This window comes from Theropithecus gelada, chromosome 11, assembly GCF_003255815.1.
Source record: "Theropithecus gelada isolate Dixy chromosome 11, Tgel_1.0, whole genome shotgun sequence".
Lineage (NCBI taxonomy): Eukaryota > Metazoa > Chordata > Mammalia > Primates > Cercopithecidae > Theropithecus > Theropithecus gelada.
In genome coordinates this window covers 116,635,770-116,779,948 of record NC_037679.1, presented here as the reverse complement: position 1 = coordinate 116,779,948, position 144,179 = coordinate 116,635,770, and the positions used below count along the sequence as shown (strand labels likewise).

At 36.9% G+C, this 144,179-nt stretch overlaps 1 protein-coding gene and 1 long non-coding RNA gene across 2 annotated transcripts; one reads left to right on the top strand and one right to left on the bottom strand.

The window, feature by feature from the left end:
* Positions 1 to 60,551: 60,551 nt before the first annotated feature.
* ETNK1 (ethanolamine kinase 1) lies at positions 60,552 to 125,337 on the bottom strand. Its single transcript, XM_025401797.1, has 8 exons — positions 124,062 to 125,337; positions 103,250 to 103,509; positions 91,979 to 92,119; positions 90,015 to 90,157; positions 79,849 to 79,932; positions 77,888 to 78,048; positions 66,681 to 66,754; positions 60,552 to 66,351 (listed from the first exon to the last, which is right to left on the bottom strand). Exons 1-8 carry the CDS (start codon positions 124,482 to 124,484, stop codon positions 66,279 to 66,281), a joined length of 1,359 nt encoding a protein of 452 aa, XP_025257582.1. The 5' UTR covers positions 124,485 to 125,337; the 3' UTR covers positions 60,552 to 66,278.
* LOC112634407 lies at positions 124,602 to 140,891 on the top strand. The gene is made up of 2 exons (XR_003121770.1): positions 124,602 to 124,965; positions 140,701 to 140,891. It is a non-coding gene; the product is annotated as an uncharacterized LOC112634407 (long non-coding RNA).
* Positions 140,892 to 144,179: the final 3,288 nt, after the last annotated feature.

Here is a 144,179-nt window from a genome sequence, read left to right as displayed (position 1 = left end):
TCACCTCTTTATATCTGGAAGCTTTCAGAATTTTCCCTTTGATATTTTTAAATTTCCCACCTCTAGGTGTGAGATTTTTCTTATTTATCCTATTTGGTACCCCATAAACTCTTTCATATCACTATTACTCACTGTTATGGAGTAAACGTGTTCCTCAGATTTCATCTGTTGGCCTAATCCCCAATGTGGCAATATTGAAAGGTGGAATCTTTAAGAGGATCATAAGAGCTCTGCCTTCATGAATGGATTAATCCACTTGTGGATTAACAGTTTAAGGATTAATGGATTAATAGGTTATCACGGGAGTGAAACTTGTGACTTTATAAGGAGAGGAAGAGAAACCTGAGCAACCAAGTACAATATTCAGCCCCTTTGTCATGTGATGTCCTGCACTACCTCAGGACTCCGTACAGAGTCACCACAAGGAAGACGGCTCTTATCAGACACCAAGCCATGCCCTTGGACTTATGAGGCTCCAGGATTGTAAGAAATATGTTTATTTTCTTTTTATTTTTTAACTTTTATTTTAAGTTCACAGGTACATATTCAAGTTTATTATATAGGTAAACTTGTGTCACATTGGGTTGTTGTACAGATTATTTCATCACCCAGGTATTAAGCCTAGTATCCAAAAGTTATTTTTTCTGGTCCTCTCCCTCCTCCCGCCCTCCACTCTCAAGTAGACCCCAGTGTCTGTTGTTCCCTTCTTTATGTTCATGAGTTCTCATTATTTAGCTCCTTCTTATAAATGAGAACACGCAGTATTTGGTTTTCTGTTCCTGCGTTAGTTTGCTAAGGATAATAGCCTCCAGCTCCATCTGTGTTTCCACAAAACACATGATCTCATTCTTTTTTGTGACTGCATAGTATTCCATAGTGTATATGTACCAATTTTTTTTCCAATCTGTCATTGATGAATATTTAGGTTGATTCCACGTTTTTGCTGTTGTGAATAGTGCTGCAATGAACATTCATGTGCATATGTCTTTCTTTATATATTACCCAGTTTCAGGTGTTCTGTTATAGGCAACAGAAAATAGATTAAGACATTCATCTTTATTTAATTATGGAAAATCTTTGGTTATTATTTTTTGTTTCCTCACCTCTATTATACTTTTTTCTATCTTTTTGAGACCACACCATGGCTCTACTAGCACTTCTTATTTATCCTTCTTACCATTACTTTTTCTTTTTTTTTTTTTTATTTTTTACTCATTCTCTGTGTCTTCTGCAAAATATTCTCAGATTTGTTTTACAGTTTACTAGTTTATTCTTTGCCTATAACCTCCATGCTATTTATCCCTCACTGAAATTCTTGATTTTAATTGTTATAATTTTTATACTCATTTTTCCATTTGACTTTTCATTATAACTGCTCCTTCATGTTTCATACAACCAAAATTCTCTCATCTCTTTGAGGACATGTATTATATTTATATTTATTCTAAACTCTGTATGTTTCATTAATTCTGATCTACCTATTACAGACAGCCTAGTTTGTTCTCTTTTTATGCATGTTGTACTTCTTGGCTATCTGGCTATTGCTGCCAATGGAAGTTTATTTTCCCCTAAAAGAACTATCAGACCGGGCACGGTGGCTCATACCTGTAATCCCAGCACTTTGGGAGGCCGAGGCAGGCGGATCACCTGAGGTCGGGAGTTTGAGACCAGCCTGACAAACATGGAGAAACCCTGTCTCTACTAAAAATACAAAATTAGCTGGTCATAGCGGTGCATGCCTGTAATCCCAGCTACTTGGGAGGCTGAGGCAGGAGAATAGCTTGAACCTGGGAGGCGAAGGTTGCGGTGAGCCGAGATTGCGCCATCGCACTCCAGCCTGGGCAACAAGAGCAAAACTCCATCTCCAAAAAAAAAAAAAAAAAAATTATCAGTCTTAGCTGAACTATGCAAAGCTCATACACAGCTTCTGCTCTCTTCACAGGTTTATGAGGGTAATCAACCCTAGGCCCGGGAGCCCAGGGTCTTCCCCAGTCCTTTTTATTGTCCTCTTTCCTGCTGACCCTGTTCCTCGGGGAATATTTTTATTCCTCTAACTTTGAAACTGCTCTCTTCAGAGGACTTTTGTTCCTTGACATGTTGGCATAACTTGGGACACGAGGTGGTATGGAAACAAGGAAATGCTTTGGGGGCAGCAAGTCATTTTTTATCTGCTGTTATTTGCTCCTCACTCAGGCCAGTCTCTGGAATTGCCCTTCTGTTGCCTTAAAAGCCTTCAAGGCACTAAGCTGGCTCCACCATTTTCTCTCTTCCACAGTTCCATGTGAGCAAACGATAATCTATCCAGGGCAATATATCCAGAAGGAAAAGTATACAACTCAGAAGTTCTCTCCCAACTCATTTCCCAGTTCAGTGCACACACACTCTCTCTCTCTCTCTCTCTCACACACACACACACACACACACACACAACTTCCCTCTCTCTCTCTGTTTTTCTTTTTTTGTTTTGGAGGGGGACGGAGTCTTGCTCTGTCGCCCAGGCTGGAGTGCGGTGGTGCCATCTCTGCTCACTGCAAGCTCCACCTCCGGGGTTCAAGCGATTCTCCTGCCTCAGCCTCCCGAGTAGCTGGGACTACGGGCGCCCGCCACCATGCCCAGCTAATTTTTTGTATTTTTAGTCGAGACGGGGTTTCACCGTGTTAAGTGTTTCTTTTTTTGTTTGTTTGCTTTTTGAGACAAGAGTCTCGCTCTGTCACCCAGGCTGGAGTGCAGTGTCGCTATCTCAGCTCAGTGCAACCTCTGCCTCCTGGGTTCAAGCGATTCTCCTGCTTCAGTCTCCCCAGCAGCTGCGACTCAGCTAACTTTTGTATTTTTAGTAGAGATAGGGCTTTACCATCTTGGCCAGGTTGGTCTCAAACTCCTGACCTCAAGTGATCCACCTGCCTTGGCCTCCCTTAGTACTAGGATCATGGACATAAGACACCACGCTGGGCCTCTTCTTGAATGTTTCTTAGAGTCATTACTTTAGGTATCTGGACACTGTTTCTTCTTTATGTGGCTCTCTAGGTTTAAACTCTGGGGGGAGAGAGCAATGCGTGTTGGTTCACTATCTTGTCAGAAATGTATCTTTATTTTTCTACCACATTAAAGATTTTTCCCAGTCTAATAAATGAAAAATCTGAATCTAAGTTTATAATTTGCCCAAAAATGTATTTCTACAAGTGTCAACATATCACACATAATAAATGGATAAATGGATACATGTCCCAGCCTATTAGCCATGGGAGATGGGGAGAGAGAACCTATCCAAACAAATATAGGGCTCAACCCTCAGACAAGGGAATCAAACCCAGCTTTGGTGTTTAGGTTTTATGTTCCATGCCATAGAAGGTAATCACCATAGAGGGTTTTCTCAATATAGTGTTCAACCTCTCAGCCTATATATTCTCTAGATGTAGACTCAGAAGTCCATCTTAGACATGTTTTGAGCAATGTCCAGTGAGCAAGTGGTAACCAAGAGGAAGCCATACTCAAGATCAACTAAGAACCAAACAGTATTTTGGAACCACACAAAATATTATAAGTCTCCTTATCTCTAGCACATGAGAAAATTGGTGCATTTAGGATTTGGGAAAAAAATTTACTTTTCCACCTTCCAAAAGAGAGGACAATTTTTATGAGGGCTTATATTAAATATTAATTGCTATGCAACAAATTACTCCAAAACTTAGCAGCTTAGAAAACAAAAATCTATTATTTCCTACTTTCTATGGCTCAGGAATTCAGTAGCAGCTTAGCTGAGTGGTATGGTAAGGTCTCTGGCGAAAATTCAAGAAAATATGTCAGTAGGAACTGTAATTATCTGAAAGCTTGACTGGAGCTGGAGTATCTCCTTCTAAGATGACTGACTTAAATGGCTGTTGGCTAGAAGCCTCAGTTCCTTACTAGCTGTTGGCAAGAGGCTTCCATTTCTCACCATTTAGGCTGCTTGAGTCCTCACAGCATGGTTTCTGACTTCTCTCAGAGCAAGTGATTTAAGATAGAGTAAGGAGGAAGTCAAATGTCTTCTATGATCTCACCTTATTTGCTCTAGACCATTACTTCCGCCATATTCAATTTGGTAGAAGCAAGTTACTACGTCCAGCCCACCCACAAGAGGAGAAGAATTTACCTTCATTTCTTGGAGTGAAAGAAGTGACAAAGAATTTGGGAACATTTCCAAAAATCACCAGTGAAATTTTGAATAGTACAAATAAATAACGGGTCTCCCTTAACCAACATAAGGCTTAACCAAATTAAGCCTTATCCAATTCTGAGACTTTCTTTGTAAACTAATTTAACAAATGATTTCAAAGATGTGAAAACATTTCATGATGTAGCAAATGAATGTTGTTTAAACATTTCTCTAATAAGCCTTTGTGATACTGACAAATGCTGGCTAATGTTATTAGGACTCACAGAAGTTAGAACTGTTTGAAAAAATTATCCAAAACTTGGAAATAAGACAAAAGATGCCAGAAGTACTTTTCAATGTTATACTAGAGCATCGTCTAACACTGAGGTCCTACACCCCCAGGCCACAGACCAACCAGTACCTGTCCATGGCCTGTTAGGAACCAAGCCACACAGCAGTAGGTGAGTGGCAGGTAAGCATGAAGCTTCATCTGTATTTACAGCCACTCCCCATCGCTCCCATTACTGCCTGAGCTCTGCCTCCTGTCAGATCAGTGGCAGCATTAAAATTGCACAGGACTGCAAAACCTATCAGAAACTGTGCATGCAAGGGATCTAGGTTGCAGGCTCAAATTTTTCCACGGATGTTGGGGGATGGGGGAGACCATGAAAAAATTGTCAGCGGAAAAACTGTTTTCCACAAAACCAGTGCTTGGTGCCAGAAAGGTTGGGGACCACTGGTCTAATAGGTCTTCCCAAGGTTTGTTTAATTTTCTAGGGAAATATATCTTTGTTTGACTGATTATTTACTGTTCATTACAACCCCAGGCTCTACGAAGCTACATGTTAATTTGCAGATTTTTGTCTTAAGTGATGATTTCTCTCCGATAGAAGAAATGATCCTAACTCTTATAATTTTATTGCTGCATAAGCCATAACTTGTCTTTTCTCAATTTAATAAGTTTATTTCATCACACTATTCATGGGTGACCATATAAATCTTCATCCCTCAAATTATTCTTTAGACCAGCTTTACCTTCCAGCTACATCCCTCATTCATGAGGTAAATAAATCTTTGACATCTTACTGTGTATTTGTATGAGAATAATGCCATGTTTATAATTTTTTGAAAAGTATACTTTAATCATTTAATAATGTCATTTTATTTTTATTTTTTGAAACAGGGTCTTGCTCTGTCATCCAGGCTGCAGTGCAGTGGCACAAACACAACTCAGCCTTGACTTTCCAGGCTCCAGCAATCCTCCCACCTTGGCCTCCAGAGTAGCTGGGACCCTAGGCATTACGCTACCACACTCAGCCAATTTTTGTATTTTTGGTAGAGATGGGGTTTCTCCATGTTGCCCAGGCTAGTCTTGAACTCTTGACCTCAATCAATCTACCCACCTCAGCCTCCCAAAGTGCTGGGATTACAGGCATGAACCCCTGGGCCCAGCTTTGAGGGGATTTTCCCAGTAAGATAGACTTGTCTGCTGCAGTCTATTCTAATGTATTGTCCAAGAAGTACACATTATAAGCTGCTTCCTCTTGAGAAGATCTTTATGGGGATCGTGGAGTGAATCCCAAGAGCAATATAACTTTTCTTTCATTAAATCTCTGTTTTTTATTCTTCTTCTGATTTTATGTTTTTATTTTTGTTTTTGGTTCTTGGCCAAGTCTGGTTGCTGTTGTTGTTGTGGTTGTTGGTGTTTGTAATTCATCTAATTTATGGTTTTAGCTGTGACTTTTTCTGCCATCGAGGCCAGGGATTATTAGTAAATAATGAATCCTTTAGGTAGTATATAGAACACCTTGTGTACACATGAGTCCGGTCTATACATGGCTGATAAGTTATTACCCGTTGGAACAAACAATGATTGGAAATCTGATTTTATGGTATGACTATTTGACAACCTTTTTCAATCTAGTGAGAACCCATTCTTGGTCAGGTAAGAGATGAAAGATCATCTAAATTGTTCCACTTTTTGGTTTGTTGCTTTGGCTTTTTGTGAGCTTAACCTAGTTAGGAAAAACTTTATGCCCACTGGAAAGGAGAAAATTTCTTTGAGATCTGTACTAGTAAATTTCATTTTTCTGTTTACCTTAGACCTTTGTCTATAGTTATAGAATTGAAGCGGCAAGCTCTCTGTGTGTCTCTGTGTCAATAATTGAGAAAGGCATGTCCTTTTTATTGTGTGTGCATGAAATATTTCCTACCTCTGGATGGTATTAATATATTAAGTTATAAAACCTCTTAAATTAAAGAAGCTCTGTTCTGCTTGGGCAGTAGAGAACAATAAGAATCACGTAAATTTAATGTTTCCAGAATTCTTATAAAGAAACTGAACTTCTAGTGTTGAGTGTGTTAGCCTTTAAGAAACAAAAACAAAGCCTTTTACAGAAACTGCCAACTCAGAAGCATTTTTATATAAGCATCCAAGTTCATGTAATAAATGTGAATATCATTAGACAAATCAAAATGAATTTCCATGATTTTGCTTAAAAGAGCTTTACATCTTTTTCCTAATTTTATCAATGTGGAGTATAATAAAAAAAATACTTTTTTATTTTATTTATTTATTTATTTTTTTTTGAGACGGAGTCTCGCTCTGTCACCCAGGCTGGAGTGCAGTGGCCAGATCTCAGCTCACTGCAAGCTCCGCCTCCCGGGTTCACACCATTCTCCGGCCTCAGCCTCCCGACTAGCTGGGACTACAGGCGCCCGCCACCTCGCCTGGCTAGTTTTTTGTATTTCTTTTTTTTGTATTTCTTAATAGAGACGGGGTTTCACCGTGTTAGCCAGGATGGTCTCGATCTCCTGACCTCGTGATCCGCCCGTCTCGGCCTCCCAAAGTGCTGGGATTACAGGCTTGAGCCACCGTGCCCGGCCAAAAAAAATACTTTTTTAAATTGTATTTGCTGCTCACTAAGAAACTAGGAATCTGAAGTTCCTAGACTTTTTAACTGCTTTATTAGTTCAGATAAGTTACTATTTCTCTCATACATTTTTTTAATTGAGGAAAATATAAAATTATATGTTCAGTGAAATAGAATTATAATTCTGATAAGCATTTTATATCAAGAGTTATTATGTCCTGTACTGTGTCAGTTAACACTAATTTTCCAAGATCATTTTTTAAGTTTTAGACAAAAAAACTAATACTAAATTGAGTTAATTAATGGAAAATTCTTGGATATCTACACAGTTTCTAAGTAACCATAGTTTTAAGACACAGTATACACTCTTGTTTCTTATTTTTACACATTTTAAGAAATCTATGCCTCTGAGCTCTGTCAACAAATGTATTCATTTGTGCTACTTTAAAAGGTATAAAAGGGAGTGTGTAGCTGTAGAGGTTGCATGTACTCAGGCATTTTGTAGTTTGCCATAGTGCTTGTATATAACAGACAGTTAACATTTACCTACCTTCACTGTTTTTCTGATTAATAGGAGTTAGTTGCTTTGTTAATGCTGAGTTGTTGATGCTATACTAGAATAATACGGAAGAGAAGTACAAATGCGTAAGAAAATGAGATGTATGTGTGTGAGAGAGAGAGAGTTTTTTTCAAAAGAAAAGGAAAATGGGCCGGGCACAGTGGCTCAAGCCTGTAATCCCAGCACTTTGGGAGGCCGAGGCGGGCGGATCAGGAGGTCAGGAGATCGAGACCATCCCGGCTAACACGGTGAAACCCCGTCTCTACTAAAAAATACAAAAAACTAGCCGGGTGCGGTGGCGGGCGCCTGTAGTCCCAGCTACTCGGGAGGCTGAGGCAGGAGAATGGCGTGAACCCGGGAGGCGGAGCTTGCAGTGAGCTGAGATCCGGCCACTGCACTCCAGCCTGGGTGACAGAGCGAGACTCTGTCTCAAAAAAAAAAAAAAAAAAAAAAAAGAAAAGGAAAATGGTTTTGTTTTGAAGTAAAGTGTCTTATTTGAGAATTTGGAAGGAATTAATGAAAGACAAAACTTAAACGGATATAGAAAGTTGTAGAAGACTACAGAAAGTGAATGTTATTTGCTTTGGTTTTGAATACCTGCAAACAATGTCTAAAAAGAAGAAGTGCAAAAACAGCATTGTACCAGTACAAAAATAGATACACAGATCAATGGAACAGGACAGAAAACTCAGAAATAAGCCGCACACCTACAACCAACTGATCTTCAACAAAGTCGACAAAAATAAACAATGAGGAAAAGACGCCCTAGTCAATAAATGGTATTGGAAAAACTAGCTAGCCATATCCAGAAGAATGAAACTCCTACCTGTCACTGAACACAAAAATTAACTCGAGATAGATTAAAGACTTAAGTTTAAGACCTGAAATTATAAAAAATTTCCTAGAAGAAACCCTAGGAAAAACTCTTCTGGACATTGGCCTGGGCAAAGAATTTATGACTAAGACAACCAATGCGAATGCAACAAAATTAAAAATAGGCAAATAGGACTTAATCAAACTAAAGAGCTTCTGCCAGCAAAATAAACAATCAACAGAATAAACAGACAACCTACAGAATGGGAGAAAATATTTTCAAGCTATGCCTCTGATACAGAATTAATATTAAGAATCTATAAAAAAAATCAACAAGAAAAAAAACCCATTATAAAGTAGACAAACAAAATTAACAGACACTTCTCAAAAGAAGACATACACAAGGCCAACAAACATGAAAAAATGCTCAACATCACTAATCATCAGAAAAATGCAAATTAGAACCACAATGAGATACCATCTCACCAGTCAGAATGGCTATTATTAAAAAGTCAAAAACTAACAGATGTTGGCAAGGATGAATAGAAAAGGAAACACACTTATACACTGTTGGTAGGAATATAAATTAGTTCAGCCACTGTGATATGGAGATTTTTCAAAGAACTAAAAACGGAACTACCATTGACCCCAGCAATCCCACTACTGGGTATCTACCCAAAGGAAAAGAAATCATTTTATCAAAAAGACATCTGTACTCATATGCTTATCACAGCCCTATTCACAATATCAAAATCATGTCCATCAACAGTGGATTGGATAAATAAAATGTGGTATATATGCACCATACATATGTATACATATACACAGCCATTAAAAAAAAGAATGAAATCATGTCCTTTGCAACAACATGAATGAAGCTGAAGGTCATTATCCTAAGTGAAATAAGGCAGAAACGAAAAATCAAATACCAAATGTTTTCGCTTATAAGTGAGAGCTCAACATTGGGTACACATGGACATGACGACGGAAGTAATAGACACAGGAGAATCCAAAATGGGGAGAGGAAGGAGAGAGGTTAGGGTTGAAAAACTACCTGTTGGGTACCATGTTCACTATTTGGGCAATGAGTTCACTAGAGGACCAAATCCCACCATTACACAATACACCCATGTGACAAATCTGCACGTGTACATGCTGAATCTATAGTTTTAAAAAAGTAAATGAAAAAGAAGAAATGCATATGTAAAAAGAAAATCAGCAAAGTGTGCTTAGTTTGATGCACTAACTCCAAATATAATGCTTTAGTGAAAGGTTAAGAATTAGGTTTCTCACTTTGAAAATGAAAAATTATTCTTACAGTAATTAGTCGGCTCTTAATAAGAGATAGTAAAAAAGTATTCTTCATGTTTTCTGTTATCTGCCCAGGTAAGAGGATTCTGTATCTCACCAAAATAACTTTATCGAATTTGTGCTGAATTTTTATAGCCTTAACTATTTTTTACAAACAGAATCAGCAAACTTAGAAGACAGACAATAGAAATTACTCAATCTGAAGCAGTAAGAGAATAAAAGATTGGGGAAAAAAGTAAACAAAGTCTCAAGAACTTGTAGAACAATATGGAATTGTATAAATATGTGTAACTGGAGACACAGAGGTGACCAGATAGAAGTTAATTCTCTCAGTACCACATGGCTCTAGATTTGTTGACTATAGTCCAAAGAGGCCTATATATGCAAATTCGCATATCTTGCTGCATCAGTATAAATGAAAAGGGACAAAGCACAATGTAACTAACCTTTCATGTGATCAAGAATAATCTTCAGGTATTATTTATAATTGGGAGAAAGGAGAATTGTTAAGAAAAATTATCCAAAACTTGAAAATAAAGCAAAAGAATGACAGCTAATCTTTTTACTGTCATACCATAGCATTCTCTAATAGGGCCACCCAAAACCTATTTATTTTCTGCAAGAATGTATTTGCGCTTGACTTAATATTTGCCTTGATTATAACCCACGTGCAGTTACATGCTAACTTACAGATTTATATTCAGCAGAAACACAAATGATTTGTTTGATGCATGTTCATTTTGTACTTACATAAGTTATATTTTTCATCTTTTGAAATATATAATTTTTTGAAAGATGAAATGCCTGAAATTCAATTTTTGAAAAGTCAAATGACCACATATGAAGCTTGGATTATAAGCAGAAATTGACACCAACCCTTCTCCAAGGAGTAATTTTGTGTGTTTCTTTTTAGGGGATGAACTATATAGCCTTAGACAATTTCATGTAGCAGCTGATTTCATGAGGCAAACAAAGCCTAGATGTATAGGATTAAATGCTGCTTTATAAATCATTAAAACCATCCTAAAATCAATTCAAAAATTGACCAGAAGCCATTGCACTTTGCTCCAAAGAGAAATAACATGCTGAGTAAGCAACACACATGCTACTCACTCTTTTCCAAACTGAAGTGACCTGCTGGGTCAGCACGGTGCCTGCTAAAACTCTAGCCAACAAAGGCAGTAAAAGTCAAAGAAAGCAAAAACTACTGAAGAGAAGCCAAAATATTGGAACTTTCATTGAGTGTCGTGTTAGTAACTGTATCAGTATTCAGTTCTGGGAAAAGCAAAATGGTGGAATAAGATTATAGACACAATGGTATAAGATCATATACAAAAAACTATCTTAAAGTACATGCTAGGAAGTGATCTCAAGACTAGGGGAGATGCCATAAATTCCTATAAGATAAGAAAATCAGGTTTTTCATGTCATCTGATATTGATCAAGAGACCTAAACTCTAATCAGTTATAGATTTTGACTTCAAAGAACAGCAACAGCCCTGGCAACAGAAGCAGCAGCACCTTCCCATGGAAGATTTAGCCTCTGTGCACTACTCATGCCAAATCATTTCCCGATTCACCAGAACCAGCTCTTTTATGCTCATGTAAACACACGAAGGTCCTGATGTAATGTTATCCTTGGATCCCATGCCCTGTGATGCTAGTGTCAATTATATTTTACAAAAAAATAACCTTCTGGTATCTCCAAAACCTAAACAGGCTTGGCTGGGTTTAATAAACATGTTCAATCATTCCTTTTCTCCCGATCCCACAACAAAAACAAAACCAAAACAAGAAAAATTCCAGAATATGCCCTATAGTAATGGGAGAAGCATTGCTGATTGAACATGAGCTACATACACAGAAAGTCATCTGAGAAAAATGGAACACAAATACTCTCCTTAAATCCAATTTTAAAAATATTGTTTATTTGCCTTTCCAATTGGGCCTGAGAGTACTACTTCTAGAGGCTTGTGCCAGCAATGCAACAACAGCATTGAAATGGAAAAGAAGTGGAAAGAGGGTAACATTTCAAGTCAGATTTTTTTCTTACAGAGCACATGGAATCTGGGAGAAAACCGAAAGATGTAAAGAAAGAAATATAGCATTAATTGGAGGGCATAGCTTTGTACAGCTTGAAATACAATGTTGTGATTTTTTTTGTTTGAGTGTTCTGTTTTGTTTTTATAAGCCTGCTACACTGTGAGCTCTGTGGGGATAGTATTCTTGTATCCCCAACTTCCAGCACTTGTAGTACCTGGAATACAGAAGGCACTTGCTGAAAACATGATAAAATTAACTAACTCATGTACTATTTAAAAGTATAGTAATGATTACCCCCACTATAAATCATGGTATTACATTATATATCATGATTACCATTATAAATCGGATTTCAGATAAGGCTAGATATGAAGAAGTGTTGCAGGCCAGAGCTTCTCAAACTTTAAGGTTCTAATGTTCATATAAATCACAAATCATCTGCATATCATGTTACAATGAAGATTCTGACTCAGTAGTCTAGGTTGGACACAAATTCATAGGTGATGCTAATACTGCTGGTTCATGGACCACGTTTTGAGAACCAAGATTCTGGGCAACCCAATGCTTTGTGACAACAGAGGAGACTCCAGAGTGGGGAATTGATGTGTAGAAATCTGGGGGCAAATGACTAGCAAGGAAGGAGGAAAGCTTGGGCCACACAGGCATCAGTGGGGTGCAAGGTGATTAACCATTCAAGGAGCATGTCCATGGCCCCTTTCCCTTTTCACTCTAGAAAGTGAAAGCCTTTGTTTCTGTTAAAAAAAAAATTCCAAGAATCAGTGAGCAAGCGGGAGAAATATGTAGGGAACAGGACTGTCTTCTTACCCTTGATGTCATGTTATAGCCATCCTCTTGGCTTTATGAGGCTGGATGAGATATCTCCTTTCTGGCACGTTCCTGAGGATCCTCATGTCCTGGAGGAGAGACCTTGGCTACAACCACAGGAGACCAACTCCCCAAGAACTCAGGAGTTTGAAAGAGATTGTTCAAGCATTACAGATTGAGGCATCACAGATCGCACCAACTGGCTGCCCCTTTCGCTCTCCCTCATTCTACCCAGTCCTTAAGGCTAATCCCTCCCTCTCTGCTCCAAGACTTGCAAACACTGAAGACACAAAGATGGTTCCCACCTCGCCTGCCCCCTCCCCTGTGCCTGGGTTCATCATTCTTCACACAGCCGTCATACCAATGAAGCACAAGATGCTCTCAAATAGATTGCCCCTGTTTGAAAAGATTGTTTCAGGGTCAGAGTGACTGAATCTATTCAAGTAGGCTGCTGGCCCAGAGGTTGGGTAAATCTCTCATTTTAGCCCCCAAAATTATCTTTTGAGCTCAAATTTACACAAACACAAAAAACTTAAAGACCAGAGTTCAACGTATGGGCTGGGGACAGGGAGGGTCCACGCAGAAACTGTGGCTATGTCCGGTTTTTCACTCTCCACCAGAGATGTGATGTTTAATTGCTTCATATCTCCCCTTTTCCTACAGTAACTCAGATTGTCAGCGACAGCTCCAGGGCTTGGGCCACAAGCCTGAGGCGCCAATCAAGAGGTAGGTAGAAAGATGGGAAGCGGAAAGCAGGGTGTGCTTGCCACTGAGCTGCCACCCTCAGGGCCACCTTGAGGCACAGCAGCTCCAGGGAGCATTATAAACATGGAATGCAATGTAAAAGGTGTCCCTGGAGCTCTGCGACTCTACAGTCTGGGAAGGGATCTTTGAGAGAAGAGGACCTGCAGGAGAGGAGTGCAGGAAGGTCAAAAAGGGCAAGTGGATTCCAGCTCAGTTTGATCTAGAATGTTTATCTTTAAGGCCGGGCGCAGTGGCTCAAGCCTGTAATCCCAGCACTTTGGGAGGCTGAGGCGGGCAGATCACTGGAGGTCAGGAGTTCAAGACCAGCCTGGCCAACATGATGAAACCCCATCTCTACCAAAAATACAAAAATTAGCCGGCTGTAGTGGCGCATGCCTGTAATCCCTGCTACTCTGGAGGCTGAGGTAGGAGAATCGCTTGAACCTGAGAGGTGGAGGTTGCCGGGAGCCGAGATCGTGACACTGCTCTCCAGACTGGGAGTCAGAGTGAGACTCCATCTTAAAAAAAAGAAAGAAAGAAAAGAATGTTTATTTTCAAATCTATGTGGGTATGTAGACAATAACAATGATGACGAAAACATACATTGCCTCAGGAAAATATCGATGCTGTCATTAACTGCTAGAGAACAAATGAGGTTATCTGCCTGGCTCTGTAAAAACAACTTAAATGATTGTCTCATGTTGTAAGCTTCTAAGCATTTCCCCAATTATCATGCTTTATAATAAGGAGTATTCATAACATTAAATGAGTGAAGTTACCTTGATGGGAGTCTTATTTTATTACAATCACCTATAGAATGTGTAGTTGGTGTGCCGCTGTTAAAAAAAAAAAAAATTAATTGGGAGGCCATTAGGCTGAGACAGCTCCAATGCCTCGGGTTCTTATAGGAGCAAACCAAACCCCAATGTAAATAGTAAAACAACACTTAGGCTGAACTAACCAGAAACTGACAACTAACCACCAACTAGAGACTTTCCACTTTCACCAATAAATGTATTTTCTTTTGTCTTGTAAAAGTTTTCTCTCTTGCCCACCTCCACCTGCCCAGTGGAGCACTGAACTGTTCGTGATCTGGCACTGCTCAGTTCATAAGTCACTGAATGATCAAATAAACCTGTTAAGATTTTAATGTGCCTAAGTTTATTTTTTAACGTCCCCATACCGGAATTTAACCAATCCAGAGGAAAAAATATTTTAAGCATCAACAAGAAATGCATGACAAGATGGATGCATAATTATCAAAGAGAAAAACTATGAGTGATAGCTGAGTTTTGAAAGAAACAAAAGACCAATCATGACTGACTAGTGTAATCTCAAGAAAAATTAGCAATATTAAATGCATGCTCAGTGCCATTGTGCTTCATCTCTTTTAATCCTCAACAATCCTATAAGATTGGTCCAATTATTTTCCGTATTTTATCCCTAAGTAAAGCATAAACAGGATAAATAACTTGTTCGAGGCATCCAACTTGGAGGGGAAGAAGTGGAATTCAAATTTGAGCTTTGTCTGCAGAGTCCAGGCTTTTGCCACTAAGACGTAGACTCCCTAGCACCAGCAAGCAACATTTATTCCTCAATACCTTATGCTAAGCTGAGTGTTTCATATCCATTATCTAAACTATTAACATAAATAAATGGTCATGCTCAGTTCTACTCCAGCCAGTCTGAAAAAAAAACAACATCAAGAAGCCTAGAAAATGGGAGTCCAAAGAGGAAGGATTTCTTAAGGTTTACTCAGGATTGTCCAGAGGATACAGCACTCTGGCCAAATGTGTGAGCAGTCCAAACCGCTTGGTCTTAGAGAGGGGTGTTTCAGATCAAGGCCATTCAACCAACCCCTCTTGCTCTGATACCATAATTACCAAGTTTCCTGGTCATGGTCTTATTTCTTTTTGTGTTTGTTTATTTGTTTTTGTTTGTTTTGAGACGGAGTTTCGCTCTTGTTGCCCAGGCTAGAGTGCAAACTACAACCTCCACCTCCCGGGTTCAAGCAATTCTCCTGCCTCAGCCTCCCGAGTAGCTGGAATTAAGGCACTCGCCACATGCCCAGCTAATGTTTTGTGTTTTTAGTAGAGACAGGGTTTTACCACATTGGTCAAGCTGGTCTTGAACTCCTAACCTAGGTGATCCACCTGCCTCGGCCTCCCAAAGTGCTGGGATTACAGGAGTAAGCCACTGCGCCCAGCCCATGGTCTTAATTTTTATGTTTCCTTTTTTTTCCCCTACAAGAAGGGAATGAAGGAACCATTGGCATCACTGCATAGCTTTCTCAGAATAAATTAATAAATTGGCATCTGGCTTATACATCAATGTTTTGTGAGTTGGAATAAATCAAGTCTGTTCATATGACTAAGCTGTCAAAGTTGAGTTATTCGACCTAAAACGTGGTAACCACACCAAAGTATTGCCATCCTGAGACTCTTTTGGGAAGGTGGCTGACCTCCTCACATCTCTAGATGACATAACTATTGCGTGTCTAACTAAATATATGTGTGTTCATTTTTTTCATGCATTGTTTTTCCAAGCCAACACAATTTTTAAAACTCGGGAAGCACATCTTTTGACTATGGGCTAGATGCCATTAATTCTAAAGTACACAATTCAACAAAAAGATAAAGAAAAAGGTGGAAAAGGAGGAGAAATAACCACTGATTAATTACCAATGGGAGTGCTATTTGGGAAAAACGACTCTGAACAAAAATTACTTGTTTTCAACTGAAGATGTTGAATAGAAATACAAAGCAAAGTGATGGAAAATCAACTAAATAAAGGCCTTAGAGAAAGTCAGAAGTTCTTTGGTCTATTCCTAATTTCCAGAAAATGCTTTTACAAATGGTCAGGCAACTGAGCATCTGAGATCTAATTGTGTCACGTCAAACAAACTAGTTTGATGTTCTCCTTTTAGAAGAGCAGATGGAGTAGTCAAAAGACTATGAGAAACCCCTTAAGAAAGATGTGACAGTCTGAGGGACAGACTTAAATTAATGTTTAAAAAAATATAAATGCTTTGATGAATTAGAAAGGATTTTTCAACCCAGATCTAAATGAGATTTTCCTCATTCTTTAAACAATGCCAAAGCAACTTTCTGGTTTTAAAGAAGAAAAAAGTACAAAAATTTAAGAATTTAAACAAAAATTAATTCCAAGAAAGAGTTCCTTAAGAATGCACCATCAAGGAAAACATTCTAAATCATTTTCTTCTACTGAAAAGTTATTAAGAATATAGAGAAGTGCAAAGAATGATATTATAAACACATATATGTCTACTATACAGTTTTAATAAATGCTAACATTTTGTGATACTTTTTTGAGAGAAATAAAACCTTCCACATATACTTAACATTCCTTCTATTTCCCATACTAGTCCAATTCTCCTTCCTTTCTCCCCAGAAAAAAAGCATTATTATAAGTTTTGGCATACACTGCATCTACTATATATGTGTGTAATATAAAAATATGTAGTATTATACACACATAGTATATATGTGAAGTATATGTAGTATTAAAATACAGATTGAGAACAACCAAAACTTTCATATCTCATGCGACTCATGTATCTCATATATCTTTTTAAATATATTCTTAAAATTGCTTCTAACAATGAGATATTTTAAAGGAAACTTTTCGGAGACAGTTGGTATGACTAAAAACCAGTGACCATTTCTACTTGGAAAATAATTAGAATCTAAACGAAATTTAGAGCAAGGAATTTATTATAGTGAATTCTGAAATCTATTTTATAAATTTTGAGAAGATACTATGAATGGGAAAGAATTTCTAAGGTGGTGAGGTGATTAAAAATGCTACCAAGAAGCTCACATTTCATAAACTTAAAAGTAGAGATGAAACAAGTCCAAAATAGATGTCAAAGGTGAACCCAGATACTGTAAAAGACTGTGATGGTTCCTTGAATTCTCTTCCATCCATGTGAAGCTACTCTCTGGCAATAACTTACACAGGTTCAGAAATTACATTAACTCTTCAAACCTCCGGAGTACTGTTTAGTAAGTTATTACCTGATGTACTAAATTTTCTTAGCACCTAAATTATTCTCAAACCTTCATTTATTCCCTGGGCTCAGGTTATGGTTTCCAGAAACCGTAGAGTCTCCTGATCACTCAAGAGTTCCTGTGACACCCAATAGTGCTTATCAACTTATTGACAAATAATTTAGGCCACCTGGAAAATCCAACTAAACAAGTGAAAGTCACTCTTAGGCCACCACGTTCACTTGCTTAAAGATAACAGAGTGGAGAAGGGTCAATCTAAAATATTCAGATCTATTAAAGATAGAACCTATTGACCATGTGGCCAGTCCAAATGGCCATTATGATTGGCAAGCAAAGCCAATTCAATAAAGAATGATTCACTTATTGGTTTTATGTAGTCAGAGTTTTAGCAAGTAATAAGTGCTCTATAAGTCTGGCTCTTGGTCAGACTTCTTGGGGTTATTAACAGTCCCTAGGTAATTTTATTAAAGAGAGAGGTATTGATCCTAGTATTCCAGCCAAATTCTAATTTATGGATTTATAGTCTAACCTTCCCAAATTCCCTCGGATTAAGTGGCCTACTCCCAAAGGACAATCACCCTGAGCTAATATGCTTCTCCCAACCACAAGCTTCCCTTGCAGGAAAGCTCCCCAAAATAAACTCTCTCTGGTCTAACTCAACAACACAGAAGTCTTCGTGGGTTTGAATAAACCTCTTCAACTATCATACACTCAACAATGTAAAATCATATTTTAATCTTTTTTAGTAAGAGATGTGTCTTTAGTTAGTCCATTGCAGGATCAAATGAACAGAACATTGACAGATGTTCATTTACAGCTGTCTAATTTCTCTATAGATTTTGCAGTTGTGATAGAGAGAAGCGGAAGTATAGGGAAAAAAGCTATTGAGTTTCGACTCCTTCTGGAAGAAGAGGTAATAAATAATTAGCCTTACTCTTACTCCCCTTGGAAACAGACATTAGCCTTACTGGTCCAGAAGTGGAGGTTAGAAAACACCAAACAATTTCGTTTTTTACCTAACTCAGAAATATGATCTTTACTTTTTTCCTAAGAACATCGAGGGTAGATACTCTTTACGGGGGTGCAGACCAACATGACATCAAGTGGCTGGGCCAATAAGGTAAATACGTGTAGTGGACCACCAGTCCCCATTAAAACTTGGAATGAGAAGCCATGGACTAGATAATTTTTCAGTCATCCTCGGTCTTACAAGTGTGTAATAGGAAACTAAATAGTTGGATATTTGTTCAATTCCATTTGAAAAATCAGTTGGTTCAGGGAGGAAAAATGAGTTGAGGCTATGGGTTGACATCACATAGGCGTTAATAGGTTGACAGGGTTTTGGTTTTTCATATGCTTGTTTTGGTGTCAGCGCATAGCTCAAGAGATCTATGAAATCTAGGGGAAGATTTATTTGGTAATAAGGTTAGAGGCATTATTGTCATGGAAAACAATATAAATGACCATAGCTCAGAATGCATTAATGCCATTTCTACGCATTTAAATTACAGCATATTTGGCTGTGAAAAAATAAGTGCATCTAGTAAACACATAAACAGGTATTTAGGGTCTAAATAATAATCTTTTCTAACCAATTCTGACACTCATTAGCACCTTTGAATATAATTTTATGCAATTTAATTTTTTATTTATAAAACTGTTTCCAGGTGTGATTGTTATTCAGCCATCACAAGGTATATTTTTAAAAACAAAAAAATGACAGCATTCACTTCAAAATTTATGTATGCTGATAGAATATTCTAATTATACAACAAAGTAATTGTGTTCATGTAATTTTTTTGATATTAGTTTACACTGCAGATGTTTGCAAAGGTAAAATAACTCAAAACTCCAAAGCTAATGGAAAAACTCCAGGTATTTTCCATTAGTACTATTCCCTATTTTCTTATGGATTATAACTATGTAGCTTAAGGTGATGTTTGTTCCTTCTTCAAGTCTTTTTCTTAATCTGCCTAACCAGACACCCCAAGCACAAGGAGAAACATCATCTTTGCAGGAGTATTGTTACCAGAGCCAACTATGACAGCAGAGTATGAAAGAGTTATTTCAAAAATAGACTCCTAAAGTTGAGAAACTCATGAAAATTGAAGACAGGCTTCATTTATTTGTGATTCTGGCAACAGAAGTACAACAAATTACCCCCAGTACTAAAGAACTCCAGAAAGGTATTCCACTTTAGGTAGAAATACTACTGCAATCATTCATTCATTCATTGAATGAATTTATTGAGCACCTACTAGATGACAGGTAATGTACTGCGGTGGTAGGGATCCAAGAATGAACAGGATGGGTCTTTGCTCTCGTCTAGTGGGTAGACAGATACACAAGAAATTTGCTTGTGGTGATTAAGATTGCATGTCGAAGATGACCTTCTCCTGGGAAAGATGGTGATTCAGGAAAAACATTAGTCAGGCCTGCCTCAGAGGAAGATGGTCATGTTTAAGAATGACAAAGGGCAAAAAGTCTAGTTTCAGGGCTCCTGTGCAGCAGCCTGACAGCATTAGAGACTGCCAGCAGAAACTCTGTGGTTTCCAGCTTAAAAGTTACCCCCTACCCCGTGCATTATGAATGCCCGAAGACAATGCCATCTATAGGACACTGCCTGACTGTGGAGCATGGTGACATTTTCTGCCTGCTGCATTGTTTATTTTCCCTTTCTCATAATTAAACCTTTTTCGAATCCTATAAGGTAATAATATTTGCAAATGGAGAACACCTGGCTATCCATTATGATGAATTTTCCAGGCTTCTGGGGAAAGAGTTCTTCAAGCCAAAAGAAATCTCACACACCCCCAGAAGTAACTCGAGCCCTTCATAATATGAATACATGGGTGCAGAGGTTAAATGTATATTTAAAGCAGAGAAACCATGAATATTGCGTCTCCGTATGTATGTGTGTGCATGTGTGTGTGTGTACGTGTAATCATCGAATTCTAAGCTTGTAGGGTGTGCTTTATATCTATATCATATGTTATCCAGATACCAGTTGTATATTATAAACTGCATATGCAATACCATATGGACACCATAAAATATCACGTGTTGTCAAGATAATTTTATATTTAGTGCATGATTAAAATGTCCTATATTATATACCTATCTTTTCTGTGTGTACATAGATTTGTCTAACAAATTGCCTTCATTACCAAATTCAGATATAAATCAAAGTTAAAGTCGCTTTACTTAAATTTAATAAAAAGCAATATGGAAACGTGAATACAGTTTGTTTTTTCTTCACTAGATTTTTCTGCCATGCAGCATTTAACACTGGTGCAGCTGTCAATACCCATTCATCTGCTATCGGGCAGCTTTTTCCTTTCACTCACTGTGACATTTTTAAAGTGGCAAAAAAAAAAAAAAAAAAAAAAGCTTAAAACAGCATATTTGTCACTTTTTTCTTTCTGGTGACCTTTTAAGCACTAGGGAAAATTACTCTATATGTACTAAACCCTTTAATCATTACATGTACATTTCACAATAGTCTTTTATATAGGGGTATGATTTAATTAAATTTAAGGAATTTACATTGTACATGCTGCTGTTCATTTAATTATTCAAAAATTTAAACACAAGAAAACCTCATCGCTTTTAGCTATGGCAACCATGTAATGCAACTGTAATTTATATTAAGACTCATTTTTATAAGTGGAATTTCAGAAATAACTTGTGCATACCCTCAGCTTCCAGCTTCTAAATTCTGATAAATAGCTACATGAAATATACTTATTCAGTAAGTAAAAAATATGTGTTGCTAGTGAGGCATGACAAGGAAGGTTTTGAGAGAGGAGATGTAAGAATGAGTCTCAACTCTATTTTGGATCACTGTGTGACCTTGAGGGAGTTGCTGAATATCTCTGATTTGCACCCGGAATCTCATCATGTGTGAAATGAGATACTGATAGCCACCTCTCTCCAGCATAGTGTGATTGTGAGGAACAAATTAGCAAATATTTGTATATGTGCCCTGAATCTACAAAAAAATGAAGAGGAATATGATTTTTAGTTCAAAACCACAAATATTCTGTTTTCTAGAAATGGTGGAGAAATTAACAATTCTTATAACATGCCAGAAAGAAATCAAATATTTAAAACAAACTAAAATGACAACATTAGCAACATATTATTCTAAAACTAGAAACGGAAATACTGCTGCACCTGCTATAGAATGGCTTTAAAAATTGCAAAAGGTAATAATTCTGGATTGCCTCTTTAGTCTCAGTTTTAGTCTCATTACTTTGATATCATTGGCATATCTTTAAAAATGACCAGGTCTTTTTCCTCCTACCCTTTAAACTCTGTGGCCTGGCATAGTAGAAAGTGGATGAAGTTTACAACAGCAGCCCTAGAACAGAGTGATCTTCGCCATTTACAAGCTGGTCACCAGGAGTAACTTAGCTTCACAAAGCATCAGCTTTCTCATCTCTACAAAACAGAACATCATATCTACCATAGAAGTTTTGTTGTGGGTCATAAATTGTGTACCAGCAATATGCTGGTACACAATAAGATCCTGATGAATGGTATTTATTACTGCTGTTCTGGCAAGAAATCTCTTGGCACCCTTTACAATAAAAGTGACCCAGTGACTTTATGGATTCTGTCATGCAGTAAGCATCCAGGCAGAGGTCAATATGCAGGTGGTCCTCTTCTTCCAAGAAGTAGTCTTGGAGCCCTCCTCCTTTGTCTTTGACATGCTGGGAAAGCAAGGGCCTATCATGTCCATAGGTAAAATGAAGTTACATTCCAAGCCCTCCCCTTGAGGCGAAGGATCCTGGTGTCTTTCTTTCCTCGCCTCCCCAGTCTTCTCATATAGACAAATTCGGGGTGGGGAATGGGCTCAGGTGGTGCCTGGTGGTCATAGGCCCGTTCTAATAGAGTACACTAAGCATCGTAATAAAGATGACTACGCAGATCATTTGAAACCATTCAAGTCGGAGGTTTGGAATAGGAACTTGGATCGAGTCAGAAAGAATGAATGAAATTCTCCAGGCTGGCACGAGGGAGGAGAAAGATTCCTCAAACAAAGACAACAGCATGCTGAAACCTAGACAAATGAAATGGCATGGCTGGTCTGGTCACTGTGGCTGGCATATGGCTTGAGGGCAGATGAAGATCAACAGTGATTGTCACATGTGCCATTCTGAGAAGTCTGGGTTTCATCCTCTATTCAGCTAGGACCCAGTGATGTTTTCAGCGAGGAGATGACACTCCCTGACTTGTGTTTTAGGAAGATCACTTTAACATTTATGTGGAGAATGCGCTGGGGTGATAAAAGACTGTACGATGATGGATTGTACAATGAGGGTAGGCTTTGGAATAGTCAAGCAAGAAAAAGTATGATCCTGAACTAAGGTAGCATTGGTATAAACAGGAGGAGAAATTAGGAAATGGAACCAACCAAACTTAAATGAATGACCCTGAGGAGTAAGAAGGAGAGAGAGGTTGAGGATATCCTGGATAGTTTGAGCAGATAGGAAACCAATTAAATATAATAACATTATATGTATTTCAAAAGGAAAATATTCAAACACAATTACATCCAAAGACATCAGGAAGCAGTCACATGCTTGCACTTATTTGTAATAAATGTTTGCATTTAAGAAACATTTTTAAATTTGTATTTGACATTTTTAAACAAAGGGTAAATAACCATATTCCTATTACTTAAAATCACCTTGAATGTGTGACAGCTACCAATGCTGTGTCATCTTATTGGCAATGATATGCTTTTCCAAACTGGGGGTTAACCCTTAAACATGATGTCATGCTCAATAATGTTCTCAACAAAGTGTCAGGTAGTTTCCCTTCAGTTTACATGGCAGCTGCATCTTAGAAAATGTCATATATGTTTAGGCGGTACAAGCTTACTTCATGTCCATACGTAAAATGAAGTTAGATTCCTAGCTTAGAAAATTGTAAGTGGCTCTTTTCACCTACGTGAATGGCTGGGGGGGAACATTTGAAGTTGTACAGAACACAGGACATTTCTTTAACTGTCCCGTGCTCCATAAGGTCCTTAGCATTCCTGCCTTCTCGCAGGCTGTTGTTAATAGCCAAACCATTGTGAAACCTAAATCACTGGGATGATTAAACATCTTCCCAGTGAAATTCCAAAACATTCCTAGGGAATGGTATCACTCTGACCCCACTGAAAACTAGAGTGCTTAGGGAAAGTTCCAGAGAAAACACCACAGTTTCCTCTTTTCATAGCAGCTGGGGAGACCATTTTAGCTCTGGGAAAAAAAAAAAAAATCAACTCTTTAAAAAGAACTTTGATCCTGCTAGTTGAGAAATCTTCTTTGGTATGACTCAAACTGTACAAGACACACTGATGGCCAATCAAAAAGGATGAGAAGGAAAAAGACAGTATCGCATCCATGCTTTCATTTTTAAAGTGTCATTTCTATCTCTGCGAGCTTGTGTGACCTTAGGCAATTCATGAACTGTAACAGGCATTTCTTCGTGCCCTGAGTGTCCAGGGTAGAGCTGGGAACAAGATACAGCGAATGGCTCTATCCTTTACTTAATGGGTGGGCCTCGCCCGCTGGTTTGTTGGATCCAGTATTGCTCTGGAGCCAGCTTTCACCAGATTTTGAGAGCCAATCTAAATCTTCAGGAATTTTGTGAGCCAACTGACAATATGTTGGAAGCTTAAAATTGGCCATAGCGATAATATTTAAACCATGGAAATTGGCAAACACTAAAAATCAGGGCTCTCCCCACTCCCCAGAGCCAGTTGTTAAACATTTACCAGTATACCACTGGTTGAAGCTCTCCCCGATCCTGTAAGAAAGGTAGAGGTTGTCACCAGGGAGGCATTTTACAAATGCCCATAATCCTCTATGTTCTGTCAGCCTCACAGGCTGCTCATTATACCCTCATGCTTGGTAATAATGTTACAGTAATCTTGTTACTTATGGACATGCCGATGCTATTTTTCTGAAGCACCCATGCAAGTGTCTCATGGGTGGGCAGTCCCTGTGCTGGGCACTGACATAGACAGCCAAAATGGCTCGCCCTAAATAGACACCTCTGGAAAATCCTAACACCCCCATCTGTGAAGGAATGCATTTCAGCCCTCCCCTGCTAATCTTCTTACGGTAGCTAAGTTTTACTCAAAGCTTCAGCTTAGACATAAACACTAGTTCACTCACTCTTCAATCAATCTGCCACTATGGCAAGACCAAGCTTGGGGAAAAGCCACAATAGCCTCAAACGCAACTTGAAACTGACAAATCCCTTAGCTTCAGTTTCTGGGCCAAAAAGAGTTAAGAGTTTGTCAGCTTCAAGTCACTAGAGGCTTTAGAAGTCAGTCAAATCTGCCGACTCAACACATTTTGCTTTAAATAGGAAAGATGCCAACTGAAGCTGAATGGTAAAAGAGATTTCCAGGGAGTGGTAAAACTAAGGAGAAGGCAGGAGAAAAGAATATGTAGTGATAGTAATAATTCCTTTTTCAAACAATGTGACAGTACTTTTACTAGATATTTCTTCTCCTTTTTCCATTATATCCTCTGTGCTAAGTATTATTTTGGCCATTTTTACAAGTGGCAAAATTAGAATGGTCAGATAAATTTCCCCGTGCATTTGGGGAAATTAGAACTAAAATCCTGGTTTTCTGATATCTTCCTCTCAATCACTTCTACTCTAGATATGTGTTTCCCATTTGGCAACAGGAAGATAACATAACTAAAACATCCCTTGAGCCACATCCATACTTAGGATTTTATGCACATGAATCTGTTTAAAAAATCGTTGAAAATAGTCAAATATCCATTTAGTTCAAGTGAATTCTAGCATTAAAAATATATTTATAATCTGTGATATCTTCATATGCCATTATCTCCTTATATCTTTTTTTCTTTTTCCAGCTTTACTGAGGTATAATAGGCATACAATAAACACAGTAAGTGTACAATCTGATGTTTTGATGTATGTATAAACCCATAAAATAATTACCACATACAAGAAAGTCAATACAGTCATCCCTCAGTATCACTGGGGGATTAGTTCCAGAATCTCCCTCAGGTACCAAAATCCTCAAATGCTCTTTTCCCTTATATAAAATGGTGTAGTATTTGCATGTAACCCACGCACATCCTCCCATATACTTTAAATCATCTCAGGATTACTCATAATACCTAATACAATATAAATGCTATATCAATAATTGTCATGCTATGTTGTTTAGGGAATAATGACAAAAAAGGTCTGTACGTGTTAAGTATGGACACGATTTTTTTTCTGAATATTTTTAACCCACGGTTGGTTGAATTCACTGACACAGAACTCACGGATGTGGAGGGCCGACTGTGTGTCCAACACATCAAAAATTCCTCATGCCCTTTGTAATTCCTCTCGTCTACCCCTTCCAACCCACACTCACCCCAGGAAACAACTGGTCTATCTTCTGTCAATGAACTAAATGTTCATTTTTAATGTTTTATAAACGTAGACTCATACAATATGTACTCTATGACCTCTTTCATTCAGCATAATAATCTCAAGATATTGCCATATTGTTGTATTACCAATAGTTCCTCTCATTGTGTTGCTGAGTAGCATCTCATTATGTGAATATGACACAGTTTGCTTATTCATTCACTTATTGATGGACTTTTGATTTTTTCCAGTCTGGGGCTGTTATAAATAAAGCTATTGTGAACACTCATGCGAAAGGCTATCTACTGACATATGATTTTAATATCTCAGAGCGGAATGGCTAGGTCTTATGAGAAGGTAAATTTTACTTTTTAAGAAACTGCCAAACATTTCCAAGCTGGCTATGCCAATTTACATTTCCAACATCATAGTATGAGAATTCCCATTCCTTCACATTCTAGTCAACACTTGGTATAGCAATCTTTTTAATTTTAGCAGTGCTAACAGGTGTGTAGTGTTATCTCATTATGGTTTTAATTTGTATTTCCTAATGAATAATGATATTAAGCATCTGTTCATGTGCTTCTTTCAAATCCACATATCTTCTTTGGTTAAATCTATCTGCTGTCCATTTTTTGTTGTGTTATTTTTATATTATTGACTTTTGAGAGTTCTATGCATATAATGGATACATGTTCTCTAGCAGATACATTCTTTGCAAATATTTTCTTTCAGTCTGTGGCTTGTCTTTGCATTCTCTTAACATCCTTTGGAGAGCAGAAGTTTTTAATTTTGATGAGATCTAATTTATCCATCTTTTTGTTTTATAGACCACACCTTTGGTGTCATATCTAAGAAATCTTTGCCTAACCAAGGTCACAAAGATTTTACTTATGTTTTCTTTTACAAGTTTTAGAGTTTTAAGTTTTACATTTAGGCTTATGATTCAATTTGGAATTCTGAGTTAATTTTTTTATATAGTTCAAGGTTTGAATTGATGCTTGTTTGGTTTCTTTTGCACGTAGATGTCCAATTGTTCCAGCACCATTTGTTGAAAAGACTATCCTTTCCCCCACTGAATCGTCTCTGCACCTTTGTCAAAAATCAGTTGTCCATGTATATGTGGTTCTATTTCTGGACTGTGTTCTGTTTCATTGACCTATTTTTCTATCCTTATGTCTTTACCCTTGTCTTAGTTAGCTCAGGCTGCCATAACAAAATACCATAGACTGTGTGGCGTAAACAAGAGAAAGTTATTTTCTTACATTTCTGGAAGCCAGAGTCTGAGATGAGGGTTCCAGCATGGTCAGTTTCTGGTGAAGTCTTTTTTCCAGACTTGGAGACAGCTAGCTTCTCACGGTGTTCTCACATGGCAGAGAGAGAGAGAGAGAACAAGCTCTCTGGTGCCTCTTCTTACAAGAGCACTAATCTCATCGTAGGACCCCATCCTTTGGGCCTCAACATATAGATGGGGGAGTGTGGGTGGGGACACAAACATTCAGTCCATAAAACTACAGCATTCATGCCCTGAGAGTCTGGGGGTTGAGTAAGAAGAAGGAAAGATGTAGTAATAGTGATAATTTCTACTTCAATCCAACAGTGCTTTTACTAGATATTCCATCTCCATAACTGATTACTTTACAATAAATCTCAACATCAGGTGATATTAGCCTTCCAATTTTCTTCATGTTGATTATTCTAGGTCCTTTGCCTTTCCATGTGAATTTTAGAATCAGCTTGTCAATTTTGACCCAAAAAGAGACCTGCTAAGCTTTTATTGAGTTGTTATTAAATCTTTAGATCAATTTGAAGGAATGACAATTGAACTGTATTTCTATATGCATAAGAAACATTCAAAAAGTAAAAATAATACCACTTATAACATCAAAAATATGAAATACTTAAAAAAATTCCAATAAAAGATGTGAAAGACTTGTACCCAAAAACCACAAAACATTGCTGACAGAATTACAGAAAACCCGAATAACTGGAGAGCTGTATCTTGCTCACAGGTTAGAAGACTCAATATTGGAAGGATTTCTTCTTCCCTTTAATAATGGAAGCTGCTGCATTTTTATTTTTCTTGGAGATAGGTGAGGCCATTTGACTCTGATCTGCCTAAAAGAATCTCAGCAAAAAAGTGTGTATCATCTCTGGGTCATATCTTTTTCTCTGTTTTTCTTTTCCCATGGGCTGGTCCAGATCAGGACAGCACCATAGGGTAGTGCATTTTCAAGTGTAGTTCCCTGACGAGCAGCATCAGCTTCCCCCGAAAACTTGAGAATGCAAATTCTCACTCCCTGAACTATTCAATCAGAAACTCTGGAGTTGGGGCCCAGCACTCTGTTTTAAAAGAAAAACCCTCCAGGTGATCCAGGCACACACTGCAAAGTATCAGTTGGAACATGATTGGCTGAATATGTTTTTGGAGCAGTCACCTACTCTCCCAGGACTATCTCCACCCTCTTATATGATGGAGAAATAAACTTGTCTTGCTTGAGACTTTGTAATTTTTGTCCCCTAATCTGTCTCTAACTACACCTCCATTGTGCCTCTACGTGATATTATCCTGACCTTGTATAGATAAGTTTCTTTCAGGACATATGGTTTATCTCAAAGATAGTATCAAGATTACCACTACAAGTCAAGGGTTATATTTGCCTATACTGAGGGATACATCATCATAACTGGTAGTATCTTTCCTATATAACTTGTGATGTTTTGAAAAGTTGGATAAACAATAAAGCAACATAATGTGCTGTATTCAAAGAGATAATTTTATAAATTGTCATATATGTTAGTCTTAAAAATTATGAGACTTACATATTTTCTCTTTTTGCATAATTCTCCTTTTCTCCAACTTTGAGGAGAAAATATGGGATTTTTTTCCTCTCCAAACTATTTACTTTTTCCAATCTGCTCCCATCATGTAGGTACTTTAGTTGTCAATAGCAGCCAGAATTACCTTGAAGACTTGTTCAGGGGAATTGAAAAGGTATGAACAGCCCTAATGCTGAAAGTAAGAAAAATAATGTCTTAAATAATATTCACAGTTGACTGTTCTTCAAGCAAGAAAAAAGAGAAAGAATTGTGACCTGGAAAGAAACCAGTTATTTTATATATAAAATTGTATATAACATAAAATATACATATTATACTTCTTATATAATCTGATCTATATAGCTCAAAATACATATATGTTTGTGTGTATTTTACACATATATATATATAGTAAAAGTACAGTGCAATAACTCTTGGTGGAAATTTTTCAATGGTTCATCATGAAACACTTCTTACAGTGCTTCAATAAGCCGGGCAAAGTTGACTGGAGTACTTCCTGGTGACAGGAAAATTCAAGTGTTCACAGCTCATTCAATATTCTACTTATTTGCTAAGCACCTCCTCTGTATCAGACAGCCTCTTCAATTGTTGAACAGCCGTAATTGTTTAAAAGTTCTAACTCATATTAAGATGAAATCCTCCTGTAAATAGCTTCAACAGAGCTCCTTGCAGAAACTCACTGTGCTAAGAGCTGGAGATAGAGATACAACTGCCTTCAGGGAACTCACAGTGTCCTGGAGGTAGGGACAGAGGGTCTGACGACAGGATTAATAAATGCCAATATATGGATGTACAGAATGCTTTGAGAAACTAAAGGAGGATGTCCTAAAAGATGAATAGGAATCAAAAGAGAAACAACATTCTGGGTACCAGGAAGAGTATAGGTACAAGCACAGAAGCATAGAAGAGCAGGACATTTAGGAAACCTCTAGTAGCTCTGTATGTCCAAAATTAAAGGTTGTGGAGTAGATGCTAAGACTGGCAAAAATCTGTAAGACGCATATTAAGAAGAGACTTGTACATCACGATGAGGGGCTCAGACTTTATTCTCCAGGCAATGGGGAATCAGTAGAAAATATTATGTGAGCAAGTGACATGATTTGCCTTCTGATTTGAAAAATTATTCTGACTGAAGAGAATGAATCAGAGAAAAGAGAAAACATAAGAAAGAACAAGAGGATACCTGTAAACAGTTTCTTCCCCACTCTTCCTCCTGCCCTCTCTCTGTTGCCTCCTCCTGCAAGAGAAAATATATCTAGGCTAAGGTAGCAGAAGTGAGGAGGTGAATGAATCAACAGATCTGAGAGATATGAAATAAGATTCTCATCAGTATTTAGTAATCAACTCAGTATGGGGAGTGAAGGAGAAGGTTGTAGTTCCGTCGCCTGGAGCATTACAAAAGTCTTTCCTATGACAACCCTTTAGTCATTTAAGAATGATTATCACCTTCTTTCCTTCACCCCTCAAACAAACCAATTCTTGTCCTTCAACCTGAGTACAATAAAATGCCATTCCCCAGTCCCCCTATTTCCCAGTGTTTAAGTGGGTGTAGAAGGTGCTTATCTAAAATTTCTCAACTCAACAACCTACTCAAAACTCAAGAAGTAGATAAATGTATTTCTCTCTAGCCTATAAGAATTCACACCAGCCAAAAGATCTCCCTTACTGTTTAGTTGTCAAAAAAAATATATTAATGCTTCTAAATCAAGAACAAAAATAAAGTCACTCAAAAATAAAGTTTAACATTTCATATTTTTGGCACTTAAAATATTCTTCTATTTGTGCTTTCCTAACATGAGCATATGACTTGCAAAGCAAAGTAGCCATAAATCAGGCTACTCTAACACCCTCTTCACAGACATTTGTCAGGAAAAATAATTAGTATACTGGCTAAGAGAACACTAATAAAGCAGTGCATTTCATTTCATTTGGTCCTTATTCAACAACTGCAAAGAGTTCCAAAGAAAAAGACAAAGAAAATTAGAATTATTATTATCCTACACCCAGCTTTCCTGATGGAGCATATTTCTTGATGCTGGCAAAACTCCTGGACCTCATCTTTATTTTTTAACCTATTGATCCTTTTCCATTAGTGACAGACTTGCTCTGCTACAAGGGATGGGTTTCCAAATTGGCCTGAGGGAGGCATGTGGGTTAGAAACAATATTGTCATTGGCCTAGTTTTGGCAGGGTTGGTGGAAAGTCAGACAACTGTTATGTTTTGGAGTTGCAGGCTAATAGTGCCCTCTGTTTTCCATTTTTGCTCCCATCCACAGAATTACCAGATGGCCAAGAAGCCACTAGAACAGAAGTAATGTCCCAATACAGTGGAAAAAGACCAATCCAGTAAACACTCTAACATCCATCCAGTGACTTAAAATAGCAATCTAAATGTTCTAAAGATGAAGGGAAAAAAAGTAGAAAACATAGCAAAAACTCTTTCAGCCTGACTCCTTTCACCTGAATACATGGTCTTTTCAGAGCAATACATTTACCACAGATTCCAGCACCCTCAAAATGTTCCACCCATCTTCCCAAATGTCCGCCCCTGTAGCCCAGTTGACCAGGATTGCTCAAAAGATTTAGAAGACATTTCCTAAACTTCCCAGAGATTCTCAGTCAGTGGATCCAGGGTGGGGCATAGTAATCTGTAATTCTTTTTAAATCCAAAATAGCCTTATCAGGATGATTTCCCATTCATCTTGATAGAAGGTGCTTTTAATGCTGCTTCCTCCTGAAGGAACCTTCTTCTGTAAGCCTTGCTTTTTCTCCTGTAAGCAGGCGGAGAACAGTGGAGCCACCAACACACAAAACTACTGTTTGTGCCTGGCTAAAGACCGTGGTGATTTTATAGCACCCTGGGCATTTCATATCCATGAAGTGCCTGGATCAGGCACTCCTTGCGTTTCCTCTTCTGGAGAGGGATAAAAGAGATTTTTTTTTTTTTTTTTTTTTTGAGACGGAGTCTCGCTCTGTCCCCGAGGCTGGAGTGCAGTGGCCGGATCTCAGCTCACTGCAAGCTCCGCCTCCCGGGTTCACGCCATTCTCCTGCCTCAGCCTCCCAAGTAGCTGGGACTACAGGCGCCCGCCACCTCGCCCGGCTAGTTTTTTGTATTTTGTAGTAGAGACGGGGTTTCACCGTGTTAGCCAGGATGGTCTCGATCTCCTGACCTCGTGATCCGCCCGTCTCGGCCTGCCAAAGTGCTGGGATTACAGGCGTGAGCCACTGCGCCCGGCCCAAAAGAGATCTTTTGTGAGACGCATGTTCTCATGGGTAGGTAGTCACCACTAGAAAGGGAAATATGTCATTTAAAAAAAATCTTTCCAAATGATTCTGATGGTCACACTGGGGAACCATTTAAAGGAATCTTTAATGGTCTATCTGTAGGAGAGATTTTCAAATGAGGTGCTGGTGTTAGAAATGGAAGTCATTGGTTGGGTAACTTTCCAATTTTAATACATCCTCTGCTCCTACCTCCAAGTTTCTTCCATGCTTCCTAGTGGAGAGGGAATATAGTACACAGGGTGAGTAAGAATTGAAAAGCATTGTCTTTGGAATGGAGAGTCAGGGAACTGCCTGGAGAGAAACGAAGCAAAACAAAACAAAACCCTCTCGCTCTGATAGTGTAAACTAGTTGGGTGCAAATATAGAACAACTGTTATCACCACCCACCTCAACGCTGGTTCATTCTATGGGGCAAGTTCTTCCTCTGCTCCTGGAAGAAATTCTGAGAAGGTGAAACTGGTTTTTCCTGGCATTTTCAGATAATAAAATCATTTTGCCTGAAAGAGTCTCATGTTATAATTAAAAGTCAAGTCAAAACCATAGAGTTTAAAGTTAAAATTTCTCTCCTCCCTGACTGGGGATCTGCTCCTCCAGTTTGGGCCTGCACATTCAATCTCTTCTTAGTTTCCCTTCCTGCTTCTCCACCTCCTCTCCCTCACTCATCCTGTTCCCTATGCAAGATTGCAGGTGGGACTAGAGGCTGGGGTAGGCAAGGAAGAGAGGTAAGGTTACAGAGAGAAAGGTCTTACCTGACCAATATTGATGCAACCTGACCCTCCTTCCCCTTGGCTGGCTAATTCTTGCTCATGAGATGCCTTAAGGGTTCTTTGAAGAGCTCCTATCATCGCTGGAGATGTCTCACCTGCAGAACCAGGTGAATTCATTTCCTCTAGCTGGTAATTCACAATTCCCTGAGCACCTGACTTTCACTGTACACCTTCAGCCTTTTCTACTGAGGTCTCCTTGCCTTCCCTCTACCAGGTACACAGGCAGGGCTTAAGGCAGTTCAAGGGTAGCTTTATCTCTCACATGTTGTCTATATTTGATCCATGAAAAAGACTCACGTGTCATTCCCTGTTGCACCAACACAGCAGGAAACTTTGGCCAGAGCATCTTGCTTTTAGGTGCTTTAACCATGTGTCAGATACCAGTCCACTGTATCCCCCAAACAGCAGGGAATCCTATCAGAAACCTCAATTTATCCCTGTGAAGCCTATTTCACTTGACTTTAGGTGAGGAGGAAGCCCCTTCCTCTTACTCCATAGCCATGAAGACAGGGTATCAGCAGCATTCTAAAAACTCTCTCTAAAATTTTTTCTTTCTTTTAATCTCTTCAATTTCTTTCATAGATTGAAGATAGGTGATCTGCAAAATCAGTTTATAACACCGTCTTCTCCAAATGTTACGTGGTGTATCTATTGTCATGAGGCCTTAGGTGAAACAGGGATTTGGAGAGTCCCATTTTACATTTTGATGGCTAAAGCCCTAGTCCTTTGGACTGTCACACCAAGACGGTCAATGGATTTCCATTAGAGGATCCGAACGTGCCCTGTATTCCAGTTGGCTCTTTGACATTTAAAGTCTGGGCAGACTGGCAGGCCCCATTTGCCAAGGAGCAATTACTTCTGTAGTAATTAGGTCTGAAATCATGTTGCCTGTTTGAATCAAAAGCAGTTATGTGCACAAGATAACATTCAATGAGTGCAGACACGGTAGAGTAAATAAACAACCCATGTTTCTTCAACCAGGCACAGCCCTGTATTTTACAGCAGTTAAAGATTCTAAAGGTATTAAAGATTACGAGAATGTAATCATACAAATACCAAAGAGATTTCCTAATTAAAGCCAAAATCTGGAATTATAAGCTGAAGTTATTAGTGTTTATATTATAATAGAAAAGAAAAAGAGGGACAAAGAAGGAAAAAGAAAAGAAATCTTAAATGGTAAACTGAATAACAAATCATAAAAATGTAAATATATCGAGGATTCTAAAAATCAACTAGTTTAATACTTTCATCTTACATAAAATAATAACAATAGTAACAAAAAACACTACTGCACATTTGCTATGTTTTAAGCACTTTATAATAATGTTATCTCATTTAATCATCATATATGAAAGGCTGTGGTAGATTAGATTATTGCTCTCAGATCGTCACTCACTCCCTTTCTCCGCCATGTAACTTTCTGATGCAGTGTAGTGGGCAGAGTACATTTCACCACCCCATTGATGTTGGGCTTCACCACGTGACTAGCATTGATTAATGGGATGTTAACACATGTCACACAAATACAAGAGTAAAGTCTGCTTTCTAAATTTGTAAATTGTGTAATTTGACTTGTCATCTTGCATTCCCGAGATTGGTGCCGGACAAGGGGAATGAAGAAACATATGGAGCAAAGCTAAACTCAACCTGGAGCCCAGAGCCAAGGCTCACCAGTGGGCATCCTGAAGCAGATCTGCCCCAGAAAACTTGCAGGCCCATGAACCAAGAAAATTAACGCGTGTGGTAAGCCACTGAGCTCTGGACAGTTTAGTATATGGCATTATTTTAGCAATAGCTGACTAATACAAAGGTCTAGACAAAGAGAAAGAATGTCTGCTTATCACCAAGGCTGAAATACATGTAAAAATCTTCGTATTCCCAGTTTTCTTTCATACTGCTTATTTGTCTCAGTTTAGATACCTTAGCTCTAACCTGTGCTCATTGCTGGAAGTTAAGAATTTTATCTGAAAAAGAGTTATAAGAGTAACTCACAGAAGCTCTCAATTACTACAAAAGTTTACACACACACACACACACACACACACACGAACCTTTTTGTGGGTGCTTGCTTCGTCTGAGATGGAAAGAAACAAATGGACATCTATAGTAGGTCAGCTTTAGGATGACCAACAGTAAGCTGACTGACAAGGGTTTTTTATGCAAAATGTACCGTCAACTCCCAGGACTAGAAGCATATAAAAACCGAGGCATCAATCAATGGGTGTTTATTGAGTGTTTATACAATATTAGGCTGAGGGAAAGGTGGTGCTTGGGAGTGGGGGTTTGAGGGGTGGCTAAATACAAAAACATGACAGAGACCTTCCCCTGATAAATTTTATTCTCATTCTAACAGAAACTCATAGTTTCAAACTCCAGAACACTCAGATCTGCATGGGAACTAATAATTTGTTTCAAAAATAAACGTCAAATTGGCTAACAAACAAAAACATCTACCGCCCCCCCTCCCACAAAAATAAATTCTACGGCAAACATTTAGTCAATGCTAAAAAAGTAAAAGCATTAACTTTAAAATTAGAAATAAGACAAAAATGCCTGCTATCACTATTTATGTTCACTTTATAGAAGATATCAGTAGAATAACAAAGAAAAAAAGAAGTCAAAAGTGTGATAACTGGGCTGGATGCAGTGGCTCACACCTGTAATCCCAGCACTTTGCGAGGCCGAGGCGAGCAGATCTTCTGAGGTCAGGAGTTCGAGACCAGCCTGACCAACATGGTGAAATCCCATCTCTACTAAAAATACAAAATTATCCAGGCCTGGTGGCGTATGCCTGTAATCCCAGCTACTCAGGAGGCTGAGGCAGGAAAATCGCTTGAACCCGGGAGGTGGAGGTTGCAGTGAGCTGAGATTATGCCATTGCACTCCAGCCTGGGCAACAGAGCAAAACTCCGTCTCAAAAGAAAAAAAAAAAGTGTGATAACTGGAAAAGAAAAACCAACAACTACTATTATTTACAGACTATATGGTTGTATATATAGAAAACTAGAAAGAATATATAATGTTGGAACCATAAAAAATTTTAAATAGTCTGGTATAAGATTATTGGTGTGAAGATCAATATTAAAAAGCCAACAGCACTTTATTTTTTTATTTTTTTAACTTTTTAAACAAACTTTTATTTTAGGTTCAGGGCTACATGAGCAGTTTTCTTATATAGGTAAACTTGTGTCATGGGGGTTTGGTGTACAGATTATTTTATTTCCCAGGTAAGAAGCACAATTCTAGTTTTATATACCAGAAATACACCTTTAGAATGTATAACTTTTAGGGCCAGGTGTGGTGACTTATGTGTGTAATCCCAGCACTCTGGGAGGCCAAGGTAGGCAGATCAATTGAGGCCAGGAGTTCAAGACCAGCCTGGCCAACATGGTGAAACACTGTCTCTACTAAAAATACAAAAATTAGACAGGTGCGCTGGCATACTCCTGTAGTCCCATGAGGGACTCAGGAGGCTGAGGCATGATAATTGCTTGAGCCTGAGAGATGGAGGTTGCAGGGAGCTGAGGTCATGCCACTGCACTCCAGCCTGGATAACAGAGTAAGACTTCATCTCAAAAATATAATATGTAAATAACTTTTTAAAATGCCACTTAAAATCCAACAATAAAAGAAAGTTGTGTGAATAAACTTAACAAAAGCTTTCCAAGATTTCTATGAAGAAAAACATAATATCTTACTGGAATGTATGAAAGATAACTTACATAAATTAGAGACATACCATGTTCATGAATTATATGAATGGGTATGTATTATAACAATGTCAATTACCCCTAATTATTCTTTATATTCAATTTAATTTCAGTCACAATCCAATAAGGTTTTTAAGGGACATTACAAGCTAATTTCTAAAAATCTCATGTAGAATTAATGGACAGATAGAAAGATGGATAGTTATGTGACAAGGAAAAATAATAAAATGTTAATTATAGAATCTAGGTGGTGGGTTCCTGGGTGTTTGTTTACAGTAAAATCCTTTTAACTCTACTTTTGGACTTATAATAAGAAAATGGTTTGGTGGAGGGGAAATCATTTGGAAAAGCCAATAGCTAAGAAAAGCCCAGATGCTCCTAAAAAGGAAGAACAAAGTGCTTTACCACATGGGAAAACTTTGAGTCAAAGTTATTAAGACAGTGTGGTATTGGTGTGAGAACAGACAACTGAATCAACAGAATGTGATAGAGACCAGGCATCTATGAAAACCTAATTTATATCAGATCCGACATTAGAGATCACTGGAGAAAGGATACACTATTCAGTAAATGGTGTGAGGAAAACTGGTTATCCATATGGAAAAGAAAACATTGAAGACAAAACTTTAAAACTTTTAAGAAAAAGGTAAGAGAATGTCTTTTAAATATCTTTATAAAATAGAAAGTTTTTTAATAGCAAAAAGGTATAACTCATAAAGGAAAAGACTGATCAATTTTATTACATTAAAATTTAAAACTGCTATTCAACAAAAGATGACATCAAGAGAGTAAAAGATTATCCCACAATCTGGAAAGAGTTATTTTCAACTCATATAACTGAAAACAGATTAATATCTATATTTTGTAAAGTACTCTTATAAATCCTTGAGAAAAAGACAAACAACCCTACAGCAAAAACTGGGCAAGTGCAGAAGGATGAAAGGATGTAAAAATCTAAAAAGCCTATCCTGGGGGAAAGAAATACACAAACTCCTTTAGGAAAATTAACATTTTTAGTGGCCCTCAACTTTGAAAGAATCAAGCTAAAACAAAAGTGGCACGTGCTTATGATATACTGTGGTAAATTTGCAAACCTCCCATAAATTATAATCTAGAAGCTTACAAACCACACAGGACTTCATGAAGACTTATTTATTACTCTACCAAAAAAAAAGTATGAATTATGGCTAAGTATGCCTTTCTGTCCTCGGAAAGACAGCAAGGGAGGCAAAATCATAACCAAATATCCTTTATTTCTCCCTTCTTTTGTTTCTTCTTTCCTTCCTTCCTTTCTTCCTTCATCCCTCTGCTCCTTCCTTTTCCTTTTCGTTTCATTTTCCTTCTCTCCTTCTTCTATCCTTTCTCTCTGTCCTTCTGTACTAGTTTTCTAATACTGCATGACAAATTACAAAATACTTATCTAGGTGCAGTGGTGCACATCTTTAGTCACAGCTACTGAGAAGGCTGAGGTGGGAGGATCATTAGAGCCCAGGAGTTTGAGGCCAGCCTGGGCAACGTAGCAAGACCCCATCCCTAAAAATACAACAACAACAAAAATCCTTAACAATACAAAAAATAAATTATTATTTCACAATGTCTGTGAGTCAGGTGGCCAGTAACAGATTAACTGGGTCCTCTGTTCAGGGTCTCACCAAGCTAAAAGGAAGCTGTCAGCCAGTGCTGTGACCTCATCTGTGACCCAGAGTTCCCTTCCCAACTTATTCAGATTGTTGTCAGAATTTAGTACCTTTCACCGATAGGACTAAGGGTCCAATGTGCTTGCTGGGTGTTGGCTAGGAGTAACTCTCAGCTCCTAGAGCCTGCCCTCAGGTCCTAGCTACCTGACCCTCCTACAAGGTGCAACTTACTTCCTCAAAGACAGCAGGAGAATCTCTCTCGTGCTACAAATCTCTTTAACTTCATTTAAGAGCTCACCTGCTTAGGTCAGGCCCTCCTAGGAGATCCCTTTTGATTAATACACATTCAACTGACTAGAGACCTTAAGCCAGAAACCACAACTTACTTAGAAAGCTAGAGAAATAAAGGCCAAGTCACAGAGGACTTTACAAACCACATATGGAATGTGACCTTCATCCCAGCAACAGTTAGAAACCAATGAAGGACTTGAAGGTTTTTAAGAACAAAAATGTCAGAATCAAATGGTCAGATCTGCACTTTAGAAAGATGGCTCCAGGGGGCAGTAAGAAGGAGAAAGAGGGAGGTTCCACTTGAACATGTATTTGTGGGATGGAAGGGGAGCATGTGACAAAAATAACTCTAGAAGCTGCCCTCAAGATACTATGCCATGCACTTAGAAACTCTTTAATTTGAAAAACAATTGCTGGGTATCTATTCTATCCCCAGAGACAAAGCTTATAACCAGAAAAATAGTCATATACCTGTCTTCTTCTAACATGCCACAAAAGTACATGCATGGCTTTTGAAAAAATAGTTGAGAGCCGGGCGCGGTGACTCAGGCCTGTAATCCCAGCACTTTGGGAGGCCGAGACGGGTGGATCACGAGGTCAGGAGATCGAGACCATCCTGGCTAACATGGTGAAACCCCGTCTCTACTAAAAATACAAAAAACTAGCCGGGCGAGGTGGCGGGCATCTGTAGTCCCAGCTACTCGGGAGGCTGAGGCAGGAGAATGGCGTGAACCCGGGAGGCGGAGCTTGCAGTGAGCTGAGATCCGGCCACTGCACTCCGGCCTGGGCGACAGAGCGAGACTCCGTTTCAAAAAAAAAAAAAAAGAAAGAAAAGAAAAGAAAAATAGTTGAGAGAGGGCAACGGTCAAAATGTGAAAGGGAATAAAATTTAGGGGAGAAGGTTAGCACACCAAAATGTATACTGTATCTTCATTTATGGTTTCCACTTAGGATAAAATATTCTTAAATTTTTTTGAAGTCAAATGGGTACAAGAGACTTGGTCAATTACAAAGACATTGAGTTCACAGGATAAACTTGTTTAGAGGAAGAACCAACATTCCAGAGAGTCAGACTGAGCAAAACTTTTCACATGGATCATCTGCATTATTTTAAGTAGTAAACTAAGAGCCGGAAGAGGTCAAAATGAGGGAGTGAACCGTGCGCAGCAGGGTTTGCAGGAAAAGGTCTCCTGATGAAGGGAAGACTGAATATAGCGCTGCAGAGAGGAGGGGCAAATCCTAGTAATGAATTTATCTCTGCCCCACATGTATAATAAATTGCTAACTTCATCTCTTGACTGACTTGTAAATCTTGAATCTTTTCAGGGATTAACTACTTGCTAAATTCATTTATCAAAATTAAAACTAGGTTTTCAGAATGCTGCCCTCCAAATCCCAAGAAACTATGAAAGATTAACCTTTTGCAGAGCCTTCCAGGCTGCGCACCAGTGGGTGACATCAACACAAGTGATTAATAGCAGGTATCTAAGGTCTGGGGGAGATGCTGACAGACATTCCCCCAAATGATGGCATAAGTCAGCTACTAATCAATCTAAGAAAACACACATCCCGATACTCTTCATACTAATGAAGCATTTCCAATTAATATTTAGAACATCCATAGAAATTCTATTTTGCACTAGAACCAGAGGTTTTAAGTGTATCAGACCTCCTGAATATTGTAAAACAGAATTCATTGACTCAGCCATTTTTAGTCATTCTAGAAGCATCAGGAGCAGCGGCAGAATTAAACCTCAAATCCAGAGTTGTAGCTGTTCCGTGATGCTGTTTTGAAAACAGAGCTTTTGCTAACATTTTTTATACCAGGGATCCTCGCACCATTTGAGCCATACACAACCTACGTGCTCATCATAAAGGAGCGCACCCCTCTCTGTTGTCTTTCTCCCTTGTCTATTTACAGCCTGTGGTGTCATCTTGAGGCCTTAGAAGCATTTCATCCAAATAACCACATTCACACAAAATGTTCCAACACCTTCCTAGGACAATCCTTGACATTTTCTCTTCCCTCCTTGAGTGGCATGTGCTGTGAACCTGCTCCTTCTTACATCTGAAATGGCAACTGGGTGAGTTAATGGTCCCCTCAGATCCTCTACATCCATGATTCTTGTAAAACAAACTCTTTGCCCCAGTTCATAACAGCCCTGATAATGCCCTAAAGAAAGTGACACTGAGACTTTGCCTCCCACTAAAGGGTACAGGTTAGACCCAGATGGGGGTATAAAATGGCATGAGGGCCAGGCACGGCAACTCGAGCCTGTAATTCCAGAACTTTGGGAGGCTGAGGTGGGCAGATCACCTGAGGTCAGGAGTTCAAGACCAACCTGGCTAACATGGTGAAACCCCGTCTCTACTAAAAATACAAAAATTAGCCGGGCATGGTTGTGCATATCTGTAATCCCAGCTACTTGGGAGGCTGAGCCAGAACCTTCTTGCTTGAACCCAGAAGGCAGAGGTTGCAGTGAGCTGAGATGGTGCCATTGCATTCCAGCCTGGGTGACAAGAGCAAAACTCCATCTCAAAAAATAAAATATAAAATAAAATAAAATAAAATAAAAATGACATGAGCCATTTTATTTAATATAATATCAAAGTATTCCCAGATTCTCTTAACTGTACTTCATGGAATTACTCCCTCTGCATTTTCTAAACCAGTGGTGAGCAATCTTTTCTTTTTCCCTTGGGGACTACTCGCTTACAGGATAATCATTTAGCAGGGGATCATAAGAATACAGGTCATACTAATTCCATTTACTTTATAAGCATCTGGTAAAGCCAGGATTACTGAGCATTTATGGCTACCATGTACCGTGTGAAGCAATTTACATACATTATTTCTACCAGTCTTTACAATTCTCTAAGATATGTTCAATTACCAACATTCATTTAAACATGAGGAGACTGAGGCACTAAAGTGTGAGTAACCTGCCCAAAGCTAGCGAGTGCTAAGAGCAGCTCAGACCCTGGTCTGCCTGGCCCCAAAGCCTGGGCTGTCCTTACTGATGACTGCCTTCTCTTTCACCACTGTGAAGTCCATGGTAGGCCCTAGAGTCACGTGGCTGATGAGTCACATGGATGCATAAGACAGTATTTCTGCTCCACTACCCCCTGGGGCTTATATTCCACTAAAAACAGGTTAAAACCTATTACAGAGTTAAGAACAGAGTCATAGTCCAGCATGGAGGATCCAGATATGAACTCAGCCTAGAAGACTGAAGAAATATTCCCTAGAGGAGTGACCTTCAAGCCGTGAACGTGGTAGAGAGTATTCAAAGCGGAACAGGTGCCGTACTAAAGCACACTGTTAGAAAAGGGCACGTGCTAGGAAAGGCAAGAAGCTTGACCTGACTGCAATAGCAGCAATAGAGGCAGGAAGAGGAAAGGGAGGAAGAGGAGGAGAGTGACAGGCAATGGAAAAGGTTAGGTTAGGCCCCAGTGGCAATGCTTAAGAGTCTAGATATTATTTTTCAGGTAAGGGCACCCATTGTTTCTGAGCAAAAGCGTTGCATTACGAAGCCTGACTTTTGGGGTTTTTTTTTTAAGGAATACTAAGCAAGTGGAAGTGTGGTAGAGAGAAAGGCCAGAAGCAGAAGCACCTGTTTAGAGTCCAGGACAACAGTGAAAGCAGGTGGAAAGGAAACACCAGACAAGGTACATGTCAAAGTGTCTCCAATGGACTTACCACCATATTTTATACCACATATTTATTGATTGATTTATTTTCTGTCTCCCACGAAATTATATGTTCCATGAGAGCAGGGATTTTTGCTGAATTCTTAGTGCTCAGGACACTGCCTTATAGAACCTCCATAAATGAAGTAAACCAAAAGGAGTTTAGGGGTTGGTTGAATTTAATACACGAGAGAGTGGATTGACTGAGAGATTACGATAAAATTTCTAGCCTGGGAAACTGGATGGATCATGCCAGAGATCAAGAATACAAGACAGAAAGATTTTGAAGTATCTACAGGATTCCAGACTGACATATGCAGAAAGCTGTTTGAAGTTTGGGACTGGAGCACAAGAGAAAGGTGGAGACTGGTTTCAGAGATTCGGGGATCATCAGTATAGAGTTAGAGATGGTGCTGAAGCTATGGAAGCAGAAAAAACCAGATAGAGCCTACGAGGAGAACAGGGGAGAGGAGTAAAAAACTATGAGCAAACACAACATTTATGAGATAGGAGAAGCCAGCAAAAGAAGCAAGGAAGAAACAGTGAGAAAGACAAAAGAACTGGGAGAGAAGGGTGTTCCTGAAAACACCAGAGGAAAGCATCCTGAAAAGCAGAACCCAGTGCATTTGGGGACAATCAGATGTGCTATTGGCTATACACAGGTAAGAGAGAAAGAAGATAGAAAATAGACCATCTGTATTTCGAAACTAGATGATCATTACAATCTTTATAGAGGACATTGGGGGGCACGGAGGGGATGACTGAATGGGAATTGTTGAAAGTTCCAGAGAAGGCAGGAATAGGGCTACCACCAGCTCACTAACCCATTTGTGCAAATTAGAGAAGAACACCCCTTCCTGGCAGAGGAACAAAGGCACAGAGACTGACAGGTGGAGCACCCCCTCCTCTTGAGCTCAGTTCCTTCGTGCAGAATGCAGCCTGCCCAACATCACGCAGTGGCCCTTGCTAGGATTTAGACAAGGAATTCGTTTAAAATAGTGAGACCAGAATGCCAGGATAAGTGAAGAAGTCAACCTCAGATAAAGAGGAAAGATGGAGTATGTTGCAGGAGGAGACAGAAAAATAAAATGCACCTCAGAGTTTAAAAAGCATGGTAAATGTTTGAAACAGAAAAAAATAAAAATGTATTAGAGGCAAGAAAAATGATGATCTAACCCATATTGATAGTTCACCTGAGGCTAAATACTAGTGTCACAAATTGTACAGGTATATAATTTTTTTTTTCTGCAATGTTCAGAAACCCAGCAACAGGAACAAAGAAAGCAAGTTGTTAGCTTCATCTTAAGTTTTTTTGGAAAATTACAAAATGCTTCACTACCCATTTTAAAAGTTGACAGCAATCAGAAAAATCCAGACAGAAGGAAACTACAGAAAAATAACTGTTCCCTCAACAAATAAATTGCAAGTTGAAAAAAAGAGACAGAAAGTGGAAACCTGTAGAATAAAAAACATTAAGAGAAAAACCAACCAATCACAAATTGAACTTTATTTGAATGCTGATTCCAATTGACATATTATAAAATTATTTTTAATTGACATTAAAGGGCAGTTGGAGATTTGAACATTAACTGGATTTTGTGATACTGAGAAATTGTTACTAGTTTTAGGAGCAATACTGGCATCATGGTTAGGTTCAAGAGTCCTCATGAATGATAGACATATACAGGTATGTTTACAGATGGACTTGTTACTGAACTGAAACTTGCTTTCAAATAAAATAGGAAGCAGGAAAGTGAGTGGAACACAGGTGAAATAAGAGGGGCCGTGAACTTATGACCTTAAATCTGGATGACTGACCTATGGTGAAGGCTGTGATCAGTTCCTATGATAGGTTCATAAGATTTATTATACTATTCTGTGCACTTTCGTATAGGTTTTAATTTTTCCATAATAAATTCTGTTTAATGTAGTGACAAAACTAAATTCTATTCAGTGAATAATGGAAAAATTCCACTAGTTCTAGTGATGGCCAGTTAAGGAGATAACATGAGAAGTGACGGAGAGAAAAAGTTTCAAAAGAGGGATAAATTAGAAAAAAGCAGAAAAAATGTAAAAGACAAAACACAGCGAGATAAAGGCATAAACACGAACAGAAAAAGAGGGTACTATCAGAGTGTAAGCAACACGAATTTAAAGACTCAAAAACAGACGTGAAATTACATTACCACCTTGTGGTCTTTTAGGATATTGCCCCTAAATACTCAAATGATGATGTTTTTTCACACCTGTAGGCATTTGTGGGCGTATCGTCCCTATGCTTGAACCAGGTGTAATTTAGTTAAAGGCCATATCTAAGCTTCAGATAGGAGGTTTCTCATTTGTGATATAAACTTTTTTGAGTCTTCTAATATTTTCAGACTCTACTCCCACTTGTTACAAGGTCTCAATATTTCTATGCTTCACTGTCCCAAATTTCTCCCTTTATATATTCAGGGTTAGCTTCCAATTTGGTATTTCAAGACTTTATTAACAAATTCTTATTCACCTTGTACAAATGCTTAATGATTCTTTTTTTTTTTTTTTTTTTTTTTTGATACGGACTCTCGCTTTGTCACCAGGCTGGAGTACAGTGGCGTGGTCTCCGCTTACTGCCACCTCCACCTCCCAGGTTCAAGCCATTCTCCTGCCTCAGCCTCCCCAGCAGCTAGGACTACAGGTGCCCACCACCACACAGTGGCTCACGCCTCTAATCCCAGCACTTTGGGAGGCCAAGGCGGGTGGACCATGAGGTCAAGAGATCGAGACCATCCTGGCCACCATGGTGAAACCCTGTCTCTACTAAAAATACTTAATAGGGTGCTGACGAGTCGATGGGTGCAGCACAGCAACATGGCACAAGTATACATATGTAACAAACCTGCACGTTATGCACATGTACCCTAGAACTTAAAGTATAATAATAATAAATAAATAAATAAATAAATAAATAAATAAATAAATATCTTAAACAAACAAAAAAATAATAATTTCTTGCCTTTGGTTTTATAGTATTTTATCTTTTTCCGAGACAAAGTCCCGCTCTGTCGCCCTTTACCATTATATTTCCTGCCTGACTGATCTTATAATAATTTCTGACTCTTATGTTTTTGAGCATTCTACTCACCTTTCTCTTACCTTCTCAACCCCATGGCAGTTACTTTTCTTACAGCATGTGACAAAGTCATGTAATACATTCATATAATGTGGCACCATAAGACAGGAAAGGATTGGACTGTGGAACCAAAAGGAATCTATGGCTGTAATGGCCCCGCTATTTAGCCAGATGACCCAAGCCAGGACATTCTATCTGTCTTGTATTCAACAGTCCAAGTAGCCCAAATGCTGTTACCATTCCCTCGTATTATCTTTTAAATTCACCCTCCTGTCCTCTCCTCCTGTGTGAGCCCCCGCAGTCCTCATCTCTGGCATGGATTGATGCACTAGACTCCTAGCTAGCCCCCCTACTTCCATCCAGTCCAGAGTCCCTCCAACTGACCGTCCGCACTGCACCAGTTACTTCTCCAAAATGCACACGGGATCATGTGACTTTCCGCTTAATATCTTCCAGCACTTCTTAACACCCACAAGAAAAGAATACTAAATGCTGACAGCCAACCTCTTAATACAACTCCTGCTGCTTTCTAGGATCATTCACTGCTGTTCCCCCAACTTACACAGGCTGCTGCAGTCAAACCAGGCCTTGCTGTTCCCAGCTAGGCCACTGTATGCTCCATACTTCCTTGCGTTGGTACGAGCTGTATCCCTGTCTGAAAACCCACTTTTATGCCTGGTTAACTCCTAATCTTGGTTAGTCTTAATTCGGATTTAACACTCATGACTCGGCTCACTCCCCTACTGAGTAGTCCCACAGCATTCCCACACTATTACACTTAACTGCCTGTATTGTAATGATGCATTTACTGGTCTCTCTATAACCCCCTACCCCCAGCTCCCCAGAACTCCAATGCAGGGTAGAGACTGAACTATGCTGTATTTATTTCAGTAGTCCCAGAACCTATGCCTAGCAAGGCATGGGTATATAAGGAAGATTGGCTGCCTTCTACTCTGCAGCTGTTTGTAGGAATTTGATCTCCACAGGATACAGGTGGCCAGAGCTTTAACGAAGAAAAGGTGATACCTGGCCGGGCGCGGTGGCTCATGCCTGTAATCCCAACACTTTGAGAGGCCGAGGTAGGCAGATCAACATGAGGCCAGGAGTTTGAGACCAGCCTGGCTAACATGGTAAAACCCCATCTCTACTAAAAATACAAAAAATTAGTTGGGTGTGGTGGCGCACGCCTATGATCCCAGCTACTAGGGAGGCTGACGCATGAGAATTGCTTGAGCCTGGGAGGCAGAGGTTACAGTGAGCCGAGATTGCGCCACTGCACTCCAGCCTGAGTGAAAGAGCAAGACTGTCTCAAAAAGAAAGGGAAAAAAGAAGGAGATACCATTTGTGGCTTAGCACACTGGGCAGGTATTTTTTTAATGATGATTAGCTACTGTTAGCAAGGATTCTCAAAGTTCAGGTAAGAATAAAAATTTGTTTAAGTCTTTCAGAAGTAAGTACAACAAAATATGTCAAAAATATGCATATCATTTGACCCAGAATTCCACTTGTAGGAAGTGAAATTGACAATGGGCACAAAGATTTAAATATAATACTGTTTTTCACAGCCGCGTTAATATGTTGGAAAAGAATAAAAACTGGAAACCTAAAATGTCCAGAATAGGCACTTGCCAAAGTTAATCATGGTATAACATATAATAAAATTCAGGCAGCTATTAAAAATGAACATTTTCTGAAAAGCAGAAAAAAACGATGTAAAACAACTGTGGTCAGTTTTTTAGTGTACATCTGTATGTGTATGTGGGTTCATTTGTGACACGGCCTAACGCAATAAACTTATGTATGTACATACATTCACACACAAACAGATACTCAGCATAATGAAAGGTTGGAAAATACTTATACCAAAATGAAAATAGGGTTATAAATAATTTAATTTTTGGTTTCTCTGTAGTTTCTGATTTTTCTCCAGTGAACAAGCATCATTTGTAATAAGGGAGGTAATAAAGGTTATATTATTTAAGAGAAGAGGAAGAAGAAAAGAAAGGAGGCTGCTAAGCCCCTAAGGCCATCAAGCAAGGAGACTATAGGAAGCTTACCTGAATTTAAAAAAGCATCTGAATCTTAATAACAGAAAGACCTATTGAGTTTTACAGAAGGTTAAGTCAATTGGTTATATGTGCCTTAGTGTCGAGTCCTCAAATCAATATGTACTTGAGGTCAATGTCAGTGAATGGAAATTATTTGGAGAGGAGGGAGGTAGGGGGAAGAGGTGATATCTGTCAATATTATGGGTCAGACTATTCACATAACCCTTCTTCCCTTTGTTGCCCCACCCCACCCCACCACTAAGCCTCCATTCTTACTACAGGGACTTGGAGAATACTAAAGACTTCCCTTCTTCATGGAGAACAGAAGGATATCTGTGGAAGTAGCACAAGAAGAATATCTATGCCATACGCCCGCCCTTCTATCTGGATCTACATCACCAGCCTTGTCCTAACTAAAGGACAGATTAATTCTTTCCAAGTGCTTAGAAATTTGCATTTAGATTTCATCAAGAATTTTCCACTGATTGATTTACAAATTAAATCTTTAACACAAAGAATCTCTGGTCTCATTAGAATAAATATAAATAAATATAAAATAGTTGTGTGGAGAATTATTTTGTTCAGACCAAAAAAAAAAAAAAAAAGACCACTAAAACCATAATAAATGAAAGCTGAAGATAAAAAAATGGAGATACCAAGAGTACACTGAGTTTTCATGAACTTCAGCTATGATGTTGAAAGGGTTCAGGTAATGGAAAATATTTATTGTTATCATGTTTGTTTTAAGATAAGAAGACACATTTGCATTTCCTGTCTTATGGGGAACATTCTTAAGAGGAAACTAATTGAACAAAGAAGAGAGGACATAAAGGAAATCACTGGTATTGAATGGGATAAAGAGCATTTTTACTTCTGAGGTTGAAAAGTAGACGAGGAGGATCCATAATATTTTTAGTTTTGAGGATGGAATGTGGTGGGACATTTTAATTGATTGTCTGTGAAATTAGAGGCAAGATCAAGTGCGAGGGAAAGAGGGGTACAAGGGTCAGACAGTGGTTTTAGAAGTATCACATGTTTTTGGGAAAAACGCAGCAAATAATGTCTTCTTGGGAAATAATGTGTTGTCCCAGGTGGTGTTCTCTGGGAAGCAGAGACTGAAAGAGAGTAGAGAGTAGAAAAGTTCATCAGGGAGTAACACCTATGAAAGAGGAATCATGTCTTATGAGGGGCTCAGCGTTGCTTTCTGTTGTTGACTGGTCAGAGCTTCAGAGGCAGCAGATGAGGCTTGGTAGAAACTCAAATAGAGCCTAAAAATAGCCTCCATCCCTGCTAACGTGGCCACTTCATGCATGTGCCCATCATGTTAGCCCTGGGGTGGCCAGTGATGAAAGCTGGCTAATGTGAAATGGCCAAGCCGTTTTGTCTACTTAGTTGTTTAGTGGCTCATCCATGGTGGATTCCATGTTTGGGGCATGTTAGCGTATGACAGAAAGATCCTTAAATTTTGTGCCTACTCCCGTGTGTCTAACTATATGTCTCTCTCCCAGATCTTGTCACTAATCTTCACATCTTCTTTCCTTCCATCTCTGACCAGCTCCTCATTGCCCATGAGTCCTTGTACAGGATAACCTCCTTCCATACAAACTGGATAGCCTAATAAACCACCCAAAGCTCTGTCCACTAGGAATATTTTCCTTCACCACTGTCTTTCAAGACCATCCTGAGTGGAGCAGTAATTCAGCTGCTATCCACACCCAGTTTACACTCATATAAGGCCACCTGTTTATAAAGCAAGCCCAGGCTTTCTCCTTTACCTTCAGCTGGTCATGTAAGACCGCCCATGTATAAAGTGGTGGAGGGGTGATATGCCAATATGATGAACAGCATAGGGGGATGGGTTAACCACCCATTCAGCCTGCTTTTATCTTCTGTCCTGTTCATATCTAGTCCCCAGTTTCCCATTTTAAATTTAAAATGAATTGCCACTGGGCCTGTCTGAGTTTTTAATCTAGTAGGACCAACAGAATCCAGATCATGATGACCAGTTCAAGATGCATAATAATTGGGGGTCCCATAATTAAGTGCTCCATCTCTTGATTATTTGGGGTCCAGTAGCACACCAACAGCTATTTTTCAGAAGGCAATTAATTCTGTGCTGCAGATGGCAAGACTACTCCAAAACCTAAGGGTTTTCTCCACAGGGAGAAATTCTATATTACATCTTTTTCCACCTTTGACATCTCTAACATCATAGGCTCTACCAAACATATAGTTCAAGTGGCCAGGCTACTTTCACCATAGGCTTGACTTGTTGAAAAGGTCTTATCAGCTCCAAGTCCAACTCAAATTTGACATCTTCCATATCACCAACAACATGGAGTGAAACAGTATTCCTAGGTGTAGAATATGTTGTCTCTGCAATTCAAAGAGATATCCTAGGTACTATGATTTCTTCTTTGTAGGCAAAGATGCGCAATAAAACATTTGTCTTTTACTTTGGAGGGGATGCCCCAGCATGATCTTTACCACTGAACCCCTAATTGTGTTAAGTCGTAGGTCCCTAAATCTTCTTAAGGATTATCACATATGTGTTTTGCCAAGGCCTCTAGCATGTTAGCTACCTCTTGTTCATCCTGCCTGATCAGCAGGATGTCACTGATGTAACGGATTGGTATGATGATTTCCAGGGTATCCAGATGGTCTAGATCTGTTTGGACTATATTATGGCACATCATGATGATGCTAACAAAGCCTTGGCATATGGTTGACTCCCCATGCAGTTTAGTAGGTCAAAAGGGAGAAATGACAACCGGAACTCACAAAGGTCTTGGTCTAGTCTCGGAGCATACCTGGATGGCAGTCTCAATCTCAGCTGGTCACAGTACCAAAAAGAGACTTTTAAAATTACCAAGATGGTACACCAAAGCATGGGGACCACGGCAGGGGGCTCTATTTGCTCACATCTAATGATGGTAATAGTCTCCGTAATTCTTAACTGGTCAAGCTCCCTAGGCTGTTACTTCAAGCTTCTTGATCGTGTTGATAATCATGACCCCCTCATTTCTGGCAGTTAAGCACAACCATCTGGCCTCTACGCTTCAGAGCACTATCATTTCCAATACCACCAATGAGAAAAGTTCTGTGGTAGCCTCTCCTATCTGCAGAACTGGCTTACAGAGAACTGTCACTGAACTCTTGACTGGTGGATCTTTCATCAGCTTATTCCTGACAGCCTTGGTGAAATGATGTGTCCTCTTTGCCTCCCTATAAAACATACCCTTCTGATGTGTCTTCTGGCCTTATATATACAATATTATACGTCCAGCCTGTCCACTGTTCTCAACCCTTTACGGTAATATCTTTTTCTAATGTATGTCGTGGCAATTCAGGCATTTCAGCCTCATTCATGTGGGCCATCATTTTTTGCCCTGGTAGCAAGTTTGCATCACCCCCCGGAGCCCTTACTAGAATGTTAAATTGCATATCCCAAGAGAGTACCATCAAGTCAATACATTCATTGTAAGTTACCAAAGAGACCAGCTCTGTTATTTAGTTTTCAATTGTTTGCTAACTGACCTCAGCTTTTCTTTATCCATCTACAGGTTACCAATGCAATTTATAACAACAATTCAATTCAATTATCTTTATATTTATCATTCCCCTTATTCATTTAAAATTCCTGAATAATCATGCTACACCAATGGATTTCAATCCGCTAGCACACCATCCTAGTTCATCATTAGTGAAAGTAGGTCACATGTTGCTTAACCATGAGGATATGTACTGAGAAATGCGTTGTTAGGCAATCTCATCATTGTGTGCACATCATGAAGTATAACTACAGAAACCTAAATGATACAGCCTACTAAACACCTAGGCTATGTGGTACAGCCTATTGCTCCTAGATTACAAACATGTGCAGCATGTTACTATACTGAATACTGTACACAATTGGAACACAGTGGTATCTGTGTATATAAATATATCTAAACATTAAAAACCTACAGTAAAAACATGGTACAAAAGATACAAAGTAATACACCTGTATAAGCTACTTTCCATGAATGGAGCTTTCAGGACTGGAAGTCAAGCTCTGGGTGTCAATGAATGACTGGTGAGTGAATAAGAAGGCCTACGACATTACTGTATACTGCTGTAGACTTTATAAACACTGAAGACTTAGGCTACACTAAATGTATTTCAAAATATTTTTCTTTATTCAATAATAAATTAACTTTAACCTAGTGTAACTTTTTTACTGAATAAACTTTTTAATTTTTTTACTTTTTGACTCTTTTATAATAATACTTAAAACACAATCATACTGTGCAACTGTACACAAATATTTTTTTCTTTATATCCTTATTCTATACGCTTTTTTCTATTTAAAAATTTTTTTAAAAAACTTTTTTGTTAAAAAATAAAACACAAACACACACATTAGCCTATGCCTATACAGGGTCAAGATTATCCAGACTAAGCCATAAGAATTTTTCAGCTCCCTTATCATCTTATGGGACCACCATTATATACATTGTCCATCATTAACCAAAACATTGTTATGTGGTACATTTCTTATGAAATAATGATAACAGATATATTTAGTAACATTATACAATGATAATAAAAAATTATATCCCAGTAAAATTATAGCATGTCCATTAGGAGATATATGATGAGGACATACATTATTGTTTGTGGTGTCAAAAAGTTACAGGCAACCTGAGTGTCCATCACCGGGAGAAAGGATAGGTGAAATGTTTTCAATGCACACTAAATGGTTGTGCAGCTAACAGAAACAATACCTTAGAAATACATATTCACAGAGCTACAAAAATTAATCCTGGAAATACAGTGCTTGGTGAAAAAAGTGAGAATAAGAATACAATGACTAAATTAATGTTATGTGAATTTAAATGGCCATAAAACTATACACATATTGTAAAATTACATTCAAATTTAAAAATATATACAATAAAATGGCTGCTTATTAGGAGCAGTGGAATAAGAGTGGAAGGCATGGGTAAAAGGGAAATGAATTAATAAATTAGAGCGCAAACTGACTAGAAGTGCTTTGCAAGGACAAACAATGCTAACATGGCTTTAACAGAAGAGCATGATTAACTCAGCTATCTATTCCTGAAGTCAACTGCTCTTAAAGGTGCAGTCTACAATGGAGACTTTGGAATTGGGGAGCATCAGCTAACAAAGCTGTCACGGGGCAGGGCCAACCCCAGGGGCAGGATATATCCAAGTCTAAGAATTGGCTGGATATTGGTGAGAGAAAGACGGTGGTGGCCAGTAGTTAAAAAGGCTGGCAGGAGGACCTGAGGTGACATGCCATCATCTAGCCTAGATAATAATATGCCAAAAGGGGGATATCTGGACAGAAATGAATGCGGTCCAAAGTCTGGAGGTTTTACGAGGTAAAAGAAAAGGTGAAGTGAAAGGGGAAAAAATGAAAAAAGCTGGATGAATAGAAAAGCATAGCCAAAGATTGATACTAGTTTTTACATTTCAGTGGTGATACATTTTTCAGGTCAGGAGTTAGGCACAGATTATGACTATCCACATGGGAAGTTGATATAAAATGGAAATGAATAATACTAAAATTTGAAGACGCCCAGGCGCTTCCAGCCTGAGTTGCTGGAAGGGTCATCCTCAAGTAAGCTGCCTGTGGTGATAGCAGCAGTGGGAGACTGGGACTCAGAGATACTAAAGCTCTTCATGAGGAAGAAAGAGCGACTAGAATAGGAAATGACCAACAGGAAAGATAAGTCGGGTGTGACATAGGCATGTCTCATGAACTTTGCATAGTGCAAGTGTTTGTTGGCAAGAGATAGCAGTGGGAGGCTAAGAAAATATCCACAAGTCTATGAGCCCTCCCTGTGGAATAACCATTCTTTATTCCCTTACTTTCTTAATAAACTTGCTTTCGCTTTATGGACTCACCTCAAATTCTTTCTTGCATGAAGTCCAAGAACCCTCTCTTGGGCTCTGGATTGGGGCCCCTTTCTGGTAACATTTTGGTTACCATATCTTAGCATTTTACAAATAGAAAAGATTCTAGAGGTAATCTTATTTAATCTGATTATTCTATAAAAGAGAATATGAAGCCCAGAAAACCCATGGTCATTAATGGGACTTCTTGCCACCTGAACAGGGCCTTTCTACTATGTAACACATTACCTTTACTTTCTGTCTCCAGTGAGATACTCAGGGTTTACAAGGATAAACAAGAGAAAAATGAAACTCCATTCAACCTTTACAAAGACTTGTGAAATTAGCAGCCCCCCTCTCATTCTTCATTTGTATTGCAAAGGCAAATGAGCTGATATTGTCAAGACAATTACCAGGTAATTTAAGACAAAGAATTCTCCTCCTCTAGCTAAGTAAGGAAATTCACTGGCAAATGTGGTCAAATGGTTACATTTTCTTTCCAGTTAATGAATTTTCTGTTTTAGAATATTTCAAAGCTGTAACTCAGAAATATTTTTTAGCAAGATTGCTTTAGGTTCTTGTTAGGGATGTCACCAAGACAGACTTTTACAAGGCACCTACACAGCCTTCTGTTTCCATGTGGAAAAGAAAAAAGAAAACCTGCAAGAAGCACAATAACATTTTAAATTCTTTCCAAGTGTTACAAAACTAGAAAAAAAAGGGAACGGTTTTAGTTAGCTTCTTGAAATGTGGTGAGAAGATTAAAATGGCAATCCTTATCAACTAATTACTAAATATATATTTTTATAAGAGTCGAAATAATTTTTCAACTATTAAGATTCATAATATAGTTGAGAAAACCAGCTAGAGAAATTGCAGTAGAAACCAGAATGTTTGATTCATGATGTTGTGTTGAATTAAAATAATACAGTAAAAATACCTGATATGTCAAAGAAGAGATTTAGGCTGATTCTTCTTTTGTGATAATCTCATTGAGAGAAGGGGTCAGAGGAGATAAAGCAGTGCAATTGCCAAATCTTAATAACAGCCATTTTTGAAAATAAAGTTTTGGTATCAAAAGTCGGTAATGCTTGGCTTGAGTTTTATTGACTTTTACGCAATAGTCTGAGAAAAACAGTTATAGGTTTTGGCTGAAACTCATCTAGAGAGATAAAATCGTTTAATGCTTGTTTCAATGTTATGGACACACATTTTTAAGACCATACACTGGTGGGACTTTAAAAGCTGCAGGGATGCTAGATTCTAAGAAGACTGAATTCTAGTCGCCTCTAGGAAATCAATGGCAGTTTACAAAGTATTTAAATACTTCCCTCAATTCAGGCCCAACTAAACAAACTAAAACCAAACCATACAGAAATATGTGGTTAAAAAAATGAATTCACAACTTCCAAAGTAATGAAGTACAGGTTCTTCAATGCAGCAGATTTGAGAGCATCATATCAACTCAGAAAAAAAATTATTCTGGACAATTATTTCCAGAGTTTTTAATCTCTTTCCAAAATCAAATCCTGTCTTTGTGTCTTTGTGGAATGTGTTCCTAGAGCACTGCACTGAGACAGGGGATGGGGGCAAAAAAGACAGCTGACGAACAGAAAGATGGCTCCCCGAAAGTCTTACCTCCAAAGCAGTTTTTAAAAGTTTTAACAGAGTAGGAGTTAACCTGGTCAAGAGGATTAGAAGAAAAGTATGAACAACAACAAAAAAAATGAATTTAATATATATCATTGTGGAGGTAAGAATCAAACAAGGATAGGGGCACTGTTTGCCTATATGGAAATGTTATATGTTCTAACATGCAAAGAATGTTAACTAAATAAAATGGGAGAAAAAGAGAGACAGAGAAGTAGAGTAACATCACCGACTGTTCAGTAAATAAGATGGAGTCAGAGGATAGAATTTAAAACTGACAGGCAAGACAGGAAAAGCTAAATAAGAGAAAAAGCCCCTATAAAAATTATATAAAGAAAATCACTAGAACAAAAATACAAACCTTCCTGAATACAGATAACAAAATAACAAAAAAGACAAACTAGACGCAGAAAAAATAACAAATATTAACAATACATAGTAATTTTAACACAGACTAATATAGCCAGAGTTGAGTCCAAACATATCAGTCATACAAAAAATATGAATGGGTACATTAACATGATAAGATTTCAAACTGACTCATAGGGTAAAATCCAATTATATGTTATACATAAGAGACATATCTAAACCAGTAACTCAAAAAAGTTAAAGGGATAAACAAACATAAACCAGGCAATTGGAAATAAGAGGGTTATGATCCTAATGTCAAAGTAGAATTCAGACCAAAAAGTATTAAATGGGATGAAGAGTGAAACCTTACAATGGTAAAAGCCACAATTTACAATGAACATCTAACAATATGTATATTTATGCACCGAATAACACAGCAACAACCTATATGAAGCAGAAACTACAAGAGATACAAGGTGAAATTGACAGAATCACATAACGATCAGGTACTTCAACATATCAAAATTCAACATATCATAGGGACAAAAAAATGAGAATGACATTTCCCAAATTTCATAAAAGGCGTAAATTTATAGATTCAAGTGGTTCAAAACCCAAGCAAGATAATAAATACAAAGTAAATTGCACCAAAGCATACCATAATCAAATTACTGAAAACCAAATGAAAAAAGAAAATCTTGAAAGTAGTCACTAAAAAATAACACACTATGTACAAAGTGACATTCATCTGAATGATCAACTGCTCATCAGAAACAGTGGGGATCAGAACAGTGTTTTTAGAAAATACAAGAATGGAGGAATAAAGGAGAGTTATGTGTGCAATTTGCTCTCAAATAATTCACAAAAAGAAATATAGATGTAGAGAGAAAATGATAAAACAAAGCAAATATTTATTGGAGGGCATGGGAAAAAATAGGAGTTCACAAAATGATTCTTGTGACGTTTCTGTATATTTGAAATGAGTTCAAAATAAAAAGTTACAAACACAGATGAAAAAGTATAGAGGCATGTGTGTGTATAGTAGTCTACATATATTTATTTTCTAAAATGTCCACTGATGGAATGTAGAAGTAGCAAGAACTCAGGCTGGGCATGGTGGCTCACGCCTGTAATCCCAGCACTTTGGGAGGCTGAGGCGGGTGGATCACCAAGTCAAGAGATAGAGACCATCCTGGTCAACAGGGTGAAACCCCAACTCTAATAAAATTACAAAAATTAGCTGGGTGTGGTGGCGTGCGCCTGTACTTGCAGCTACTCGGGAGGTTGAAGCAGGAGAATCGCTTGAACCCGGGAGGCGGAGCTTGCAGTGAGCTGAGATCGCACCACTGCACTCCAGCCTGGGCGACAGAGCGAGACTCCATCTCAAAAAAAAAAAAAAAAAAAAAAAGAAGTAGCAAGAACTCAGTAGTAATAAGCACCTGGCACCCGGTCTTGATTTCTAAATACCATTCTCTAATAAATAGAAAAAAAAAAAGAAATAAGAACTCCTTGAAGAAATAGTTGAATTGAGGGTTGAGGCAGGGAAGGTACAAGATGAGCCTGAAACACCTCATGTTAGAAAAACAAGTGCTCAAAAAATTATGTAGCTTTACACTGCAAATGCTAGAGGTTAAGAAATAATAATAAATACATACAAATAATTATTGTAGCTGAAGTGGCTACATTGTCTGGGGGAAATACCTGGGGTTTGTCGTCTCCTGCCATAAAAATTTAGGACCCTGACACACACAAGGAGTTTAGGAGCAGAGGTTTAAGAAAGGCGAAAGAAAGAGAAAGGAAAACAGCTCTCTGTCTAGTGAGAGAGAAGGGACTTTGGAGAGGAAAAGGCCATTCAGCCACCTATGTCTGGATTTTATAGACTGGCTTGAGGAGGCAGTGTCTGATTTATGTAGGGCTCACAGATTGGGCTCACAGATTGGTTCCATCATATTGCCCGGGAATGCTGGATGCCCCACCCTCATCTTGTTATGCAAATGAACTTTCCCCTTGGCCAGCACCATCTTATCTGCTCCTTACTGTACATGTGGCTGGCAGAGAAGGGAAGACCAGCTGCCATTCTGAACATGATTGGCACAACTGCCGGCATCTATGTCTGCAGCTCTATTTTACAGGCGGCTCTTTGTTAGAAGGGAAAATGATTTGGGGCTGCTTTCCTTTCCTTTTTTTTTTTTTTTTTTTTTTTTTTGAGACAGAGTCTTGCTCGGTTGCCCAGGCTGGAGACCAGTGGCCCGATCTCAGCTCACTGCAACTTCCACCTCTGGGATTCAAGCAATTCTCCTGCCTCAGCCTCCCGAGTAGCTGGAACTACAGATACACACTGCCATGACTGGCTAATTTTTTTGTATTTTAGTAGACACAGGATTTCACCGTGTTGCCCAGGCTGGTCTCAAACTCCTGAGCTCAGGCAATCCGCCCGCCTTGGCCTCCCAAAGTACTAGGATTACATGTGTGAGCCACCAAGTTAAAAGGAAAACCATACTGAGGACTTCAGTACCCTCAATATCTGCATCAGTAATTTCTTCTTAATTCCTGTATCGTAGGCATGTTGAAATGATACAGAAGCCAAGCTGAAAAATTTCCCAATTGCCAAAATGAAAAACTTGAGCAACAAAATTATTTTTTGGTCAACAACTTGGCCAAAAAAATTATTGTAGTGGATTATAGGCCAGTGAATTAAGTATCTGAGTCCTTACTGATCTAGTTAAATAAATAAGTGTAAAAAAGGTATCCCTCCTTATTTCAGCAAAATTCCAACTTTCAAATGTAGAAGAGGGAAATGGAAAATCAGTGTTAGACAAACACAGTAATTGTTGCAAACAAAACCCACCAATGGATGCTAAAGTTAATGGCAAAAGATTTGCATAGTTTCAAAGTATCCCTCCCCCACTCCCACACAGGATATTAATTAAAAGGGGAAAACGGGTGGAAAAAAGGAGGGATGGAGGAGAGGAAGAATTGGGAGGAATCCAGCAGATACCACTTTAATCAAATGATCAAAGTTTACAAAAACTAGTAATTTGTATACTAACATCTTATAAACTCTCATGATACATTCTAAACAAGCACATCAATTCTGTGGAATTCTTAAAAAAACACACAAACATAATCATAGTGGGTAAAGGGAGAAACAAATATGAATGAGAGAGGCAAGGGAAAATTCTAGTTAGAAGCTGGAGGTATAACTTGGCCTTTTGGCTAAGATCAAGTGTAGAAATTGGAGGTAACAGTATGAACTCACAATCTCTAAAAAAGAGATTTATATATAAATGTGTGTGTGTGTGCTTTCTTGCTCTGCCAGTCAAAAGAACCTAGGATGGATCGGTGATATCTCAGGAGTCAATAAGCACACCAAGTTCTCAGATCTTAGTTTCTAAATACCATTCCTCCTAAATGGAACCTCTAGGTTCTTTGGAGAAATGGCTGATTCCAGGGCTGAGGCACAAAAGGTACACGATGAATCTAGAATGTCTTCTTTTGCCAGAAAGTAAGCGCTCAAAACATGTTGGGAGCATAGCAAAAGGAACCAAATCTGAGGGGCTCCCTCAAGACCAATCTCAGACAATTTTAACAATGACATGAATAAATAATAGTATTAATAGCAGATTATAATCCACTGAATAAAACAGAAATCTATGAGTCTACACTTAAAATACAAATAGATGATAGATGATTGATAGGTAGGTAGGTAGGTAGGTAGATAGGTGCAAATAAGAGGACAATTCCTTTCAGTAAAATGCTGAGAAAAGGAGAACATAGCAATATTTTTAAAACACCATTTTACAATCATCATAATAAAGACTGGATTGGGTGAGAATTATCAAGTATTGCTAAATCAGGGAAGGAAAAAGGGGATGTTTGTAGGGGAGCAAAATACTCAATCTAAAGCACTTTCCCACAGATTGCCTATTTGTTGCAAGGGGAAAATATACAGTGAAGACACAGAACAATACTTTAACCAGGTGATCAAAATTAATAAGTGATGTATCCTTGTTAAGGTATCACACGTGAGATGAGGAACTTGTTGATGTTATCCCCAGTTGGGGATACATAACTGCAAGCTAATCATCAGAAATTCTCAAACCCAAACTGGAAAACATTCTACAAAAAACCCCACACATGAACACAAATTAATGACTATTTTTGTTTACGGACAACTGACCTTCATGGCAAATAAACATCATTTGAAGGCAGAGATCATCTATCACACTATCTGATAATTTTAAGAGTTTGTTGTTTAAATGGATAATCCCTGCCTAGACCATAAGATGCTACGTCTCAGTGTCTTTATTCCTCTGTTTCCCAACTCTGGTTCCAAAGAATAGTGAAGACACAAAGCATAATAGTTAGAAGAATAGTGAATTTTTAAACTAGGTAAACAGAATGTTTATAAGTTATGTAATATTCCATAGTCTCATCTCAACCAAATTTTTCCAAAAGTAAACATTTTTTCAAAACTTTTTTGTAGGGAGACCCCTTGAAACTATTGCTACAAAATAAAAGAAGAAATGCTCCTGATTATTGTAAATACAAAATTGCATGCAGGATTGTGTAAAGACAATACCAGTTTGGACTGCCAGAATGAGCCAACAGTGCATGATGTGCTTCCCCCTGCAGAGAGCCTGTGACACGTACAGTCAGGGAGGTTTCACATCACCAAGATTCCTATCCCAGAAAAGCAGATGTTCACAGCTCTGGGAATGGAATGCGACCCTTGTGGAGAGCCTATAAATGGATGCATGAGGTGTGCCTGTCCATATGGATAAGATGGGGCTATAAATGCCCTCATCTTGCCTTGGCTCTTCTAGGCCTCTTTAGGCTTAAGGCATACTCCCTTCTGAGAATTTCTGGTCTAACCGGTTGTCTAGCTTCACGTCCTGTTTCTATGGATTGTTTGTAACCAGTTTTTGCTGCAACTGTTACTGCTGATTAATATCTTGCTAATCGTAGGTTATGAAAAGACCGTGTTTCTGTTTTAAGGCTCTGTTAGAAATTACTGATGCACACACTATATTATAAATTCTTATCTCTGTATATTGTACTTCTGCATACAGATGTTATGTTAAAGAATTACTTCATCCCCATGTGACCATCTCACCTAATAATCAAATGACCCTAAATCCCTCACTAACCTACCCCCCTCTCACTAAACTTAATAATAAATGCTGGTATATCCAGTGCATTGGCGGCACCGTGGGACCAGAAGGTGGTGACCCCCTGGAAACAGCTTTCACTATGTTGTGTGGGTCTATTATTTCTCCACCTGCTGATCTGCCTGAGAGCAAAGAAAGAGCCCTGTTGCATTGTGGGCTGCTGGCCAGATCCCACAATACTTTTTAATGTTTATAAAACTAAAACTAAACCAAAAAAAAAAAAAAAACCTAGAATTTAGAATTAGAATTTAAAGAATCACTCCACATATACACTTATATACTAACTTTGGAAAGTCTTGTTTGCAGATATTCACAAGGCAAACTTCAAAAATAAGTTGAAGTAACAAAATTTATGAATACACTGTAGTTAGAACTCAACTTTATTGTTACAACCAATTTTTATTTACAGAATATAAATCTCTTCAAAAAGATACATTCCTTCATTTAATCAATGGTAAAAAGCCTTATTAACAGAAATAAAGCCTAAACATCACTTATATTTGAACTGAAAGACAAACAGCTTCATTAAAAGTTTATGAACACATAGTGAAAATGTATTTTTACTTAACCAGTTACATGAATGAGGCTGTTTTTAATTTTCTTCACTGCCAACCTCATTTTAACCACAGAACAAATTTTACTTAAATTAACAGTAGTAAAAATGTAAAACTTAAATTTTAAACATGAAAATATGAAACAAAACCACAGGAAGTATCTTCATTACCAAACAGATTAACAAATTCTTAGACACTCAGATATTTTCTGAGGCATATCAAAACACCTACATCAAAAGTTGCATTCATTTAAGAGGTATCAATACATTGTCAGTGCTGAGACTATTTGTAGCACTTACATTATATACAAAGCAGCATTATACTACTATGCTTCACATTTGATAAACACGAATTTAAGCTTTATGCCACAATTTCCCAATTCAACATACAGCTAATGCAATGACAGTTACTCAATTTCATTCTTTTTCTTCTGAAACTGAATAAGGAAATTATCATTTAAGCACATGGAAAAATGGCCATGTCTTTTTCCTTTTAATAACAGTATATTTTAAAACTCAAATACTTCATATCGTGGAGATTTGACCTAGCTGTACAAAGGCTCCTAAATACAGTACAGTCAAAAAGTTTCCTCTTTGCAGACTCAATTTATAGCCAATTTAGTACAGATAAATACCGGAAACTACTTCAGATTATTGGACAATAAGAATTTCAGTGTGTCACCACCTGTAATTAAGTAGCAGCACACCACAACCATAGCAAGTAAACACTAATCTTCTCCACTGCCTTTTTGGGGTCTTTTCCAGTCCCCAGTGGTATCCAGGGATACCACTGGGTTTCAACTTATCTCTGAAGGTTCCTTTATTATGAGTTTTGAAACTTAACTAATGCATCACCTATAATTCTGTCGGCCAGTTTTTTTCTTACCATTCACTAATTACTTTCAAATACAATATGTAATGTTTTCAAATTTTTATAAACACAGGTGTTGTACTAAAATGATTAATGGCATTTGAAATACCACAAATTGGTAAGGTGTAAACCAAAACAATGGGATTAAGAGTATTTTAGAAAGAAATTTTTTGATAACTAGAAAAGCTATAGGATTCACAATGAATACAGATACAATATTTTTAACCCTGCCCTTTTATTACATCAGTAGTATAGTAAGTGCATAAAGTATAGAAGAGAAATAAAATTTCAGGAGAGAAACCTACAAAAAACTTGAAGTTTGATGCGTCAAACACAAAAGAGTTTACAGTTCCCATAAGCACTATCGTAATTTTTTCCTATCCAAATAATTCAGGTCTTCATTCCATTTCAAATTGTAATCCAGAAATGAAGATTTTCAGTGTAAAAAACTGTTCAGAAAAATCTAATTCATTATGTAATACATCTTATTAATTTCAGTCTTCAAGTATTCAAGTAATGCATACCCAAGTATTTTCTGTTACAGCAACACATTTACAGACTAAGCCTCAAACATGGGGAAAAATTCATTTAAAATAATTGATACACTTTTCTGTCCAACGACATCAAACCCAAGACATGACACTGGAATCACACAAGTGATATATAAAAGTTAAAAATTTTAAAATAAGGTGGTTCAATATAACTAACAATGTCTTCTTTTCAAAACAAACTGATAACAGGTTAATACGTAACTAAATTCCCAGTAAAAGGATATTCTGGAATCTAATGGACTAAAGAAAAAGCAGAGCAAATCAATTTTGAAAAATGAAGCTGCTTTACCACATACTTAAAATTATTTTTCCTCTGTGCATAATAATTACTAGCATTTGTTTTCTGCATAAAGTAGCACAAGTTGCTGTCAACAAGTTTGCTAGCATAAAGCATCGTAACTTTGTCTATCAACTGAATGACTGATTGATTAAAAGCTTAAGTCTGTATCACTTTGGAATGTTTATTAAAAGCAATTTAAAGCAGAAAATCGAAATGACAGTATTTTCACTTATATTATGAAGACAAGAATTCGTAAAATGGTACAGAAGGCTTCTGTGTAATGTAAAAAAGAAATAACTATATAATTTTAAAAGTGGAGGGTTCTAACTTTTAATTGAGAGTGTTTGGGGGAAACTTTTTTCTTTAAATCTGGAAGCTGTAGTAACATATATTTATGAAGTTAAATATTTTTAGTTCGGCAAAAATGGAAACAGTTGTCATTACAAGATTACTTATGTCTTTTCTGTCTTTTATGATCCTATCAGGATCAACTTTAAATTTAAAGAAGTCATTTGAGATATGCTTAAGTTGAAGTAAAGACTTATTATTTGTCTTGTTTCTGTATATATGGAACTTAGATTCACATTGGGATATATAAAATTTTAAGGTTTTTTTGTAGAAAAAAAATTAACAACCCTAAAAATAGGAAATTATTAAATTACATTTTTAATTTCCTTTAGCTTGGAATCATGAGTCAAAGAATGGAGCTCTATTCATATAACAGTGTACAAATTCACTGCTTCCAGGAATCTAACCTCACAAAACCTAACGGCTAACTAAAAAATAAAGAAAAGTCTTATTAAGCATTGAGAGGCTAAATAAATAAGTACTGACATTAACCAAAGCCGACAAACCCTATTTCCAGTTCCTGTGATCTCACTGTGCAGCCACAACTGTTGGCTATTTTTAGTCTACAACCAACAAGCTGAATCATTTCCTTACAGAAAAATTTCTACAAAAGGGAAGAGAATGCAAAACAATACACAATGCAAGATACAATTCACACTAATTTACAAATTTTTATTTACATTATTTTATATACATTCCAGGCAGACCTACTTGATGAGTTTTGTGCTCATATTGATCTCAGATGATCATGTGTACTGTATGATGTACTACCACATCTCTTTTGATTTCCAGAATATGGTGGTAGCATGGGGTTAGGAGGAAAAGAAATCACTGGTCAGGTGAGATCATACAAGTATGAAGGGGAAATAATGAAAAAATTTGTGGAATTTTGCTTGTTAAAGCATCCAGGCCACTATGGTCTATTGACTAACATTGAATATACATGAATGCCACTTCTTACAGCCATTTTCATATTTACAAAATGAGCTTACTACTAGTTGAGTTATTAGGTAAGGCATTCAAGTTCCTTAGCTTAACATAAAAAGGCAACAGACATCTCAGCACACCACAGGACAAATTTTAGAGGGATGATTTTAGAGCACTTTGAGATTTACCCTTCTTTAGAATCCCTTAAGTGGTTGATATAAAAGAGAAGCAATTCTGAACCCTATTACTAGCCTGCACCACGATCCCAAAAACCTACACAGGAAGTAGGAGCATCACAACACCCAAAATCTAGCCAGAGTGGGGAAAATAGATTAAGTATCTTATTTTGTTCCCAAGATCCACTGTATATTCCCAGAACTAAAGTGAGAGACTTTATTCCTGGTTACATTTACTTCCCTATAAATCTCTCCAAAAAACTTATAATAGTGTGACAGCTAGTAGCTATGCACAGTCTATCAGCAATGGCTCAGTGAATCTCTATTCAAAATAGTTTGAAGTAAGACTATGGAGTAAGGTAGAAAAATTATCTTCTCTCCTCCCACAGTTCTACAAGATATATACTGTTGCACTTTAGAAGGCAGAAAGCAAAAAAAAAAAAACAAAAAAAACCCAAAAAAACCAAAAAAAACAAGAGTATTACACATTCTTTATCTGTTTTATGAAAATGTTCCAACCATAGACAAAAATTCCACCAAAAACAATTTTTCAAGTTCACACTAACATTATAAAAAGCTACTAGTTGTTTAATTGGTTCCATTCACTTAATCAACTAGGCAAAGTTCTATTGATCTTACAGTAATATGGTTTGTAAAAACAAAAGTGAACATTTATAACATTGGGGAGGTAGAAACCAAATCTGGTCTAACACTGTTATAGATACAAACATATTTTAAGATTCTATTTATGTAACTAGAATTTACCATTTAAAATGGCCTGTGTTTCTATTTACTTTATTAGCTTTAAAAATCTTGAGATAATCCAAGTATTTTAAAGCATTTGTCTGAGAATATTAAGTCATTTGGAATACATCAGACTCCTCAGAAGATTTCTCAGAGGATAAATTTGTAGTTGCATATTTTGAATATGCAGATCCAGTAAGCCAACTTTGTACATGGGCACTTATGTGACCGAAGTGCAAAGCTTGTCAGACTAATTTTCTAAGTAAAGTTAACCATGACTGCCCAACTACAACAGCAGACTTCAAAACCTGAAGCCTATTTATCTATCTGAAAGATCTAACTTCTTTCCATATAATAATTACCTCCTTCTTACCACCAAACTAAATTAAAAATACAGTTAAACAAAAACAAGAGAAATAAACAAAAACCCTCCTGCCATGACTATTTCTGCTTAATTCACATTTTGTCATCTGTCAGATTTTAAGTGTACAAGATCAATGCCCTAAGTGTTCCTTATTTAATTATATAACTGCCTCAACATATAACGCTGAACTTACATGTATCAAGTAATCATTTGCTATCACTCTAAAAACATAGAACCAGACTAAAACATGAAACTAAAATGTAAGGAACGAAACATGAAACTAAAACATGAAACTGAAATGCAAGGAATGACTCTGGATAGGTAAAAAGTAATTAACCTAAACAATATTTTCTTATTTCCACATATGATAAACTTTGTATGTTTGTTTTAAAAATTAGCAATACTACTGACTAATAATCAAAAACATAAAGCATCTCTAAAAGTAAAAGAAAATTTTTAGTTAGAAAGAATTTGATACTGTAAAATTTTCAAAACTGAAAATAGTAACTTGATCATATTTAGCATTTGAAAACATTATTTAATACAGATTTTGGTAACATTAACTCATACTTATTCCAAGATTATATGGTAAATATTTATATTTATACTGCCAGACTACATAGAGAAATGGGGATTTAATTCTAAGTTATATTACCCCAAAAAGAAATACTTTCTAATATTGAATTCAACAAGATGTACCACCAACAGAGACAGTGAATGTATTTCACCTTCCTAAACAGATAATTTTATATGAAAATCCTAAACTATCTACATCAGTCAATGACTGGCATTTCAAGAGAAAATGATTCATTTTACTTACAATGCATCAAGATAAAAGGGTTACATTGAACAACTAGAATGTTTACTGAAATTAATATTAAAGTAAAACTGAAAACAATTTATCTGGGACATTTTCATTGCTTACACTCAACAAACATGAAACAGAGAAAAACAGTCACAGAATCCTGTTAAGTTTATAATAAATAATTCACATACAACATAGGTTAAATTATCAAAGAAATGCTTAAACTGACATCTTTATACCTTTTGCAGATTTAACACATTTCTAATCCACCACATACTAAGAGCAGTAGGTATATTTCTTGACATCATTCAGTCTATTTAAAAAATAGATTGATTGTTTAGAGGCATAATTTATAAAGCAAGATAACCAAATTAAATAACAGAATTTTAACTAATATTGGCTTTTTGGGATTTCTTAAGAAAAGATTCACAAGCATTGCTCAGCTACTAGAGAATAATTAAATCTCTTCTTTACTCAGGCACTTTTAATGCAGTAACCTCAGGCTTCATTTTAAAGTACTGGTTAAAACGAACAATTGCATACCTAGTGAGAAAAAGAGAACAACAAAAAAATTAGTGAAAGCTGAAAAACTTGGTTCTCCCCTTATTTCCACTCAGTCCTCTCTAAGCTGGTTTTTTTAAAGTTTAAGATTTTCAAAGGACATATTTTTAGTTTACTGCACCACCTACTGGACACTTTTCTAATCCTGTGAGCACTTAACAGCTTATAGCAATTTCTTCACAGACCAATTACTAAATGTATGGAACTTTTATAATTGATTGCAAATAACTACAATATTCCCTGTGAATTCTAAATGTTAATCCAAACAAAAGCAGAGACCAATGTAATCCATATAATAAAATTTAACTCACCCAAGGAAATCAAACTCAATAGTGGAGTATTTGGCTTGAATCAAAGCCCACAATCCCCAAAAGAAATGAGAAGCCTTAAAAGAAGGAAAGAAAAATCAAAAATTATGATAATGAATTTCTCTGTAAAACACATATGAATTGCTAATTCTATCCTCTAAATCAACTCCATGCACCACTTTCTTGCTGTTCTTTTTATATACAGTGTCTAAAACCTAGATCATATTGAAGTCTACACCTGCTAGATGGCTACAGATCACTTTCGTCAACACCAAAGGAGGTTATGGTAAATTACAATCACCTGAAAAATAGAGGTCAGTTCCTGTGACCTGCTTTTTTATAAAGCAAAGTTCACTATCAGCACTGATAGATGTTAGTGTTTTTAATGGTTATAATTGCTAACAGGCTTACACATTATATCAAAGGCCTTTGTTTCTTGACATAAAAATATAAGCACAAAAGAAAACCCAAATCTCACAAGCAATAAATATATTTAAATGTAAAAAATGTTCTAGGGGTGAAAAACATCTGAAAATTATCTTATTGGCTTAATTCTGCATAACAGACTACAACATAAAGTAACACAACTTATGTCAGGAAAAATAGGGGCTTTGGACTTACAGGGAAATTTAGTATGTAATCAGTAACTATAAAATAATTATGTGTGCTTTACAATCTATTTTCAGTTGAACATGGTAATATTTTAAAATTTGAACAAGATTTTACTTCCCAAGAAATACTATATTCTAACTAGAAATTCTAAGTAGAAAAAGTATTAAAGACAAGGTTTTTGTTTCAGCTAAATTCATTATAGCAACAGTAACAAAGGGGCTCTAACAAAAAAGTACTCAACAGCCGTGACCTTGATATTTTTAAATACCAAGGTCAAGCAGCACAGTGTATCAAAAAGAATTCTTAATTTGAATTACAAGATGTAGAGGTTCCAGTCCAGGCTCTATCTCTGAGTACCTTTGCAACCTTTAATAAGTCACAAATTTTAGTGTCAGATCTATCATTTACGAAATGGGAATATCAGCCATTCTGTATTCTACATAGGATTGTTTTAAAGACTAAAGGAAATAATATATGTAAAAAACAAATTTTCAACCTAAAGATCTCTATTTAAAAAGCACACTGCACTTTGGTTTTGGCTTCCCCAAAAAATATCACTAACTATCCAGCTCTTCAGGAGGCTGGTGATCACTAGAGCCCAGGAGTTCAAGGCTGCAGTGAGGAGCACGCCACTGCACTCGAGCCTGGGCAACAGAGTGAGACCCTATCTCTTAAAAAAAAAAAAAAAAAAAAAAAAAGAACAAGAATATAATTTCTTATCCGATACAGGGATAGAAAAGAATAAACAATGTAGCAAAGACTAAACAAGTAAAGTCACTTGCACATGAAGCATAATAGTTAAAAAAAAAAAAAGCTGGGCTCTGGTGTGTGGCTTTAAGCACCAAACACGGTGCCTTTATTTCCTCATCTGTAAAATGTAGGTCATAATAGTGCCTATACCTGGCATATAACAAATATTCAATAGGATGCTAGCTATTCTTACTATATGAAACCAGAATGATTAAAAATGATAAAGATTTTCAAAAATGGTCTTCTATCTAAAAAAGTATATCGGGTATTGCCGGGCGCGGTGGCTCAAGCCTGTAATCCCAGCACTTTGGGAGGCCGAGACAGGCGGATCACGAGGTCAGGAGATCGAGACCATCCTGGCTAACACAGTGAAACCCCGTCTCTACTAAAAATACAAAAACTTAGCCGGGCGAGGTGGCGGGCGCCTGTAGTCCCAGCTACTCGGGAGGCTGAGGCAGGAGAATGGCGTAAACCCGGGAGGCGGAGCTTGCAGTGAGCTGAGATCCGGCCACTGCACTCCAGCCTGGGTGACAGAGCGAGACTCCGTCTCAAAAAAAAAAAAAAAAAAAAAAGTATATCGGGTATTGAGAAATGAAGTTACGAAATTAGAGGACTTTCTTCTTTTCAAAGTCTACGTCAGAGGTTCTTAAAGTGGTTGATGAATCCATGGGAGGTTTCAGAGGCCCAAAATTACTTTCATAACTACACTGATATGTTACTTGCCTTTTTGACTATGTTAACGTTTGCACCAATGGTTCAAAAGCAGTGGAGGGTGAAGCTACTGTTACCTTAAGTCAAGGCAGTCGTAGCAAATCACACTAGTATAACAGTTTTATTCTTCACCATCACACAATAACAGTAAAAAGCCACTAAAGAATGTCCTTTGTGAAACCATTAAAACTATTAATTTTATTAAATCTCTACCCTGAAATACATGCTCTAGTATTCTGTGGGAGGAAATAGGCAGTACATATAAAGCATGTCTACTGCATATCCAAAGTACAATGGTTGTCTCAGGAAAAACACTTAGGTAACTGACTTTTGAGTTGAATTTGCACATTTTTAATGCAACACCATTTTTACTTGAAAAAAAATGACTAATATACAAACTAGAGTTATCAAACTAGAGTTATCAGACTTGGGTATTTGGCAGACATTTTCCCAACTATAAAAAAGATAACTTGTCATTTCAGTGAAAATAACTGACAGTATTTGTTGCCAATGATAAAATTCAAGTTTTCACCCTAAAATTAGAACATGAGAAAAGTTGTATGTGATTCTGTGAGCTTAACAGCTTCTCAATATAGTACTGAAAGTTTTTCTGATGACACTGGTGGTGATATCAACACATGTGATCTTTAGCTATCTTATAATGAGATGTGTCAACATTTGGAAGATCTATACAACTTAATGAATCAATTATTTTCCAAATAACTAATAAGCTAAAATTACCAAATCACATACAGGTAAAAGAATCATTCAATCTGCAAGATAAACCAGTAGATCTTAATGTAATGCAGTAAAAAGTTAATTGATATGTTCAGATTATTCACAGCAACTAACCTTTAAGAAACTATCACTTGTTGAGTTTTGGTCTAGTATCAAAAAAGAATATCCACAATTATCTGAAAAGGCAAAATACTGCTCTTTTCCAGCATGCATGTGTGAAACTTTTTTTCGTATACTTGAAATGAAACAATCCATCACAAAAGATGTAATGCAGAAGCAGATACGGGAATCCCGCTGTATTCTATTAAACCAGACATTAAAGAAATTTGCAGAAGTGTAAAATAATGCCATTCTTCTCACTAAATTGTTTTTTGTTTTGAAAAATAGTTATTCTATTTATGGTATTTATGTTAATGTAATGAGTTTATTTTAAATATATATATATATACACACACACTTAAATGTTTGAATTTTGACTTCTAATATGGTAAATACTGCCAATTAATTCACAAAGACAAAAGCTTGTAGAGGTCTTCAAAAAAATTTTAAGTGTGTAGAGGTCCTAAGATTGAAAACTTTGAGAACCACTAGTCTAAATCGCCTTGCATATTTTACGTTGATATAAAATCACCTATAGATGGTATCCTAATCTCTTCTTCCTACTAAATTTATGTAGTGGAAAAGACTGAGAAATCAAGAATCATTCTGCATTTTAAAAACATACCAACTTAGCTCTTCTCACCATTGTCAAGCAGAGATGGTAACTATATTTCTCAATTAGTTTTTATTCATATACTTAAATAAATTAAATGATTCTACACTAAAGAAGCATTATCCATAAAACCTCACTGAAATCTCATTTGTGTAGGCAACCATTTTTATAGGGGGAAAAGTGATAAATTAATATATAACAGTGGATTCTAAATCGATGAGAAGCAAAGGCAGAAAACAGCCCATTGGTCATTTGCATCCCCCCAAAATATAAGTACACCCCAAAAAATAATAAATTCTGTAACTATACTATTTCTTTTACATTTGGAGGTTATGGATATGTAAGTCTCTCTGTTAAAAGGTATTTTAATTTCTAGACTACTCACCCCTGTTGCAAAGAAATATTCAAAGCTTTATATGGTAAGTAAATAACTAAAATAAATCCCAAGTGTGCATATAATGGGGAAAAAAGAAAAAAAGAAAAACTCCTCAAAGTCATTATGTATACTCTGTTTGGTTTTATAATGCATATACCTACTTTTGTTTGCCACCATCTCAACATTAAACAATCAATGACAAGTGAAGTCTTATAATCTTCAGAAGTCTGTATCATGGCCTGAGCACTAAACATTTACTAACCATTTGTAATATTTCAAAACACGTATACCCTGATCTTATTATTCGGACCTGCTTTTCTTTTTATCAAAGCAGCTTCATAAACTATCTGAGGAGGAAACAGCACTTAAGACACATCCATAAGGAATAAGAGAAATCTGTAAAGGGATGCAGGGAAAGAAATCTGTAAAGGCATTCCAGGTAGAAGGAATAAGCTTCTAAGTACACAGACATGAAACATCATGGAGTATGTTGGCACAAAATGACTCTGCTAGGGCTGATGTAGGAGGTGTGAAGTAGTGGGAAATAAGAGTTTGCAGATGCTGTCATTTGGATTTCATTCTGTAGGTCACAGGGAGCCATAAAATAGAAAAGTGACACAATCTAATTGACAAATTAAATTCTAATTACTAGAAAGGATCACTTTCTTAATAAACAGGATAAATTAAAGACAGGAAAAACAACAACAACAACAAAAAACTGAAGGCAAAGAGACCAGCAAAGGCTAATGTTAGTAAAAGATTAAGTTCTCAATCAAAAGTCAAAAATAAAGGGAGAAGGGGATGAAATCAAGAACATTTTAGGAACCAAGAACAGAACTTGGAAGGGGTAGACCCAAATCAGAACACTAGGGAATACTACTAACATGTAAGAGGGCTGGGAGAAGAGGAGGAAAGAGGAGCCAGATTAAGAGACTGAGCAAGACAGTACAAAAAGAGAATTTGTCACACGGCTTTAAAATGATGTATTCCCCCTCCCTGCAAGAATATGGCCAGGTGAGGTGGCTCACACCTGTAATCCCAACACTCGGGAAGGCCAAGGTGGGTGGATCATTTGAGGTCAGGAGTTCAAGACCAGCCTGGCTGACATGGTGAAACTCCGTCTCTACCAAAAACACAAAAATTAGCCGGGTGTACCAGCAAACGCCTATAATCCCACCTACTGAGGCCAGAGAACTGCTTGAACCCAGGAGGCAGAGGTTGCAGTGAGCCCAGATTGCGCCACTGCACTCGAGGCTGGGCGATAGAGACTCCATACTGGAGGGGATATGAGAACTATCAGATCCTGTATGTAAGAAAATGCAACTACTCCCACACCCTAGGAGAATGCGAAGTCTTATCAGGCCCTATGATGGTTAATATTAGGTGTCAACTTGATTGGATTGAGGGATGCCTAGTTGGCTGGTAAAGTATTGTTTCTGGGTGTGTCTGTCAGGGTGTTGCCAGAGGAGACTGACATTTGAATCTGTGGACTGGGAGAGGAAGACCCACCCTCAATGTGGGCTGGCATCATCCAATCGGCTGCCAGCCTGGCAAAAACAAAGCAGCAGAAGAAAGTCGGATAACTTTGCTTGCTGGGTTTTCTGGCTTCCTTCTTTTACCCCATGTTGGATGCTTCCTCCTGCTCCTCCTGCCCTTGGACATCAGAATCCAAGTTCTTTGGCATTTGGACACTTGGACTTAGGCCAGTGGTTTGCCAGGGGGCTCTTGGGCCTTTGGCCACAGACTGAAGGCAGCATGGTCAGCTTTTCTGGTTTTGAGGCTTTCAAACTTGTACTGAGCCACTACTGGCTTCTTTCTTCCTCAGCATGCAGACAGCCTATTGTGAGACTTCACCTTGTGATCATGTGAGCCAATTCTCCCTAACAAACTTCCTTTCACATATACATGTATCCTATTAGCTCTGTCCCTCTGGAGAACGCTAATACAAATTCCATATGTGAGTGCTTGGGGTGAACTCCTTCTCCTCTTTGGAATGTTACATTATACTTTCTCAGAACCCATGTGAGAATTGACCTCAACTAGTGGACTTCAAAATGCATATAAACATAACAATTTGACACTCTGAATACTTAGTCTGTGACAGGCTGCACTCTGTCAGCTACTTCTCCAAAAGCAGAGTTCAGGCCTCTATAGGCCTTGGAGCTCTGAAGTCTCATCATGACAACACTAACACTACCTTCTTGCGTCCAGGAACTTCAGGTGTCTTCAAGGATCTTTCCTATGTTGGTCAAGCCCAAGAAACTAATCGTAAAAAGGTACAGCTCAATCCTCTCCTGCTTTCATCCTAATTGGACTAGACCTTTAATAATTTGGAACTCACTCATTATATAGTTAATGTACCTCATCTATTGAGTATATTCCCTGTGAGATTTGTTGAGGTTGTTCCTCCTCTCTTTAAGCATTGTGAACCTAAGGGGAAAAAATTATCTTTGTATGGCAATAAAGTGTTTAATTCATGAAACTAGACTTTGATAATTTCCTTGTTTTCATCATATATAAAACTATCACAAAGTCAACGAGAGAACACTTTTTAAATCAATGGTAAATACTGCCAAATGCTACTGACAGATCAAGGAAGGTAAGGACTGAAAAATTTACATTGGACTTAGCGATTATGTCATGATTGGTAAGCCTTACCTGATTTTCTTTTTATAGTAGCGAGGGAAAAGGCAGATTGCAGTGTCTGAGAAATGCATGAAGGACAAGGGAGTAAGATTGAGGGTTTCCTTTTATTTCACATTGCAATCACAATTATTGATTCCTTCAAATGCTTGAGATGTGACAGGCACATACTCAATAAACAGTGGGAGGAAATTAAGAGTTGGTAAAAGAAGAAGGTAAATGGCTAGCTAAAAAGAAGCTACAGAAAGTCTTGAAAAAGAAAAGAAGGTATGTCAAAAGAAGGTAGTAACAGAGGCCCTGATGCAAGAAAGTTGTGACATCCCAGAAGGGCAGGAAAATCACACAACAGACGATCAGCAGAATTCTGATAAAATAAGAACAGGAATCGAAACAAAAACTGTCTTGATAAATAAAGGGCTTTTCAAAATCTCCTTAAGCTGAGAAGCAACTTCAGCAAAGTCTCAGGAGAAAAAAAATCAATTTACAAAAATCACAAGCATTCCTATACACCGATAATAGACAAATAGAGAGCCAAATCCTAAGTGAACTCCCATTCACAATTGCTGCAAAGAGAATTAAATACCCAGGAATACAACATACAAGGGATGTGAAGGACCTCTTCAAGGAGAACTACAAACCACTGCTCAAGGAAATAAAAGAGGACACAAACAAATGGAAAAACATTCCATGCTCATGGATAGGAAGAATCAATATCATGAAAATGGCAATATTGCCCACAGTAATTTATAGATTCAATGCTATCCCCATCAAGCTTCCATTGCATTTCTTCACAGAATTAGAGAAAACTACTTTAAATTTCATATGAAGTCAAAAAAGACCCTGAATAGCCAAGACAATCCTAAGCAAAAAGAACAAAGCTGGAGGCATCATGCTACCTGACTTCAAACTATACCACAAGGCTACAGTAACCAAAACAGCATGGTACTGCTACCAAAACAGATAAATAGATCAATGGAATGGAACAGAACCGAGGCCTCAGAAATAACACCACACATCTACAACCATCTTATCTTTGACAAACCTGAGAAAAACAAGCAATGGGGGAAAAATTCCCTATTTAATAAATGGTGTTGGGAAAACTGGCTAGCCTTATGCAGAAAACTGAAACTGGACCCCTTCCTTACACCTTATACAAAAATTAACTCAAGACGGATTAAAGACTTAAATGTAAGACCTAAAACCATAAAAACTCTAGAAGAAAACCTAGACAATACCATTCAGGACATAGGCATGGGCAAAGACTTCATGACGACAAACACCAAAAGCAATGGCAACAAAAGCCAAAATAGACAAATGGGATCTAATTAAACTAAAGAGCTTCTGCATAGCAAAAGAAACTATCATCAGAGTGAATAGGCAACCTACAAAACAGGAGAAAATTTTTGCAATCTATCCATCTGACAAAGGGCTAATATCCAGAATTTACGAAAAAATTAACCAAATTTACAAGCAAAAAACAAATAACCCCATTAAAAAGTGGGCAAAGCATATGAACAGACACTTCTCAAAAGAAGATATTTATGCAGTCAACAAACATGAAAAAAAAGCTCATCATCACTAGTCATTAGAGAAATGCAAGTCAAAACCACAATGAGACAGATACCATCTCACCCCAGTTAGAATGGTAATCATTAAAAAGTCAGGACACAACAGATGCTGGAGAGGATGTGGAGAAACAGAAATGCTTTTACACTCTTGGTGGGAGTGTAAATTAGTTCAACTATTGTGGAAGACAGTGTGGTGATTCCTCAAGGATCCAGAACCAGAAATACCAATTGACCCAGCAATCCCATTACTGAGTATATACCCAAAGGATTATAAATCATACTACTATAAAGACATATGCACACATATGTTTACTGAGGCACTATTCACAAAAGCAAAGACTTGGAACCAACCCAAATGCCCATCAATGATAGACTGGATAAAGAAAATGTGGCACACATATACCATGGAATACTATGCAGCCATCAAAAAGGATGAGTTCATGTATTTTGCAGGGACATGGATGAACCTGGAAACCATCATTCTCAGCAAACTAACACAGGAACAGAAAACCAAACACCACATGTTCTCACTCATAAGTGGGAGTTGAATAATGAGAACACATGGACACAGGGAGGGGAACATCACACACCAGAGCCTGCTGGGGGTAGGGGGCTGGGGGAGGAATAGCATTAGGAGAAATACCTAATGTAGATGACGGGTTGATGGGTGCAGTAAACCACCATGGCACACGTACACCTATGTAACAAACCTGCACATTCTGCACATGTACCCCAGAACTTGAAGTATAATAATAAAAAAAATTGAAAAAAAATTGAAATAAATAAATAAATAAAGGGCCTTTAATGTTTCTTAATGAGGAAGAACTGGGAATTGGTATCAGAATCTCAGAGTATAATACTTACTATATGCCCTTATGGAAAAACTAAGTATATGCAAATTCAAAGGATATGTTCAATTATTCAGAAATGTTATTAAAAAGATACTGAAGTTTTATGTCTCTATCAATTGTCCTTTATCTTTTTTCAATCAGACCTTCTACTGAATGCATGACATTTATTAATATATCTGTTGTACATTTCATGAAGATATTCTTTTCATTTTAAATCAGAGTAAGTTTCCTTCTAATTCCAATTTACTAATAATTTTACACCGAAATGGGTGTTATGGCTAGGCATAGGGCTCATGCTTGTAGTCCCAATACTTTGGGAGTCTGAGGCTGGAGGACTGCTTGAGGTCAGGAGTTCAAGACCAGCCTAAGCAACAGAGCAACACCTTGTCTCTCCAAAAAGTTTAAAAAATCAGCCAGACATGGTGGTGTGCACCTATAGTCCTAGCTACTTGAAAGGCTGAGTTGGGAGGATCCCTTGTGCTCAGGAGTTTGAGGTTGCAGTGAACTATGACCATACCACTGCATTCCAGCCTGGGTGACAAATACCTTGTATCCAATAAAAAATAGGCGAGGCATGGTGGCTCATGCCTGTAATCCCAGCACTTTGGGAGGCTGAGCCGGGGAAAATCACTCAGGCCCAGGAGTTCAAGACCAGCCTACGCAATATAGAGAGACCTCATCTCCACAAAAAAACTAAAAAATTAGCCAGGTATGGTGGCCCTTGCTACTCGGAAGGCTCAAGTGGGAGGATTGCTTAAGTCCGGGAGGTTGAGGCTGCAATGACCTGTGATCACATCACTATACTCCAGGCCTGGATGATAGAACAAAGACTGTCTCAAAATAAAAATAAAAGTAAGTAAATATAAAAATAAAATCAATTTTAAAAGAAATGACTGTCAAATTTTACCAGTAAAAGAGTTATTCTGTACATCTTATTTGGCCTTCTAAACTATAAACATTTTGAAAGAATGCATTTTTTAAAATTCTTCCAATCCACCTGACCTAGAATAACAATAAGTACTTAGTATCTGATTAATGAATCAGAAGTACAGGTATTTTTCAATGCCATGTACAGATACAGTCACAGTATCCCCCCAAAATGTTAAATGTCATCAAAAGTTTGCAAGGATATCCAAATCAGCTTTCTAACAGCAAGTAGTGGGACTGATGACTAAGAATTGATGAGCTATGTGTACTTTACATGGAAATTAACTAATTCAATGAATAAATGGAATATTAGGTTTATTCTGAAGCTCATTAAGTAACCTAAAGAGAAAGAAAGGCCTACATTCTCTAAGATCATGCTTAAATACAATAAATAGAAACAGCAGACATCCTAGGACCAGCTGTAGAGCATGTCATTAATTGACCCAGTAATTGTACCAAAAATAGATATAAGAACAGCAGGTAAAGCAACATTTCAGGACACTCTCTTACTTCAGATGTATTCTGAGTAACTCTGGTCATATGGTACTTTTAAGACTATAAAAATGGTATACTTGTATACCACTAGGGTCTATCTGTACAGACAACATAACAAATATTTCCCGTGTCAACTGTACAAAATTATATTAAAACTGAAAAGCAGCAGCTAAAATAGCTTTGGCTTATTATCCCATTTAATAATCTAACACCTTAGTTGAAAGACCATTCTAATGTATCATACTGTTCTCAAAAGATAATTTAATGAGCTAATTTTTAAAATATAAATGCACGTAAAGAGAAGTAGGTCTTAATAATGAAGCTTTAAGACACCAATAAAGCTGGAAATAACTGCTTCTCAAATAAAGGTCAAGAAGACAAAACACTGGATAAGTCATAAAAAACATAATCCTACTGGTTCTTCCAACCTACTTTTATCACATAAGATCTAACTATAAAATGTGTTGTGGAAAAGCTCCTTTCCTGTAAAATCTGACTTTGATGTAAAGAAAGGAATAGACTAAGAAATTGTTTTATGCATCAATCTTAACCCTAATAAGAATCCACTCATTAAACAAATAATTACTGAGTACCTACCATATGGCCAGGCATTGTACTAGAGGATAGGGATATAGTAGGAAATGAAACAAAATTGTCTTAAAAGCAATGCAATGGGGTAATGCATACTGTAAATGGTCATATATTTTCACTATTTTGAACAAAAATTCACAAAACTTAAAATAGGAAATTGTCTAAGATGACAAAAATTTAGAGGCATTTTAAATTACAGTAAGAACCGTTCATTAATGCTGTACATTTAAACTTACCAATGCAAACTGATTGACTTGAATGAAGAGTATTTCTACCTCCTTTTCAGTAACTTCAGTCCCAAAGCCCTTAAATTCTTTGTAGGCTTCAAGGTAAGCACGCAGCCACTGGCTCTGGAGTTCTCTATCTGGATACAGACTATAGTCTACATCACTTACACCTTTAGAAGAAAAAAAAAATACACTGAAAATTTTTAAAACATAAACTCTTCTGCATACCTTAATAATCCCTAAAACCACCATTTTTTCATAAAAAAATGAAAAGTTCCATTTTGGCTAGAATGGTACATGTTAAGTAAATAGCATTTATTAAAATAATAAACCAATCATTCTGTATTTCAGCTTAAACGCTAAGGCACATTACTGTTGATCACCAAATCAATTCTCATGGCTTCAATTTTTCCTCAAAGTATGTAGCTAGAACCAGCTGCATCACAAACCCAAAATATGCATTTTAGGAAGCAACCCAGGAAATTCTTAAGCATGCTGACATTTGGAGAACCACCTCAAAGTGTGGCTATAAAACTTTTTAAAACATGACTCATGGTAAGAATACTTTTTTTTTTCTGGAGACGGAATCTTGTTCTGTCGCCCAGGCTGGGGTGCAGTGGCGTGATTTCAGTTCACTGCAACCAAGAATACATTTTTTTTGAGACCTTATACATATAACCAGCTGATACTAAATTTCACACACCAGTATTTACCCCAACAACATTTTCCAACTCTGATATTTTGTTTCTCTTTTCCATTCCTTGCTTTGAAAAAAAAAAAAGTCATTACCCCAAAAATTTAATTTCATGATCTGTAGTTTGGAAAATACTAACCTAGAAGACAAAGTTCATACTATTTTCCTTAGCATCCAAGGTTCTTTATAAGTTGGTCTAAATCTACCTCACTAGTACCATAACTTTCTAGGCTCCTTCATGAATTTTATATCCTATAAAAGTAGTTTTTTGCACACCCAAATTCTACCTAACTCACAAGTTTTAGCTCACTTTTTTTGCTCACGAAATCATTAGAAGATCACTGGAGTTTTCTATTTCATATCGACGGCAATGACTGTCTATATTAGTAATATGGTAATATTTCATTATATGTACAGCTAGTTCCCTTTCCATAGATGAGATATGTAAAAATATGTACAGCTTATATGCATATGATAAGCTTGGTAGTCCAAAACAACTGGAAATGTCAAATTAAAATTTTTCCCCAGAGTATTTCCCAGTCTGGTAATCTGAAGTATATAAAAATACATAAATACATAAACTTACACAAATATAAATTCAACAATAAAAAATTTCTACTAGGTATAAACCATTCAGGGGTATGTTCTAATCTTTAGCTTTTAGAGCATTTCATATTTCTAAATAAAGAGTGATAAAATGGATTTTAAATTATTTCCATTTACATTTAAAAAACTAGTAATTTTAATTTAAGTAATTATAGATTAATAGGGGTAAAAATGACCAACTTTTCAATATTCATAGCCAAAGACAAAAAAAGGTTATTGAGTTTTTTAGTGAACCAACATTCCAAAAGCCCCAGTTTACACTGGAAACAGCAAAGGCTTTTTAAATGCTTAAAAATTAGCTTCAAATCTTAGATCTCTGTATTTTACTGTGACGTTGGTAAGTTTCTTTTTGATATGTAAACTGGGAATATTACCTTGTAGGGCTGTTGTGGAGAAAAAAATGAGGTAAGATTTATGAAGTACCTTATACTATGTCTGGTCTCAACAGAAGCCACAATCATTATCTTTCTCCTATTACTTTCTGATGGCAATTAAGGAAGAAATTTTGGTCATCTCTGCTTTCCTCCAGTGACAAACAAAAGCAAAGAAAAACGCTCAACAACATATGGGAAAATGTTGCTCCTGCTCCCAGTTTATTTGCTTTAAAAAAAGAATAAAATATTCTGCAAATACCACTTCAAAGCTAAATAAGTTACTCTATTAGTTATACCTGCAAATTCATTGAAATGATTTCCAATGTCATATGCCAGGTAGTTGTATCCAGAATATTCATAATCAATGAACTGTACATCACCTATGTGAGACACAAAAACAAAGACATTAAGAAATCACATATAAGATCAGAAAATCCCTATGCTATTTGTAATTAAATAGCTTCCAATATTTTGTCTCACTGTACGTGCTTGATTACATGCACTTCTGAGACAATACAGGGTAAGGCTGTGAATTTTATGGCAATGAGCTTTACAAAATTCAAATTATTTCTCTTGGTCAACAGCTTCTTTGTAAACACTAATGTCCACTTTTTTAAAGAAAAATGAAAAGACAGTCCTTCTCCAAGTTTAAACAAAAGCAAAATACATCTTTCGCCACATGGGGGCACCAGTTACTTAAAAATTCAAGTTTAATTAGAAACAAAATTTTTATCTTTGAAAATTGCTAATAATCTGTATAATTTTAACAAAAACTTTATGATACTCCAAGAGTAAACTGACAAGCTTATCTACATATGGAAATAAAATATAAACTTTTCAAGACCTGAATTCTGTAAATCTTGCAATAATGCTATAATACTTGCTAAACAAATTAAGTAAGATCACTAACAAGAAGTTAGTTGCTATCATATGCTTACACTTTCCTGTAATACTACCTAAGGTTTCCATATCTGAGCAGCATTAAGGTGGTGGTTTTATCTTATAAAAAAGCAAAAGTATGGTTTCTGTTAACATTTATAAATGTGAGAAATTTTTACATAAGCTAAATAGATGCCTATTCTAAATTACTGCTACATATATAGACATGTCATTATAGCTCTCCAAAGATAATCTAGTTCTTTCATACTACTACTCAGGAACTTTTAACTTTTGAGTAATATTATAAAGGATTTGCCTTAACAAAGATATAGGTCCTATATTCAAAAGAAAAAGCAAAAGAGACAGAGAGAAACCTTAAAAAAAAAAAATCAATGTGGGTCACTGTCTTCACCAGGGATCACAAACTGAAAGGCTTACAGGGTGTGGAGTTAAAATGGATATATGAACAGAGATGGCTGTAAGAATATAGAAAATGTTTAACACCTGCATAGTTACACTGTCTTTTAATCATCAGGCTTAGGTAGGAGAACAAATTCCTGGTCTTTACACATTGTTATTTATTTCCCAAATAAAAACAGCTTTTGAATTATAGTATCTTGATATACATTTGTAAGTTTAATTTTGGAAAGTATTTGATCATACTCAAACACACAAAAAAAACAAAATTATATGACAAAAAATGTCATGGCAAATTGTGTTTTACATAAAAGCAAATATTTTTAATATAATTGTATTTAATATATAATTCTAAACTTGTATAAATAAGTCACATCTAGAATAAAATAAGTGAGAATAATCAGTTATAACCCAGTTATAAAAATGTAATGTGTATTATAATAATAAATATAAGATTTAAAAATATTGGTGACAATAAATCACGGCAATTCAACTACCTCAAGTATTATATATTTTTTCCTCTCTTTGTTTTTTGTAGAGATGGGGGTCTTGCTATGTTGCCCAGGCTGGTATTGAACTCCTGGCCTGAAGTGATCCTCCTGTCTGTATACCTGAATTCACAGAACATTACTCCACAAGTCTTAGAGTTAACCAAATCACTTTACTAAACTGCAGAATGGGAAGTGGAAACATGTTTTAAAGTTTCTTTTCTAGGAATCATTGGGAGTAGGAGAGTGAAGAGACAACCATCATGATAAAATACTCACAGGCATGAAAGTAAAATGAAATAAAACCATGAAGGAATCTCATTTTCAAAAATAATGACCAGGGAAATTACAAATGTCATATGAAAAGGAGATACTAAGTAGTAAACTGTGATCCAAATTAAAATATGCCTACAGAGAAAAAATATATATGTAAATAATGCATGTGGGGAAGGATGAATGGAAATAAACCAAAATGTTTAAACTATTAACAGGTGATAGACAAGTGACTTTTTTCCTTTTATTTTTGTTATTTTAAAATTTATGTACAATAAGTAATAGAAATAAATTAGAGGAAAAATGTTATTTTAGAAGAGAAAAAGATGAATTCCCTATACAAAACTATCAGTAAAAAGACTAAAACCAATGATTTCAGAGACATCTATCCACCAGACTTCAGAAACTCAGGATACAAGATTTACTAAGTTGTACAACTGATCTAACCTAACAGTTTTAATATGTAATTTTTAAAATCTGCAGCTGTTGATAGCTTTAGCTCTCTAAAACAAATTCTTGTAGAGCTCATATTAACTGTTACATGCCAATAAAAATACACAGCCCAGTCCTGAAGCTTACTTTTGCCACATAAACATAAGCTTCAATTTCAATTTTCAAAATTATATTTAGAATTTGGCAAATACAGTTAAAATGGCAGGTAAAACATGCCTGCTTGTAGAGTAAATACAATTTAATTAAAGCATAGCACATTTTAACAAAAGTTAAAATCTGTTTCACTATGAAAATTTTAGCAATGACTTTTTGTAGTAACATTAATTAATTAAAACTAGCCTTTATTTTTAAATGCTATGTTGAGTTTATAAATAATGAAATTTTAAAAATAAGAAAATGAAGCTAACAAGATACAGATGAGGCTGTTACCAGGCTCCGTGCATGTGAACAAGTGATGCGATAAACCTCCAGTCAGTGCGTTTAAGAAGCACGGGGTGCGCCGCCACATGGCAGCAACAATGGCATACCTAATCTGTAGCAGATGAAGAAAATTTGGCAAACTCACATTGTACAAGACACAAAGCTTAAAAGGAAAAAAATTAAAAAAAAAAAATCTGCATTAGCTATTCTTTTTCAAACTATTGCAAACAAAGTGGAACTCAACCTTAAATTTAATCTTCTGCAACAAAGTAAAATTTAAAAAGCCAACTTCCCGTAGTTAGGGTGCCAGAAAAATCAAATTACTGGAAAATGCTTTCCTAACAACAGAAAATACACTTTTTCCTTCTATAAAGTTAACTTCTGATTTCTAAAATTTCCCTTTATTTAAATGAATATCCACATCAGCAATAAAAATTAACTAGCTCATATAGCATGATCACCTTGTCAGTTCTTTAAGATATGAATTTTTAATTGGGGTTTCAAGGATGAAAAGACAATTAGAATATTCCCTAAAATTTTATGTGTATGTGCACTTTCTTAGGAGGAAATTCTCAATTTTTCAGATTCTCAAGGGACCCTTGACCTTTAAAAAGTAAAGAACTACTACTTTAAGGCCTAGGAGTGTTATTTTAGTTATCTTTATATAATTATCACAACGACAAGCACATAATGGGTAAAGTATATAATTAATGGATAAAACTACAATTTGAATTTTCCAAACCTACATTTTTGTCTTTTATTACTTTATTTCTTGCATATCTTTATCAGGGTAATCAAATCCCCACACTACTGGTTAAACTGTTCAAATCTTAGTAAAAGACTGAAAACAGTCTGCCAATTTTTAAGGTACTTTAAAACCAAAAAATAATAATGTATTACCTAAAGCTGTCTAATTATCACATGACATGTTTGTCCGAATTCCTTTATTTTGTTGTTAGGAGAAAGGAATAAAAATGAAAAGCAAAACAGTCAATATGAGAACCTGAAAAATCTTTCCAATTCACCCTACTTGCTCTGCAATGTTAGGCAGGTTCAAAGAGAACAATACGAAAAGCAACTATAATCCTAATGTTAGCAAAATGTTTTCTGTCTTATACAGAAAAAGGGAGTATTCTAGTCTGAAACACTTTCCCTTCAATCCTCATGCTGGTGTCCTGTAGTACTCTATACCCCTTCACCAAGGCACTCATCATTCTAAATGTAGGTATCTGTTCAGTGATTGGACTCCTCCACTACATGACACACAGCCTCCTGGAGGGGCAGTAGGGTCCCCTTCCTCTTTCATCATGCAATCCACAGAGCAATCCCTAGGACACAGGAAATATTTAAATGCTAGTGGAAAAAATGGAAGTTTTGCAGAAAATGCTGACACACAATAACACACTTGCTGGGGGAGGGGGAAAGACAAAAAAGCATGGAAAACTAAAGGAAAAATGTGGTGTTTCTGACATTTTTATTCAAGTACAAGACTGAATACAGTGGGCCAGAATGCATGAATGAAAAAACAAACAAACAAACTAGTACCTATATTAGGTCCCTCTTTCTTAATAGCTTCAGGTTTTTACAGTTCATTTTTTTATTATCTGACTTACATTTTATTTTCTGCTAACTAGTGGTTGAGAATACAAATTAAAGCAGAGTTAAAGATTAAACTACATTTAGAAACACCACCCTAGAAAACGCAGTTTACCAAACACAAAAATCAATTTGTATTTATTTAAATTTTTTAAAAGTACCAATGTAAAAACTCTTCTCAGTCATTAAAACATGAATAACATGACAACTACAAAGCTTTCTCAGGAGTAATAGTACAGTCGATAAGATTTAGAGCCAAACAAGTGACTATGGGGACTCACCCATTTTCTATTTATATTGTGTAGAACTCTTAAAACAAAACAAAACAAAACAAAACCTGATTTACTCTTTAATTCCCAGAAAAAGCTTTCCTTTTCTTCTACTCATTTCCTTAAACAGCTGTAAATCAGCTTCTTGTATTTTGCTGACAGAGAAAATAAACAGTGATTGCCATTACTGACATTTAAAGTTACATATTAGGTATTCACATGAGCTTTTAGGAAGAAATGGGAGAGAGGAGGAGAAATGAAAGTCACCAAAAGTCATGAGACCAATAAACATTCTGAGAGAGCATCAAGACATGAGATAGAAATCTCAACAGTTTTAGTAATTTTTTGATGTCAGTAGTTAAATGATTAGTTGAAATTAAAATATTAGATTTAAAGTTAGTCATAGGCAATATTACATTTGTTCTGCTTAATATAAAGTCTATTAAATTAATGATTGATTTAAAAGATGACTGATAATTCCTATAGTTTTGGAGCAAGAACCACTGCTTTTGGTTTCCTTATTATATATCAAATTCTACCATCATTATCATTAAGTATTCTTTTCTTACCTTTTTAGGATGTCATTTCACTGAAGGCAAGGAATGGGCCGCTGCTTACCAATCACCTAATTCCTGGCACTAACTTTTCAAAAATCTTGACAGCTACCATCAACTTCAGAAAGGAAGCTCACTCTTCTCCCATGTCCTGAGTCCTGTCAACTGACATGGTGAGAGTAGGTAGAGGCAAAATTTCTTCCTGTGATGCCTATCAGTTCCAATAACATTCGCATGTAAAAATGCCTACAAACTGCAGGGTGCTCATAGTATGTGTGCCTTGTGTATAAATATGACCCATATATACATATACACACATTTGTAATTCTAAATTAACATCTCAAGTTATAGTTAAGATAGAAACTGAAAGTTGCACTTAAGACAAACTGAATTGTCATGTCATATCTATCTGTTAATTTAGTCCTACCATCTAGCCTACCTACCATCTAGCCTATAGTAACCATTTTTCATTTTTTCAGAATCAGATACACTTTGTAAAACAAACGCTATAAACATAATACAGGGTTGGTGAACCATGTACCTTCAGCCCAAATCCAATCCACCACCTATCTTTGGAAAAAGTTTTATTGGAAAACAGCTACACTCATTTAGGTATGTATTGTCTATCGCTGTGTTCATGCCTCAACACACAGCTGAAAAGTTGCAATGGAGACTATCCAGCCCACAACGCCTAAAAGTTGTACTACACAGCTCCTTACAGAAAATGTTTGCCAACCCCTATGTCAGTATAATAGCTACAACTAAGAGCTGCTAAGTCCTTGGTCCAGTGCTATATATTTTATATGCATAATCTAAAATCTTGTTAGCATCCATCTGAAGTAGATACTGTCTCTAAGTTACAAATAAAGCAAACTAAAGTTCTAGACTATCAGTAGCACAAAAACTGCCTCAGAATCTGTTAAACACAAAATTTCTAAGCCTATCTATAAAAATTATTGTTTAATTAGTCATGGGTGGGGCCCAGAAATCCAAATTTTTTCCCAAGTACCATAGGTGATTCTGATGTAAATTGTCAAGAACAGTCTGTGTTTACATAAAGACATAAAGAGATAAAATGATATGTCTAATACTACTTATTTCTGTAAGTAACTGGGTAGGGATCTAAACTCAAATGTGCTTACTTCCAAAATCTATACTCTTTCTGATTTCTCTTGGTAGTAACCAAGCTTTAATTGTATCTGCTTTTAAGAGTCAGAGATTTTCTAGTACAAAATCTAAGTTACTATGGTTTAAACATATATGCAGAGACATCAAGATAATCCAGTAAAAATTTAAGAAGTTTGCCTAAAATTTGTACTTCTGAGAAATTAAGGGTCTGAAACATACTGCAGACAAAGACTGAGCTTGATGATTTCAAGGCCAGTTCCTTGGCTTTCATCTTATTATGTTTTATCTATTGGTATCTCAAAGATGGGTACACAATAATGAAACCCGGAGCTCAAGTCATATGAATGACTTAAGAAGTAATAACAAATCAAACATGTTTGTGAATATGCAGCTTAATCATTTATTTTATATGGAAATTATCTTTATCTCAAAAGACTCAACATGGCATTTATACGCTATAATAAGGCAACTAGTTTAAGAAGGTAAATAACTGCAGTCTGTATCTCTAGCTTTAATTACCCTTTTCAAAACTGCTGCCATAAGTGTTAATGCTATGCTACAATCTCAAATATATAAAATTTCTTCCTGTGATGCCTATCGGTTCCAAAAACATTTGCATGTAAAAATGCCTACAAACTGCAGAGTGCTCATAGTGTGTGTGCCTTGTGTATAAATATGTTATGTATACATATACCCATATACATACACATCTTAATTCTAAATTAATCTAAATTAATCTCTCAAGTTATATTATAGAGATTAATATAAATTAATCTCAAAATTAATCTCTCAAGTTATAGTTAAGATAGAAACTAAAAGTTGCACTTTTAGTGAACTGAATCGTTATGTCATATCTATCTGTTAATTAAGTCCTATATTTACCAGTTATATGCTTGCATTTAATATGCAAACATATCTACTAGTTATATTATATGCATATTATATTATTTGCATATTAAATGCAAACATATAACTAGTTTGCATATTAAATTTACTCAATATTGACTTTTTGTCTATTAAATTTATTAAATAATATAATTCATACCTTTTAAGGCATGGTATCTTCTACTTACAGTAAACACTCAAACATGTCATATAGTTAAATTACCTCAAAACCATCAGCTCCTAATTTCAAATGTAACACTAAAGACTAGGCTAAGTAAGCGTCTTGTCATACTCTAGTTTTAGATTTTTATTTGAACATTCTAACCATATTTCTTAATGCTTATGTTTCAACTAATCACATAGAAATTACTTTTTTAAACAGATACCATGGGATCAAAACTAGCCTTCCTAGTGAACATTATAAAAGCACTGGTAAGGAGATAAAAAAAACCAGAACATTTCTGTAAGTAAGACACATACATAACCACAAAGACTAAGAAAAAAACAAATGATACAAAAGAGACTTCAATAAAAAAGGCAAATTCTAAAAAATGTATCAAAACAGTTCACCTGTACAGCTGTAAAAATTTTCTGTGAAAGGAAAATTTGACACAAAAGTATGATTCAAGTAACTTGGCACAAAAACAAATGACAACCTTGCATTCTTAAGGCTGAATTGAATAAAGATTTTATGTGAAAACATGGGAACTTTTCACATAACTGATCGATAGTTTAGAGATAAGTGATCATTTAAATAAAAAAGTGAAAATGTATTTTTTAATACCCAAGACAAAGTAATCTGATTTTTTTGGTCCCTTATTTTTTGGTTTTATAAACAAGTTTGTTCTGTGAAATGAATATGCAAAAGAAACTTATAAAAATAAAAATATGAAAGTTTAAAATTATATTCTAAAGGAAATAACAGATTCTCTTTGATCAACTTGCAGTTAAAAATAAAGCTGAGTGTCCACTTCAAATGTAAGATGAAGTCCCTCACTTGAAATTCCATTATATAAAATGTTTTATTAGGTCCTGCACTGAATTTACAAGCTCATACACTGCTTTAATGCATAACTAATGCTCTAGTCTCACAAATGGCATTGAGATTTGGTTACCAGTATATAATGTAGTGCATATATACTATGATAATTATATATAATAGATAAAAAGACATTAAAGGACACTGTCAAGTACTTAATATTTTAGGGTATGCTCGAAATTTAAAAAATGATTCCACACAAGCATTTCAAGATGATTCAAAACAAAAATGTTAGTTCAGTATGTTTTTGAAAAATAGATCTCTAATCGACATTGAAATATCAAACATAAAAAATTCTCAAATATATTTTTGGCAATATGTGCGTAAGCCTACCACTCGACAGTGTACCTTTCGTTTTCTTAAAGTGAAAGTCAGCTATATCTATCAACCTTTGTATTTGAATAGTCCCGCCTTACACTCTAAGAAGGGTCATAAACAGTAATTTAATATAATTATGACCATGCTAATGTGAATTCTTAGGCTTTAGTATATTTACAACAGCGCAATTTTGATTCAAAATCGGCTCTTTCAACTGTAATAACTACCTTCAAAAACTGGTTTTCAGGCCAGGCACAGTGGCTCACACCAGTAATCCCAGCACTTTTGGAGGCCAAGGCAGGAGGATCACTTGAGGCCACAAATTCAAAACCAGCCTGGGTAACATAGCAATATTCCATCTCTACAAAAAAAAAAATTTGAAATTAGTCAGGCATGGTAGCATGCACCTGTAGTCCCAGCTACTCAGGGGGGTGGGGCAAGAGGACTGCTTGAGCCCAGGAGTTGAAGGCTGCAGTGAGCCATGATTACACCATTGCATTCCAGGCCTGGGTAACATAGTGAGATCCCATCACTTTAAAAACAAAACAAAACAAAACAAAACAGAGAAGGTCGGGCACGGTAGCTCATGCCTGTAATCCCAGCACTTTGGGAGGCCGAGGTGGGTGGATCACCTGAGGTCAGGAGTTCAAGACCAGCCTGGCCACCATGGGGAAACTCTCTCTTCTTAAAAAAAAGAAAAAAAGAAGATACAAAAATTAGCCGAGCGTGGTGATGTGCACCTGTAGTCCCAACTACTCAGGAGGCTGAGGCAGGAGAATCACTTGAACTTGGGAGGCGGAAGTTGCAGTGAGTCAAGATTATGCCATTGCACTCCAGCCTGGGTGACAAGAGCGAAACCCCGTCTCAAAAAAGAAAAAAAAAAGTAAAAAAAACTAGTTTCCTATAAAATGAAAACACAGTTTCAAAAACATTTTTTGTTAGTAAGAATCCTTCAACCAAAATTTCATTTTTAAATTTCAATTTAGCGTTGAAGGGCATCTATCATTTAGCAACCAAACCTCAAACCACTTTAGCCAGTAATATAATACAACCGAGTGGTTCTTAAATATGAAAACAGAAAGAAATTGAATACAGTGTACAAATATGAACACAAAAACATTTCACCAAAAAGTATCAGGCTACCTCAAAAAATGTTGAAATTATTTACCAAGATTTCTTGATTACTTTAGTAGACATAAATTTGAGAAACTACAAATAATATCTCCTCCATCTGTAGCTCTCTCCTTAGCATCAAAATAACTAACAAATCAACATAATAAATAGATAATGAGAAACCTGGAGACACATTTGTTTTTAATACTGTTGTCCTTCCCAACACTGTGAGAAAATTTTTCTATTTATAAAGCAGTTCAATGTCACTTTGTTGATTTTCCACATCCCCCGTTATAAGCAGGTACATGTTCAATTCATGAACAACCAAATAAGTTTTGCAATTAAATTTATAAACAAAATCATTTCATCATTTTATACTTAAAAATCCCACAGAAATCACAATCTGTTTCTAACCAATTCTAAAAAACATATTTTATACAAATATTAAAAGAATATATATCCTAAATTATCACAGTTACCGTAACTTGATAACCTAAAAGAAAATCTTTAAAGGTTTCATGCATGATCTTACTCCTTGCATTTGAATTTATTTTATTGATATAGAGATGAAATGACCATTAAGAACATAAAATAAATCAATTTTACTTACTGCTAAGGTCAAATACCTACCTTGTTTCTCATTGTAGATTATATTCTTACACAATAGGTCATTATGGCAAAGCACAACAGGTGAGCCCAGGTTGGAAAGAATCTCCTTCATCCAAGTCATCTCTTCCTGAAGAATCTGAGAGCTTGGGATATCACTTAGGAACCTTTTAGTTTTAAAAGAAGAGTTATATCTGGTGTGACTTTTTTTTCAAGTTTGATTATGTCAAAAGTTAGAATAAAGAAAATCTATATAGTAAGTTTAGACATGAATAAAAGAAACTGAGCAGCAATTAAAATGTAGGACAAAAGTTAAAAAAAATCACTAAAAACTTGTGTTTCTAAGTGATATATATAGGTAATAGTTAACAATTACTAAGTACTATTCTAAGTAATTTACATTTATGTCAATTTTATAGATGACAAAACAAAGACACAAAGCATTTAATAAACAGAAGTTTAAGAATGTTATTTAAAGTTACAAAGACTATTTTAAAAATTAAAAATACCTATTTCAAGGTTGAAAGGGTAAATGCAATATAAATCTAAATTCTCAGAAAAGTCAAAAGATTACTGTCTATAAAAGTTGATAAAAAATAAAGTTATCCTTATATAATCCAGTTATGTTAAAAACAGAACTATTACAGAAATCGCCACAGAGTAGTGAGACTGTGAAGGGTGGGTGGCAGCATGGTGAGCTGGACTAGAAATTGTGGCTTTTTGTCCTGTCCTCATCTATACTGATTATTATCTACACTTGTATTAATTTAATTAAAAAATCAAAGGAAACAAAATTGGCTGCTACCACTCATTCCTCAATAGCACCAATCAGGCTTACAAAACAGCTATACTCCTTCCCTCCTTCCCTTAATACTTGATGACGTCTTGATTCTTTCTCCAAAGTCTCTCGAATTACTCCTTGCTTCTCCATTAACAGTACAAATACAGATTCTTTTTACATTACTTAATTTGCCTGTTCAGGTGGTTTCTACCTATATTTTCCCCACTACTGTATTCTTCTCTACATACAACTTCCACAAGTAGTCCTCATATGCTCTTTTCAAAATGGTATGACTGGTCAAAAATGCGGTGCCTTTTTTTTTTTTTTTTAAAGGTTGTGTTGAATGAAAATTGTGGGATTCAAAGGATTATAAAACTTATAATCATGAACAAACAAAATGGAATAAAAGAAATACAAAATGTATTTAATATTTTAATTGTGTTTTATGTTCTAGCTGTATTATTTTCTACTGGGGTAAGGGTTTTCTTCCTATTATTTACCATAGTACACCTCCAGCTTTTCCAAAGAATCATTAACCTTAAGGATTTCAAATAAACCTTGGAGAGCCTAGGAAAGAAATACAACTCTAATAACCTTCTTTGAATAACAATAGTAATTTTTAAAACAGCAGCTACCTCAACACTTACGTGATGACCAGGCACTGTTATAAAGACCTTTACATATACTATCTCGATCTTCACAAAACCTCTCTAGGGTTAATACACTACTACTGTAATTTCCATTTTATAGATAAGAAAACAGTTAGGTAAGTTCCCTAGTGGAGTGAGTTACACAATAGAAATGTTAACCAGTAGGACTGAGATTTAATCTGTTTGGCTCCAGGCTCTTGTGCTCTTATTCTATATAATACTAGACTTGCCTCTCAATTCTGCAGTATCTTAAAAAGTCAAGAAAAATCTTGCTTCACCATTACCACCTACCTTTTTATTTTTAAATGGTGTTCCCCTACTTCCACCTCTGCCCCTTGCTGTTGTAGGGCATATTTTTTGGAAGGGGACACTGAGGGGGATAGAGAGGCAGTTTTTTCTGTAGTGCCATCTGACAGCCAAAGAATCAATGCTTATTTTACTTCAATGCAAAGAAAGAAAACCTGATTTTATACAATGAAACTTTACAATTACCTTTGAAACCCTATCATAGAGCAAAGCAACATAAAACATAATTTCAAATGTAAAAATAATTTTACCTTTTATTAATGTCTTCATCTGCAAATCCTGTGGGAATGAGAGAGAAATACTTTCCCATCTTTAGCCAAAGATTAGATTTGGGGATCCAGCCATTGTGTGCATGGATAGCATGGATTTTAGCAAGCTGACGAGCTATTAGCCTGTTTAAAACAAAACCGCATAAAAAGAAAAACTTAAGTATCAAAAAGGTCAAGTCTACTGACAAAGATTCTTGATGAAACTTTAGTCAGTCTCCTGAATCTTCTTGTAGACCTACCTGTGCTCCCTGTTGTAAAAACCAGTTTTAGCAAGAATCCTACTGAGTCCGTTTAGCGAGAGTATCCCCACCCTTGATATCTGATCAGGTTCCTTATCCTTCACCATTCCCCAAATTAATTACTCTGGCCATCTTCAGCAAGAACCATTAGGTTGTTTTACCCAGAAACCCCTTACTCTGATGTTACTCTTAATCTTCCACCCACCAACCCCTACCCTGCTCCTTGGATATACATTCCCACTTGCTCATGCTGCATTTGGAGTTGGGCCCAGTCTCTCTTCTCCAATTCCAAAATCCCACTGCTGTGGTCCCTATACCTGTATCTCAATGATTCTGAAGAAAGTCAGCCTTATCATGCTTTAGCAAGTATCACTGAATAATTTTTTCTTTAACAGTTATGGTGCTGTGACTCAGAATCAGATTCATCACTGGACCCAGGACCCTATGTTTGCACATTTGAATTCACTTCTGACTGACTGATGGGGATCCATTGGTGAGTCAGATTCCTGAACCACTGAATATCCATTGAAGCTGGCAAGAACTTTGATACTTAAGATTTTGAGTGTACTCTCTGAAACTAGATTAGAGTCCCAGGCTTCCTTTGAAAGGTACCTCCTAGGCTGGAGGTCCTTCTTTCTGTCTCTCTTTTAGGCCCCTCTGTTCTCTCCATTGGATCCTGCTTCTCCCATGTGAACTTCTCTGTCCCCTGAAATCCCTCTTTTCGAACCTCGGCTCTACCAGCTCTGTCTACCTAGTTCTTGTTAGCATGATTTTTCTAAGGAACTTCAAAACAAATTAATTACACAGAAACTAATGAAATTCTGATTTAACTGGCCTGGTGTGCAGCCAGGACACTGAGATATTTAAAACCTTCCCGAGTCATTTTAATATGTAAAAACATTTGAAAACCACTTAAGGCCCACAGAGAATCTAGCATTATATCAATCCTTAAATAACACGTTTATTATTACATTTCTATATTATTGTGAATATTCTTGTTTTTGTTTCATTCCTAGTAACTAAAGAGCCCTGATTTTCCTTTGGAGAAACTTCTGTCCCTCTTACTTTTAGTTCACGTCATTACTACAGAACTGATTTCAACCCTAACTGCATCCCATGTGCATCACTCACTTCAATAGTGAGTGAACATATGACCCTGACTTGCTCAGAGCATTCTATCATTCAGGCTGGTTCAGCACATATTACCCAAACCAAGCCAGAGACTTGATCTCACTTTTGTTGAAGCTATTAGAAAATTAGGAAAATTTTCCCCCTGGGTTGGTTAAACTGGTCAGAGAAACCAACTGATATTATTATGGAGAATCCTAAGGAAAGTTTGCAAGGAAAAAAAAAAGGTAAAAGAATAAACAGAATAAAGTGATATTCCTAATGACATTGTTACAGTCCCTGGATTTACCCCATGTTTGAACTCAGTATTCACAATTACAAGTACCAATAAATTCCTTCTCCTTTATGTCACTGTAAATCGTCAAATTATCATCCTCAGCAACAGTATTAGTCTCATCTTTAATCTAATACATTATTAAAATATTAAAATCCATAACCTTTTTATATATGTGTACTTTGGTTCATAACTCTCAAACAAATGAGTAAATAAACATTTACTTTTATAAACTAAATCATTTTGAATGACCCTCCCTAAGACCATAAACTCATGTCCACAAGAATACAGAAAACAAATTATTTTTATGTCAGTCGCATATATACACAGAAAGCTAAGCCCAAATGAACTGTGGTACTTAAGCACCAGGCAACTTGATGAAAAGGCCAGGTGGTGATAAAATCAAAACAAAGGAAAGTGCAAATGCATGCATGTACATGCATGCACACACAGACACACACACACACTTTAAGCCAGTTAAAACTGGTTTTAAAACTTCAGAGAAGAGGGGGAAACAAAAAGCTTGAAGAAAGATACAATCTGTGTTACATGAAACACAAGGGGTGATCTGTGCCAACAGAATATTATGTCTTAGAAATATTTACTAAACAAATGAAACAGATGATTTAGGAGGGGGTCACACGTATTTAACTCTAACAAACTTTATTTGCTGTGATTTTTTAAAATAAATGAATAATAATATCATTTCTAACAGTTTTACCCCAGGGTTTATATGAGACCCTGATTTGGGGTCTCTTACAAAACGTAATTTCCCTTTTTGCAAAGGGGACACACGTGCTGGAACGGACAGAACTCCATGACTTCCTCATCTGCTCCATGCTGGATTCAGAGCAGGTGGGAAGAGAGGCAAATGTCTGGGAGAGCAGAAGGCCCGTGTCACTGGAGGGTTCGGCACAGTAGTTCTGCTTTCAGTGAATAAGCAAAACTCAGGGAAGTAGTCATCCAAGTGCTGCAGTTATTTGGAAATGTTTTCCCAGCAGTCCCTTTAGAACTAAGCTGTTTCTGCTCTTCTGATCTGAAACGATCAGTGTAAGCTTACTGAGATCAGGAGACAAGGAGGCCCTGCACATCACACGGATAAAGTCAGACAACTATAATACTTTTGCTGCCTCAAGTTGTTTTTTAAATAAAGTATTTTGAAGTTCATGAGAATCATGCTGCAATATGGTCATTCCAGAGCAAATATACATTTCAAGATTAATCTAAAGCAGTTTTTAAATTACTTGAATTTTCTGTGTACTAAAAAAATGTAATGTTAGAAGTTGTCCAGTTACTCAGCTGTTAGTAACTGAAATGTCAGGTGGATTAAAATCTATTTTGAATTTTTAATAATCTCATGTACTAATAATTGTAACAAAAAGGTTTTCTTACACAAAAACCAAATGAGCATCCACTTAAAATACTGCCTATTCTTTGATAATAAAGCCACATCACCTTCTTCTCATACTCCAGAATTCAAGCCAATATCTACAGGTCTCAAAATTACTGGTCTTTTTTATCTTTTATATAACACAATTAACATGTAAAGTGTCTTAGTCCTTTCAGGCTGCTTTAACAAAAATGCCATAAACAAGGTAGCTTATAAATGACATAAATTTCTTTCACACAGTTCTGTTCCTCATAGATGGCACCTTCTTGCTGCATTTTCGCATGGTAGAAGGGTCAAGCAAATTTCTTTGGGCCTCTCTTATAAGGGCATTAATGCCATTCATGAGAGCTCCACCCCCATGACTAATACTGCCAAAGGGACACACCTCTTAATACTATTTCATTGGAATCAGGTCTGAACAAAAGGTTTTTGAGGGGATACAAATATTCAGATCATAGCAGAAAGGAAGGCAGTTGATTTACAATACAAATCTTCTCAAGGAAATAAGTATACTTCGATTGTAACCGTGGCAGTCACCTATATATACTTAAAAACTAGGCTTTCTGAAGAGATTTTTAAAAATTATGACCTAATCACAAGTTCCATACTCATCTAAAATTTTTAATAAATAAGGACTGAACAAAGCATGAAAATTTTAAAGAATGATTTTTAAGAAAATTAACAGTTTTTACTAAAAATTGAATTCAGCAAAGCTGCAGAACAGAAAATCAACACAGAAAAATCAGTTGCACTTCTACACCATTAACAATGAACAATCCAGAAAAGAAATTAAGAAAACAATTCCATTTACGATAGTATCAAAAAGAAATAAACACTCAGGAATAACCGTAATTGAGGAGGTGAAAGACTTGTAAATTGAAAATAATAAAACATTGCTGAAAAAAATTAAATACACAAATAAACAGAAAGACACCCCATGTTCATGGATTGGAAAACAATATTGTTAATATTTCAATACCACCAAAAGTGATCCACAGATTCAGCGCAATCTCTATCAAAATCCCAAAGGCAATTTTTGCAGAAACAGAAAAATCTATCCTAAAATTCATGGACTCTCAAGGGACCTGAGAGTCCATGACACTGAAAAAGAGTAAAGTTGGAAGTCCTACACTTCCTGATTTCAACTTATTACACAAAGCTACTGTAATCAAAACAGTATGATGCTGTCACAAAGAAAAACATATAGATAAATGGAATAGAGCAGAGAACCCAGAAACAAATCCACAATTATACAGTCAAACAGTACTCAACAAGGGTGCCAAGAACCTTAAATGAGGAAAGGACAACAATGGGAAGAGAAGAACAATGAGGAAAGGACAACAAATCGTACTGGGAAAACTAGACATCCACATGCAAAAGAAAGAAGCTGGCCCCTTTCCTTACACCATATACCATATACGAAAACTAACTCAAGATGGACCAAAGATCTAAACGTAAGAACTAAAAGTATTAAAACGCTCATGAGAAAACAGGGGTAAAGCTTCATGACACTGGATATTTGGCACTGATTTCTTGGATATGACATCAAAAGCACAGGCAACAAAAGTAAAAATAAACTCTACCACATCAAAATTAAAAACTATGCACCAAAGGACACAATCAAAAGACTGAAAAAGCAACCTACAGAATAACATAAAATATTTGGAAATCATGTATTTAACAAGGAGTTAACATTGAGAACATGTAACAAACTCCCACAATTCAACAACAAAAAATAACAAATAACCCCATGAAAAAATAGGCAAAGGACCTGAATAGGTGATTCTCCAGAAAAAGTAAACAAATGGTCAATAAGCATATGTTCAACATTACTACTCATTAGGCAAATGCAAATCAAAAGTACAATATGATACCACCTCATATCCATTAGAATGGCTACTATAAAAAATAAAATAACTGTTGGTAAGAATGTAAAGAAATTGGTACCCTTGTGCACTGTTGATGGGAATATAAAACGCTACAGCTATTACAGAAAACAGTATGGTGGTTCCTCAAATAATTAAAACCAGAATTACCATATGATCTAGCAATTTCACTTCTGGGCATTTATCCAAAAGAACTGAATGCAGGGTATCAAAAACATATTTACATATTCATGTTCACAGCAACATTATTCACAATAGCCAAAACTGACTAGCCCAAGTATACATCCATGGATGAATAAACAAAATGTAGTATATAAATACAAAGGAATATGATTAAGCCTTGAAAAAAAAGAAAATTCTGACACATGCTACACAACATAGATGAACCTTGAAGTGTTCATGCTAAGTGAAATAAGCCAGTCACAAAAACACAAACATTACGTGATTCCACTAACATGATGTACCTAAGTAGTCAAATTCCTAGGGATAGAAGGTAGATGATGGTTGCCAGGGGCTAGAGGAAGGAAGGAAGATTTGTTGTTTAAAAAGCATAGAATCGGCCAGGCCTAGTGGCTCACGCCTATTATCCCAGCACTTTGGGAGGCCAAGGTGGGCAAGATCACCTGAGGTCTGGAGTTCGAGACCAGCCTGGCCAACATGGTGAAACCCCGTCTCTACTAAAAAATAAAATAATTGGCAGGGCGAGGTAGTGGGCACTAAAAAATACAATAATTGGTAGGGCGAGGTGGTGGGCACTAAAAAATTACAGTAATTGGCAGGGTGAGGTGGTGAGCACCTGCAGTCCCAGTTACTTGGGAGGCTGAGGCAGAAGAATCACTTAAACCTGGAAGGCAGAGGTTGCAGTGAGCCGAGATTGCACCACTGTACTCCAGCCTGGCTGACACGGCAAGACTCTGTCTCAAAAAAAAAAAAAAAAAGATAGAATTGCAATTTTACAAGATAAAAAAAAATTTTTTTCAGGAAATTAGTTGCACAACCATGTGAATGCAGTAACACTACTGAGCTGTACATGTTAAAAAACGGTTAAGATGGTGACACAGGAGCCAGGAAGAAATTATTTAGGCAGATAGTGAAGGTAAAGGAGTTATCGGTAAGGGCTCCCTTTTAATGGAAAGCAGCCCCCAAATCACTTCTAACAAAGAGTGGCCTGAAAATTCAAGCTGCAGACATAGATAAGCAAGCTAGAAGCTTGCATGGGTAAATGCTGGCAGCTGTGCCAATAGAAAAGGGCTACCTGGAAACCAGGTATATTCAACATGGAGCCTCCATCTTCCCTTTTCTTTGTCATCATGTGTCCAGTAAAAAGAAGCAGGCAACATGGCACTGGCCAGGTAGAGAATCATTTGCATAATAAAAGATTAAAGTGGGGCCACCAGCTTCTACACGCTTTATGCAAAAGGCACACCTGGTCCAACCAATCTTTCATGCCCTATGCAAATCAAACACTGCCTCCTCCAGTTAATCTATAAAACCCCGTGCGTTTCAGCACAGAACTGGCAACCCATTTTCTCTGGGACCCCTCTCTGCACAGAGAGCTCTTCTCTTTCTTTTGCCTATTAAACTTGCGCTCTTAATCTCACTCTGGTTGTCTGCATCCTAGTTTTCTGTAGCTGTGAGACAACCAACCTCAGGTATTACCCCAGATAAAAATGCTGCTTCAATGGTAAATTTTATGTTGTACTTACCATAATCAAATTTTTTCAGAACAACTATAAACATATCAAATTTTTATTAACTAAATAAAATGCTCATTGAAAAAGAAGAGTTCTTAAAAACACTTTAATCAAGTGTACCTCAATTGTTTTCTATTAGCAAATATCATATACAACAGAAAACACTACATTTTTGTATTTCCTATTTATTTAAAACATTATTTTTAAATGTTTCTTTTTTATATATTTGCTGACACAAAACATAAGCAAATCAAATCCAACAATGTATAAAAATAAACTATACACTGTGACCAAGTGGGATTATCTCAGGTATACAAGGCTGGTTCAATATTTGAAAATTAATTTATAATCCATTACATTAACAGACTAAAACAGAAAAATCACACAAACCTATCAACATGTGCAGAAAAAGCATTTTGCAAAATCCAGCACCCATTACCATAAAAACTCAGCAAACTAGGAATAAAGAGACAGTATCTTCAATCTGATAAAGAATATCTACAAAAAAACTACAGCTAACATCCTAATGACAAATAATTTGAAGATTTCCCACTGAGATCAGGAATAAAGAAAGAACATCGCTTTTTAACCAATCCTTCTTAACACTGTACTGAAAGTTCTAGCTAATGCATTAAGAAAAAAAAAAAAAAAATAAGAGGCAAGAAAAAAAAATAAAACTGTCTTTGTTTGCAGACAACATGATTTTCTACGGAGGAAATCTAACAGAATGGATCAAAAAAACCTCCTGGAATAAGCAATTATAGCAAGCTTGCAGGATAAAAAAATATATACATGAGAAAGTCAATTGCTTTCCTACATACCAGTAATGAATACTGAAATTTGAAAATAAAATGCACTCCTTTTACAGTAGCACCCCCAAAAATAAAATACTTAGGTATAAATCTAACAAACTATGTACAAGATCTATATGAGGAAGATTATAAAACTATGATAAAAGAAAGCAAATAACTAAATAAGAGATATTCCATGTTCATGGATAAAAAGACTCAATACTGCCAAGATGTCAGTTCTTCCCAATTTGATCTACAGATTCAGCGCAATTCCTACCAAAATCCCAGCAAGTCATTTTGTGATATTGAAAAACTGATTCTGAAGTTTACATGAATACTGTATCCCAAATATACACAATTATTATTTGTCAATTAAAAATAAATTCTTAAAAAGTCAATTTTAAAATGTAAAAAATAAAGTTTTTATAGAGAGGCAAAAGGCCCAGAATAGCCAACACAATTTGAAAGAGAAGAACAAGTTGGAGGACTAACACTACCTGACTTCGAGACTTACTATAAAGTTACAGTAATTAAGGTAGTGTGATATCTGCAAAAGATTAGACAAACAGATGAAGAAACAGAATACAGAACTCAGAAATAGACCCACATAAATAGTTAACTGATTTTTGAAAAGGAGCAAAGGAAATAAAATGGAGAAAAGACAGACTTTTCAATAAATTGTGCTGAACAACTGGACCTTCACATGCAAAAACATGAATCTAGACATATACCTTACACCTTCATTAAAATTTTGTCAAAATGGATTACAGACCTAAATGTAAAATCCAAAACTAAAACTCTGTGAGAAGATAACATAGGAGAAAATGTAGATGACCCTGGATTTGGCAATGACTTTTAAAAAACGACAACAAAGGCATGATCCATGAAAGGAAGAACAGATAAGCTGGACTTCATTAAAATGAAAACTTTCTACTCTGCAAAAGACACTGCCAAGAGAATAAAAAGATAAAGCACAGACTGGAAGAAAATATTTGCAAAACTCATATCCAATAATGGATTATTATCCAAAATACACCAAACAGCTCTTAAAATTCAGCAATAAGAACACAAACAACCCCATTTCATCAAAGATACACAGATGGGTAAATAAGCATATGAAAAGATATTCCATATTACGTATCAGGGAAATGCAAACAAAAACAATAAGATACCTATACATTTATTAGAATGACCAAAATTCAAAACTCTTACAACACCAAGTGCTGGTGAAGATGTGGAGCAACAGCAACTCTCAGTCATCGCTAGTGGAAATGTAAAATGGCACAGCCATTCTGGGAAAGTTTGGCGGTTTATTACAAAACTAAACATACTCTTACCATACAATCCAGCAATCATGCTCGTCAGCATTTACCCAAAGGAGTTAAAAATTTGTATGTCTACATTAAAATCTGCATAGAGATTCTTATAGCAGCTTAATTCATAGTTGCTAAAACTTGGAAGCAACCAAAATGTCCTTCAGTAGTTGAATGAACAAAATAGATTTGGTGTACATCCAATGAAATATTATTCAGCACCCTGAAAAGAAATCTGCCAATAAGCCATAAAAAGACATGGAAGAAACAAATGCATATTACTAAGTCAAAGAAGCCAATCTAATGAGGCTACTTAATTAAATGACTCCAAATATATGACATTCTGAAAAAGGCAAAACTGGGAAGCAGTAAAAAGATCAGGGTTGCCACTGGTTAAGGGGAAAAGGGGGATGAATAGGCAGAGCACAGAGGATTGTTTTAGAGCAGTGAAACTCCACTGTATGACACTATTAACAGTGGATACGTGCATTATGTATTTGCCCAAACCCACAGAATGTACATCACCAAGGGTGTACCCTAATGTAAACTGTGGACTTTGGGTGATAATGGTGTATCAATATAGGTTTGTGTATTATAACAAAAGTACCACTCTGATATTCATAATGAGGGAGGATGTCTGTAGAGGATGTATCAATAAAAAATATATCTTTAAAAAGATCTAAGTAGAGAAAAATAAACAAAGGTTTTGGCATTTTGGAAAGAAATAATATATAAGTAGATCTAACCAAAAAGCATAGAAAAGGATACTTTTACTGAAAACATGTTTATAACATTGTATCAAATACCAAAGTCGGCCTTGACAAACCTTCACTGTTCTTGATCAAAAACTGTAATAATTTTATTTTTTCTATTTGAGGTTACTGAAAAAGATAAATCATGTTTTACTCTCTGCTTTAGTTAGAAGGAAATTCATGTGGCCTTTCTCTAGGAACTTCATGAAATATGTTTTTGTATATATACAAAACCAGCTTTGGGGGGGATCCAATTTATGCATCTATTCATTTTTACTGCTGTTATATAGGTATTTGCCAACCACTGTGAACAGATTGAGGATTTATAAATACATGCAAGCCTAAAGATTACCAAACAGTTGATATACAGTAAACACAAATGTATTAATCAGAATCTCTTAATACATCTAAAGATCAGACTCATGTAAAAGAAGAAAATATATGTAATGGCTAAAAACTAGGGTTTGAACAGATTTCTATGCCAAAATATTTTAATATATTATTTGATATAGGTTTACAATAGGTAAGTGATACTGGTACATTCCATTTTTACCAGTGTATTAACTTAGCAATTCTTAAACTATGATCAGGGAGCCCCTGGCCATCCAAAACCCTTTCAGGAATTTTGTAAAGTTGAAACTATTTTCACAAGATATTATTTACCTTTCTCACTCTCATTCTCTCACAAGTGTACAGTGTAGTTTTCAAGAGGTTACATGATATGTGATAATTTCATCACAATGACAGCTAACAGGACATGTACTTGATATTCTTTTATTCTAAAAAATTTGTTTTAGTATCTAATATGGCAAATATTGATAAACGTTAATCAAATATTAAAACAAAGCTCTTTGGGCACTCAGCCTCAAAGAGCTATAAAGAAGTCTTGAGACCAAAATGGTTGCGAACTGCTGCTTTAACCTATGAAGTAACCTGCTGTTTTCCAATCAAGACCATTTTCTAGGCCGGGCGCGGTGGCTCACGCCTGTAATCCCAGCACTTTGGGAGGCCGAGGCGGGCGGATCACAAGGTCAGGAGATCGAGACCACGGTGAAACCCCGTCTCTACTAAAAATACAAAAAATTAGCCGGGCGCGGTTGCGGGCACCTGTAGTCCCAGCTACTCGGGAGGCTGAAGCAGGAGAATGGCGTGAACCCGGGAGGCGGACCTTGCAGTGAGCCGAGGTCACGCCACTGCCCTCCAGCCAGGGGGATAGAGCAAGACTCCGTCTCAACAAAAAAAAAAAAAAAAAAAAAAGGCCATTTTTCTAGAGTTTTCAAGAGCAGAAAGAGAATTTTTTAAGTTGGCAATTTTGGAAAAATGATCAAGCATATATGACATTATTCTTTATAGAAAGCACAATAATAATGAACAACTTAAAGAACAAAGAATTGTTAACCAAATTAATAAAATTTTACTAAGCAAGAACTCTGAAAACATGAATAATTAAGTAATAAGCAACTGTTAGTAACAAATGTATAACACGTCAACTCAAATACTAACTCGAAAACACTAAGCAGAAGCCTCGACTCTCTGCAGCTGGTTAATCCAAAAGCTCTTGTAGTTTTTCCTTTGCAAAGAGTCAGTGACGAGAACTGCAGATATAAAGAAATTTACTTCTTTCTTTTTAGGGAAAACAAGAACAAAAACAAAAACCCTAGCTAAAGAAAGTTTCTAAGTTAACCAAATAGTTGTTCAAACAAAGAAAAGGCAATTTTAAAAAATATTTCCTTAAGGCACTTAAATGCCCGTATTTTTCAAAAGGAAAAATTCAGAAAAAATGTACCTGAAAATGGCTGGATTGCAGACATGCTTTGGATCCAATGCTTCGCCTTGTATAAACTCATAGCATAGTCCATTATTGAAGGTACAGTAGAGTTGTGGTGCACACCCATGAGCCTGCAACACTCGAAAACTCTTTACTTCCTCATCTCGATCGACTAATAACTCAGTCTTATTGCCATAAATTCTCACCAGGACTACATCCTCCATGGTATTTCCCACGTAACAGCCAATAAGTTTATTTGTGATTCCATCTGTGAAGAGCTGCCAAAAATAAAAATTAAAAATGGGGGAAAAAAAGGAATTATCTATCTTTACAGAACAGGAGATAAATTGAAAATCATGAGTTAAATACTTATTAAAGAAAACACCAACTTCTTAACATAAAAGAACCATCTTTTATACAATTTTATCTAACATCTATAATTTTAATTCTATATTTAAACTAAGGGGACAACTAATGTTAATATGTTGCCCTTAATTCATATAACATGCCTTCCTTGATCCAAAGTGTTAATTATTCACTGTCTTCAATATTTCTATATAACTTTTTTGATACATGCCATTTCTTACAGTCCACCTTGTATCACAATCTTTGCACATCTGTGTGTGTGTATGTGTGTGTGTACACATACAGGGAATCTCTCCTATGTCCAACAGATTGGAAAGTCTCTGAGAATGGGAACACTGTCCTATTCCTGGTATGGTTCATTACTTATAGAAGTCCTTAACAACATTCATAGACTTGTTACTAAATATACAAATATAATCTACCATAATTTAATTATGGCAAATCTCCAACTTACTAAAAACTCAATTTTAAATATTAATTTTAAAGATTATCTAACATAGCATGCATTAAACATTGTGTTATGCACTCAGGGTATAACAGTTTTGACTATTATAATTTAACCACTATGGCTATAAACAAAAACACAACCTTACAGAAAGACAAAAGAGATAAGTAGAGATTTCTATGGTATTTTTTTAAATGAGACTTTGGGGCTTGTCAAGACCTTTAAGTCAAATACTTTAAATCCTTTTTTAGATCTGAGCACAGAAGGTGTATTTCAAAAGGAAACAGGTGATTAGCAATACTAATTATAAAAGTCTATTAAAAATTATAATTTTCATTTTCCTCTGTATTAATCTGACACTAGAACTAACACTTCACTTCTATTATAATTCAGCACTTTTGGAGGCTCCCAAGTGGAACAAAGGGAGAAAAGAAGAAAGCGAAAGCAAGAATTCAGGATATTTTTTCCATGTCAACAGGGCAAGAATAGGAAAAAAGAACAGAAGTTTTAAAAGTATGTATACACATTTAACTAATGCTTGAGAAAGAGGGTAAATATTTCTATCTCAATTAGACTGATATGATATTAAATGACATATGAAAAAAGATGTGAAACTATTTACTAAAACTATTAATAATATACAACTAACCAGTGTTGAGATAATGGTTTTTATTATATATAGGTCTTAGCTGTTACCTTTATTCACATAATGCAGTAACACTTCATGAACCAGTGTAAAGGGACTTATTTTGAATATCCCCATTTTTTAGATATGTGCATACTAGTGTTGCTTTCCACCTAGATTTCAAAAAGACTGTATGAAAGACACTGTCAGGAAGTATATATACTTAAAATGAGTATTTTTTATCATAATTGTAATTTTATTAAAATCCGCAATGAAAAACATGTTATTTCTTATCACAATGCCACTATCAATTCACACATGCTGTTCTGTAACTTCTTCAGATGTCATAGATAGAATATTTCAAATACAGTAATAAAGATTGAGAAACCTTTTAACATTCTGAAATGTTTATAATGAATGAAACTCTGGGCTCCTCAAACTCCAGAAATCATCATCTCCATTTTCTGAATCTTCACAGCAAATAGTAGGTGCTTAATACTTAATACTAGGTGCTTAACACTAGAACTCATATAGTTACCAACATTAATGTCTTCATCCAGCTTATAAAAATTGCATTCTCTTGTTCTTGCCTATAATGATCAAACATATCCCTAAATTGACCATGCTATATTATACACATTTATTTGTGCAAACATAAAAAGATGTATACATGTAAGGGCTAGAGACAGATATGATTACTCAATACAGATTACTAAACACTAATTAAACATATATAAAGATGACACAGTGTCACAACTCCAATGACCCTGACCCTAACTTTCTGTATTGCACAACAGCTACATAATTGGCAATGAAATGATAGGCAAAGAAACCTCTAGAATAAAAAGATATGTGAATAATATAATTCCACATTTATCAAAATATTTTATGTATAAAGATTTATTTGTCTACAAAGATACTAGGTAGTTTAAATCTTGTTTCTTTATTTTTTTGTTTCTCTGTAAGTAATTTAACCTTTTATCTTTTGGCTTATGCATGTTTACTAACTTGTATTTTCACAGCAATGAACCTGGTTTACTAGTGGAAAAATCAGTAGCAAAACAATGGCCTGGCACTCAGTAGGCCTTGAAGTCATGCTGAACATAGTTTTACAAAACATCAATATTCAACATCAGATGAGGTCACTCTGTGATTATAATGGATCCAGAAAACAACAAAACCACTCTGTAATCATGTCTGAAGGTGGAAAAAAAATACGAACTTTGTCCAAATGACAAAAATTACCAAATATCTCCTTATCCTGGCTAATATGAGTGACTGCTGCTCTTTTCCAGTCAAACTTTGGCCCTGCTTCATTTCTTCAGCCTTCTAGGTAAGATTAAGACACCCCTAAGTCATAGACTTATCCCACTTCCTTCCTGACAGCATCCAATCCAGAGAATACCCTGTTTACCTTGAACCCTCCACCAAATCACCAGACAAATCCCCACCATTCTCAATGATTTAGTTCTCCCTTACTGCAGTGAGTAATAAACCCAACTTCTTCAGCTACAGGTGAGTTTCTACCGGTCTCTCGCTGGAGAACAATGACTTCAGTTTAAAGATGTACAGGTAATACTTCTTACCTTTGCATTGTTCCCACCTCATATATAAACCACAAGTAACTCAATGTGCTGAACCATCTAAAATACGCTATTAAAATACACTATACACACTCTAGCTATGTATATTATCTTAAATATATACTAGAAATATAAAATTCCACCTCAGTAGAGGTGAGACAAAATATAAATCTTAGTGAGCTCCTTTTAATGGGGCTTATCCTGCACTATTTGTCAAGTATTTCACACGGCAGTACTTGAGAGGATGAGCTACAGAGCCAGAGTTTGAGTTTGAATCCCAGCTCTGTTACATACAAACCGAGTAAACTTAGGCAAGTCACTTACCCTCTGTGTGTCTCTATCTCATATATAAAATCAGTATATTAGAATCTACTTATTGCATTGCTCTGAAGATTAATATGTTATATACATAAAAGTACTTAGAACAGTGCTTGGCACTCAGTAAGCTGGTAAATGTAGCCAATGATACATTTAAATTTCAATACAAAACAGAAAAATAATGTTGAAATTATAAAATAATTAAGACTAAAATATATGTTAAAACAATATTTAAAAACAATACTTTCTTTTTTTTTTTTTTTTTTTTTTTGAGACAGAGTCTCGCTCTGCCGCCCAGGCTGGAGTGCAGTGGCGTGATCTTGGCTCACTGCAAGCTCCGCCTCCCGGGTTCATGCCATTCTCCTGCCTCAGCCTCCCGAGTAGCTGGGACTACAGGCGCCCGCCACCTCGCCCGGCTAGTTTTTTTGTATTTTTTAGTAGAGACGGGGTTTCACCGTGTCAGCCAGGATGGTCTCGATCTCCTGACCTCGTGATCCGCCCGTCTCGGCCTCCCAAAGTGCTGGGATTACAGGCTTGAGCCACCGCGCCCGGCCTAAAAACAATACTTTCAATATGTCTCTGAAAGTAGCTTAAATCCAAATAGCTAAATGTTAAATATCATTTCTGGGCAAATTCTCTTTCACATCTTAAAAAAAAAAAAAAAAAAGGCTTTCAATTTAGTTAGAAATGCCATTCAATGTTACTCTCTCAAGTTAGTATTATCCTATATGCATTTGGTTTTGCACGACGAATTATATCCCGTTAAACTTTAATCCCTAAAATGTATACTACTAAGCTAGTAAATTTAGCTACTAATCACGTCTAATCTTTAGTTTAAATATTAACAGCTTTTAAATACTAGGAAAATTAATAATGGATTCTCAATTTGTTCTCTGCCTTACCTCATCACGTAATTTTTAAAAACAACATCTATATTGGTTAAAAATACAATTTAAACTTACCCTTTAACAAATTCCAACAACCCAGGAGTCTATTTTTTAACTGCTTAATATTGATGAAGTTATCAACGTTACTATGAAAACTGGCAATTAAGTAGAATTAAGCGTTTATCCTACATTTTATGTAAACCACATTTCATAATATCCAAACCGCTCTAATTAATGAGAGAAAGTTATGTACCAAAGAATTCCAGTTGACAAATGTGGAGGATACAACAGAAAAAGTATTCAGGAAACAATCTTCAATGAATGAGACCATTAGATGAAAGATTGACAGGTAATTTTATAATGGTAGGAGTCATTTGTCACCTCCTGATTTCAAGAAACAATCTGACATGCTATACCTTCTGATGTGATGCAATATGAAATACACTGCACTACCCATGATTTGAAATCTAATCAAGTTTCTGGATCTTCTCTTTTTTTTTTTTTGATAGAGTCTCGCAGTGACTCTCCTGCCTCAGCCTCCCAAGTAGCTGGGATTAAGGCACCTGCCACTACACCCAGCTAATTTTTATATTTTTAGTAAAGACAGGGTTTCCTCATGTTGGCCAGGCTGGTCTAGAACTCCTGATCTCAAGTGATCCACCCGCCTCAGCCTCCCAAAGTGCTAGGATTCCATGTGTGAGCCACGATGCCCGGCCAGATCTTCCTATTCCTAAGAAACACCACATGGCTGGCCACAGTGGCATGAATGCCTATAATCCCAACACTTTGGAAGCCAGGAGAATCACTTGGGGTCAGGAGTTCAAGACAACCCTGGCTAACGTGGTGACACCCTGTTTCTCTAAAAAAAAAAAAAAAAAAACCACCACAAAGAGGAACAACAAAAAATATACAAATCCACAATGTGGGTCTTTCTACACAAACGCCCCACCAATAGTCAATAGTATGGCAGTCTAGTTTACGGAGGCTTAGGAAACACACAGATGCATCTAGTTTGTTTCCTAACTCAAACTAATATGTATAAAAATATTTTTTGAGGTAAAATTTTATTATGAACTGGCTATTAAACAGTACTTAGACATTACTACTAATTTTGCTAGGTGTTATAATGGTGCTGTGATCATGTAAAAAAAAATTTTTTTATGTTTACAAATGCATATGGAAATACACAAAGACAATGACAAGGTCTGACTGAGATTTGCTTTAGAATACTTTAAAGGGGTTAAAAATCAAATGAAGCAAATATGGATTCTGGATAATATACGAATATTTTATTCTCTCAATTTTGAGTATGTTAGAAAATTATAGTTTTTAACTTGCATGATACAACTAATCAAAGTGTAAGTGAGGAACTCTAGAGCTTCTATTAGAGAATTACAAAATATAAAAGATCAAGGAGAAATTCTAGAGTGTCTATTAGAGAATTACATAATATAATATAGCACAAGTATGTAACATTCACTTGCTAGCAGATTCCAAAACAAGTAAATGATAAAACTTAAAGACAGGCCGCGCATGATGGCTCATGCCTGTGATTCCAGCACTTCAGGAGGCCGAGGCAGGTGGATCACTTCAGGTCAGGAGTTCGAGACTAGCCTGGTCAATATGGTGAAACACTATCTCTACTAAAAATACAAAAATTAGCTGGGTGTGGTGGTGCATGCCTGTAATTCCAGCTACTCACGAGGCTGAGGCAGGAGAATCACTTAAACTCAGGAGGCAAAGGTTGCAGTGAGCCAAGATCGCTCCACTGCACTCCAGCCTGGGAGGCAGAGTGAGACTCCGTCTCAAAAAAACAAAACAAAACAAAACAAAACACCTTAAAGACAGGTTAAAAAGGGGGAAAAAAAGTTAAAAGGTCCAAGTGTTATGGGACGGAAAAATATATTATGCGGCCACGTATCCCACCCACTTCTAGAGGCCAACTTCTTTCTCCTTCCCTTCTCTGCCAAATTTCTTGCAAGAGAATTTTGTATTCAATCATTTCCACTTCCAAATCTACCATCTGCTTTTTTTTGGTAATTTTTATTTTTATCAATCAACAGTAGACCTCCCGCTAAACTACTTTTCAACTCTCATGCTATTTAATTCCTTATTTTTAAATACCATTCTTAAACTGCTTTTCTGTAAAGTTTACACATTATCTGAGACTTCTTATGAGACTGAGCTTTCTTATTTTCTTCACACATATACTCTCTCTCTCTCTCTCTCTCTCTCTGTCACTTCTCCTATCTTCCTCTACCCAATATAAGTATATCAGATTTTTTATTTTATCAATCTTCAATTACACTATTTTGTACACATCCTTCCAAACCCCAACATGAGATATACTGTAAATTTCCTTTCCGGATAGTTTGTTTCCTCTTTAACTAATAACTGGCTTATTTTCTCATTTGCTTACTTTTTAATATACCTATTTGTACTCTCTATATTAGTGACTTTCAAATTGGGCTATAAAGCCCTCAAGGAATGGGAATGGGAATCCAAGTGGGCAAAAAAGCTCTGCTATATCCCCAGCACATACAAACGCACATGTGCGCATATACTACACTACCACCATCTTGCCCTCGTTTATTTCACATATACATGACACCTGGGGACAAGATTTTATTTAAACAAAGAATTCTAACCCTATAGAAAAGGTTGAAAATCACTGATAAAAATCATCTAATGGGCCACTTTCACTCTTGGCCAAGGCAAAGTAATGGGGACAGGATTTACCCCTTTACTTGAAACAACCTCTCTCCCACAAATAAAAACCAGACAAAGCATATGAAATAACAATTTTTAAGACAATGGACTTTAGAGAGAACAGTGATTCCTGAGAGATGGGAAACAAACAATATGAACTCTATGATTGCCCCCAGCTTAATGTCTTGAGAGAATTCTCAGGTCCCAGCAAAGGGAAAGAGAACCCAGATGGAGCTTGTGTGGACTTCATTAATTGAGATAAACTGAGCATCGGAGGATATCAAAACAGCTAGAGTATGCAGGACAGAGTAGTAAACCGGAAAGACAGGGAGACAGACAGAAAGAAGACAGCACTCTAGAGGATCTGCAAATGGCCCCACTGTATCCCCTTGGTATCCGAGGGGGATTCATTCCAGGACCCCACCCCCACAACACCACCAAAATCTACAAATGCTCAAGCCTGTTAAATTTTGTTTTAAATTTTTTTGTTCATATTATTTTACATGTTCTGAAAGTCTGTTATATAGAATGATGTAGTATTTGCACATAACCTATTTATATTCTGCCACACACTTTAAATCATCACTAGATTACTTACAATACCTAATACAATGTAGATGTTATGTAAATAGTTGTTATACTGTATTGTTTAATAAATAATGACAAGAAAAAATATCTACACATGTTCAGTACTGAAACAACCATCTTTTTTTTCTCTTAATATTTTCAATCCACAGTTGCTTGAATCCATGGAGGCAGAAGCCATGGATATGAAAGGACAACTCTATATGCTGCTTACAAAACACATAGAGAAGAAGCTGATGTAGCTAGCTATCGCATAACAGATAAAATAGACCTTAATGAAATATTACTAAAGATAAGGAGGGACATTTTATGACGACAAAGGGATTGATCCACCCAGAAGATATAAAAATTCTAAATGTGTATGCATCCAACAATACAACTTCAAAAGATACAGAGCAAAAACTTACAGAATTAAACAAATCCCATAATAAATGTAGGAAATTTGAGCACACCATTCAAGACCTCAATTTTAATTTTTTTAATGTTTATAGATAACACTATTTTTTTACAAGACCTCATTTTTTTGAGCAGAGAAAAATCATTATGTAGTAAGAGCTCTAAACAACAAAGTTAAAAATCCAAATTAACTGACATACACAGAACACTACACTCAACAACAGAATATTCTTTTTCTTATCTTTTTTTTGAGAGGGTCCCACTCTGTTCACCCAGGCGGCAGTGCAGTGACACAATCACAGCTCACTGCAGCCTCAACCTCCCAGGCTGAAACAATCCTCCCACCTCAGCCACCCGAGTAGCTGGGACTAAGGCGTGCATCACCATGCCCGGCTAAGGTTTTGCATTTTTTTGTAGAGACAGGGTTTTGCCATGTTGGCCAGGCTAATCTTGAATTCCTGGAGTCAGTCTGCCCACCTCAGGCTCCCAAAGTGCTGGGCCGTGCCCGGCCAAGAACATACTTTCTTTTCAAGGCTACACAAAACATTACCAAAATTGACTATGGGCTTCATTATAAAGCAAGCCTCAACAAATATCAAAGGATTAAAATCACTTAGAGTATCTTCTCAAACTACAGTGGATATGAGTTAGATATCAATAACATACACACCAAATAAAACCGGTTAAGATAATGAATTTTTATGTTTTTATAACAATTTTTTTTAAAAATTAAATATGCATCAACTCAATGGAAATGAATCAAATACACATGTAAAATAAGTGAGATAAAGAAAAAAACACCACAATGGCAATTAGAAAACATTTTGAACTAAATGATAATAAACATATATTGTCAAGCGAGTGGTATCTGTAACCTAATATCAACACTAGAAGTCTTGGAACTTCTTTCTGTTCATTGTTTCTTGGTATCATAGTCACCAAAGAAAACACGATGCGCAGTCAAGCACTGCATGGAACAACGCTTTACTCACACAGAGAGGAGACAAAGCAAGATCAGCTTCAGTAATGGGTGTTGGTCTCCCATGGTGGGCAAGTGCCTCCCAGCAGCTGATGCCAACAACTGGCCTACACAAACCCCTCCTGGGCTACAGCAGACCAACCCCATCCCTCCATCCCCTCCCCACTGGGGAGACACTGTAGGTGAGCCAGGTGACATACGACACACATGCTGAAGCAGAGCAAAGGAGTACACACTGAGTCTAAAACAGGAAAAAATATTCCCACACAGGAAAAAATAGGTCCAGCACAGGCTATGAGGACTCTTACCTCTTGGTAAGAAAGTGTTTCAGGCCCAAAGCCCATTTCTATTTGGTGAGAAGGGATGGAAGGACTGTGTGCATGAGACTGCCTTTCCCAACACAAGTCAAGACTTGTGGATACTTACAAAGACATGTAATGAACAATATATGAGAAATTTAAAAGGCAAAAAATTAGTGCTTCCAGCTCAAGAAGCTAGAAAAATAACAGCTAATTAACCTTCGAAAACAAAAAAAGGATTAGGAAGGAAATAACGAAGGACAAAACTATCAATAAAATAGAAAAACTCAACAGTCAAAAATTGTTATTTTTTAATAACTTCAAAAATAGCAAACTTTTGAAAACTTCAAAAGTTTGAGATGTGATGGTTCATGCCTGTAATCCCAACACTTTGGGAGGCCAAGGTGGGCAGACTGCTTGAACTCAGGAGTTCAAGACCAGCCTGGGCAACATGATGAAATTCCATCTCTAATTAATAAATAAATAAATAAATAAGCTGGGCAAGGGGCGAGCACCTGGTCGAGGCTGTAGTGGGCCATGATAGCACCACTGCATTCAATCCCGGGCAACAGAGTGACACCTTGCCTCAAAACAAACAAAAATTATTCTTTGAAAAGATTAACACAGTTGATAACTTCTTAGCAAAATGTATGAAGACAATAAAGTGACACAAATGATAAAGAAATGAACTTCACTACAGACCTTAAACATGTATTATTAAAAGCAACTCTTCCAAAAATAGAAAAAAAGAAATACCTCCGAACTTGGTACCAAAACTTGTCAAGGACATTATAAGAAAGGAAAATTTCAGACCAATCTCTTTCATAAGCAGAGTTGCAAAAATCCTAATCAAAATATTAGCAATTGATACAATAATAAAAAAGAGAATATATACAACCAAATAGGGTTTTCTCCAGGAATGCAAAGGTTACTTAACATTTAAATTTTTTTTAAAATCAAAGTAATTCACCTCAATAAGAGAAAAATTAAGAAAAATCTTATAACCATCATGAAATGCAGAAAAACCATTTAGACAAATTCATCATTCATGATGAAAATACTTAACAAACAAAGAATAAAAAGAAACTTGCTTAATCTGGTAAAGTCATTAAAGAAAATCTATAGCATACATCATACCTAACAATAAATTATTGAAAATGTTCTCCTTAAGACTGGGAAATAAAGGATGCCCACTATCAACTTTCATCTTTTTCAAGTGTGTTAGAGAGGTCCTTACTAGTGCAGTAAGACAAAAAGACAGAAGGACAGACAGCAATTATGTATTATTTTCAGATTTTACATAGAGAAAATGCAAAAATAGTCTACATAAAAACCTTTAGAATGTGAAAAATTCAATATACAACAATTATAATCCTATATACCAACAACAAAGTAATTTTTTAAGTGACATCCTTTACAATAATATCAAAAAGCATCAATACCTAGGGATAAATCAAATAAAACACATGAGATCTCCACAGTGAAAACTTCAAAAGTTTGAGAGAAATTAAAAACCTAAACAAACGGCATATATGGTGTTTATTAATTTTAAGATTCAATCTTGTTAAAAGAATTCACTTCTCCCCAAATCTATCTATTGATTCTACAAAATATAATCAAAATCCTATCCAGTTTCTTTTGTGGGAATTCCAGAATTGAGTCTACAACTTATATGGCAACTTAAAAAGTCAAGAATAGTCAAGGCAATCTCAAAAACGAACAAAGCTGGAGTCCTATACCAAAGCCTATAATAACTACATCAAATACCAAGTCCTGTAGCAATGATTGAGCGTAATCCGCACATAGTGGTACTGCTGCGGTAACAGACAAAACAGACCAAAAGAAAAGAACAGGCGGGGTGCAGTGGCTCGCGCCTGTAATCCCAGCAATTTGGGAGGCCAAGGCGGGCAGATCACTTGAGGCCAGGAGTTCAAGACCAGCCCGGCCAACATGGTGAATTCCCATCTCCACTAAAAATACAAAAGAAAATTGGCAGGGCATGGTGGCGGGCACCTGTAATCCCAGCTACTGGGGAGGCTGAGGCAGAAGAATCACTTGACCCCGGGAGGTGAGGCTGCAGTGGGCCGAGATTACGCCACTGCACTCCAGCCTCAGTGACAGAGTGAGACTATGTCTCAAAAAAAAAAAAAAAAAAAAAAAAAGAACAGAACAGAATTCATAAACAGATCCACATATAATGCCATCTGATTTATGACAAAGGTGACACTGCAATGGGGAAGTATTTTCAACAAATGATACTGCATCAACCGACAGCCATTTGGGAAAGAAATGAATCATAACCCCTCCACCTCAAACCATACATAACAATCAATTATAAACCAGATGGCTTATACATCAAAGTGTAAAATATGAAATAATAAAGCTTCTAGAAGAAAATAGGAGTATCTTCATAACTTTGGCACTGGAAAAGATCTCTTGTTCAAGACACAAAACATACTATCCATTAAAAAATTGAAAAGTTAGTCTTAAGACTATCAAAAGACAATATTAAGAATAAAAATGTGCAGTCGCAGTGGTTCACGCCTATAATCCCAGCACTTTGGGAGGCCAAGGTGGGTGGATCACCTGAGGTCAGGAGCTTGAGACCAGCCTGACCAATATGGTGAAACCCCGTCTCTAGTAAAATTACAAAAATTAGCCGGGTGTGGCGGCGTGTGCCTGTAGTTCCAGCTACTCAGGAGGCTGAGACAAGAGAATCGCTTTAACCCGGGAGGCAGAGGTTGCAGTGAGCCTAGATCGCACTACTGCACTCCAGCCTGGGCAACAGAATGAGACTCTGTCTCAAAAAAAAAAAAAAAAAAAAAAAAAAAAAAAAAAAAAAAAAAAAAAAAGAAAATGTAAGCCACAAAGCAGGAGAAAATACGTGAAAACATTATTTCTAAAAGAGGACGCAACTAGAATATATAAAGAATATCTACAAACCATTGAAAACATATTTCTAAGAGATGACTCATCTAGAATACATAAACAACATCTACCAATCATTGAGAAAAAATCAGATAATCCAACAGAAAAATCAGCAAAAGGCTTGAACAGGAACCTCAAAATAGAACACATCCAAAAAAAACCCCCCCACACAGAAAAAAGATGCACTAATTGTAGAAACAAGAGCAACTTTATTTTAAAATGTTAATCTACCATGTAACTTCTGACAAACCCTTGTCCAAGAATGCCTAAAAAATGTCTTTCTGTAGAAATGTCCATTCATTGTAAGTTTCACCCAAAACAACCCTTGATGCTGGGTTGCAGAAATTGTAAGTTGTGACACCCATAGCCACCTACACATTCCTTCCAGAGCATGCATACTTTCCCCAAGACATAAGACCTGGGTCTGAGGGGTTGTGAGGTAGAGACCTACCTGTTTTGTAGCCACCCAAGACCACACTTCTGCATCTAACTTCCCCTAGTAAGTCACCCAAAACCAACGAACTGGATTTGTCTGCCTCCTTTTTTGGTTTCTCAGCTCCTTCCACATTTAGAGGTTGCTTTGCATATATGGCCCTTTCACAAAACGGTAGTTATCAGGAATATGCAAATTATACCTGGAATAAGATACTCCAATACCCACCAGAAAGAAAAAAATAAAGGCAGACAATAGCAATTACTGGTAAAGATATACAATAACTGAAACTCTCACATATTGCTATTAGGAATATAAACCGGGACAATCACTTCAGAAAACTGAAAGCATCTAACAAAGCTGAAAATACACAAACTAGATGACTCAGAAAGTCTACTTCTAGGTATCCACTTAACAGAAATGGATATTCGTGTTCAAAAAAAGTGTATTTGTAAGAAGCATAATTTGTGATAGTCAAAACATGAAAACAACCCAAGTGTTCATTAACAGTAGGAGACAAATAAATCGAGGTGTATTCTTAAAATGGAATGATAGTCAGTCATGGAAAAGAACAATAACTATACACGCTTGAATAAATCTCTCAAAATCTGGGCCTATGCCAAACCAAAATTTTTAAAAAATACATATTTCATATGATGCCATTATATAAAATTCAAAAAGAGGCAAAACACTGACACAAGGCACAGTGGCTCACACCTGTAATCCCAGCACTTTGGGAAGCTAAGGTAAGAGGGTCACTTGAGGCCAGGAGTTCAAGACCAGCCTGGCAACACAGCAAGACCACATCACTACAAAAAAGGTAAAAACTAGGCAGGTATGGTGGCATGCACCTTTAGTCTCAGGTACTCTGGATGCTGATGTAGAAGGGATCGCGTGAGCTCAGGAGTACAAGGCTGCAGTGAGCTATGATAGCATCACTGCACTCCAGCCTGGATGACAGCACAAGACCCCATCCCTTAAAAAAAAAAGTAAAAATTTAAAAAATAATAAATAATAACTAAGTCACATTATGTTTAACATGATCATCAAATATTAGGTTTGTGACTATCAAAAATTATACTCCCATTCAAACATGGGAAAATGTTTATAAAGGGCTAGTGAAAAAGAGAATATAAAATTATATATATGATTGCAAATACGTAAAATAGGTTTAGGAGAAGTAGACGGTAATAAAAATAAAACAGTTGTAAATAGAATATTGATGACAGGAAATTGATTTTTTTTCTCCTATTCAGTTGTGGTACAACCTTTCAGTAAAACTAAATTATTTCATGTTCATATCGTTTCTTGTACAAAGACCTTCATGCACTTATTATTTTCTCAGAGTACTTACTTTCAAAAAATAACTAATTCAAAACATTCTATTTTGTTAATTAGAAAAAAAAAATCTGCTATTATGATTACCACTAGAGGGAGGGAGAGATCAAGACTAAGAAGGAAAATGAAGACACTCGGTTGCTGGAAATTAGTTTTCTTTTCCTGGGTTGGGGTGGGTAAACGTTTTACAACAATTTATGATTTGTCCATTTTTCTATATGTTTGCTTTTTTTTTTTTTTTTACAATTTTTAAAAGAATGTTAAAAATGCATTTATAGCCATTCTGGTATATCAAAGAGTAAAATAACTCCTTAGAAAACAAAATAAAGAGAAATAGAACCTCTGATTTCTTAAATAAAGGTATTCTACTACGTCCCTATCTTTGTCATCCACTCCTTCCCCCACAAAAAACACCTTAATCTTCTTCCCTAACCTGCAATCAATTAACAAGTCCTGCACATTTATTTTCTGAAATGTGAAATCTGTACCTTATTTCCATCTCATCTGTCCTAATCTGGGCCCCAGCACCTCTTGTCTGGACTAACGCAACAATCTCTCTCAAATTATTTCCTCAAGTTTTTTAAATGCAATACACAGGAAGAAATATATTTATCATTTGATATAATATGTACATAGATACTTTTTTTTTTTTGAGATGAAGTCTCGCTCTGTCGCCCAGGCTGGAGTGCAGTGGTGTGATCTCGGCTCACTGCAAGCTCTGCCTCCCAGATTCACGCCATTCTCCTGCCTCAGCCTCCTGAGTACCTGGGACTACAGGCGCCCGCCACCACGCCCAGCTAATTTTTTGTATTTTTTAGTAAAGACAGGGTTTCACCGAGTTAGGCAGGATGGTCTTGATCTCCTGACCTTGTGATCCACCCCCCTCAGCCTCCCAAAGTGCTAGGATTACAGGTGTGAGCCACCGCGCCCGGCAGTACATAGATACTTTTATATAAAACTAAAGCACGCTTCACAAAAGAATACGTACCACTGGGTGCAATGGCTCACGCCTGTAATCCCAGCACTTCGGGAGGCCGAGGCAGGTGGCTCACCTGAGGTTGGGAGTTCAAGACCAGCCTGACCAACATGAAGAAATCCCGTCTCTACTAAAAATACAAAAATTAGCCAGGCGTGGTGGCAGGTGTCTGTAATCCCAGCTACTCGGGAGGCTGAGGCAGGAGAATCACTTGAACCCGTGAGGCGGAGGTTGCAGTGAGCTGAGATCACACCATTGTACTACTCCAGCCTAGGCAACAAAAGCAAAACTCCATCTCAAAAAAAAAAAAAAAAAGAGTACTTACCTTACTACTTGCAAGGCTGTCTGATGTATCCTCTACAATTATGTACTCTAACTCATCTTTTTAAACTGTAATGGTCTCAAGACAGTATTGATTTGGCATCTTATTAATGTATGGTAATCACCAGTTTCAAAACCAACGTTCTGAGTGATGACTTATTTCCCAATTTAAAACATTTCCCTCAAACAACCCTTCTCTACATTCTTGCCTGTCACTTCTCTAATACGTGATATAATTTACCTGCTTAAAAATGTCCAGGCCAGGCGTGGTGGCTCACGCCTGTAATCCCAGCATTTTGGGAGGCCAAGGTGGGTGGATCACTTGAGGTTAGGCATTCGAGACCAGCCTGGCCAACATGGTGAAACCTAACTCCACTAAAAATACAAAAATTAGCTAAGCATGGTGGCGCAGGTCTCTAATCCAAGCTACTTGGGTGGCTGAGGCGAGAGAATCACGTGAACCCCAGAAGTGGAGGTTGCAGTGAGCTGAGATCACACCACTGCACTGCAGCCTGGGCGACAGCGAGACTCTGTCTCAAAAAAAATAAAATAAAATACAAAAATAAAAACATCCAGTGGCTTCCCATGATGTCCTAAATGATGAGTAAGCTGCTCAAAGTCTAGATTCATTGCCTTTGTGAGACAGTTTTCCTTGCTCAGAAATGTTTCTCCTTTCAGTCTGATCTCATCTACCCTTCAAAGCTTAGCTCAGGTACCCCCACTTCTATGAAGCCTTCTGTCCTACATTATTCCATGCCTACCTTGGGCTACAGTTAGTTGTCCAAGGACTCTTACTGAAAACTAGCATTATACCTAGTACAAAAAACATGTGTCAGAATTACTGAATTTTAGGAGCTCACAATTCTCTCAGTTGGGATGGGAGAATTGGAAATGAGAGGTGGAGGAATATAGTACCAAAACATACTATGCGTAATTGTAGGTATATCATTGAATTCTCATGACTATTTTCCAAGGTAATCCCATTTTACAGGGACTTTAAAACTTGCCAAAGGTTACAAATGGCTGGAAATAATATTGAAAAACCATCCTCTTTCCATATTATGCTCAGTCCCCAAAAAGATGTGATGCAGTTTACATAGTCCAAGTTACACGGCTATTATACATGAAAACAAACTAGCACTTTAGGCTCCTGACTGCATAGTCACATCTTAATAAAATACATGGGAGCCCAACAAACTTTTCATGTTTTTGATGGGCGTCTATTAAACATTATATACTTTATTATTCTAAAATGCTGAAAACAGGGAGGGAATAGGAAACGGAAAACTGGATATAACCACTAATATTAAAAGTTACATTGAATATAAACTATGACTCCTTATTCGTATCTACAGGACTCAAGATTTCCTATAATTCTTAGGGAAAGTAAACTAATACATTGTTTACTTTTTTAATGTATTAAAAAATTAGCCGTAACTTAATATATTAGCTTACCTAAGACTTTTCAGAAGCTACTGCTGAAAGGAACAAACTCATTTTTTTAAAAACAGAAAAGAAAATCGATTATTATATTAGAACACTAATGGAGACATAACTTAAGAGAGCAATTGTATAGATCTGGCTTTTTCTTCTTCCTTTAAGACAAAGACCAATATAAAATATTAACTATCAATATTAAGAGTGGTTACAGGTTCTTAATAGACTATTTAGGTAACTACCTCCAACACTGTTAGAAAGAGGAAGGATATGAAAACTGCTGTGTAGCTACACAACCTAACACAAACATAAGTTTCCATGATAGTTCACATATGCTTACAAAATATAATGAAAAGATTTTTAAAAACATGCATTCAAAAACATGCAAAAACCTGTAGTAAAGCAGAAAGAACAGTACATTTTTGAAACTTCTTGTGTAATCTTTGCATGTGAACTAAATTTGAATGTTCATTCCATAAACATTACGTTGTTATAATTTTCTTATTTGTCTTCCCCATCGGACTAGGAATTTCAAAGAGCAAATGTTTGTTTTTTGATTCAAGCATCCAATATATAGTAGGTGCTCAGCAGCAATAACGATTATCATGAAAGACAGCATTTATTTTACCCTCACAATAACCCATTGAGGTAGGGACAACTACTGGATCAATTTTACAGCTCAGGATACTGGGCAACAGGAATTTTAATGATTTGACCAGGGTAACAAAGCTAGTAAAGTACAGAATCTGGACTCAAAACTAGCACTGTGTTCAAACCTCATGCTCTTGAGTACTGTAACATACTGTTATTGAAAAACAAAGTTGCTATAAGGTACCATATAGCAAACAATCTCATTTAGACCCAGTAAAGGAATAAATACATTAGTTTTGTAAGGTTAAATAATAATTATGGTGTTAATATCCTACCTATGAAGCCTTTGTCATTATCTACTATAAGTTCCAAGTAATAGAAAAATTCACAGTGACAAGTTAGCGAGAAAAACAACATTGCTTAATACAGCAAACAGAAAGATCCTGAGACAACATAACTGGAATATTCCAAACACTAATTCATCAGCTCTTCAGAAAATGAAAAACAATTTTAAGAGTCCATTGAGAAATATTTTGGACCTGAGACGTGACTTGATTCTTTATTCCTTTATACAATGACTATCCAAAGAAAAGTATTAAAAATTAAAAATCCAAATCTTCAAGTAAGTTAGAGAGTTGTTACACAACAAAAGTCACTATCCTAAAGGAAAGCTGAAGTGATCCCTTTTTCCTAAAATGGTATCACATATGAAAAAAGTAATGCAAATTTATGTTCAAGGGAACTTGAAAGTAGAATCTTTTTATGAGCCAAAGCTTTTAAGAAATTAATTTTATACAGAAGCACTTTCCCTGCCTTAATCATAATATACAAACAAAACTCTTGGTCAAAGAACAATAATTCATAAGATGGTTTCTCATCTCAGATCTGCCATTTGTAAACAGCAAATTCAGTTTCATTAACTATATAATACATATTAACAGTACCATCTACATCTACCTCACAGGATAGTTGGGAGAATGTATGTGAAAAGTGCTTTATAAACAGTAAAGGCCTATTAAATACAAAGCACTGTGGCTGTATTGTTGTTTTGGATTTACTCTGCCTATTCTGTTACTATACTCTGAAAACCTCACCACCTCCTTTATACTTTATTCTTTTAATCTAGTAAGAACAGGAATTCTATCTAAAATGAGATATATTATTGCATGTGCCCACAAGTTTTGAGCAAAGACTGGGCTTTCTATCATTTTGACTCTAGTCTTTTTTTAGCTTGTTTTTTCTTTTTATTTTCTGATATGTTCTGGATAGTTCAGCTTGCAGGAATAATCAATCACCAGATAAGTATCGCTACAGTAAGCTTCTAAGGTATACTTCAAGTATATCTTAAACATACAAAAATGTTAGAAAAATACTGAGAAAAAAAAACAGGCTAAATTACTGATACTCGACTGCTCTAAAATTACATTATATTCTGTCAACTATATAATACATACTTCTTCTGAAATGTGAGGTATGATTTGTATCTGTTTCAAGGGAAATACAATGAAATCTCAAAAGAAAATATTTCCATTGAGATTTACTTTCAGAATTTAAAGAAATTCTGAAAGAAATTTACTTCAGAATTTAAAGAAATTCTGAAGCATTATGAAAGTAGAGTTTGTAATGACCTAGAATGCAAGGCGCCAGATCTATTGAGCTGAAAGGTGAACTCATCAATTCAGCTTAGCAGATGCTTTTAGGCCAGCTTCTAGACCAAAGCTTTGCTTGCACATGGAGGGAATGTATTTCTAACTAATAATCATCTTAGGGAAAAATAAATGGTTGTATTTACCTGCACTTACAAATATTAAAAATTCAGATTATAAACCCAGAGGTCTTTAGGTTAAAAGTTGCTACAAGAAACCAATATTTAATCACACGTAGTTACTTTCCAACAAGCAAAAACAGTTTAATGTCACTACATTTTGCCCTCTTTTACCTACATCCTGGCTTACTTCACTGAGTTTCACCTAAAAAAGAGATAGTGTCTACCTAATATGGTTGTTTGGACGACTAAAATAAAAAAATATAACTTACCTTACCCCACAGTAGCTATCATTACTATTCTACAGACAAATACATCAAAGGAAATTCCAGTCTTCAAAGCTTCAAACTTTAAAGTCACTGCTTAAAAGTAACTGATCTGCCAACGCTGGAGTTTACCAGGATGTAGCACTCTTTAATTAATAATGTTTTATGTGTAAATGACTGCCAGAAAATAAATCATCTTAATAAATTTTAGAGCCTTATACAATAAAATACAAATAAATTGATAAACTAAACAAGTACTGAATTTCAGTTTGGAAGATGCATTTCTTTTAAAGGAAATATATTTTTAAAATGACATAAAAATCACTTCGCGTTCACTATTTCCTGTATACTCGGCTAACAAATACTCCCTTAAATTTCAAAATGTGTTGTCTAACAGTTTCTTTTCCAAAACATACGGGTCCTTTTAAGCTGCTTAAAAACTCTTCTAGGCAATAAGAACTGAAACTAACGCGTGAAAACCCAAGTGTCAGGAACTGCTCTGAGCCCTAGGCACTGCTCATGTTTTATTCATCTCTGTATGGGTGGCTGGCTAGTTTAGCAAAGAATTTAGCAAATAAATCAACAAATACTGGTGAATAAATTAGTCATCAAAACGAGGCAGATGGTTTGGCTAATTCAAATGAATGTTCTTACATTATTGCTCAGATTTAGAACAAATCCCAAATATCCCAGCCTCGAAAATTACTGGGTTTTTTTGTTGTTTGCAAGGGAAAAGGAGAAAATGAGATCTATTTTCGTATCTAGTTCCTGAAACTAAAGCTAAAAACAAATTAGTATTCAAAAAAAAAAATCACGTAGTGGAAATCATAACTTCCAACTTATCAGAAAACTCCTAGAGTCTCAGGGATTTTTCTCCTCCCAATTTTTTCTCTATCTATCAATACGGTGTCCCATGAAAAGGAAAGAGTCACAAGCCACTGCTCCTTCTAGTATCAGGTATTAATTTCACTAAGACGACTTTAATAATTCAGAAATATCGACTCAAACAAAACAATGTGTGTGGTGCTACCTAAGAACCGACCTAGCGATGCATGGTCGTGGTCATTGCTTTGGGAATAGAGTACGCTCGCCAATTGGAGGGCTTGGGAAGACAAAACGCAGTGTGAGGCATCAATGAAAGCACATCGCAGGGGGAGGGGAGAGGAAGGAAAAGATCAGAGAGGATTAATGACTGCATTACTGGTGGGACGGGAGGAGGCAGTCGAGGACCCCGTGCAAGGGGAGTGGAGAGGTTCATTTTGCAGTGACCGTGGACTGGGGAGTGGGAGGAGGGGCAACTATCAACAGGAATCTCCCCCCTGTGGATGGGTGCGTCACTTACGCAGCCGCTTCTGGAAAGAGAAAATGTGCCCTCAGGTCAATCTCAAAGAGCAACTGCGACGGGAAGGGGGAGTGACCTTCCTAGGTGTGAGGGGAAATACAGGGTCACTTCCCAACGGACTTAGGGAGGAGATGTTGCCCTAGGTCCTCCTCGGTCATCGTGGGACAGAGGCGATTGTGGTGAGGACCCCCACAGCCGCGTGAGGGACATAAGAGACCCAGAGCTGAGGTGTGGGCGTTACCTGCAGGGTCACCTCCTGGGGGTCCCAGTGAGGCCGCAGGTGTTGCAGGAGGCTCAGGGCTCCCTCCCGGCAGCGCTGCTCCTCCTGATCCTGAACGGTGACGTTCAGCTTGGGCACCTCCGGGGAGCCGGGAGGGACGTGGATGTAATTGGCCATGGCCCAGGCGACGGCGGAGACTACCACCACGACGACGGCGACGGCGACCACGAGAACGGCGGGCGCCGACAGACTGGTGGATCCTTCCGTCCCGGGGCGCCCTCGCGGGAGGGCTGGGGGCGCTCGGACGGGCGGGCGAGCGGCAGGAGAACGTCTGGAGGCGGCACTGTCGCCGATCCGGGTCTGGACAGCAGCTGAACTGAGCCCGGGCCGCTCTCGGGAAAAATTCCTGTTGTCGGCGCTCGACCGCGGGCGGCCGCGGAGCATGCCGGGGCTGGCCTGACGCTGGCGTCACGCGCGGGGCGGGGCCTGCGCTGCGTCAGGGGGCGGAGGCGGGGTTTCTCGCCTTCCGTCACAATGGAACCGCTGTACCGCGATGGACTTGTAGGCCTGCGATTAGCACACACCCATCCCTGGGAACTGCTGGTCTGGAAAGCGGGGCTGCTTCTCCGGGATGAGCCCGAGCCCTGCCAAGCCCCTCAAGGCATTGAAGCTTTAGCTCACCTGATCCGAAAGATCGTGGGCATCCGGGCTCGAGTTAAAGACTGAATTTTTGTGGGAAGCAAGGGACACGTTCTAAAATAACCCTAGGATCACTCTCCGAACTTGTGCTGAGTCTAGGCAAGCAGTGTTACTCAGTCGCCTTGATCTTGGAGCTGCTGTGTACTGGGGACCTCATACTAGCCTGGTTAACTGTATTCCCATTAGAGTACACGGGATCGCAGTACTCGGGACAAGCTGAGTTCGGGTATTTGGGTAAGACAACTGCAACACTTAAGTTATTTGTGGAGTAAGATGTTCGACCATACAGAGAATAATTCGAAGCTGGGGAGAACAGGTTAGAGTCTGGTATATAGAAGAAAGGGAAGGAAAGGAATAGTTTTGAAGCTCAACACTAGAACAACCCGATGTCCGTGCCAGGGTACCTCGAGTGGGCCATGAAATCTTGCGTCTCAGTGCCTTACAGGGAATGGTAGAAACTGGATAAGCTACAAGTAAAGTATTGGGGCCTCCTAATTTTCCTTTTTGATGGAGGAAAACGGTCTGGGATTCCCTGCAGCACTTAGTACTTGGTGAATACGTTTGTTAGTAGTAAATAAAACCCTTAACTGGACTGAGTTTCATTAACATTCAAAATGTTTAATTACTTCACCAGCATTAAGTTTACATCCTGATTGTTAAAGAAAGAACCTACTTACCTTTGTAATTCGCAAAATAATTACTTCACCTATAACGGTAAACTTCCTAAACTAAAAAGAGGGGTGGAAATGGAGCTTTATAAAACAGCAAAGAAGTTGATTTAACATTTTTCAAATTTAGTGGGTTTTTTTGCTTGCTTTTTTTATTTGTTTTGAGACGGAGCCTCACTCTGCATCCAGGCTGGAGTGCAATGGTGCGATCTCGGCCCACTGCAACCTGCGCCTCCCGGGTGTAAGCGATTCTCCCGCCTCAGCCTCACGAGTAGCTGGGATTACAGGTGCGTGCCACCACGCCCAACAAATTTTTGTATTTTTAGTAGAGACGGGTTTCACCACGTTGGCCAGGCTGGTCTCGAACTCCTGACCTCAGGTGATCCACCCACCTCGGCCTACCAAAGCGCTGGGGATTATAGGCAGGGCGCGATGCCTCCCTGGCATGAGCCACCGCGCCCTGCCAGATTTAGGCATAATTTTCTACTAGAAACATTAGAGTGTGTGTTCCTTCCACTTGGGGGAGAAATCGTAAATATACTAATACTTTCACATTTCAGATAATATCCCTTGCATTTTTGTATAAAATGTATTTTTATTAAGCAGTTGACATTTTAAGAATTTTAAAACTTTAAGAATTGTAAAATAATTTAATTTAAAATTATGTTGCAAACTGCACTAGTTTGTAATGGTAAATAAGAGTCCATTAACAAGTAGAAGAAAAAGAAAAACAACTGTTAGGTACCTGAGAAAAAAAGTAACAAAAATGTACAGGATCCATGGATAAAATTAATGTAGAAATGAACCATATTCATAAATGAGAAAAGATTAATATAAAGGACTCAATTTTCCCTGAACTAATCAGTACATATAATGCAGTTCCAGTTAAAATCTCAAAAGGGTTTTTTTTACTGAACTTGTTAAAATGACATTGAAATTCATATCAAAAGTTAAGGTCCAAGAAAAGTGCTGTAATTGGGGAGAGAGGAATGGGGACAGGTAAGATGAGGGAATATATTGGGAGGACCAATCCTACCAGGATGTATTATATATTGGTTTAGGTATGGGCACATAAGCTACTAGAACATGATGAAGTCCCAGAACAAAACCCATACACATATGAGAACTTTGTATATAACAAAAGTACCATTACAAATTAATGAGAAAGTCCAGACTGATCAATGAACAGAAGTGGTACAGTTGCTTTTTGTATGAGAAAAAAATTTTGATCCCTCCCTCTTATTAGGCATAAAAATTAATTTGGGGAAGATTAAAAACCTAAATGTTAAAAGCAAAACTTTAAAAATGTGCAAGAAATATCAATTCTTATCAACCTAATCTATGGATTTAATTCTAATCACCCCAGGTTATGTCGTAGATATCAGCAAACCAGTTCTAATGTTTACATGCAAAGTCATAAGAGCCAGAGTAGCCAACACAATATTAAAGAAAAACAAAGTCAGAAAACAGACTTGAAGACAGTATAGCTGGGTGCAGTGGCTCATGCCTGTAATCCCAGCACTTTGGGAAGCTGAGGCGGGAGGTTCACTTGAGCCCAGGAGTTCAAGGCCAGCCTGGGCAACACAGTGAGACCTCATCTCTCCAAAAAAAAACTTAATTAGCCAGGTGTGGTGGTGCACACCTGTAGTCACAGCTACTCAGAGGCTGAGACAGGAGGATTGCCTGAGCCCAAGAGATTGAGGCTGCAGTGAGCCATGATCAAGTTACTGCACCCAAGCCTGGGCAACAGAACGAGACCTTGTCTAAAAAAAGAAAAAAATAATAGTATACATTCCAGTAATCAAGACAGTGTAGTATTGAGGCCAAGCTGAGTGGATCACTTGGGGTCAGTAGTTTGAGACCAGCCTGGCCAACTACTGAAGAGATGGTGAAACACTGTCTCTACTAAAAATATAAAACTTAGCTGGGCGTGGTGGCAGGCACCTGTAATCCCAGCTACTTGGGAGGCTGAGGCCGGAGAATCACTTGAACCTGGGAGATGGAGGTTGCAATGAACCAAGATCACACCACTGCACTTCAGCCTAGGTAATAGAGTGAGACTCTGTCTCAAAAAAAAAAAGAAAAGAAAAGAAAAGAAAAAAAGACATGTAGTACAGTGTAGCATTCTCAAAAGAATAGATAAATAGATCTATGAAACAAAATAGAGTCCAGAAGTAGATCCACGCAAATACTGTCAACTAATATTTAACAAAGGAAAAAGGCAATTCAAATTTTGAATAAATGGTGCCAGAACAACTGGATATACACTTGCAAAAAAAAAAAAAAGAATCCAGACACAGACCTTACACCTTTCACAAAAAGTAATTTAAAATGGATCGTAGACATAAATATAAAACACAAAACTATACAACTCTTAGAAAGCAACGTAACAGAACATCTAGGTGACTCTGGGTTTGGCAGTTACCCTTTAGATGCAACATCAAAAGCGCAACCCATGAAAGAAAACTGGTAACTTGTACTTCATTAAAATTAAAAACTTTTGCTCTGCAAAAGATAGTTAAGAGAATGAAAAGACAAGCCACAGACTGGAAAAAAAATGTTTGCAAAACATATTCAATAGAAGACTTCTATTCAAACTATACAAAGTACTCTTTAAACTTAACAATAGAAAAACCCAATTTTAAAATGGGCAAAAGATCAGAACAGATATCTCACCAAGAAGATATACAGATGGCACAAAAGCATATGAAAACATATTCAATACCTAAACAATGAGATACTATTACGTATCTATTGGAATAGCTGAAATCCAAAACACAACCAACCAAATGCTATGAAGATGTGAAGAGGAACTATCATCGCTGGTAGGATGCAAAATGGTACGGTCACTTTGGAAGACAGTCTGGCAGATTCTTACAGAGTTAAACATAGTCTTACCATACAATCTAGCAGTCATGTTCCTTGGTACCTACCCAGATGACCTGAAAACTTATGTCCACACAGAAACTTGCACACTAATGTTTTTAGCACCTTTATTCATAACTGTCAAAAATTGGAGCAACCAAGAAAATAGATGAATGTACAATAAAAACTGCTACATCCATAAAATGGAACATTATTGAATGATGAAAAGAAATGTAGGATCAAGTCACAAGAAGGGAAGAATGGAGCACAGGAGATTTTTAGGGCAATGAAACTATTCTATATGATATTATAATGGTGGATGCATGACATTATAAATTAGTCAAAACTCACGGAACTATGCAATACAAAGAGTGAACCTGAATATAAATTGTGGACTTTAGTTCATATTTGTGTTTTTGTCAGTCAACATACTCCCTTGCTGTAGTAGTTAATAAATGTAAATGAATAAAACAGTCCGAAAATATAGAATCAGATCTCTATGATTGTAAGTTAGAGAAGGATTCCTAAACAGACTCATAAAGCACGTACTATGAGGAAAAAGGATTGATAAATTTGAAAACATTAAAATTTGAAACCTCATGACTGAAAATACCATGAAGATAAATGACAAGCCATAAAAAGATAAGATATTTGCAATGTGTATGATCAAAAAAGTATTTATATTCAGGATACTACTAATAAATAAGGAAGTTAATCACCCAGTAGAATAACTGGCAAACAAATAGCAGTTTGAAGAAAAGGAAATCCAAATAGCCAATAAGCTTTTGAAACGGTACCTCCCTAATTGTAATGTCTAATAATTAAGATAATGTAAATTAGAATAATAATGAGACACCATTTCACACCCATTAGATTGGAAAAATTTTGAAGTCTGATAATGCCAAGTATACATTTCTTGTGGAGAAGTATATTTATTTGTAAAAACTTTGGAAAACAATTTTGCAAATTTTTATAAAGTTAATGGTAGACATTCTTTACCATCCAGCGGTTTCAATTCCAGGTAGATGCGAAAATCCCATACCATGTACATGATAAAGTGTATACAAGAATGTTCACTGCTGTCTTGCTCCTTGTATTGCTAAAAACTGGCAGCAGTCTAACTGTCCCACAATATGAAAATGATTAGGTGGATGGATAGTTAGATCAACAGATCATTAGATGTTAGAGAGACAGGAATATATTATGACAGAATAAAGATGGCAAATGGAACATATGCATCTACTTATGCACATATTCAGGAGGCAACAGCGGTCCTAGAAGTCGAAATTCAAGCAATAGTTCTGGAAACCCAACAGCCCTTCTGGTTAGTTGAGTTCTCTGTCTCTTCTCTCCACCTGTTTTTACCTATCTTCTGTTTCTAATTGTCTGGTTTTGCTTCCTCATGATTTCTGTGTACTGGCTTCTTTTCATGTGGCTTCCTATCATTTAGATCTTACTCAAAAGTTGTTCTCTGGAGGGGCATTTCCATCCATCACTTCCCTTATCACAACGACCTGTTTTATTTTTTATATATCATAAAACAATGGGAGTTACCTTGGAATCAATGTATTCACTTTTTTTTCCCCAGCAAAGCAGCAAAAGTTTATTAAGCATAGTAACACTCCCAGAGAGGAGAGAGTGCGCTGACTTCTGTGAAATGAGATCAGCTAAAATCAGTGTATGTTTTATTTACCTTTTTAGTGTCCCTCTTACGTATTAGAATGTTAGTGCCAGCAAAGCAGAGCCACAGCTTGTCTATTGCCACATTTCCACTGCCTACAATAGTGCCTAGAACATAAAAAGATAATAAATGCTTAAGTCCACCTAATTAGTCCTGAAACTGTGCCAGTCTCACATAAGAATAGCACTCAGCCAGGGGCTGTATCCGCTTAACTCATTATGCTGAAATCACCTGCCTGATCATTTCCTAGGCCACTGGCCAGCCCACTAGTTATCTTTGAGTCTGGAAAAAAATCTTAGCTACAGGGTGTCAGTAAAATATTCCAGCATCTTGCAACACAGGTTGAGAGAATATAACATAGCTATAAAGATGTAACATTATTTTGAAGTATACAACACATTTAATAGTCCCTTTCCCATACTTCACATGGCATTGGGACCCTCCAATACCTGGAATGTCCTGCCTCCTATGTCTGCTTCTTACACCCTCACTCATCCTTCAAAGCTTAACTCTCCAGCAATCTTCTTCATGGAGCTTATCTGGATTTTCCTAGTCCAAATTTACTTCTCCCTCTTATATATCTGTTAAAACACCTACAAAATTCTGCCTTATGACACCCACATTGTAGATTTAAGTCATAATGATTATACCACATATAAAAGACTAGAAAAGCTGTTTCTAACTTGTTACATAATGAGCATTTGTCTGAGGGAATGAAAGGATCACTGAATATAAACCCAGGGGTGCTCTGGTTGTTACGTGACAAGGGTCTGGATTCAGACCCCAAGAGAGGGTTCTTGGATCTCATGCAAGAAATAATTCAGGGCGAATCCACAGTGCAAAGTGAAAGGAAGTTTATTAAGAAAGTAAAGGAATAAAAGAACAGCTACTCTATAGACAGAGCAGCCCCAGGGGCTGCAGATTGCCTATTTTTATGGTTATTTTTTGATAGTACGCTAAACAAGGGGTGGATTATTCATGCCTCCTCTTTTTAGACCACATAGGGTAACTTCCTGACATTGTCATGGAATTTGTAAACTGTCATGGTGCTGGTGGGAATGTAGCAGTGAGGGCAACCAGAGGTCACTGTCATCACCATTTTGGTTTTGGTGGGTTTAGGCTGGCTCCTTTACTGCAACCTGTTTAATCAGCCATCCCTCTTGTTTTTTCTGAGCAGCAGTCAGAGATCACTGGTTGGTTTACAGGAATAAGCAGGGCTGGCCTAAATTGCAGAAAGAAAAACAGCAGATGAGACTACAATTTAATAGCAAGTATACCATAGTTATTGAAACATAATCTCTCTCCAGTTTCCCATTGCTACTAAAGATAAATTATGGTAAGACCAATTTGCTTTATTATACTTGGCTTGATTATTTGTATAAAGTGCAGCAAGAATCATAATTTGCCATATAGGCTTTTTCATTGGCTTTGATGGAAATTTGTTCCATAAGGAATCTCAGATAACACTTTTTTAGAGCCAAGTCCTGCCATGGGTTTGTACCCTCAAGTACCCAAGTTGAGTAAATTCCTTTCCTCTTGGGGTCCCAAGATAACTTGGGGCTTCTGGACCTGAGAAAAAGTGACATTCTTTACTTACCACAGGTAGAAAACCTGTACAAGGGACTGTGTAGGCAATGTATGAGTCCAGTTCCCCAAAGGGCTTTCATTGGTTTTACAAGTCAAGTTTGACTCCTTAAAGGAAAGCACACCATTCCAGTTAAAGCCTTGGTAAAATAACCAATTTCTCCAATTGCGTCCTGTTGCAAAAGAAAACTGATTCTTATTGCACTTATGTAAATAACCACACTTAACTTATTGCCATAAGTTAAGAATACTCACAAATAGTCTCCAAATTCTGGAGAAATCAGATAGAGAGAAACAAATATGCTCCAAATGTTATTCACAGCAGTATAGTTTACTCAATTGCTACAAGCTGTAAATAGCTCAAAAGAAAAGTTTTCTTGACTCTGGGAAAAAAAAAAAAAAGGATCAGCAATGTTTTAAGCAAAACGTCACACAGATTACTTCTGCTTTTTATTGATTCTGGTTATTTAGTTAACTCCTGTTTTGCTTGATCTTCATGAACACTTTAGCTGTCTGTGACAGTTCTGAAAGTTGTTTCCTGTATTCTAATGTCACAATTTTCAAAGTGTCAGAAACCTGCATATAAGAATGTCTGTTAGAGTTCTATAGCTGATTATAAACCAGCTTCTATGGAGAGTTAAAACAAGACAAAAATTGTCTGTGGATGACGAAACGTCTTAGGACAGCCACAGTCAAAAACACAATTGACAAAGGAATTTTGGTTACCTCTCTGGCACAAAATGATTTTATGTAACAATATAATTACTCATAACATACACTAAGCCATATTAGAATTACAGAAGTTTCCCATAATTTTGGAACATATATTAATAACACATTTACAGCCCAAAGAAAACCAAACACCATTTCATATTTGATAATGCTTCCTATGTAATTTATTTTTCTTGAGACAGAGTCTCATTCTGTCGTCCAGGCTGGAGTGCAGTGGCACAATCTTGACTCACTGCAAGCTCTGCCTCCTGGGTTCACACCATTCTCCCACCTCAGCCTCCCGAGTAGCTGGGACTACAGGCACCCGCCACCATGCCTGGCTAACTTTTTTGTAGTTTTTGGTAGAGACGGGGTTTCACTGTATTAACCAGGATGGTCTCGATCTCCTGACCTTGCGATCCACCCATCTCGGCCTCCCAACGTGCTGGGATTACAGGCGTGAGCCACCGCGCCTGGCCCTATATAACTTTTATACCAAATAAGCCAAATGTCACTGTTGCATTAGTGCATTATTGATGTCAAACCCAATTCTTAATGAAACCTTATCAATAAATGTATTTAATTTTTATCAGTTTGACCAAAGGTAAGATTTTCATAAACCTTTTACAACCCTTTACAATTTTTGTTAAAGAGCAGATCATAAGCAGGGTTTTGCTTTAAGAAAAACCTGTTAGGCCAGGCATGGTGGTTCACACCTGTAATCCCAGCACTTTGGCAAGCTGAGGTGAGTGGATTGCCTGAGGTCAGGAGTTTGAGACCAGCCTGACCAACACAATGAAATCCCATCTCTACTAAAAATACAAAAATTAGCTGGACATGGTGGTATGCACCTGTAAACTCAGCTACTTGGGAGGCTGTGACAGGAGAATCACTTGAACCCAGGAAGCTGAGGTTGCAGTGAGCCTAGATCACACCATTGTACTCCAGCCTGGGCAACAGACCAAGACTCTGCCTCAAAAAAAAAAAAAAAAAAAAAAGGAAAACCTGTTGTGCTTTTATTCCAGTGGTTAATTTGCAGAAAAACTGAATAATATCCCTTTAACTTTAGCCAATGTCCACACAGAATCTGTTTTACAGGTTAATTTTTCATAAACCATTAGACATTTTTCCTTTCTTAAACAATCCTTTAACACTTTAGGCAGAAAAAAATCTACCTTCCCATGACTTCTTATACTCTTTCACCAAAAACACATTTTACTTTCTTTACACACCTTGCATGTAAAGTTGTTTCTTTGTAGTTTTAATTACATGTTATAATGTTAACTTTTAGCAACTTCTATTTTTGTTGAAAACCTTGGTAAATCTGAGATTTTAATTATGTACTAAGTGTGGATCCTACTCTAAGACACACCAGGCAGAAGTACATATAAGAGCTGACTCTGCAGCATAGCTAGGGGATGTGGCTAATTCTACATGTTCCCAGGCCTTACCTTCCTTAAGCAGGCAAGTTGTACAGTAAGAGTCATGGTAGCATTGCATGAAGCATTTAGAAGGCCTAACAACCTTTGAATTGTACATTTCTTGCATAAATTTCCTCCACAAATCCTTTCAAGACTTACACAGACTATCTGAGACATTCTTGAACTTTCTGACTTGCCCTAAACATCAATAGTCATTTTACTTTAAGACAAGAATTGGCCATACAAGATCATTTCTCATATAAAATCTCTTTTTTCATAATTTTCTTTGTATAGCTAGGGTGCATGGTGAATTCCACATGTCCCCAGACCTTATCTAGAATCTAATGGCTTTAAGATAGGTAAATTGAACAATTTTCAAGCAGTTTATGACCTTAAAGCATTTAGTAAACTTATTATCTGACCTGCATAATTTAGACCAAATATCTTTACTTACCAATAATTTTTAAAACTACCTTGGCCGGGCACGGTGGCTCATGCCTGTAATCTCAGCACTTTGGGAGACTGAGGAGGGTGGATCACAAGGTCTGGAGTTCAAGACCATCCTGGCCAACATGGTGAAACCCCATCTCTACTAAAAATACAAAAAATGAGCTGGGCATGGTGGCATGCACCTGTAGTCCCAGCTACTTGGGAGGCTGAGACAGGAGAATCACTTGAACCCAGGAGGCGGAGGTTGCAGTGAGCCCAGATTGCACCACTTCACTCCAGGCTGGTGACAGAATGAGACTCCATCTTAAAAAAACAAAACAAAACTATCTTTAGTTCCCAAAGATTACTTAAGTCACATGACTAAAAGTCATTACACTTTTTTACTTTTCTGATAAAATATTAAGCTCTTATTATTTTTCAATTAAGCTATTTCATATGTAAATATAACAAACATAATACATATAAATACATAGACAGAAGATACAAGATCATCCCCTAGGCCAGGAATTGAAGCCTGAATCCAGGCCACCATTGTGAAAAGAGAAAGCATGACCACATGGTTACAAGGTCAAGTTCCCAAGGGCATAACTGACCAGAGAGAAACTTCATCCAGTTTACACACACACACACACACACACACACACACACACACACACACACAGCAGGGCGGGGGAGAGAGAGAGAGAGAAACCAGAAATCTGACTGGTAAGAAATTCTTATCCTTTTGCTGGCATTACAGGCTTCTGGATTCCCTTTCCACGAGCAGCCCTAGTGACCCAGCTGGCTGTACACAGCCCCAACGGCCAAGCCACAACACAAAGGAAAATTATCTTTTTCTGTTCTGGCCAGAGCAAAATACATGTGACAAAACGTAGACATTAGCCACTCTGCTTAGCACCCATTATTAAACTTGAAAGGCTTAAACTTGCCCCTGGTCGGGCCCCATCATGGTTAATCCAACCTCTGATCAGGAATTTCAACATGTGGTCTCTGGGCAAGATGGTCACCCTGAATAATAGAAAAGATAAGAAAGAGAAAGGAGAGAAAGAAAAGCATTGCCTGTGGCGGGGTGGGGAAGGCAAAATGATCAGGGAGGCCAGAGAAAGACCCACCCATTGCATCGACACTGAAAAGGTCAGGCGGCTGCTGCAGGGATCTTTTCCAGCAATCCTATCAGCTTTCAAGTTTTGCCTTTTGGGGAAGAAAATGCTCCCCATGTCACCCAATCCTGTACATGCCTAATCCTAGCACCCACAAGTCTCAGCAGAGTGCAAGGCAGATTAATCCAAAGAAAATAGCAGTTAACAACCCATAGTGCCGAAGCTGTCCTTAGCCAAGAGGAACTTTATCAAGAGGGGCCTCTAATTCCCTAAATCTTAGAAGACCTCTAATCCCCTTCTAAGTTGGGCCTCTAACCCAAGGCCAGTCAAGCATCCTTGCCTTTTATTAAGAGGGGCCTCTAACCCACTCTGTCTTAGGAGAGACTATAACTCCACTAACTTGGGCCTGTAACAAGCCCATTCTTTATCTGGGTACCATACCACTTACCCAAAGTCGTCCAATCAGTGTTGCTGTCTATCTCCTTCAGGTTGGGGGAGGTTTCTTTAGTATTGTCCCTTCACAATTGGCCAGAAAGATGCTACAGGACCCCAACACTTACCCAAAGGTAGCTGTTGGGTCCGGGTTTCTACACTATAGTCCCTCCTGTGGTCACTAGAAATATGTTATAGGACAGGGGTCTGGATTCAGGCCGCAAAAGAGGGTTCTTGGATCTTGTGCAAGAAAGAATTGAGGGCGAATCTGCAGTGTAAAGTGAAAGAAGGTTAATTAAGAAAGTAAAGGAATTAAAGAACAACTACTCGATAGAGCAGCCCCAAGGGCTGCCGGTTGCCCATTTTTATGGTTATTTCTTGATGATATGCTAAACAAAGGGTGGATTATTCATGCCTCCCCTTTTTAGACCATATAAAGTAGCTTCCTGATGTTGCCATGGCATTTGTAAACTGCTATGGTGCCGATGGGAGGGGGGCAGTGAGGACGACCAGAGGTCACGCTTGTCACCATTTTGGTTTTGGTGGGTTTAGGCCAGCTCCTTTACTGCAACCTATTTTATCAGCAAGGTCTTTATGATCTGTATTTTGTGCCAACCTCCTATTTCATCCTGTGACTTAGAATGCCTTAACCATCTGGGAACGCAGCCCAGCAGGTGTTAGCCTCATTTTACCCAGCTCCTATTCAAGATGGAGTTGTTCTGCTTCATATGCTTCTGACATGGTCATAAATGTTTTAATTACAATGGGATTAGATTTAGTTACCAGAGTGTTGCAGGAAGTCAGGGACCCTGAACAGAGGGGTTGGAGCCATGGCAGAGGAACATAAATTGTGAAGATTTCATTTTAAGATGGACATTTATCAGTTCCCAAATAATACTTTTATAATTTCTTATGCCTGTCTTTACTTTAATCTCTTAATCCTGTTATCTTCGTAAGCTGAGGATGTATGTCACCTCAGGACCACTGTGATAATTGTGTCACTTGTACAAATTGATTATAAAACGTGTGTTGGAGCAATAGGAAACCAGTGCACCTTGAAAAAGAACAGAATAACAGCAATTTTTATGGAACAAGGTAAGACAACCATAAGGTCTGACTGCCTGCAGGGTTGGGCAAAAAGAGCCGTATTTTTCTTCTTGCAGAGAGCCTATAAATGGATGTGCAAGTAGGAGAGATATCGCTAAATGATTTTCCTAGCAAAGAATGTTAATATTAATACCTTGGGAAAGGAATGCGTTCCTGGGGGGAGGTCTATAAATGGCCACTCTGGGAATGTCTGTCTTGTGCAGTTGAGATAAGGACTGAGATATGCCCTGGTCTCCTGCAGAACCCTCAGGCTTACTAAGGTGGGGAGAAACTCTGCCTTGGTAAATTTGAGGTCAGACCGGTTCTCTGCTCTCGAACCCTGTTTTCTGTTGTTTAAGATGTTTACCAAGACAATACAGGCACTGCTGAACATAGACCCTCATCAGTAGTTCTGCTTTTGCCCTTTGTCCTGTTCCCTCAAAAGCATGTGATCTTTGTTTGACCCTTATTAGTAGTTCTGCTTTTTGCCCTTTGAAGCATGTAATCTTTGTACCTCCTCCCTGTTCTTACACTCCCTCCCCTTTTTAAACCCTTAATAAAAACTTGCTGGTTTGAGTTTCAGGCAGGCATCATGGTCCTACCGATATGTGATGTCACCCCTGGCAGCCCGGCTGTCAAATTCCTCTCTTTATACTGTCTCTCTTTATTTCTCAGCCGGCCGACACTTACAGAAAATAGAAAGAACCTGCATTGAAATATTGGGGGTGGGTTCCCCCAATACAGAGTAACAACATAAAGAATTTGCAGAAGAAAATATTCTGTGAAACAAGATCATGTAGGCATGTCTAACAGCTAGATCATCCACCAAATTACAAACATGTTCAAAATGAAATCACTCACACACCTCATAGAAAATCAGTTAATTCATGTCATTGTAGAGAGAACTGAATATTCAGGAATTCAAAACATCTGTGATACCAGACTTCAAAGACATACATGCTTTGCCCCCACCTTCCATGAAAGCAAGGGAAAAAGAAGGCCACTAAGGGCTGAGATTTTTAGAGATGCTACGTCAAAATGAGGCTGCCACTATTCTGCACTTTTCGACTTTAAGACAGAGTAAGGGATCTGGTCATCTATAAAACTGCTGCAGCGCCGGGCGCAGTGGCTCAAGCCTGTAATCCCAGCACTTTGGGAGGCCGAGGCGGGTGGATCACGAGGTCAGGAGATCGAGACTATCCTGGCTAACATGGTGAAACCCCGTCTCTACTAAAAATACAAAAAACTAGCCGGGCGTGGTGGCGGGCGCCTGTAGTCTCAGCTACTTGGGAGGCTGAGGCGGGAGAATGGCGTGAACCCGGGAGGCGGAGCTTGCAGTGAGCCGAGATCACGCCACTGCACTCCAGCCTGGGAGCACAGCGAGACTCCGTCTCAAAAAAAAAAAAAAAAAAAAACTGCTGCAGCAACCACATCAATCATCTAAGAAAGGCTTACTACTTACATGTGTGCTCAGTTGTAATACCTAATATTTAACTCTATACAACCTGCCTCTTGGTTCTTATTCTATCTTGTCTCTTTTTGTATTTCTAGAATCAGAAATTATAGAGTTATAAATTATAATTCTATTTCATACATAAGATTATCTCGAGAGCTGGAATTCTATCATTTTTCCTTTGATATCCTCAGCAGTCTTAAGACTGTGTTTACATATTGTAAATTATAATTGTGGGTTTAATTGAACAAAGAAACATACCAAACTGTCCCTAATTTTCATAATCTAAAATATATAAGGGAAAAATTGTAAACATCAGTATATGAGTAATGAAAAAGGATGTACCTTACAAATGTTAGATCACATCTTTAAGCCATAAATTGTGAGGTCAGCACAGGAATAAAGAGATCAATACAAAAAGAAAGATTCAATGATATATGGTATGTAGAATGTAAAAAAGGCAATATTTTAACTCAGTAGGGGAAAGTTATTAAAAAATAATATTGAGGCTGGGCACAGTGGCTCACACCTGTAATCCAAACACTTTGAAAGGCTGAACAAGGTAGGATCTCTTGAGCCCAGGAGTTTGAGACCAGCCTGGGCAACAGAGTAAGACCCTGTCTCTACAAAAAAAATAAATAAATAAATTAGCCGAATGTGGCCATGGTACAAACCTAGAGTCCCAGCTACACAAGAGGCTGAGCCGGGAGGATTGCTTGAACCCAGGAGGTTGAAGCTGCAGTGAGCCAGCCTGGGTGACAGAGCAAGACCCTTTTTTAAAATAATAATGATAATGATAGATTACTTTTCACAGATTTTGGTAAAGTCGTTTCAGTAATCAATGTTATTTAAGTTGTAGTAATAAAAAATTCACAAGTGCTGATAAATACTTCATCATTATATAAATATCAAATATATGCATATATATTTGCATATATAAATGCAAACACATATAATATTCTAAAACTATATTTATACATATTTATATATTATGTATATATAATATATACATATATACATTCAGTATATATACATGTATATATATAATATATACACATACATAATATAACACGTATATGTTATGTATGTATATAATATATAAATATGTACATATATAAATATACGCATTTATAAATCTATATATAGTGACAAATACATGACTCTAAAGATGAAAAAACAGATACTTCGCTTGCTTAAATCCTGGAGGTTTCTTAATCCATTTTTCCTCAGGGCTTAGGTAATGATTGCCATTTAGTAGCCACTTAATTAATTGTTGAGTGATAAAACTGGTAACAGACTAAATATGTTCTGCATTACAGTTTAAAATTTTTTTTTCAGACTCTACGCTGAATTGAATAATCAGCCTTTATTGTTTTACTACTATTCCAACTTTCCCCCAAATGAATGCAATCACTTTAACACCAATTCCTAAGTTAAACTTTTAATATCTTTACACCTATTCGGTTCTTCATAAGGAATGTTTTCAAAAATGTTTTGATATTTTGAAGAGAGGATTTCAGAGCAATTATGTACCCACAAACTACAAAAGGTTAATGCCAACTACTTGTGTGACTGTAGTATATGAAAGACACACAAGAACCATTTTCTCCAGCTTCAGATTCTACTTGGCTTTGCTCCAACGCGTGCAATGTTTTTAAGACTTTCTTGTTCTTTAGAGATGTAGTGAAGGGGATTAAAAGGATGTGAACTTTGTAGTTAGACAGTCCTGCTGTCGAATTTGAGCAATTTTTTTTTTTTTTTTTTTTTTTGAGATGGAGTCTCGCTCTGTTGCCCAGGCTGGAGTGCAGTGGCCCGATCTCAGCTCACTGCAAGCTCCGCCTCCCGGGTTCACGCCATTCTCCGGCCTCAGCCTCCCGAGTAGCTGGGACTACAGGCGCCCGCCACGTCGCCCGGCTAGTTTTTTGTATTTCTTAATAGAGACGGGGTTTCACCGTGTTAGCCAGGATGGTAATTTGAGCAATTTATTACATCTCTTTTAACCTCAGTTTCCTAATCTCTGTTGTTATCACTGCAAAACCATTGCAAAACAGTGATAACAACAGTGATGCAGAGAAGATTTAAATAGATGATTGTCAATTCTTTGAAATAATTCCTGGTGCTAGGAAGGGCTCAAATATGTTTTGAGCCAATATTATTAAATATTTATCTGAATTAAATAAAATGGTATATAATAGCTATTATTGCATGAGTTATGTTATTATTAGTAAGTAGTAGAAGAGGTAAAAGATGTTCTTAACTTAATCCAGGGAAATTGTTCCAATGTTTAAACTTTAATTAGTTCAGAACCCAGAACTTCAGAATCTAGAACTGAGTTAAAACTTTGGGGTCTGCTTTTCTTTTCTTTCCTTGGGGTAAGTTTATCACAGGCTAGCAGGGAATATGCTGGGAAAAAGTAAAGAGAATATCAAGGACCTACTTTCTCTTGTCCTTTGTTATCTACTAAGTCTGCTCATGTTACTCTCCTTTTTTTCCCATTGTATATTTTAAAGCTGCTGTGAGTAACATGACCTGGAAAGAGAGCACTAGCAAGGAATAAGGAGTGATACAGTGACTGGTGGCTAAGAGATAATGTCTGCAAGTCACCTAAAACCATTGCAGACACAGGGAGATTGGCTTTTATGGATTTGGAGGATTCCTGATTTTGAAGACTCTGATGATTGCTAAAGAGTTAAATGAAATACTAGTGTGTTTTTGTGTGTGTGTTTTGTTTTTGTTTGTTTGTTTGTTTTTATAAAAACAGGCAGAATGTAGCCCTATTAATTGTAAACTGGCGAGATAAACCAGGATGCCTTGGTAACCACTAGACAACAGATTGTCAAGAAATACAGTAATAACCATCCAAAAGAGTTTAAAGTACAATGAGGCGAAATCCTGATGGCTTTAAAAGAATAGAGCCTACTGTACCAATTAATTAACTTTTATGATAGTGTTAGACCATTAGTGACAACGAGGAAACATTGGATTTAATATATTTGAACTGTGGTAAGATGTGATTCTTTCTTTTTATCAACACATTAAAACCATATGGTCTAGAATCCAGTATTATAAATTAGAAAATTGACTGGAACTCTTATCCAAATGGTTCACAGTACTGTTGCTGCTGAAATTTACTAAATGGGTCTATTTAAGGATCAGTCCAAGGGATTTTTAATATACTTATATGAGACAAGGATGAGACATTTTAGTTTCTACCCACTCATACACCTCTGAGTCAGTGCTTAGAAACAGTAATTGCCAAACTGAGGTACACCTTCTTGACCCAAAACTATATGTCTGAAACAAATATGTAAGAGGTGTCCAAACACAGACCTTCAGATGGAAAAAATAAAAAGGAAGGTGGAGGAGAAAAGGGAAAGAGGCAGAGAGGTAGAAAAACCTAAATAATATAAGATGTCCTAATTAGCTATAAAAGGAATACAAAACTTATGTATTTAGATAGATACAAATTGACTCCTTTAATGTAGTTATCTCTTGAGCTGATCACAAAATAATAAATGATAAAAGCAGTACACATGACAAATTATAAAAAACCAAAATTATCAACCTGAGGGTGAAAACAAGGACCAAATATTATGAAGCAAATGAATATTCTTCTAAGTAAAAACTGAGTCAAAAGGAAATTTAAAATATATTGTAGTAGGCCATTCTTGCATTATTATAAAGAAATACTTGAGCTTGGGTAATTTATAAATAAGTGAGATTGAATTGGCTTACAGTTCTGTGGGCTTTACAGGAAGCATGGTGCTGGCATCTGCTAAGCTTCCAGCGAGGCCTCACCAAGCTTACAATCATGGTGGAAAGTGGAGGGGGACCAGGCACATCACATGGTGAAAGCAGGTGAAAGTGAGAGAGTGGAGTGAGGAGGTGCCACACACTTTTAAATGACCAGATCTTGCATGAATTTAAAGCGAGAACTGACCTATCACCAACGGAATGGCCTAAGCTGTTCATGAGGGATCCATTCCCATGGTCCAAACACCTGCCACCAGGCCTCACCTCCAGCATTGGAGATTACATTTCAACATGAGATTGAACTGGGGACAAATATCCAAACTATATATACACTGATATTATTTTCAAATTTATTGATATGAAAACTATATACAAAAATGGGCTACTGCTAAATCAGAACTTTTTTATTATCAGAATAGGAGAAGAGAAGATAAGCACTGTGCTTAACATTTAAAAAAATATCGGGGCTGGGTGCAGTGGCTTACGCCTATAATCCCAGCATTTTGGGAGGCCGAGGAGGTGAGCAGATGACCTGAACTCAGGAGTTTGAGACCAGCCTGGGCAATGTGTTAAAACCCTGTCTTCACAAAAAATACAAAAATTAGCCAGACATGGTGGCTTGCACCTGCAGTCCCAGCTACTTGGGAGACTGAGGTGGGAGGATTGTTTGAGCCTGGGAGGCAGAGATTGCAGTTTGCTGAGGTAGCACCACTGCACTGTGTCTCAAAAACAAAAACAAAAACAAAAACCTTCAGGGAGGGGAAATGGGAAGAGCAGTCTCTCTTTCAGCTTAGCCAAGGCCACCTGAGCTATAATAGAATGTGCAAATATAAATGGGATTCTGTTGTGCCACCAATAACCAGTTCAGGGGAAAATATTTTTTCAAGAAAAAAAAAAAAAAAAGATTGCATAGGCATTTGCAGCATAAAGAGTAAGTTACTCAGGAATAAAGATGTGCAAGAACTTTTTCTTTTTCTTCTTTGGCATATGCTCATTTTAAAAATTATAAAATATTAAAATGTAGAAAGAAAGAAAGAGTGTCTTTTTTTCTACTTGGCAATCATTACAAATAACATTAGCTCCACACAGTTTCGTTAAAAATAATTTAATCCAAACAGTGATTAGTCTAAACAACAAAGTGGTCAAAACACATTCTCAGTAACTAACTTTTATACATGATGCTTCATTTACCAATTTCTCGATCATTATACATCTTTAATAATTTTTGTCTGGTTTTGGAATTTTTCAGTTGGTTTTCCTGTTTTTCTTAAGTATTTTCAGCTAATTCTATAGGTCTGAGCTATATGAACACTGAAATTTAAAAAATAACCTAAATACTAAGTGGGAAACAAATTTGTGTTATCCAGGCTGCATAAACTTAGGCAGTCAATACATTAAAATGTAGTCACAAAAAGTATCCATTGAAATGAAAAACAAAATAAGGTGACCAAACTGTATGTAATGTGCTTTCAAGTTAAAAAACTAAAATTAAAAAATACATATATATGCACATATATATCTATATTTATGCTCAGAAAGGGATTTAGGAAGGTAGAAGTCATTGTTCAACATAAACAATATAAACCAATATTTTTATTGTAAATTGACAAATTATTGTATATATGAGGTACAAAGTGATATTATGTCTCATATATACATACAATGTAGAATGATTAAATCAAGCGAATTAACACATCCATCACCTCAAATACATATCATTTTTTGTGGTGAGAACATTTGCAATTTACTCTCTTAGCAACTTTTTACATCTTTTTTTATTTATTTATATTTATTTATGTATGTATTTATTTATTTATTTATTATACTTTAAGTTCTGGGATACATGTGCAGAACGTGCAGGTTTGTTACATATGTGTAAACGTGCCACAGTGGTTTGCTGCACCCATCAACCCATCATCTACATTAGATATTTCTCCTAATGTTCTCCCTTCCCTAGCCCCCCACTCCCTGACAGGCCGTGGTGTGTCATGTTCCCCTCCCTGTGTCCATATGTTCTCATTGTTCAACTCCCACTTATTATTAACTATGGTCATGATGCTGTGCAATAATCTCAAAAAACGTATTTCTCCTAACAGAAACTTATTACCTTTTAACCAACATCCCTACTATCCCCAGCCTTTGATAGCCACCATTCTACTCTCTACTTTTATAAGGGTTCAATTGTTTTTCTGTTTGTTTGTTTGGTTTTTTTTTGTTTGTTTTTTGAGAAAAGAAG

Excerpts from the sequence above, each read along its gene's own strand:
- ETNK1 (XM_025401797.1), bottom strand. The coding sequence starts at position 124,484 with ATGCTCCGCGGCCGCCCGCGGTCGAGCGCCGACAACAGGAATTTTTCC. Across the intron at positions 103,510-124,061 it reads CCCAGGAGGTGACCCTGCAG|CTCTTCACAGATGGAATCAC; the intron begins GTAACGCCCACA and ends TATTTTTGGCAG. Across the intron at positions 66,352-66,680 it reads ATTGAGTTTGATTTCCTTGG|GTATGCAATTGTTCGTTTTA; the intron begins GTGAGTTAAATT and ends TTTTCTCACTAG.